Source organism: Panicum hallii, chromosome 7 (assembly GCF_002211085.1).
Source record: "Panicum hallii strain FIL2 chromosome 7, PHallii_v3.1, whole genome shotgun sequence".
Lineage (NCBI taxonomy): Eukaryota > Viridiplantae > Streptophyta > Magnoliopsida > Poales > Poaceae > Panicum > Panicum hallii.
The window spans coordinates 41,724,427-41,841,742 of NC_038048.1; the positions used below are offsets into that span (position 1 = coordinate 41,724,427).

General features: G+C 45.4%; 13 protein-coding genes and 1 non-coding gene across 20 annotated transcripts; 5 read left to right on the top strand and 9 right to left on the bottom strand.

Moving 5' to 3' along the window:
- Window positions 1-961: 961 nt before the first annotated feature.
- Window positions 962-4,846, bottom strand: LOC112901137 (protein LAZ1-like). 2 transcript variants are annotated; one of them, XM_025969981.1, is made up of 10 exons: window positions 4,654-4,846; window positions 4,195-4,276; window positions 3,927-4,106; window positions 3,758-3,814; window positions 3,571-3,679; window positions 2,791-2,975; window positions 2,620-2,708; window positions 2,075-2,336; window positions 1,700-1,948; window positions 962-1,481 (listed from the first exon to the last, which is right to left on the bottom strand). In XM_025969981.1, the coding sequence occupies exons 3-10, from the start codon at window positions 4,077-4,079 to the stop codon at window positions 1,167-1,169; spliced, it is 1,419 nt and encodes a 472-aa protein (XP_025825766.1). In that variant the 5' UTR covers window positions 4,080-4,106; window positions 4,195-4,276; window positions 4,654-4,846; the 3' UTR covers window positions 962-1,166. The 2 variants fall into 2 exon arrangements, with proteins under 2 accessions (XP_025825766.1, XP_025825765.1); XM_025969980.1 differs by having other exon boundaries at window positions 3,927-4,307; window positions 4,654-4,845.
- Window positions 4,847-6,940: 2,094 nt separating this feature from the next.
- LOC112900190 (cyclin-B2-1-like) lies at window positions 6,941-10,717 on the bottom strand. The gene is made up of 11 exons (XM_025968967.1): window positions 10,441-10,717; window positions 10,272-10,357; window positions 10,076-10,166; window positions 9,934-9,990; window positions 9,680-9,842; window positions 9,449-9,580; window positions 8,661-8,750; window positions 8,356-8,577; window positions 7,898-7,996; window positions 7,508-7,686; window positions 6,941-7,417 (listed from the first exon to the last, which is right to left on the bottom strand). Exons 2-11 carry the CDS (start codon window positions 10,342-10,344, stop codon window positions 7,246-7,248), a joined length of 1,278 nt encoding a protein of 425 aa, XP_025824752.1. The 5' UTR covers window positions 10,345-10,357; window positions 10,441-10,717; the 3' UTR covers window positions 6,941-7,245.
- A 1,709-nt stretch (window positions 10,718-12,426) lies between these two features.
- LOC112899488 (NPC intracellular cholesterol transporter 1-like) lies at window positions 12,427-29,811 on the bottom strand. Of its 3 annotated transcripts, none has more exons than XM_025967982.1 (39): window positions 29,486-29,811; window positions 28,005-28,054; window positions 27,737-27,836; window positions 27,498-27,605; window positions 26,776-26,892; window positions 26,428-26,578; window positions 25,949-26,196; window positions 25,218-25,403; window positions 24,886-25,031; window positions 24,686-24,803; window positions 24,243-24,326; window positions 23,930-24,022; window positions 23,751-23,852; window positions 23,534-23,599; window positions 23,164-23,259; window positions 22,969-23,076; window positions 22,042-22,155; window positions 21,863-21,949; window positions 21,132-21,260; window positions 20,313-20,511; window positions 20,095-20,235; window positions 19,936-19,979; window positions 19,741-19,824; window positions 19,022-19,090; window positions 18,862-18,938; window positions 18,310-18,379; window positions 18,005-18,154; window positions 17,604-17,675; window positions 17,272-17,416; window positions 17,021-17,085; window positions 16,864-16,929; window positions 15,787-15,880; window positions 15,000-15,036; window positions 14,808-14,865; window positions 14,219-14,329; window positions 13,623-13,690; window positions 13,239-13,305; window positions 13,083-13,151; window positions 12,427-12,996 (listed from the first exon to the last, which is right to left on the bottom strand). In XM_025967982.1, the coding sequence occupies exons 1-39, from the start codon at window positions 29,549-29,551 to the stop codon at window positions 12,907-12,909; spliced, it is 3,945 nt and encodes a 1,314-aa protein (XP_025823767.1). In that variant the 5' UTR covers window positions 29,552-29,811; the 3' UTR covers window positions 12,427-12,906. The 3 variants fall into 3 exon arrangements, with proteins under 3 accessions (XP_025823767.1, XP_025823768.1, XP_025823769.1); XM_025967983.1 differs by having other exon boundaries at window positions 24,886-24,962; window positions 29,486-29,809; XM_025967984.1 differs by lacking the exons at window positions 28,005-28,054; window positions 29,486-29,811 and having other exon boundaries at window positions 27,498-27,601; window positions 27,737-27,834.
- Window positions 29,812-39,109: 9,298 nt separating this feature from the next.
- LOC112901443 (probable serine/threonine-protein kinase PIX13) lies at window positions 39,110-42,340 on the bottom strand. 3 transcript variants are annotated; one of them, XM_025970369.1, is made up of 6 exons: window positions 41,947-42,340; window positions 41,359-41,802; window positions 40,617-40,752; window positions 40,195-40,337; window positions 39,963-40,086; window positions 39,110-39,863 (listed from the first exon to the last, which is right to left on the bottom strand). In XM_025970369.1, exons 1-6 carry the CDS (start codon window positions 41,959-41,961, stop codon window positions 39,397-39,399), a joined length of 1,329 nt encoding a protein of 442 aa, XP_025826154.1. In that variant the 5' UTR covers window positions 41,962-42,340; the 3' UTR covers window positions 39,110-39,396. The 3 variants fall into 3 exon arrangements, with proteins under 3 accessions (XP_025826154.1, XP_025826153.1, XP_025826152.1); XM_025970368.1 differs by having other exon boundaries at window positions 41,359-41,750; window positions 41,947-42,336; XM_025970367.1 differs by having other exon boundaries at window positions 41,359-41,753; window positions 41,947-42,329.
- Window positions 42,341-44,470: 2,130 nt separating this feature from the next.
- Window positions 44,471-47,910, bottom strand: LOC112900993 (protein RKD5). Its single transcript, XM_025969792.1, has 5 exons — window positions 47,617-47,910; window positions 47,243-47,531; window positions 46,876-47,075; window positions 45,036-45,259; window positions 44,471-44,915 (listed from the first exon to the last, which is right to left on the bottom strand). Exons 1-5 carry the CDS (start codon window positions 47,681-47,683, stop codon window positions 44,694-44,696), a joined length of 1,002 nt encoding a protein of 333 aa, XP_025825577.1. The 5' UTR covers window positions 47,684-47,910; the 3' UTR covers window positions 44,471-44,693.
- A 3,492-nt stretch (window positions 47,911-51,402) lies between these two features.
- Window positions 51,403-54,214, top strand: LOC112900994 (transport and Golgi organization 2 homolog). The gene is made up of 5 exons (XM_025969793.1): window positions 51,403-51,667; window positions 51,758-51,953; window positions 52,396-52,599; window positions 53,499-53,693; window positions 53,792-54,214. The coding sequence occupies exons 1-5, from the start codon at window positions 51,585-51,587 to the stop codon at window positions 53,948-53,950; spliced, it is 837 nt and encodes a 278-aa protein (XP_025825578.1). The 5' UTR covers window positions 51,403-51,584; the 3' UTR covers window positions 53,951-54,214.
- Window positions 54,215-56,794: 2,580 nt separating this feature from the next.
- LOC112901286 (DNA-binding protein MNB1B-like) lies at window positions 56,795-59,748 on the top strand. The gene is made up of 7 exons (XM_025970165.1): window positions 56,795-56,960; window positions 57,078-57,152; window positions 57,260-57,317; window positions 57,416-57,460; window positions 57,576-57,647; window positions 59,252-59,365; window positions 59,444-59,748. Exons 1-7 carry the CDS (start codon window positions 56,932-56,934, stop codon window positions 59,459-59,461), a joined length of 411 nt encoding a protein of 136 aa, XP_025825950.1. The 5' UTR covers window positions 56,795-56,931; the 3' UTR covers window positions 59,462-59,748.
- A 2,428-nt stretch (window positions 59,749-62,176) lies between these two features.
- On the top strand, window positions 62,177-67,068 carry LOC112900305 (tRNA (adenine(58)-N(1))-methyltransferase non-catalytic subunit TRM6). The gene is made up of 13 exons (XM_025969119.1): window positions 62,177-62,354; window positions 62,432-62,556; window positions 63,136-63,256; window positions 63,364-63,445; window positions 63,541-63,611; window positions 64,076-64,117; window positions 64,235-64,359; window positions 64,844-64,937; window positions 65,435-65,682; window positions 65,757-65,859; window positions 65,940-66,045; window positions 66,317-66,403; window positions 66,611-67,068. Exons 1-13 carry the CDS (start codon window positions 62,242-62,244, stop codon window positions 66,710-66,712), a joined length of 1,419 nt encoding a protein of 472 aa, XP_025824904.1. The 5' UTR covers window positions 62,177-62,241; the 3' UTR covers window positions 66,713-67,068.
- A 277-nt stretch (window positions 67,069-67,345) lies between these two features.
- LOC112900306 lies at window positions 67,346-77,063 on the bottom strand. Of its 2 annotated transcripts, XM_025969120.1 has the most exons (24): window positions 76,671-77,063; window positions 74,825-74,958; window positions 74,620-74,704; window positions 74,465-74,518; window positions 74,294-74,385; window positions 74,116-74,219; window positions 73,834-73,906; window positions 73,306-73,690; window positions 72,439-72,762; window positions 72,165-72,353; window positions 71,981-72,073; window positions 71,832-71,889; window positions 71,031-71,143; window positions 69,959-70,205; window positions 69,733-69,851; window positions 69,528-69,652; window positions 69,321-69,435; window positions 69,147-69,202; window positions 68,766-68,859; window positions 68,504-68,696; window positions 68,332-68,430; window positions 68,096-68,220; window positions 67,919-67,981; window positions 67,346-67,656 (listed from the first exon to the last, which is right to left on the bottom strand). In XM_025969120.1, exons 1-24 carry the CDS (start codon window positions 76,707-76,709, stop codon window positions 67,552-67,554), a joined length of 3,084 nt encoding a protein of 1,027 aa, XP_025824905.1. In that variant the 5' UTR covers window positions 76,710-77,063; the 3' UTR covers window positions 67,346-67,551. The 2 variants fall into 2 exon arrangements, with proteins under 2 accessions (XP_025824905.1, XP_025824906.1); XM_025969121.1 differs by lacking the exons at window positions 74,294-74,385; window positions 74,465-74,518; window positions 74,620-74,704; window positions 74,825-74,958; window positions 76,671-77,063 and having other exon boundaries at window positions 73,834-73,977; window positions 74,116-74,203.
- Window positions 74,997-75,068, top strand: TRNAT-CGU. Its single transcript has one exon. It is a non-coding gene; the product is annotated as a tRNA-Thr (tRNA).
- A 2,434-nt stretch (window positions 77,064-79,497) lies between the features above and the next one.
- On the bottom strand, window positions 79,498-81,708 carry LOC112901275 (amino acid transporter AVT3B-like). Its single transcript, XM_025970152.1, has one exon. It carries the CDS (start codon window positions 81,479-81,481, stop codon window positions 79,970-79,972), a length of 1,512 nt encoding a protein of 503 aa, XP_025825937.1. The 5' UTR covers window positions 81,482-81,708; the 3' UTR covers window positions 79,498-79,969.
- Window positions 81,709-83,388: 1,680 nt separating this feature from the next.
- LOC112898863 lies at window positions 83,389-85,973 on the bottom strand. The gene is made up of 7 exons (XM_025967167.1): window positions 85,692-85,973; window positions 85,088-85,583; window positions 84,849-84,983; window positions 84,695-84,766; window positions 84,529-84,594; window positions 84,019-84,057; window positions 83,389-83,920 (listed from the first exon to the last, which is right to left on the bottom strand). Exons 1-7 carry the CDS (start codon window positions 85,940-85,942, stop codon window positions 83,747-83,749), a joined length of 1,233 nt encoding a protein of 410 aa, XP_025822952.1. The 5' UTR covers window positions 85,943-85,973; the 3' UTR covers window positions 83,389-83,746.
- A 4,209-nt stretch (window positions 85,974-90,182) lies between these two features.
- LOC112898864 lies at window positions 90,183-92,543 on the bottom strand. The gene is made up of 2 exons (XM_025967168.1): window positions 92,073-92,543; window positions 90,183-90,630 (listed from the first exon to the last, which is right to left on the bottom strand). Exon 1 carries the CDS (start codon window positions 92,443-92,445, stop codon window positions 92,074-92,076), a length of 372 nt encoding a protein of 123 aa, XP_025822953.1. The 5' UTR covers window positions 92,446-92,543; the 3' UTR covers window positions 90,183-90,630; window position 92,073.
- Window positions 92,544-95,584: 3,041 nt separating this feature from the next.
- On the top strand, window positions 95,585-102,316 carry LOC112899895 (protein CHROMATIN REMODELING 19). The gene is made up of 12 exons (XM_025968547.1): window positions 95,585-96,889; window positions 96,999-97,116; window positions 97,735-97,775; window positions 98,098-98,348; window positions 98,436-98,616; window positions 99,435-99,620; window positions 99,699-99,872; window positions 99,948-100,106; window positions 100,405-100,482; window positions 100,659-100,795; window positions 100,867-101,085; window positions 101,755-102,316. The coding sequence occupies exons 1-12, from the start codon at window positions 95,825-95,827 to the stop codon at window positions 101,915-101,917; spliced, it is 2,772 nt and encodes a 923-aa protein (XP_025824332.1). The 5' UTR covers window positions 95,585-95,824; the 3' UTR covers window positions 101,918-102,316.
- Window positions 102,317-117,316: the final 15,000 nt, after the last annotated feature.

Genomic DNA, 117,316 nt, shown 5'->3' on the forward strand with positions numbered 1-117,316 from the left:
GGGTTAAATTATCTTTGCTTTTACGTGTACGAGTAAAAAAAATCACACTGCCAATGCCTAAAACAACAACAAAAAAAAGGCTATTTGGTGTAGTGTATTAACGGAGTGGAGTACTTTGAGGTCAAACCTCCAGCGTGCAGCATGCTAGCAGATACGACCATTGCAAATTGAATTGGGATTCCCCGGAATGGAATCAGCAATGGCTCGTCCCTAGATCTACCCCGGTTAACGACAGGCTCAGCTGACCGTGGGACAGCGGAGACACCAGTGGAGCGTGGACCGACAGACAGGTGGGCCCGGGGCCGCATGCGCAGGACGCATGAATTAGAGTTAGACCGCCCGGGGGTGGGCCCGTGTGTCAGGGAGCGAGAATGTGGCGAGCAGCCGATTGGAGGACGGGGTCCCTCCCTCGTCGTGGTTGGACCCGTTGCAGATCTGTGTCCATGCCAAGTTCATCTGGAACAGTACTAGATACGAGTTGTTCATGGATCTACTTGAGCTGTTTGAGGTTGGTTCAATGAAGTTCACCTTCCTCCGCATGAGTCCAAATTCAAGCCACAAACAACAAAATAGCACGAGCAACGACTACGAGAATACGAAATGAAATCGGTTGGTGGTATACAAATGTTGATTTAGGCCTTATCGGCCCACGCGAAGCAGTCAGACAGGCCCACTACAGGCTACTATTTTCTTATTATCTTTTCTTTTACAACAACCAATGAACCAATTCACTTCTGCACACGCATGATGCAACACGGATATTAAGGCCACACATTATTTCTCGAGGAGAAGGAAACTGCAGTACCAGAGTTTCGTTCACAGTTATTCCGGTCTACAATTTCGGCACTTCTCTATGCAGTGTATCATTATATCATTATACGGACTGTAGATACTCCATATTACAACACTATATAAATCATGTCCAATGGAGACAATCAGCCAATCACACAAGAAGAGGCGCTTCCATCTCTAAAAAAATAAAAAGTTCCTTCTCAATTTTTGCAATACCAAATATCAATGTGACAAAATGTAAAAAGAAAAGTTAGCAACCTATGCACAGCGGCTATCTATCAGCTATCTACACAAGACTGTAACAGAAACATATCAATGTTTTTTTTCCCCCACGTGATATGGTTTGGATTTACCAATCCTGCAAAGTAGAATCGTTAGTTCTTTACAGCCCAGCGGTGACCCCTGATCTCATAACCATCAGATGACTGATCACCACCTCCCCAGCTGTCCATAGCACCAGCTGAGCCCACAACTTTGTGATGTTTTTTCCCCTTCGTGACGCCGCTGTCACTTGCACTCCCGCTTAAAAGTGGATCATCAATCCCACGAATTGGTCTCTTTGGTGTTGCTGCACTCACCAAGTTGTCATCCTGGGTTTTCTTACGCTTGTCCTTTTTCATCAATTTATCAAAGCGCTTCTCCACTGGCTTTACTGCTTGGTCAACAGTGAACTTGAAATCCTTGATCACCTAAGGTAAAGGGGGGAGGAAAAGAATACAAAGCATGAGGATAATGCTAACAAACATATGCTGTTAACCATATAAACGATGAAGTATATAGTACAATATATTGACTGTGTAAAGGTATAAGATTTGTTCTGCTGGTTCAAAAAACTTAGAGCCCAACCTAACATATAAATAGAAAATTTGTCTGCCGTGCTCAGAAAGAAAGGGTAGTAAGAACTTACATATTCTCCACTGCCAAAAACAAAGTCCCGAACACTTTCTTTTATGTTTGTCACGCTTCTCTCATCTGGTTCCAACTGTGGAAACTTCATTTTGGTAGGCCGGTTGCTTTCTGTAATTTCAAAAGGGTCCACAGGATCAGAGGATGCACAATCCTCAAGTACAGAAATGTTTCCAGGTGACCGATTAGATAAGAGTGCATAGGGCTCGGCTGGGAACACATAGAGGTGAACAGCTGAAGCAATGCCCATCTGTCCAGGAGTAAGACATCACGCTATCAGATATCTAGAACAACTAGCCACAGAAACATGAAAGGAATAGATTCTTTCAAGCTAAGGCTAAGATAGATAATTAAAACAGCCTAGAAGGATAGATACCTCTATGCAAATAATGAAGTTTTGAATGCTTGATTTTAACTCCAAGCTCTGGGCTAAAGGACTTCTAAGAAGGCCCAAAGCATACAATATTGCAATCACCACACCTTGCCACCAAGTCAAGAATACTATAGATTTGAAAGAAAGAAACTTAGCAAGAGGCTTTATAGGTGCCAATTCGTCCTTCGTAGCTGTGTACCATGCCACTAGACAGTACAGGGCCCAATATTGACTAAAGTTGAGAACTGCAGCAAAGTAAGGGTACCTGCATCACAGAGATATGTGTTGGATTATTAGAGCAATATGTAAAAACAGGAGAAAAAATAACTGATTTAACTATCTTAGATTGGTTTATTTATCACAATGGAAAAGGAGTAAATAATACATGAACATATTTTTCCAATGAATGGACTGGTGACATGTATCATGAAGATGGTGCGGCAATTCCATTCTACTAACATAGCTCGTTTGTAAACAAAACTCAATGGATTGAAGATGTAATGTCCTAATTTGAGGATAAAGAGGCAGAAAAGAAAGGGCTATCTTACCCACATCGTAAATTGAATTCTCCATCACAATACACACCAAAAGGTTCTAGAAGAAGTGATAAGGTAGCTGTGAGGGTCTTTATGATCATCTGCGGGTGTAAAAGAACATAACTAAGTTTTATTTTTGGCTTTTCAGATTCAAGAATTTGCGAGAAGAGCTAGTGGAAATACATATTGGAAGATCCCAAATTTGATAATCAGGTAGAACCGCGTCCCCAATCTCCATGGTTTCAATATAAAATTTACAGGAAAATGATGGTGTATGATTCCCTTCTCAGAGGCATGATGTAGTAGAGGTTGCCCAGAACCTGAGCCACCCTCCCTCTTCAAAAAAGCTATTGTTTTATCTTCCCCACCTGCATTTGATCAGCCATAATAAATACACCCAGATCAAGAGAGAAAAAGATATCTGAAAGCAGCACCGAACAATATACATTATGAAATGTATCAGAAAGACAACATGTAAGGGATTGTTTGTTTTATCTGCGGATTGTACATTGCAGGTTTTTAAACGCTGGTAAGACCCAGATAGCTAGATTGTTACAATCTGGGGCTATATTGTTGTAATCTGGAATTGAAATTCTAGGTGTTCGTTTGAGTTTTAATAACAATCTAGCAATTGCAAGCAGAGACAAACAGACCCAGAAACTACCAAGTGAAACGATATAAATATACTGCCGGCAACAGGACAATCTATCTACCAAGCTGTCAACAAATATGTTTGTACTCTGAAATTCTGAATCAGTGGCTCCATCCTGTTAATGCTAATGTATCCTTATGACGAACTACCTGGTACACTTAGCATATGGTGTAATAGATATGATAAGGAGACTACATTTCTCCATTTGTAGGTCCATAGGCAAAGACGATTGATGCATGTAACAAATTGGAGTTGTCACAATGTCTAAGGCATGTATTCTCAAGAAAGCAATGTCCATGCACATAACTTACCTAAACATGCAGTAATATATCTTCCAAAGCAGTACATTGCAAATGCTTCATAACCATCGCGCAGGATACCACAGTAAACACTAGTATTTGGATTTATCAAAGAAATATACTATCCCAAAAAGAAGAAGAACATTAGACATTGTGCTGGAGTAATGTAGCACATTCATAAAATGTTTAGAGCCCTTACTGACTCAATTGCGTAGCAAGGGACCATGAGGATAACACCCAGTACAAATTTCTGTTCCTGTCCAAGTAGAACAGAACCCAAAACACTAAACATTATGCTTTCATTATGATGATAAACAAGATTATATAAGAAAATGATGATATAGAGAGCAAAAGCAGAAACTAGAAACCTCTGGATTGTTGTAGGCCGAGAGATGCTCAAATATCAGGTACGTGGAGAGCGAAAGTGCAAGCAGCATGAAGAGCCCAGCAACTAAAGTAGCCCATGTGGGCGCAGAGTATTGCGCCATCACGGCCACTAGATGCCCAATATTGACCCTCATGGTGGCGAACAAAACTTCCTCGGACCCCTATGCTTTCAAAGTCCTTCAGCGTCATCCAGCATAACCTTCCTTCGACTAGCAGGCATCTAACAGAAACGAAGGCAACAATACTGACCGAAAGCTGACACTTCAATCCAAATCAACGAGATCAAACTTTCAGGAGCCTGTGCAATCCAAATCCATATCGAGTCTATTATCTGCAATGAGGTCAAAAGTGAAATCCTGAAACTGTGAAATTTATACCACGGATGGTCATTTATCCATTAAGCATAAATAATTCAAACACGTACGATCTAACTAGTCCAACAGAGATCATATAGGAGCTAAATACAGCAGCGTTCCGACCTCCTACATGACCAACCCCACCAGACGCGACTAAAAACCTAGAAAACGGAAGGGGGTTGCTACCGACCAAAATTAAACACGGAATCGCATCAGATCGCCCAATCTCCTCCTCGACAAGCATCAAAAGGGGGCGGAGGGGAGGCCACGACGCGCGCGCAGCTACGGGACGGGCAAGATAACATCGCGTCGGCATGAATTTGGAGGAAACAGAGAGGAGCGTGAAGGAAACCTGAGCCGACGACTCGAGCGAGTGGGTCGGGGAGGCTGCCGCGTGCCGATTCCGCGGCCGGATCGAGGCGATTCGGGCGTCGCGGCGCGTGATTTCCCGCGAGGCGAACGGGCGGGAGGCGGAGGAGAGGAGGGGGGCAAATCGCGGGTGCGGATCGAGACGGCGTCGCCGCCCGTGCATCCTCTTCCCCTGTCCAGTGGGATCCGTCCAGTGGGCCGCCAGTTTCCGAAAAGGCGCCGACGTCACGCCAAATTGGCTTTTTCGCTGGCGTGGCGTGGGCTGGGGAACGGGGAGTGCGCCGGGCCGGGCTGACACTGGGCTGTGTTCATGTTTCACTCTAGCCACATTCAACTGAACACTAACTAGTGAGTGAAGTACCACTCTAATTGAACAGTTCATGTCAGGCTAAAACTGCTCTGTCTTTAACATAGCCACTTTGCATCTTGGTGCAACATTAGCTCGTCTTGGATGTGTTTGGTTCAATATTTACTTCCAACTAGGTCGATCAACTACTTAGTAACATTATAACAGAAGTAGGGAAACCATACTTCATAGATGACCTTTTTCTCCCTCTGTTCTTGCACGTTATCCTTAGATCAGGGTCTTCAAATTACTGTAACAGTGTGATATGTTTTCAACTCCATGGTTATAATATTTGTGGAACTATCCTGTTATACAGTGAAGATTCTAAAGGCGGCGGAGGATTCTTGGCTGGATTTCTTATAGGGGGAGCAATCTTTGGAACCTTGGGATATGTCTTTGCTCCTCAGGTATTGCCAAACCTTCAAAGTATTCTTCACTGACACATGTACAATAAATCCCTGCACTAGCATATAGAATCATCATCTTTGCTTAGCAATGCTCATAGTAGCCAACAAGAACTCCGTCATGCAATATCTTCCTGAAGGCAGAAAGAAAGGTTCTGAATTTTTTGTGTAAACAAGCTCAAACATGTGTTTCTGCCGCCATGGATTTTTAGCTAAAACATTTTGCATATGAGCTACTAACTTGTAGTTGATAACTGATGAAAAAGAAAACACTTTTGTATTGGTCTGTACTAATCTTGCTCTTCATGCTATTATTTCTGTTTTTCTTGCTATACAACGTTTATTTAAAAGGTGGTTGTTAACTACTCAGCATACTTGAGCAGATCAGCAGAGCATTGGATTCTTTGTTGGATGAAAATGGACAAGATAGTGAATCCGATGAAACTGGCCTCCGAAGGGTTCCAGGACCACGGCGTGGTCAATATTATGATGAAGGTTTAGAGGTATGGAATCGAATATACATGCAATTCTTTTATTCGAGAGATAAGATTGGTAGCTAATATGCTGACTGCATCCAGAAAACTCGTCAAACACTGGGCGACAAGATAAGCCAACTGAATTTGGCAATTGACAAAGCTGCTTCGCGGCTGAAGCGTGTCCCTGGCAATGTGGAAAATGAGGCTGTGATAGACGAAACAGAAGTAGAGCCTTCCTAGAACTTTGTATCTTTCAGTTTTCTATTTTCTGAAGAATTGCTATTTATGTAAACTCAACTCCCTGAAATATAGTATGTGATTTATGCCTTTCATACCCAAGTCTCAACCCTACACGCTATTGTATAAATTCTTCATTTGATTAATTGAAAATAGCTACAGAATATGTGCTCGTGATATTCAGTTACAATCGATTCAATTTAGACGGATGCACGTATTGTTTCTGTAGAACTTCTGTTTGTCAATTAACTCTGTACTCGTTCAAATGAACTTGCAGATTGAGATATCCTCATTGAATGATAATGAGCATGTGGTGGAGAACTTGAACGAACATGGTTTTGTGCAAGGTGAAAGTGCAACATAATCATCATTCAGAAAAGGTTCAACATCAGGAGTTGCAGGTTCATCCGGTGAGTCGCATACAGCCTTAGGTTTTCTGCATTTTTTCTGAGCTTCGTGTCAAGAAGTGTTAAGCTAAGACATGACCTTTTTGACATAAATTTCAGGAGAACGTCAGATTCTGCGTGCAAGCTTGGAGAGCTGAAGCTGGATAGTCTGTTTAACCGATTGGCAGCATGGAAATGATTCCCATTCGCAGCTAGAATCTTTGTACTCCTGCAATTTTCTCAGATATTTCTGCCTCGTTTGAAGCCGTAGTTATGTGATAAGTCCAAGGACTTGTCTGACTTAGCTTGATGCAGTCGATGTACTTATTGCATAACTACATACTATTATATAAAATATTGCGGAAAGTTAAGCGAACAGTGATACAAACCATGAAAATTGAGGGGGAGAATGAGTCAAGGGTAAAAAGAACTTTTTGCATTTAACTCATGTTATTATGGAGTGTAATATTAGCACAAGGACGAGTTTGACCCAAAACGATAGTTGAGGACTATATCGATCAATTTAAAAGTTGAGGGATGAACTTGATCCACAGGAGAAAGTTGGGGGACCGAAATGCCTATTTTGCCTTACATTATCATAAGCATTATCATAAGCAGAAGCTCTCTAAGGAAATTGATGGGCTTTTGGCGCAACATCAACACGATGTTTCTGCATCTTGTTCCGGGAAAAGGTTAAAATGGATCCAGTTGGATAGAGAGATTCAACTAGATTATGCCTGAAGATGGCGGCGATATGCCTCCTGACTCCAGCAAGAACAGCGCAGGCTCAACCTTGGCTGCGCACCCAAACTTGAACGTACTGTATTTCCTGTGTACACCGGTGAGCTTGCCGGTTCCAGCCTTCTGGTGAAAGTCTACCATCATCCTCGAGCATCCACTGAGAGAACAGCAGAAGGTATGCACAAAGTCAAGATATAGATGCATGTAAATGCAGTCAGGAACAGGAAGTAACTAAACACAGACTTACAGGAGTTGGTCGCCAGTGTATCTGCTATGTGACTCGCAAACCTTTGTCCAGTGCTGGCAGCGATTGATAGCACATTGCGCAGTATAAACGGCAGCAGCAGCTAGAAGCGAAGGCTGGTACTTCAGCATTTGGTATTCAACCAAGCAGAGCTCCAGCATGAAAAAGGACACTAGCTCTAGCTGTGAGATACAACAGTAGGGCATTGTTTCAGTCATAAAACCAGCTTAACACTAGCTCTACTGGAATTTTGTTTATCCAAGTGATTTTTTTATGAGATCAGAGTTCCCCGACTTGTATAGATAATATGAAGCAGTAAACTACTACAAAATTTTGTGTGCCACTTTATCCAAGTCGTGAAAACACTGATCAGAATATAGTTACACCTCTCACCTGTTTATCTGAATCTGCTGCTTTCAGAAACCTCCTCATGAAGACATATGGTGTTGGAACAGACATATTGAACTGAAGTGTGTTCAGAATCAACTTTTCCTGCTCAATCACAAGATTCAAATATTAGTTTAAAAAAAACAAGAGGTCATCTATATTCTATACTAAAAAAAGTAAAAGGAGACTGTGTGCAAGGATTTGCAAAGAGAGGGAGGAATCATTCAAAAAATTACTACTGACTAAATTTTTCATTTAGCGTTGATCTAGAGAGGTTAAGATTACATTGCATTTTTGTAGTAAACAAATATGTGGCTGGTTTAAGTAAACATTACTATTTATTTGCTAAGGTAGTATAGATAGATGGACATAAAATGTATGATCGAATTTACATTTAGATATACAGTCATAAAGGAACTAAGCATCAATCCAGTGAAAGTGCATATTTTATTTAATGGGGTTACCATTTCTAGAATCTGCCCTTTCGTGTAGGCTCTGTCAGAAATGAGTACTAGGTCTTCAACAACTGGAACTGAGACCTCCTCATACTTGCAAGCAAGAAGCATAGCTGTTACTCCCACTAGCTGCAACTTCTTCCTTGGAACCACTTGCTTTTCCAAAAATCTATCTATTATGTTTACTGTGAGAAACAGTGTCTCATCCATCAGTTCGAACTTGTAATGCACCTGGCAAAGGATAAGTAAAAATATTAGAATCACATGAAGTTTCAGATCAGTACAAGTTATAAGGTCGACGCCTTTTTTTTTACCTCAATGAGCCAATCAATCAGAATCGCTCTCATCTTTGCGTTTATATCTTGTTGGCTGGACATGTAATCAGGCTTTACACAACTTTTTGCCTGCATAAAGCACCACATTGGTGATACAGAAAAGATAGTAGAAGCTGCCAAGCATTTTTTTAAAGATAACTGAAGCACCACATTGCCTGCATTAAGTTCTTTTGAATGTTTACATCAATGGATAATGTCAGAAAGAACTTTCATTTTGGTGACCATGATTTGTTTCGATGATATTCCAGGAGCCAATTTTAGTAATTCAAGGAGTCAAGGACAAATTATGTTTGATCTGAAGCACAATGATGGGAATACCGTGACAAAAGAATTGGATTTCAGCTGTACAAGTATTATGTACTAATGATTGTACCACCAGAATAAAAGGCCTATATGAGAATAGTATACAAACAGCATAATATTCCAACGTGTTGAACAGGGACAGCTAACACAATTAACAAGGTACTCCTGGCTTTCAAGTGGACAAATGTGTGATTGAAATCACTCAAATCAAAACATATTGACACAGTTTTTTCAAATTATTTTCTTGAGGTGCAAAAAATATGTTAGGCATGCATTTCCATATTAAAGTTTACTGCATTTTGGATTCTAATGTGGAGTGGAATGCTTATTACAGGTTTCCTGTCTAATTTATTCAATTTTGCAAGGACCTTGTTCGTTCGTATAAGCACATTGTAGCTAAAGCACCTCTGATTCTAGTATCACCTAAAAATTCAAAATTCATGATTTGACAGACAAGAGATCACCTCATTTTGTCTGTAAAACTTGTAAAGCTCTTCAACGTATTCAGTTGCTGCAAGCGGGTTCCCCGAGTCTGCACTGTCAATGTCCATTATAGATTCATCTTCGTTCACACTGTCCTTGTGATCTGTCTCATCCTGCATCACCAAACGTAATACTAAGTCGGGAGCCATCACACAGATGCCCAGAACTCATCCCTTTCTGAGGATCAGTACGGATCAGCATAGTGCAAATACCATATCAATGTCAACATCGGGGACCGGCTCGTACTGTTCCACGTCAATGTAGACGGTGCCATCGTCGATTGGTTCCTTGTTGTGATCATCTCCAAGTCCTGGATCAGTAGTGGTCACCTGAAGTTCAGGTTCTCCTTTGCTCGCCAAGGAGGCGGCGAATTTCCTGAACCACCAAATCAATACCCAGATCAAATTAGAGCCTCCAAGAAACGTCAGAGCGCAAAAAACAAAAACAAGCCAGCACTGGTCCTAACCTGGTCATGGGCCGGCTGCTTGCCAACGCTGGCTTCTTCTCATCCCTTCCATTCTTCCTGAAGAGAAGAAAGGAACGCCACGATTAAACAAGATTCGACCCAAGAACCATGAAAAAGGCACGATCTTGGGCGAGGAGATTACTGCAGCATGGGCTTCTTGGCGACGGCACAGGGGTACGGGGCAGCCCCGACGAGGTTCTTGATGTCCGTGAGCGCCCGCCGGTTCCCCATCTCTGCACAAATCACGAGATCAGAACCACGGACGACGACTCCCGGCGCCGCCGCCGCAAACAACTAAATCATCCGAGAATGGATCAGCTCGGGCCTCCGCCACCCACCTCGGACGCCGGGCACGGGCTTCCCCGCCACGGGCCTCCGATTCTCGTCCGCCGCCTTCCCCGCTGCCTTCATCCCCGACGCCGACCTGCACACAGCGGCTCAGGATCCGATTCAAGAAACGACCCCCCAGATCCCCGTGGCGAAACCGCCGCGATTCGTCAGACGCACCCGCAGGAGGAGGAGGAGACGGATCGGTGGGCCTCCCCTCTCTCTCCGATCCTCGCGAAGGCGCGGCGGGCGGTGCCTATGGACGCAGGAGCCCGGGGGCGACGCGGAGCATACGAACGCAGCGGGGCGGCGGCGGCGTTAATAATAACAGCAGCAACGGCAACGTCTCTCTAGTCCCCCCCTTCTCTACCTCTCTCGCCTCTCTGGCCTCCTTGGGATTCGAAGGAGGAGAGAGATTGATAAGGTTCGGATTTTATTTTTGTTTTTTGTTCGCTCTTGGGGGAGAAATCGGGAGGGAGTGTCACGCTCGCGGACGAGAAAGGAGGGGGTTTGTCTGGGGCTTAATCTAGATGCGGCGAGGCTGCGCGAGAGGGAGGGAAGGGGGCGGATTTGAAAGGGGGGAAAGGCGATGGAGGCCAACGGCTAGTGGGCCGCCGCACCGTGAGCCGTTGGACCGGACGACAGCTCGAGAGGGCCGGCCGCCCAAGGCCGCGTGGTAGTAACGGTCGCCTCCGGCTTCCGTCCGCATGGGGCGTTCACGTGCTTTCAAACTGACGACGGTTTCCGGTTCCGGTTCCGGGCGCGCCGCGCCGTTGCCGTCCGACCCGGGCTGGGCTCGTAGGTTTCGCTTGGTTGGGTCTCGTCAGGTCAGGCTCCGTACCTCTCTACCACTGATCGGCGGGCCCTGCACCCGTGGTGCGTGCGGCGCGGCGACGCGTGGGGCGCGTTCGTGATAGGTGGGATCTACTTGTCAGCGACGAGCGAGCGTGTGACGGTGTGAGCAAGCCATCGCGCATCAGTGCCCATCCAGTCGAGCCCGCTCCTCTCCACCGACACGGGGTTAAGGCTTCGAGATGCGATCGGACGGACGGGATCGCGTGGGTCCCTGAAGAAGCAGCGAGATGAGCAGCGGTGAGCGCCGCCTGCCGGAGACCAGAGAGCGCTGATAGCCTGGTACGGCTCACCCTGAGTCCCTGATACTGGCGGATTACTGATTCGTGCTGGTACAGTGGTACTGGTACGAATACGGAGTACGTAGCCGAGTAGCAATACTGTAGTAAGGGTAAGACCGCACGACTTTCGGATCTGTCATTAAATTAGTTGGCAGGCAGACGCTTGCTGCGCTGTCACTGTCGAGTTTGACCGCTTGTCGTCCTGTGCATGCAGGCAACAGCCATGGGCAGATAGGCTGGTTGATTTGAAACCTTGTTACCTTGTTCTAGGGATTTAGCCTAGGCGAGCGGGCGCATGTATCTGACACCCGTACAGCAGGATGGCAGGATGGTCAGAGGCTTTCGGCTTATTCCGGAAATGCTAGCACTGTCAACTGCAAATAAATACTTGTATAACAGTGGATTTTAGTCAAGTCATTAGATTTTCAGTTCAACATCCAGTTTAGCAAGACATCGCCAACCACTTGGCATGATTTACATATTATAACTCGCTGGAGAACGCGGCCGCAGTTGCATCTAGTTTGCCTCAGCCCTCCTCATGCTTCCATCTCTCTAAGGCCTTCTATTGTGCCCTGACAAAAGGGTTTGAATTCACCAGAGCCACGCATTGTCATAGATTTGGAGGGTGCGGTCGTGCGGACGGGCAGTGCAGCAAAGAAGCCGTTGATCCACCATCAGCAGCAATCTTGAGAGGCTTTTGCCACTGGTAATTGTGGCAGAGGCGCAGAGCGCCGGAGCATGTGGATGCCAACGGCTGGGGTTCAGAGAAGGGACCGTGAAAGTCACGTGAAATCCACCGATTCCACCAGGTGTTGAACTCTTGGATTCAGAAAATCCTACCAAACCCACCGCCTAGTACTAAACAAATTACATCACGAGTGTCGACAGAAAGAGAAAAAAAATGACTAGAAAGCTCCACCAATAAACAAATTCGATTGATTGTGCACTATCCAGCATTCCAGCTACCGCGTGTTTGGGGACAAAAGCAAAAAACACCAGACACTTATTCCATGTGATTCATCGTACATGCAGGTTTAAAATAAAATCACCTCTTGCATGCCTAAAAGACATCCTTGCAAACATACGGAATGAATCCAATCAAGCTCAATGCTACAACATAACGATACCAAAACATCGGCACTCAAGCATCTGTAGTTCTGTACTCTCGAGTGAAACAGATACAAACCGCTAGCAGACTGCAGCAAACTAGCTATACCGCATAATCTAGACCCAATACGCCTCTTGGTTTCCTTTTCCGCCATATGTAAGCACCAACTAGCCTAGTTATAAGCAAACAATAGGAGATGGACATGTACAGTCTTTTTCTATGGATCTATAACACTGCTTTCACCACCCTAAAAATACACTGCTTTCACCTTCAACAAATGCTGTACAACACAATGTGACTTCTGCACCGGGAGAGATCGATATGTACATGGACGCACAAAAGTGTGTCCCAAACTGGCCTATTTTAATTTTTGAGTATGTCACCGTTAACTCGAATAAAATCCCGTCAAGTCTGCTCGGTTGAAGCTGAAGCTGGTTGACTTTGTTCAATTGGCTTCGCTGATTTTGGAGGAGGGCCGCATAAACTCAAAACGACCTGAAAGATTTAGCAATTTATTGGTGAAAGCTTTTTATGGGATTGTGTGGAAACAATAAGAGCTGGCAGATGATTTAGATGCTAACCGGTAGGAAGATAAGCCCATGCAGGAATCCGATGAGGACAAGTGCCAAGTACATTTGGAAGTAATAGACCTATATTCATATGGGTATAAGAAAGGGGTACTTCAAGGTAAGATGTAACAGGAACTTTGGGTTAAATGTGGATTCAGAAGCACGTACCACAAAAACTTCAGATTTTGCAAAACGCAGGACAATAACTCCCACGAGTTTGGTCAAGGTGATTCCACTGAAAAGGCAAAAGGTATGTCAGAGCAAGATAATAAATAATGCTCTGATGTGTAAATATAGCGAGTAAATCCAGTTGACACGAGTGGTAAGTCTTTTTTTTTGTAAGATTGAAAAATTCTTGCAGAAATGCACGGTAACTTTAAACATCTAGCAGATGCTATACAGAACACTGGCCTATGCACACATAATGCATAAATTCAATCAATAAGGCATACGATATAACCAATTCAACTTTGAATGATCGAAGCTTATATCTTCCTGTTTCTATTTCCTCAGGCTTGCCACAATATTTTTTGGGAGAATGCAATCTCTAACCTGAATACAGAAGCACCCATTGTGGAAAGAGCCTGCCTTGCACGAGTTTCTCTGTCCCCATTGCCAATCTATAAAACAATAAGAGGAATCTAGTATTAAGTCATGGTGTGGGCTGTGGAAAAGAACAGCCAACACAAGCATTTAAGTCAAATATATTTTTAGAAGCATGTTTATATCAGAAATATCTGTGTGGTTCTATTTGAAAGGGTTGTACGGCATTAGTGTTAGCCTTCTCCTTGCTACAAGAACTTAAGCTCTCCTGCGTGTTCGAGAACTTATGCAGACTGTACACGAGTATATCCAATCAAAATACTTCTGCACTAAAGTCCAAAACTGTATTACCAGATAGCTGTTGCATATGGTTCTAAATCCTACAGCCAGGTTTTCATGATCAGTGCAAATGTGTGCAAAGTTCTGTAGAAGTGGCCTGAAAAGTGTGGCCCGTCTTCATGCCTAACCTTTTACAAGCATAGCAAGAATACTTTCTTCAAGAATAGTAAAGCATATACAGTTATTACTTTCCAATAATCACATAAAATATAAAATCAGTAAAGTAAGATTTGGAACTGGTATTTCCAAATGTACAATGCACCTACCATAAAGGCATGCGTGATATGAACACAGAACTCAACAGCAATTCCTATTGACATAACAAGGTTTACAACAGAAATTGCATTGAGCTGAATACCAAGCATGGCCATCACCCCCTGCCAACAAATTCAGAGAAAAAAAGGAAAAGAAAAATTAGTACCAACAATAATTCAACAGCGCCAGAACAGATTTAATTAGAATTGGCTCCTGGAACATCATAGAGTAATGTTTACATATACAAACACCTAGGAGTCCGGTACATGCCAATAGTGGCAGGTGATTATAAAGGGAATCCCTTTTTAGATTCATTTATAAAAGTTTGCTTTTGTATTATACTTTAGCATAATTATTCCACATCATAGCATAGATAACATATCGCACAGGCTTCACCAGTAGTAAATGAATCATATAACTTGCTTAGTTTCAGCTATCACACAAAATCACACCATGAGCCGACAAGCCCACTTCATTTTAACAGCTTGTACTTCAAATCTTGTATGTACATTATATATTCATTAGGGGCAGTTAATTAATCTAAAGAATTTTCAAATGTATTTAAATTCAAGAAGTATTCATTCTGAGGGTCAAACATACCATCAAATCCAAGACTATCATGGCCAGCACAATTAAAATGATCGCTGAAGCCCATAAACTGAAATTAGTAGAAGATAATGAATATAAGGATCTATTGAATTGAGTATCAACTGAAAATAGTTGGCACGCAGTTCTCCTGTGTCGTTCGAGAAAAAAAATAGTTGGCACTAGGATTATGAAAGCCTCGCTGACCTGCTGGTGACTATGAAGCACACAACAAATACGGTACCTGTATGCATAACAAAGAGAACAGTCAGATTAAATGCAATAAATATCTTACTATTTCATCATAATTCTGTCTAGCAGTTAATTCCAAACTAAGAAAACCTATGAAGTAAAAAGCCATGTGGCATAAAGAAATTCCCCCTTTTCATAGTGTTGATGTTGTTTCCATCTTGGCAGTAAATGGAGCGGAACCATGAATGTAGCTTGGGGAAGAAAATATAGCACTCATCGGTAAGAATAAACTAATGATAAAAGTTCAGCGAGAAGCCTAGGTGGTTGGGACCTCTTAAGCCAGAACATTGTGAAACTGTTCATAAATTGACTGGGACCTCTCCTAGGTCCATCAAAGCTGGGAACTCACCAGTGACCAGTTTCAAGCAAATTAGCTGTAAGTTCCACAAATACCCTATAAATAACACACTAACACATAACAATCAATTCATTGGAAATTCAGTCTACTAATGCCACTTCAATGAATGATAAAACCAGTTCATATCAACTGGCACTCAACAAACATTGTATCTTCGGTGCAATCCGATGAACTAAGTCCAGGAGTAAATAATCATGACAGTCTAGCAAGAACACACTGCTTTTTAGTTATATTAGGATACTAATTGAATACATTAGGAGTTCTCTTTGGTATCAAGAGTTATACTGAATGAAAATTTCGTGCACAGAAAGGGAGACCTCTGTGACAAATATGTCATAAGAAAGCACTAAGTAATAACACCAAATAATGGATTTAGTTACTAACCGAGGCAAACACATATGTTCATGATAGCTGTCTTCCACACACCCAGGTATTGCTCAAAAAATATATAGAACACAGAATATGGGAAAATTTCCATCTGCATAAATAAGATATATCAGAGGCTTGTTAGGAAGTACAACCTAGAAAATTCTCCGACCAGCGAAATATCGAACAATTATTATTCCATGCACCTCCGTTGAAAAGATAAAGCATGCACAATAAACTTTCCTCTCCAAACATATCACAACTACTAAAGCAAAAAAGAAAATTCTAGGTGTAATGTGCTATCGGCAAAAGGCCAAAGTATCACAATATAATGGCACATTACCATCATATTAACATTTTCACAAACGAAAGTCCCTTTTTTGTGTGTGTGTGTTACAATTGCGGAGAGAGGAGAAATGCATAATCAAGAACCATGCAGTAGCTTCGTTGGTTAGTGCCTTCAGTTGAGGGTATGGACACCCAGGGTTCATTAATTTTTACCTCCTTGAGAAACTGGTTTCAGCAAGTTTCTTGGCCAGCCATGGTTTGGTACTTGTCTACCAAAATTCTAAAAAATGACTGGGGGTTCTCTCCTATGATCGAGAGAAAAAAGGGAGAAGTGCATAATATATTTTCCTCGAGTATGTAGCAGGTGAAAGTATATCAAGAGAACGAACGGTTCTTAGTTATAGTATGTAGTGTTGGACCAAGGATAAAGGCCCCCACCCCTCCCACTATAACACCTGGGTTTTATGGTCGGGTTGGCTAGGTGGGGCGTTCTAACTTGGTACCAGAGCCGAGGTCCTGGGTTCGATCCCTCCCGGCCACGCATTTCCGCTGCGCGATTTCCCCTGCGTCTCGTGTGCTGAGACCTGCTGCGGGCTACGCCGGGCTCGCACGCCGTAGGGGGAATGTTGGACCAAGGATAAAGGCCCCCACCCCTCCCACTATAACACCTGGGTTTTATGGTCGGGTTGGCTAGGTGGGGCGTTCTAACTTGTAGTCAGTATCCATACTTGTTATATTTGATGGATGTACTTTTTATACTTTTCATTGATATAGCCCTAGTCTAAAAAACTGTTGCAGCTGAGGTACCTGTAAATCTTCAGACATTTTAGAACTGAAGTCCCGGGCAGCTCTCATTGAGTTAACATAGTCAGTCTAGAAGAAAACAACAGAAAACACTGATTTTTAGTAATGTTAAAAAGGAAAGATGGCGATAATCATAATAGATTCCATGCTAGTTTACTACCTGCTTATTAAGGGGAGTATGGTATGTTCGGAATGCCGATGCTTGTATAATGCCACTTTCATAACCTGAAAAAGGAAAAGGCTTGTCAAGTACGCCAGTTCACAATCTGCTTAGTAGAAATCTATACATTACACATGATTTCATAGCCTAAAAGACAGCATAACAATAAGATACACAATCATAACATACTACACGTGAAGCGCAGCTCTCCTGCGTTTTCAAAAAAAATAATAATAACATACTACACACACCACTGAGGTCCAAACTTGTTGAATAAGCTCCTTTCCCCCCTTTAGAACAATCACTTGATGGAAGCGCATCAAGAAACCATGGAAGTTTATCTTTGAATTGGGTTGTGGATGGACGTCCGTTATCCAATTCTGAGTGTAGGAAGCACTGAGACAAAAGCATAAGGCAGATCAGAAACATTTCACTTCTACTTGCGATATATAGTAGTGTGTGGATTGTGGTTGGACCATACAATTCAAGTATTTATCCATTATATTATAGGACAGAATAGTACAGAAAACAACCATCTGGAATTGATTGGTAAGGTTAAAGGTACAGAGATTACAGGTATTACCGTTGTACAGTTATTGCATGTTGCACTTGCGCTGCAAGTGCCTGAATCCTGATCAAGTTGGCAGCAGGGAGGCTGTAAAGTACAGGCTTGAATGTTACTTACAATCCATGAGATGAGAAATGTGCATTAAAAAAAGCTTATCCTAGTATAGCAATTGTTGCTACTTCAGTATCCATGGTATGCTAGTTCTTTTGCAATGATCCACAGGTATCCTGCAGTGATGAGGCAAGGAAGGTGCCTTTTATTCCGTGGAGTGACAAGTTACTGTTTTCTTTTTAGTACTTCTCCTTTTATTTATTTCTCATAGTGAGGGAAAGTTCCACTGGTTCAGATAAGAAGTCTTCTGTTTTGATCAAACCAATACAAATATATTAAGCCAAGCAAGGAAAAAAGTGTATAACCTGATCATCTGGAGGGCAGTAACTTCCATTCACAAATTTCCTACAGCATCCAAATGCTTCAGGTGACATCCAAATTAGGAAGTCATCAAGCCAGGAAGCAGCAGGTTTAGCAATGTAACTAGTCTCAGGGGATAATGATTGTCTTGCTATCTGCACGATTGCAACAATTATGTTAAATGGAGTGCAAACAGGTTAGCTTATACTAAAACAAGCTCACCTCTGATATATATTGTGCTAAGATTTTTTTTCTTTACTGAATATATTCTGAATCAGAGCCTTATTAAAACACAGGAACGACAATGTACCTCATTCAAAAGAGAATTTGAATTACACTGGTTGATTGAACATATCTGATTCGTATGCACCGATGCAGAGCTGGAAAACAATATAAATAAATCAAGCTTCTATCTATGTTGAGCATGCAATTCAGAAGAGCTCAACTAAATCACCCATCTCAGAAGGCAACAGTAATAACTGATCCAGCAACATGAGAAACTTACTTTATTTTTAACTTCTTGCATATCAGGAACAAAAGGATTTACTGTTTTAGTTATTGTTCTCATATCAGGAATAATCGAAATAGGTTTATTCAGCATGCTGTTTTTCTCCAGAAAAAGAAGCATATATCATGCGATGTATTTGCCATAGGAAATCGACCATATTTCAAGAATTAAGGAACATGGAAGAGTGATAACTATGATAACTAGACAATACTACAATTTGGGAGCCACTATTACATGTTATATATATATATATATATATATATATATATATATATATATATATGTGTGTGTATGTATGTATGTATGTATGTATGTATGTATGTATTTGTGAGCGCTACTTTTACATATAAATACCTGTAATTGAAGTTCTTCACAACAAAGTATAATGGTGGACCAACTTTCATGTACTTCGCAAGGTCATCAAAATAACCCTGGAAATACTACAATTAACGTGATCCTAAAGGGGAAAAAAAGAAGGTGCTGAAGTGATATAAAGGCTCCTGTGGTAGAAAACCTGTAAATAGGAATTTCGTGGCAGAACAATTTTCTGCTCCAGTCCTGGTTGCAGTCTAGTAGACAACGCCTAATTAGAACAGAGGACACATTACAGTGAGTCATAGGATAACAGGTTCTTTTCGAGAAATGCAGAAAAAATGTGTTTGCTCTAAGATGAGGAGAAATGATCACGATGCTCAGCTGCAAATAATAATGCCTAGACAAAAGACACTGTCAGAGGTTCCTCCCAATGTGATTGTAGGATTTTTTAAAAAAAAAGAAAGGAAAACGACCCAATCATTAGTGCCCTGATCCTCTTCATAGCCTTTTGATTCTCTACAGCAAAAAAGCACATATGATGAGCCCATGAAAAGCTCACTCATGCAACTGAAGTCCACTTGCATCACATTCAAGCCAACAAATTGCAACATAGGTGACATCAATCCTTTCGTCAAAACTTGCATTGCTGAATGACTGGCCTTGTAACATGAAAATAGACTAACAAGTGCATAACACATTCCATCTTGATGGTCTACAGGATTTCTAGGAACTACAGATGGATTTCTTTTAGTAGTTGATCTCACTCCCATAAGAAAACTTAATTCAAAGCAATTAAGTACACCAGCTATTATGAAGCTGCACTGATGTATTGGCCAGCTATTAATCTCATGGTAGATGCAATAAGAACAAGAATAACAACAACCATGATGCATGCAAGGCAAATAGAAGAAAACTTACTATGCTTGCAAATGCCAATCCTACAAACACAGCGATTACAACAAACTTCACTGCCCGGTAACTTAGAATTGGTCCATGAATATCCTACATGTAGAAAAGAAAAGGTAATTACAAGTCTGTTAAAAGAACAGGAAAATCTGACAAACATGGCTGAAATTGAAAGTATAAACACTGCCAAAAAGACTTAACGTTTACCCTCATATATCTAGCAAGTAAGTGGAGCTTCTGCCCATCGCCACCTTAAGTTTGCAAGGCAGTAAGAAAAAAAGGGCAGTTAGAGAAGAGCCAAAATGGCTTCACATTAATACAGCAGGTATTAGCAAAGCAAATGCAAGTTCCTAGTTTACTACTTACCATCACCAGTAGTTGGACTTGACAGGATCCTCGCACAAGGGACACAATCAATCCTGCCATCCTGTGCCCTCCTAAAGTCAAATACAATAAGGGCTACAAAGGCTGTCACTTGGAGAATGAAATCCATAAAGACCGCCAGTGCTGCACAAAACAAAGTAGGTTGGAAACTCCCAAAGTGGCAAGTAGGGATACAATCCAGACAATGTAGAGAAACTAACCAGCAAACATGGAAAACACTCTGGTCGCAGGCATTGGGTTGATTGCACTAACAGCAAAAGCTAGTACTTCAGCAAAACTGGCTAATGTAATGGATGGTCCAACTTCCACCAGTGCATCACTTATCCTCTCTTCCAAGTTTGACTGATCTGGTTGGCGTTTGACAGCATGCACAAGGATACACATGTTGTCGACACCGACCTAGCCACAAGCACATCTGTCAGTTTCTTTGTGGTAATTGAAAAATCTAGCACAACTGACAGTTTCTTCATAGGAGCTGAGAATCTAGCATCTTCCTATTAGCCATCCTGCAAACTATGTAGATCCTTCTGTCTATCTACTTGTCACATGAGCACCTACTTCTTGAACAAATTAGAGACCAGTTAAAGGCATCAATCAACTACCAACCCCTCTCAGGAAAATAGGCATCATGTATCACAGCATCAATAATAATAATAATAATAATACGAGGATAATATGTATGGCACGAACAAGGGCAGAATTAAAAGGATAAAGATCTACAAGGCCAAAGAGAAACATCAGACACAAACATTGTTCTGATTCGGAAATTTTCGTGGAGACACGTTCCTTCAGCAGATGCATACAGCATCAATCAATATCTTATATAGTTCATGGAAATCCAATTTTAAGCAGAGGTAGCTCATGGTAAACAAAATTCTACTAGCGACAGTAAAATATTGTACATGAAACTGCTATAGGGAAAATAGTTTTTTGTTAACAGAAAATCAAAGACACATAAGAAAAAACATCATATTCATTCAAGAACAGAAAGTCAATCTGATATTGTAGAGAAGACTTACAGCCAGCACAAGAAAAGGAATCACTTCCATAATAATAAGGGTGGACTTCATTCCAATAGCACTAAAGAATCCCATTGATCCTAAAACTGAAAGCATCACCAGGACAACCCCAGACAAGCCAAGCAGTACCTGAAGTTTATCATGTCAAATGTTTGTCAAAGCCAAATGCACCAAGTGCAAGACACATTTTTCATGGTCAAGCAAATTGGTATCTGACAAATAAATCAGCTCTTCAAAATGAAACTCGAGATTATACTATTACATGAGAAATCAAAACACAGATTGCCTCTTGTCAGAAATTTTCAGTTGTAATTTTTGTGCAATTAAAGAAATAACTGCTTGCAATGGTTCCATGCAATTTAACAGTTTTGTGAAGGTGGCCATTTATTGTTTGAGCAAATAAAATTTGGTTGCTTGTCATAGTTCTGGTAAATCTACTAAATAGTCTAATGAATCTAAAGCGCATAGTTGTATCGGGTCAGTAACATATGATACTTTTCACTTGTACAACTATTTTAACTAGAGCATAGAACCAAATAAAATGCGGTCAGCTTCATTTGTATCAGGTACTGGAATCAAGATACTAGCTGCAAGGTCAATGTCACATGCACATGAGAATAGATCTCCATCTTGTATAGTTCTATCTTCTATATTTTCTCTTACAAGAAGCATGAGGAAAATGACAACCAAGCATGGCAAAGAGCTGAGCAATCATTTTATTGTACTCATACCTTTGATGAAACAAATAGTGACAGCCAACGAGAAGGACGGTCTCCAAGTGTGAATGATATATATGCAAACATCACAATATAGCTAATCTGATTTCAATAGAAGGAAACAAATAAGCATACAGTTGAAACTGCACTGTCTTAGACAATATTAAAGGGTTTTGCATATACAAGATATTTACCACTATGGTAATTGCATCGGCTGTACTCTCTCTGTTTAATTCATCTTGGATAGAGCTCTCAGATGAAAAGGACAATGTCAAGTTCTGTGCTAATACCATTGGAAGTATTTCCTCCTGGGAAAAAAAAAGATTTAGGTTTTCTAGCTCATTGTACGCACTATTCAAAGTAAAATATAAAAAATGAAGAATAAGCAATTTCTTGCAATGAATAAATCAGAAGATATAAAACACTGAAGGTAAGAAACAGAAAAAAGAAAAAATACAAATGCATTAAGCTAAAAATCATTCTGCATACAAATGACACTAGCAGTCAGGCATTTAACATTGCAATTTGAGGATATGCCACATAAGTTGAATTTCAGAACATACTGATCGATATCTTAATGACATGTAGACCAGGACCCACATGTAAGTAAGGCAACGACCAAGGAATGGCATATCCTAACTCAACTTTACTGGCATATCCTCAAATACCCCACCCAAATTTAACAAGCTTCGACCAATGCAGATGGAATATGAGAACTGTGTTTGGCGCTATATCAAGGAAGGAGAAACAGAACAGCAGAAAAAAATGTTGTGTTCCCAAATAATGCCGTAAGATAAGTTGGATACTCTTACATCACCTTATCCAAGTTCTTTCGCATTGCTGCATCTTATGAGGACGTAGAACCATGTGTACTCAAATGTTCTTTATGGTTGCTTGAAAGGAATATGAAACTTTCAATAGTTTACTAGCCCACAAAGGAGGTTTATTCTTTAACGCAGAGGGAGTGGGGAAGTGTGAAAATATGCCACAGGAACTGCTTAAAGAATAAATGCAGAAGTATTGACTTGTATAGAACAGGTACAATTAGATTAAACTTCTATCAAAGGAAGGGTCGTTTGCTGAACACATGCAACAAGAGAAATTGAATTAGCATGGCTAACCTTCACAAGACTAATAAATGCCCTTTCCCAAGCCACGGCCTTCCCATTCTCTTGTCCTGTTGTCTCAACCTTGTTGTTCACAGGATACGTTATTACAAATGCAGAAGCCTGCCCAGCAACAGCAAGTTGATAAGGAGTGGGATATCAGAAGACGTAATATGTTTCTTTTAGTACAAAAGTGTAATAAAACGTTACCTCGGTAAAATTGTTTCCTGGAAAACCACCTAAAATTGTACTAGGATCAATAGGTGACTGAAAAGTGCTCAAGCATGTCTCTTCAGAAGTGTAATGCTGCAATATACAAGATAAGTATTTAGACACCACCATGATAACCAGCTCAAAAACCCAATAAGTATCCTGATAGTCAGTATTCAATGTGATGTACTGCATGTGCCTTTGAGAACAGTACAACTTTAGTAACAAGCAAAACATTGTCATACATTATAGAATACATGCTCTGCTAAGTAGAACAATCAAATTCAACTCAATCTCCAATTTTGGTGAAGTTGCTAAAAAACTATCTGAAAACATGGATTGATAAGATACTTCAACAGTAGAGATTTACCTGAAAACAAAATTTAGCATGGTCTATTCCCGAATCATCATATTTTTTAGGATCCAGCTGGAAATACTGCAGCATTGAGCATTGAAACTATCACTTCTATAGTGGTTTGTATAAACCATATTAAACACAAGATGGAATATAAAACATTTGTATATTCTTGAGAAACCAAGTTAGTTTCAATACAGAAACTATACTGTAGGTACTGTAGAATCATCACCTGCAAAACACTTTGAGTAGCACAGTCTGTACTGAGTGGCTTTAAGCAAATGTCAGCAAGGGCTACTGTTGACCCAGAATAATTTGCACGTAGATCGTCAACCTTCACAATTAGAAGAAACATTAGAACCATATGGCAGATGCAGTCCCAAAATTCACGTTATCATGCAAATTTCCTACCTTTTTCTGAATCTGGAATAGTAATTTCATATTGTTATCATTTACTATTGAAGGAGCTGCAGACCCACCAGATGCAGAAGTGGCTAACACAAGCTGCAATAAGAACGACAATTGACTACATAATTGACTTTTCAGAATATTCATCTTCAAATGGAAAACAGGACAATTGGACAAATAAGCCAGAGATAAGACATCAAGAGTCAAGACAATCGCAGAAAAAGAACTGTTCTATATGGCAGGAATTCGGCAAAAACAATTTGTAACAGACGTTCACTTTATTGGACAAAAATGAGGTTGCAAGAGTTGAAAATACCTGCTCAATCCTATAAAATGGTGTGAGATGGCTGTCAAAATAGTTCTTCTCACCAGCGGTTCGACTTCCAGGGCTAACCCAAAGCTGACAAAAGAGAAGGATTAAATTCATGACAGCTTGATCAAATCATACAGGAAGTTTACAATATTTCTGTGTATGCTTACGCATTACATCATCGGAGTTACAATATTAAGCATGTTAAACCCCAGCACAAATATTTACAAATGTGTATGATTCAGACGATCAAATTTGTGAGCGGTAACAATCAACAGACATGTGCAGTACTTGCACTCAATGGATAAGTAATAAATATCAAATACAGAAACAGAAACTTAAGTAATAAATATCAAATCCCAGCGTTGGATTCTGAGCATTTCAGCAACTATAGGTCTTGCTACGAGAAACAATAGTGAAATCAATAATGATTGGAATAAATTAAGTACCTTTTCTGGTCGGGTTTCAACCTTGAAGCGAAGGAGACCAATACATAAGAGAACAGGGATAAGCAATGATACACATAACACAAGAAGAGGGTGTCTAGCAACAAATATTCCATGCTTCCTGCAATACTTTTAAAAAATTAGGATAGGCCTAAACACTTCAAATAATAATTGTTTGGGCACAATTAAAGAAGGAATCCGACCTAAAGAAAATTGACATGTAAGTTTGAACAATAGAAGGATGGGATGGTTTGACAGTAGAGGATGCAGCTTCAGACACCTGATACCAAGATAAATCCACCAAAAAAATAACCATGAACTTGGGAACAAGTAAGAACTGAAGTGGTACCTAATAAAAGAAGCTACTATAATTGTGCCAGCATTTTCTCCATAAAAAAAAGACTAGAGAAACATGCTAGAAGGAACTAAAAATCCAAATCGATGCTCAAGACAAGCACATTAAGAAAACAGACAAATAAATATTCTAGTTAAGCAAGCAGCTTTGGACATGAAAAATAATTTGGCAGAAAAGAACCTGAACTGAGTTATGAGGGCTCTTGCCATTTTTGTTTGAGTCTGACTTATCATCTGAATTCCTCAATGGTTTTGTTTTCAAGGGGAAGGCAGTTCTTCCTCGTGTTCTGTATAACAAACCCCACAGCAGAACAGCGCATAATAACGCAAGGTAGACAACCACCAGTGAGAAGTCCAAGCATTTGGCCTGTACATATAGAAAGGAACATAAATTAAGGGGCACACCACACAACTAAGAAGATATCCAAAAGATTGTTAAATCGCCAAAAATTTGAACCCATGAAATCTCAACAGCAATTGATGTTTTAATTTAGAATGTTTGCAAAGTCCTGTAGCGCCTTAGGTGATACATATTTCATAAAAACTTTACCGAAATTATTTGTTTTCCACAGTTACATTTCGTTGTATAGCAAATAAGTACATGATCTGAGCATGTATGCATACACATGGAGTATGTTATCCACATCTAATATAGTGTTCACCTATGACACCTCATGACATGTTCCATTTTGTAATGCATTTAAAGTTACAGCATTTGTATATTGTTACTCCCTCCGATCTTAAATATATGATGTTTAGGAAAAGCTAATTAGTCCATTTTTAAATTAATTAGCTTGTCCTAAACATCATTAATTTAAGAACAGATGTAGTACAATAAATATAAAGCTTGGTATACTAGACCCACTCCTTCTGAAATTTGATCGTGCATTCAGGTAATAGGATAGTGCCTACCTTTAAAGAACCCATTTTAACTGAACAGGAGGTTTCAGTGTTAAGCTGAGGCAGCAAGGAGCCCGTGCAAACAGAGGAAGAAGGGCAATCACCGCACGAACAACCCAAAGATGGGTCTCCACAAGAATAAATTGTAGAATTTAGAGGCTTCACACCAGATGAATCGCTAGAGTCTGATCGGTATGTTATCAAGTAAGGTGACCCAGGCTCATTAGGTTTCGCTTGTCGCCCAAGAAATGCCAACCACTCTTCAATCACAAGTGTAGAAGCCAAGAATTATACATGAGTCAGTCAAAAGTGATTACAAACGAGACAATGTAACCCTGAATTCAAAAATATAGTCTACTATCCAACCTGGCACTTAAAGGACAAGAAACATCAACTAGGAACATGAACCCAGATGCACATCAAGATGGGATGCAGGAACCATAGTTGCCATTGAACATGTTACCGACAGCAGAAAAAGGTTTCCGTTTTACCTTTGTAGGTTTTAGCACCACCGCCAAGAAAATCCATTGCACGCGTGTTCAGGGTTCCAAACTTAACATCCTTACATGAGTTATACAGATCTTCACCATAGTTAGTAGTTACATAGTAATCTATGCCATCAACAGTCGCAGTGCTATTAATCTGCAAAATACAGACAAAAGTGTGTTTGTAAAAATTGAATAAGCATATGAATTATTTACAAACATGTTTTCATAGTGCACTACAGTTTAAGAAAATAAATAACATATGGCTGCATAAAACCATATGAAAAAGGGCTGGTCAGATCTCACAGGATATATTTTATGGTGATGAAGTAGATGAATTCAGAAAAGAAAGACCTGCTTTACTGAAGTCACATTAATGAAGAGGCTTTGGTTCGGAGAACAAGACATCTCACAGAAGAGATTCAAGAAATTCCTCAAGCATGCTGGGCATCCAACAAGAAATGGAACAGCCTGCAAAACGATGAAGTTACAAGTAGCCATGGAGTGAAGTTTTATATTGAACATAGATCCAGAGTAAAGATCGTAAAGGAGACACTAGATCAATTGGCGTGCAAAACATAATCGAGTTGTTTAGCTCATGATAACACCTTAGAATGTATTTGGATTGCTATAATAGAATGGTAGACTTGCGGGTTACACTGGAATGGAACAATAGATGACCAATTCACTTTTAATAGATAACAATGTGCCGAACATGCAACTGATCAATTGCAGCACTGCTTATTAGGACAGAAGGAATAATATGACAACGACCAAAAACAAACAAATGATCAATAATTAGACAAAGGTATTTGTTGACAGAGGTTCTACTTGCTGGTGGATACAAGTTAGTCATTCCATCCCAAAGGCTTTTTTATATTTATTCATGATCAACCTCAGGTGTGCATCAGCGCAATAGGAGCAACCAAGCAAAGCAGGGATAATGTATGAAGCAAACATGAACCTCACGCTATAACCAAGGCAACTTGCCATTAACAAAATATTCAGCAGGTTCAGGTTAGCTTGCCAGGACATAAGCATAATCCAGGTACTTCTTCAGCAATCAGGGCATTTACCTGTTGGACTTGTTGGTGTAATGTGTCAAACTGATCTACAGTACAACAGACGTTTCCAGTGATTGTTGGGCACAAACTTTGGACCCTTGAAGAAAACAATGTGTCTGGCTGAAAAGCAACAGCAGTTGGTAAACAGCACATTTAAATAATCTTAAAAAAATTGCATAGATAAAGGCAATGCTTCTCTGGCTATGTTATATTCGGACCAAGGTCTAAGGATCGTATGGATATATTGTCACCTTAACAGCTTTGGTTGCATTTGCACAGTTTAAGACCTTCCCATCACTTCGTTGCCCACAAATACCATACATGGAGCAGTAACCTTCTGCAGGTACAACCCTATAGATGCAAAATGGCAAGATAGATAAGCACCAAGGGCTCCACATATATGGAAGATCAAGTTTAAGCATGTCAAGTGCAGTAGCATATTCTAGAGTCAACCGAGCATATATTAGACTGTCTAACCAATGTGCACTCAGTAAAATGCAGATCACTCTGACAAATTACCTTGAGCTATTGGATTCCTGTGCGCTGATTGGAAACACTAGAAAACTGATCTGCATTACAGTAAAAAAGAGTTAGATGTTATTTAGACAACACCTGAATCTCAGTGAAGTACAACCATAGAACATGACTGTATAATGTACTTTATCCATATGATAGCCCATTGCACACTATACATGGTCCAAATTAATTGCCTGTTTGGTTCATGCGAACTAAACTTTAGTCCCATCACATCGAATATTTGGACACTAATTAGGAGTATTAAGTATAAGTTAATTACAAAACCCATTGCATAAATGGAGGCTAGTTCGTGAGACAAATCCATTAAGCCTAATTAGTCCATGATTTGACAATGTTGTGCTATAGTAAACATGTGCTAATGATGTATTAATTAGGCTTAATAGATTCGTCTCGTGAATTAGTCTCCATTTATACAATTGGCTTTACAGGTAGCTCATATTTAATGCCCTTAATTGGTATCCAAATATCCGATGTGACCCGGACTAAAAATTAGTCCCGGGATCCAAACACCACCTAAATGTTGTTTTAGCTCCATATGCATATATAAATACAAAAATAACAAGTATTATCTTAGCTATCGACATAGTTTACCCCTATGAATTGCGTAATCATCTTCTGTCACCCCTATAAATAGGCAAATAATAGCGGTCTTTGCAGGAAAATACTTGAAACCCGAATGACACATTCAGCTCTCTGCGTGACATCTAATTGAACTATGGGAAATGATACTGTTATGGCTTCAAATCCTCAGGGGTTAGTATGACCATAATTTAAAATCTAGAACTCTCTTTTCAGTAGCTAAAATTGAAAGGGTAATGCAGACATCACCGAGACAGTAGAAAACATAACCTAGCAACCTCTGGATAGCTTGAAACTGGAATACGGTGAAACCCAAAACTAAACTAAAATATATCGAATTAAACTGCCTCGGGGTCAACTAAAATCGAACTAAATGGGCTGTCAACTGAGAAAAATAAAGACAACGGCAACGAAGGCAAAACCACACTGTGTCGATCCCCCAATCCGAGACCCGCATACATGTCAGTAAGACAGTAACTGGTACTGAAAGTTGGTCAGACTCACACGTGTAAAAAGACATTCCAATCTCAAACATGCTTCCAACCCTCTTAACAGCAGCGCCCAATGGGAATTCGCACAAACGACGAAGCCATGGTAAAATCCAAAAGCGGCGTTAAATTTCGCGCTAATAACTAGAAAACGACAGCCGCCACGAACTGCTCCTACTAAAATTGCAGCTCCTCCATGCAGCCACGCAAAAATAGGAAGGAATGCAATTAGCAACCCCAGAGACGGCTACGCGGGCTCCAAACCCCCGAGCATGACCGGAACCCCACCACAAAACCCCCCGGCCCTTCAGAGCGGCCGCCGCCGCCACGGCGCGACCCGACGACACCCACGCGCCAGTACAGCACCGCGTCGAGAATCATGTGCGCGGGACTCACCTGCATCAGAGCGATCGCCGCCGCGGCGAGGGCGGCGGGCCCTCGCCGGCGCCCGCCGGGAACCATCCCGTCTCCGGCTTCGTCCTCGATCTCTCGCGGGAGCGCGAAATGCCGGAAGGGGGGTGGAGGGAGGCGAGGAAGGGGGGCACGGCTCAGACCGGCGTGGGTGAGGTGTGGACCTTTTTGGAGCGAACCGCGCGGCCGAACTTATATGACGCCGGGGGCCGGGGCGGACGCCGAGCACCGAGCAACGAGTTCGCGGCGACGCCACCTCAGTCCTCACGCGCCGCAGAAGGACAGCGGAAGATAGGGTATTTTTCCTGGCCGGTTTCACCTCATTTCCTGCGTATCTTTCCGATCACCAGCCCACCCACCACGCGTCGCCGTTTTCGCTGAAGGCCTGAAGCGATAGCTTGAGGCCCGCGTGTCAGCGATCCGGGCTGGTTATCCGTGCGGGAGCAGAGAATGTGGTGGGACCAGCCTGGCGGCGGCAGTGGCTCGCGCATTTGCTCCTGGCGTGAACTGGTGGGTGGGACTGGCGAACGAGCAGTGCTACTACTGCTAGTATAGTTGAATTTGCTGCCACTCGCTAGCAGCTGGGCCATGTGTTGATCAGCTGGCGTGGGCTCCACCGTATCCGGATGGAAGTGGTGGTATGAATTGTTCTGATTGTTGTTTTAGTTTTTGCATTCTTATATTCATAATAAATCCATCCGTATCGTTCAAACGAGTCAATTACGGGTCGATCCGGTGGAAAAAATATCGAAACTTGTATCTCTACGCATGTTTTTGGCAACGCGATCTTCCCTTTCCTGTTTGTTTTGGATTTTTTTTCTTTCGATGAACGGTGCGTTTTTATTAATATAACAGAAAAATATAAAACTATATCCGTGGAAGGATATAACCAGCTAAAGAAGAGAAAACTAAAAAAACAACTACCCGGTAGGTTGGATTGAGTCATCAAAACACACACCGAACTCAACACGCCTCGTACACTCAGGTTGGTCGGGTGGAGGTAGCGACACCACCGGACACTCCACGACCCCGCTCGTGTACCAACAGCAGCACCGTCGCCTCGACACAAAGCCTTCAGAGGAAACCCATTGTCATCGCCAGTGTCATCGTTACCGGCAATGTCCCACGCTGAGCTAGCCACTGCTAGCAGGGTTAGCCAACCTGGTCCGCTGCAAAGCCGTATAGTTGTCATGCCATCAGGTCCGTCTGCGCCTCCTCACGAAGTTGGCCTACACTGGACTAACACCCGCGAAGTGGGGCTAGCCGCCGTAGGTTGCTGCAAGCCATTGAACCAACATAAGAACAACTGCCTCTGGACATCAACTTCCAACCGCGTGCACCGAGCTCATGATGTATTCTGCGGCACCAAGCAACCCAGTCGCATTGTCGAGGAAAGCAGAATGCCACATGTGGCCTCTAGCAGCCATCGAAGGATCACCTCGCACCTCCGCTCTACGGGATCGCCCAATGCCTCAACATACAGGTCTCTTTGGTGAAGCAAATCTGCTGGCCACCTCATACCACGGCGGCTGTCGGTGTTTTCACCGTCAGCCTACCTAGGGATATCCTAAGGTAGGTGATTATTTGGTGAGGGATCGCCGGATCCGGAACTTGAAGGTGAACGCAAGGACACAGGATACAAATTTAGACACGTTCGGGCCGCTAGAGTAGCGTAATACCCTACGTCCTGTTTTGGGGTGTTGTATATTGCGCCCTGCGCTTGGGTGTTGAGTTGCCTGTTGGCTGCACTATGTTGGTTCTCTCCCTATCTAGGTACCCTGCCCTCCTTTATATATCCCAGGGGACGGGGTTCCTAGTAGGATTACTAGGTAGGAGTCCTAGTAGGATTACAAGGTATGAGTCATAATAGGATTACAGTGAAATCCTAGTAGGAATTAGACTTCTTTTTCCTCACGGGTAGCTTCCTTGTGGTACCTAGAGGATCTATCCCTGACAGCGGCCTCATGCCAACTTTGTGGTCACCACTGGCGCACGACCCCTCTAACCGTCGGCCTTAAACGCCAAGCAGAAGTCTTGCCCTCTAGACACTGCACCAATTTCCACTTCTTGGCCGCCAACACCCATCATGGTGATCCGTCCCCCTTAGTCTTCAACTAGGTCTCCATCCACTCCACCGCAAGGCCCAAAACCACCATGGCAAGAGCTTAGCACCGACACGGCCGCCGCTATGCGTGACCGATCGCCGCCAAGGAAAACAAATTCAGCGAGAATAGGAACTCCAAAGACGGGAACTCCAAAGACGACGCCTTCAAGAAGGAAACGATGCTACATGCGCTGTCGCCGCCCGCCATAGAGCTTTGGCATGGTTTCACCTAGAGATCCCGATGCTAAAGCAAGGAGAGCACCAAGACAACGTCCCCAACAGGAAATGCGGCGCTGAAGACGTCACCGTTGTCCGCCAGACGCAGCGAGCAGAGCTTTCTCCCAGCGGCCCCTACCTGCAGCCACAAGCCTCTCCGCCCGCCATGGCTACCACCAACAAGACTCGCCACCCTGCCCGCACCCCCGCCACCAACCTACCACTGCCCCCTTCCACGCGCGCAGCCTCCTCCCCGTCGCACGGCCTCCGTCTTGACGCACGGGCCTCCATAGGCACCCCCAGCCGCCTCCCACCGCCTCTGCAACTCCTCTGCCGAGGAAAGGTGGCCCGACGACGCCTGCACCACCACCTCGGTGCTACTAGCGCGTCCCTACGCAAGGTGTCCCTGCCGCGCCACCATGGTGTCGCTGGCACGCCTTGCACATGCCACCCGACCACGCCACCACGCCACCGTCGAGAGGAGCTGCCGAGTAGAGGAGCCTCACTGGGCACGGCTGCCGCGGCCACGTACGTCCTTAGGGCCTCCCCGGCCGACGACCTCGCCGCCTCAGGCCACCACCAATGTGGTCGCCTCCACATCCGCGCACGCGCGCCTCGGGGCCTCGCAACCTCGTCGCCCGCGCCCGCGCGCTCACGGCGTCACCGTGCCCTAGCCCGTCTCCCGCTGGCCGTAGCCCACCGGTCACCATCCTCGTCCATGCGAAGCACCCCACCCCGCACCTCGGAGGAGCCAGCTGCCGCGCCCGTCGGCGGATCCGGCTGCGGGGACACCGGATCTGCATACACCATCGCTGGATCCAGCCTCTTAGGTTGGCGCCGCCACGAGTTGCCCGCTCCGTCGGTCAAGGTGGCCGCACCCGCCTAGACGCAAGGGAGAAGAGGGCCGCCCCGCCACCGACGTCCTTGCGAGCCGCACGGACTTCCGGCGGCCGGCTCGAGCGGCGGCGCGGTGAAAGGGAGGAAGGAAGGAAGGGCGGCAACAGCGGTGTTCCGCCCGCCCGGGTCGCCCACACGGGAGCGACGCGGGGGGCTGCCTCGCTCGCGAAATTCTTTTTGTTCTGGACTTCGGATCCTTATGGTTGTGACTGATTATTGATAGTTTGCAAGTTGATTTCTTCTTGTCTGAAATTTGTTAGCTCCAGGTCTTAACTCCTGGAAATCAAATTTCTTCCCCTCTTGGTCTCTCACATAAATGACGTAATGCTTTTATTCGCGGTTGCAACACAGTAATATGAAATTATAGCTTTTTTTTTCTTAAACAGAGATCCTGCTTCGTCAGTCACATGCTTACTGCTCGCGAGCTCAATCAAGCTGACTCGAGCTACTAATGAGCCGAGCCGAGCTGCTGTTTCTGCTCGTTTGGATATCGAGCCGAGCCGAGCCAGCTCGATATCAAGCCCTAGTGGACCGAATGTTGTTTGTTTTTCTGGAGAACACGTGGATCGAATGTTGTGACTGCGCCGTGCGCATAAAAAGAGTGCCTTGTCCAGTGTTCACGTGACAGGATGGAGAGCGGCCATAGATCCTCGCATTTTGGAGGAACTGAAATCTACTTAGTTTATAAACTAGACTATTTAACTTAAAATTTGACATCCCATCACTTTCCAACCACTTCTAAAATTTAGATATAAGGCTATCCTAAATTCATAGGATGAGAGATGAAAATTAATTCTATATCATCAAGTTATGATTCTATTCTGTAACTTATAGCACCCTCTTTGACTCACTCCTCTATAGTAGAAATATAGCATATAAGTATCTCCTTCGTATAACCATCCCTCGTATAACCAACAGTAATATATAAATATATTCCGTATATAATCATATTAGCTTAATAGATTTGTATCTAAATTATAATTACTAGAATGAAATTCAATTCCAAAGATCTAAACGGAGCCTTAGAGAATTTGTATCCTTTTCTTTAAAGAAAAAGGAATTTCATGTCTCTGCTTGTCTACGCACGGCTTAATTACCCAAACAGGCGTCATCTAATGCAATGAGCCCATGGTGATCGACTGATCGCCGTGAACGCAACTAATGATTGTTCGCGCCACCTAGCGGTTGTGTGCATGGCCCATGGGGCGGCGCCATCGCTTTCTCACCAACCAGAGAGCCCGCTCCTCGGTGGTGGAGGAACCAAGTGCCGGGGGCGCCGCCGGGGCACCGGGCTCGCTCGATCTTTTCTAGAAGGACATTTGTCCCACGCGAGCGCTTGCTCGTCATATCCGCATTTGCGCCAACCCCACCGCAGGCCCTGCCCCGTGCACGGGAAAGGCAAAAGGGGAGATGATCCCACTCGTGACGACTGACATCTTTGGCGGATACTCAAGCCAAAGGTTTTTTTTTTCCGGTGCAGCACTAATCTAGTGTGGACTGGACTGTGGAGTACTTGAGTGTGAGTGTGGACTGGAGCACAATAGCGGCTGATGAAAGAAACAGGTCCAACAAAATTCCGACGGTGTGGAAAGACTGACGAACGGTGGAGACGAACGGTGGAGGTGGCCGTTGTTCCGATTACTGGTGCGAGCTAGAGCATGTGCGAGCTGGAACCTGGTTGGATGCTAATTTTTACCAAGGTAAAATTATGGCAAGCTAAAATATTAGCTTACTGAAATTAAGGCATGCCAAAGCGTTGGCAAAAAAATTGAGGTATTCATTTTATTTAGTGATAAAACTTGGCAACCAATGCATTTTCTTTTTGTAAGGGTATATGAAGTTTCTAATAACTTGCTAATATTTTGATCACAAATGCCAACTTTTATGCATGAATCAGTTAGTAGCCAAAATTTATTGGCATACTTTGATTTTAATTTTAGCTTGCAAGAATCGGCTTCCAACCAATCAGGCTCCTAGTCCTAGTAGCAGTATTTATTTCCTGGTCGGATAGTAGATTGGTCGCGAAGCTAGTGCTCTGGGTGACAATTGAGAAGTTCCGGTTAGTTCGGCGACAGCGGACAGTACGAGTAGCTCGGTGTCGGCACGGGCCTGAGGCGATCCGAACCCCGGCGGGCTGTGGGGTGGGGGCGGCTGGAGGAGGCTGTCGCGCTCGAAGGTGGGACGCGCACACTGCCACAGCCACTCCCCTACTCCTACTCCAGAGCGAGCGTGCTCTCCGGCCAACGGGGCAACGGGCAAGTTGTTGCGTGCACTGCACACGCGCGGCGGTCCCGGCGCGGAGAGGCTGGCGGGGGGGTCTGCGCACACGACACGCTTCCGCTCCATCCGTACTCTCTGGAGCGGTTCCGTCTGCACGGCGCCGAACCGCACACAGGTCGGTGTCCGGCGGTTCAATGCTGTGATGAAAATAGCCGTGCCGTTGGCTGATATGGAGTTAACGACAGCGTCTCTGTCGAGTTGCTTTCAGGAACGGCGGGTGAAACAGGACAGCACGGGTCACTCCCTCTCCCGTGTGACCCTATGGATGGGAGTACACGTGTAAATCGCTGGTTAGCTAGAATAGCTGGGTTAAACTAGATAATTGTATAGTTATTATTTAGCTAGTTAGAAGTATTGGTAGCGGATCCAAGCAAGTCCATTGTTCTCGAGCGTAGACGTGATTTACTTTTAACAGGTTTTGCGTATTTATTTTTTTTCTTAGTGCTATAAATGTCGGGATACGGTGAAGCAATAGTGGCTGACGCCAACTGCTGCAACGGTGGTGGTGTGCTAAATAGCGGGTCGTAGCAATGGAATATAATTTGGATGGGTTGGATGGGTTAAAATTTAGCGCTAAACTTTAGTATCTCTTAGGATTTATATTTAAATTTTTAAATTTTGACTAAAGTTTAGTCTACCCATTAGCACTCCCGTTTAAATGGATTAGTACTAAATTTTAGTATATTTTAATATTAATATTTGGATCCAAACACCTTCTTAAAATATAAATTAAAAATCATGACATGCATGTCCCTTTCTAGGTTACTGTCATTTCAAGCCTCCTATCATACTTGGAGTTTATAAAATTTTCATGTCGGATCTTTTTTTCTTTGACGTCCATACCGTGTCCGAAGCGGCAAGTTCTAGGGAAAAAACATATTTTGAAAACGTATCGGCGGTTGAGCCATTAAAATTTGCTACAGTTTAGAGCACCCGCAATAATAGGGAGCAGCTCCCTATAACTTTATCCACATAAAATATAGAGATCTGTGTAGACTAGTCTTCCAATGGATCAGCTATAACATATTCTTTAAAGTTTTGTGGATCTTACGTGTCAGAATTTTTAAATACCCACCTCTGATGCCTCCGTTCATACCCACCTCCCTCCCCTCCCCAGTCCCCTCCCAGCTCGCCCCTCTGGCTGTGCTTCCGACCCGACGGCCGCGCGGCGCCGGCGCCCAGCAGCTGCAACCCGGCCCGCCCCTCCGGCCGTGCGTCGCCGGCGCCCCTCTGCTGCGCCCCTAGCCCCTTCGACCGTGCTTCAGACCCGCCGCTCGTGCGACGCCGGCGTTGGCGTCCCGCCCCTCCAACTGAGCTGGCCTCCTGCTCGCCGGTTGCGGCACCTCCCGGGCCAGTCCGCTTCGCCGGCCGTCGGCGCCTCCCCACGTCGAGGTCCGGCTCGCAGGCCACGGCCACCGCCCCGTGCCCACCCGTCTCAGCTGCCGTGGAGGAGAATTGGAGAAAAGAGAGGCATGGTGAGGCAGAGGAGAGAGAGATGTCTGGGGCCCGCTCGGCGTGGGGAAATATGTTAGCGGCTCTCGGCTCCCGCCAACCGTGGCGATAATTTATTCTCTCTCCTTATTTCTCATTCCTTCGTGGAAGCCTTGTAGAGAGCTTATCGACACCGTTGCGGGTGCTCTTAGAGCTGTTCTACTAAAAAAAAGCTCACGCTGACAACCGGTAAACTGTTGGGGTATTTGATTTGATGCATTAGGATTTTATGTGTCGTCCAACATGTATTTTTTATTCACACGTTTTAATTTCTCTAGTTGGAGGAGAGATTTGCAGCTTTTGCTACATGGCTCTGCGCTCGCTGGATCCTCAACATTCCCAGCTCGTTTTGTGTTTCCTGCGCCAGTCGTAAGCACGCTGTTTCCCAGTCAGCATCTCCTGCTACCTGGCGACTAGACTAAGCTAGGTCTTTTGGAAGCAAAAAAAAAACGATACTGTAATTAAACTGTTCGTGCGCAAAGTCCAACCTCCGATCGAGATCGATCTGATTGGACGTGCAGGCGCCACCGAGGAGCTAACGTTGACGCCCGGCGAGATAGCAACGTTCAGGCTTAATTACGTTCCATGCTCCAGCTGCAGGGTCGTTAATCGTTATCGGCCGAAGGGACTGATTGAGATTTGACCTGTGCATTAAGGGCTCTGTATCTCCCACTTCACTGTTGTCATCGCTGCAAACAATGCCACCAATAATCTCGATCACGCCAGCACCGGTCTTTCGGGGGGAATCAATCCACCGGCACCGAGAACGGCAGCCATGAAGGAGGTCTACGGACGGACCCGCCTCACCGCTCCATCTGGGCCACACGTTCCTGTGTCAGGCTGACTTCGGCCGTCTATCCAAGTATCTAGAATCTTGTTTCATGAAAGCTGAAGCTGTCGCATCGAATCACCCATCGTTCTCTCGGGACGTGCTAACTGCAACTTGCAGGACGGGTCCCAGAATTTATGAGTCGCTGACCCACGTGGTTTCATCAGTCTGAAACCAAACGGGTCGCGAACGGCGATTCTGCCAACCAACCGCAGAGCTCGCTGCCGAACAGTGGCCGCAGCCGTCGACTGCAACTGTCGCGCCACCATTGGCCGTTCTTCGAGTCCTGAGGACGGTTGGGTGGCGGCACAGTGCCAGCAGTAACAGCTCCCGCGGCCTTGAGCTCGACTCGCGCCCACTGCCCCAACCGACGACAGCCCCCAGCGGTATGGTACTCTCCTCTTTTATGGTCGCACCGTGGAGCAGTGGATCAATCCTCTCTGTTTTCTTCACCGGAGCCATACGCCCTTACAGTGGCACTGCCGTACGGGTACGGCAGGTGTGGAGGCCGGGGACACCGCGCCATCCGCGTATGGAGGTGGAGCAACGCCCTGAGCTCTCCGGCGCTCAGGAACTAGTGGAATGTGCACTTATCAATCCAGGATGGTCAAAAGATATTAAAATTTACTCTGGATAATTTAAAGGCTAGATTTTTTTTTAGGTTCAGACTCTAATTTTATACAATTTTAAGTTAAAAATATATAAGAATTAAATTAGATTGTGAAGAAATTATTAGAGTTATGATCCGTTACCACCATTAGGCAGAACCCGGAGGTGGAAGAGATCAAGAGAGAACGTCTTTATCCATTATCCTCCTGGGTACACACATGGCCTTTGCTGTCCTAGACGGCGCCAGCTACCGGGCTGGGCCCCGCGGGCTTGTTCGGCGCCAAAACCGCGGCGCCTGCCGGCTCCAAACTTGTATACGCATGCATAATGCTTGGCCGTTGGCCCCGGAGGGCGGCGCTGCAGATAATGGTGTGCAGTGCAGTCCAGGCGACATGATGCATTTTTGTTGTGGGTCGGGTGGGGGCACACGGGGAAGGGAACCCGTCGTGTCCAACTCTCCAACCACGACGACGCGGCCGATTGAAGATGATGCAACATTTCTGCTGCCAGTTTCGTGGCGAGATTGATGTGTTTGGTGCTCTCTGACTGTCTTCCGTCACCGAACGTCCGAACCCATCAGGAACAGCGGAAGCATGGCATGAGCCCGGGAATGTTCAGCTGCCAGCGTCCACGCGTGTTCACTTGGGGTCGAGAGATCCGCAGGGGCCACGCGGATCGTATCCGATCTCGTGCATGCATCTACGTGGTGGGTGGGAATGACACCAAGCTGAATGTCGCACGGGAACGTCCAGAGGATCCGAGCTGGAAGACGCGCAACACCCGTACACTAACGGCACATGGAGAGAACTGTCGGTATGTAGCCTTGTAGTGCATGATATCACATGAACAATGTCCTTGTCAGTTACTGCAGTAACTGGCATGAACTGTCGGTTTAGGCATTTGTCGTGAAGCGGAAACGCAGGAGATGAGGACATTTGGAGTTGGGAGAGTGCACACATTGACATGTACCGTGTACGTATGTGTGTTTGGGCTTTGGACCCTTTGCAGCATGGTTTTGTTCCTATCACACGCACATGAAAACACATCGAAATAAACTTTACCAGCTCTAGCTCATACGTGGTGCACAGTACATATAGATCGTCTCGAGGTCGATCGTCTGCGATTACTCTAAACTAATCTAAGTTCGCCGTAGCTTGGGTTATAAGCCGCACGATGAAATGAGTTTTGTTTCAAAACTCATACAGCCTCCAATCGTGTAACGCACAGTCTCTCCGCCATATCTGCGCCGGCCTCGTTTACAACAAAATCTGGCAAAACCAGAGAAGAAGATTGAAATGAAAGGAGAAAACATCCTCTTGATTCCTGAACCTATACCAGCCAACATTTGGGCCATCTACGATCAAACTGACATACAAGGCCCATCTGGCCTTCATCAATCAATCCGCTCGCTGCAGAAACAACCAACATCTGCAGCAAAAGCGGCGGCCGAAGCACCGCGCGAACGCCGTGCTACCTCGCCGTACTCGGAGACTGGTGGTGGCTGCTGCTGCCCCCCGGCCGGCCGGACCCGGACCTCGGGCGCGACGAGCGGTGGTGCCCGTGCGCCGTCGCCGCGTCGTCCCGCTCCCGCCGCCGCTCCTCCCGCGTCGTCCCGCCCTTGGGCCGCGCCCTGATCTGCTCGATCTCTTCGAGCGCCGCCACGACCTCGGCCATCGAGGGCCGGCTCCTGGGGTCCCCCTCGAGGCAGCGCAGCGTGAGCTGGGCCGCCTGCAGCGCGGCCTTGGACGGGTACTGCCCCTCGAGCCGCGGGTCGACCAGCCGGGCCAGCTTCCGCCGGTCCGCCAGGTACGGCTTGGCCCAGTCCACCAGGTTGTGCTGCTGCGCGGGCCGGCCCGTGTCCAGCGCGCGCAGGCCCGTCAGCATCTCCAGCAGCACCACGCCGAAGCCGTACACGTCGCTCTTCACGTACAGGTGACCTGTACAGACATACGCCGGCGAGCACGTGCGTATAAGTTTGGGAGACATACGCTGAATACGGACGGAAGCACGTGCGGTGGATGGGTAGGAGACGCTACCTGTGGCGACGTACTCCGGGGCAGCGTAGCCGTAGGTGCCCATCACGCGCGTGGTGATGTGGCTGTCGCCGCCGGTGGGCCCGTTCTTGGCGAGGCCGAAGTCCGAGAGCTTGGCGTTGTAGTGCTGCAGCCAAGAGATGCCACGGGGTTTCAGGTTTTGGGCAGGTCAGAACTGCACGTACGGAGAAGCACGTTTTTTAATTAATTAATTAATTAATTATTAGGGGCGTACCGTGTCGAGGAGAATGTTTGAGGCCTTGAAGTCCCGGTAGATGATTTGCTTCTCGGACGTGTGGAGGAAGGCGAGGCCACGCGCCGCGCCGATGGCTATCCGGAGCCTAAGGTTCCAGGGAATCGGTTCGAAGGATCCACCCTCTGCAAAGAACACCAACACTTTTGTCATTTCGTTCTCACCTTTTTTTGTAATCTATAAACAGGTTGTACTTTAGGATATGCATGCTAAACCCTAGCTTCAAAAGACCAGCTGGTCGCGACGTGCATCTCCGCGAACGAAGAACATGGAAAAGAAACAAAAGAAGGAAGCTGCCGAAAAGAATTTCCCTTTCCGCAAAGTCAGCCCGGTCTTTGTCAAATCAATAAGTGTACTTGCGACCAAGCCGACGGAAGGAGAAAGTTCCAAGAGGGAGGACTCACTTCTGAAGAGATGATTCTCCAGGCTGCCCTTGGGCATGAACTCGTACACGAGCAGCAGCTCCCTGTCCTCCACGCAGTAGCCCAGCAGCCTCACGAGGTTCGGATGCGACAGCCTCCCGAGAAAGTTCACCTCCGACTGCAAACGATTCCGCCGGCGCGACGACGTCAGGGGTTAGCTCAGCACGAGAGCAGATTTGCAGAAGGAAAGGAAGAAAAATCAGCGGCGTGAACGCGCCGACCAGCCGGGCGGCGACCGCGGCGTCAAAACGGGCACCCATCCCATCCCATCGCATCCCAGGTTCCCAACCCATCCGCGCATCTCCCGCGGCCGCGGGGGCGCCGCTGGGAACCAGGTCGGCGCCAGCGCAGGGCGAGCGGCGCAGCATTTCGCGTATGAGCATTTGAAAACGATGGCCCCCGGGCACCGGCCACGTGAACACACGGGGGTGTGCCGTCGCCGTGGATGGGATTGGAATCTGGTCGCGGCTCGCGAGCGACGGGTGGCTGGCCGGACCCAATAATTTTTCCTTCCAGCTCGTTGAGCTATCCTGACCCTGACGGACGACTAGTATACTGCAGAAAGAAAGTGAGCTCCGGTTGCTGAACCGCTCACGACGCTGCCCACCTCGCCGGCCGGTGAGCTAGCAGCTGAAGTTCCTTTCTTTAATTACTACTACTACTATTATTATTGGAAAGGGGCGGCGGTTAGGTTTTCGATGGGCGCGCGGCGGCGTGTACGTACCTGCCACTCCTGGAGTCCCTGCACGCTCTCGGGGTTGAGCTTCTTGACGGCGACGACCATGCCGATGCCGGAGCGCGTGGGGTTCATGGTCTTCTCGTCGACCCAGCCCTTGTACACGCGCCCGAACCCGCCCTCGCCGAGCACCGTGTCGGGCTTGAAGTTGCGCGTCGCGGACCTCAGCTCCGCGAAGGTGAACACGCGGAGGTTGGGCGCCTCCAGGATCCGGCCCTCCGGGTACGCCGCCGCCAGGCTGCTGCTGCTGCTGCCGCTCCGGGTGGTCGCGACGCTGCTCATGGACGAGCCCGGGGACCTGCTGCTGGGGTGCCCCGACGAGCTCATGCTCATGGAAGGGTCCGGCTCCGGTGGCGCCATGGGAAGCGCCCGCGCAGGTGCTGCTGGAGAAAGAAGGAGAAAATTGATCGTCGATCGTGAGCGAACCTGAATCTGAGGAGTGCTTGGGTTAAACGAAATCGCGTCAAGAACCAGCTGGGAAAATCAGCGCGAGATAAACGGATGCACGTGCCAAGACTGCTACTACTAGCTAGCAAGTAGGCAGGAAATGCAAGCCAGATCAGGAGGTGGTGGTACCTTGGGGCTGCCCATGGCGGCCGGCGCTCTTCACGGGCTCCAATTCGGGTTCCTCCGAGCCGAGGCAGTTCCCCATGGGAGGAGCAGCAGCGGGGTGCCCGGTCGGCCGACGCCCTTCCTGCCTCTCTTCTCCCGGATTCCCCCTCCGCTCCTCGCGCCTCTGGATTCTCTGAAAGCTGCCACCACTCCCCCTCCTCGCCTCCTTTTCCTGTGGCGCTGGCGCCGCGATATAAAAGGGAGGGGCGCCGCGCCGCGGCCGGCGGCCCGTGCCCGCGCGATCGCTTCTCCGAGGCCCACGCGTTATGGGAGACCTTTCCACGGGGTTTGGTCCGGTGCTGCCGCCGTCGTGGGGAGCGCGAGCAGCGAGACGGGCAGTGTCAACACCCAGTCCGGCCTAATAAAGCGCGGGCGCGAGGAGGGGTCGGAAAGGGAAGAAGGCTTGCGCGTTTACTTCCAGCAAGTCAAATGCTCCTCGCAATTTGCGAGCCTCCACCCATGTCGCAGCGCAGGCGCGGCTCCGGTGGATTTTCGAGGCAAGTTGCATGCTGATGGGGCGATGAGGACGCGATTATTATTGGGCACGTGCTGGACTCGTCAGGTCATCAGGCCAGGGCACGGCCACGCAGGCGGAAGAATTTTAAGCCTGCTGGGCAACTGAATTCGGGCTTGTGCTGTGCCCTGTGCAGGGTTCTCTCGAGTCGATTGACAGAAACGGGTCTCGTGCTGAAAGATTTCTCTGCTTCAAACAGACGAGTTCACAGGACGGATTGCTCCGATCCATTTGGTTAGGTAGAAATGAAAATCTTTCGTTCCCACCAGCGACTTCACACGACGATTTTTTTTCTAAAAAAGAAAACCAGCGCGGCGCGACCTTTTGTTGCGGCGCAGCATGACGCGGCACTGAACTCCACGTGCTACCATTTTTCCACCCATGCTCGACTGCTGCCTGCTGGAGCGAGCATATCGCAACTTTTTCACTTTATCCCAGCAATCGGATACGGTATCTTTTCGCTTTGCCCTCTGGGCCTCGTATGAACAAAATCTCAGAACGGCTCGTCTTCGACTGGTTTGGTCCTCTACCGGTTGATGAGCTCGAGAGGGTCAAAGCTCACAAGGCGCAGCTCGGACTTTTCTCGGAAGATTTGCGCGCAGCTCCGACCGCCTCCGGGACGCAGAGAGGCAGAGCCCACCACCACTAGTAACAAGAGTTTCCCGTCTTGTGTATGCGGGCGGGGCCCAGCTTTGAACATTAACCTCGATCTCACTGGATCTCATGTAATGAAGCCCGTGGTTTTATTATTCGCAGAAGTTTAAGATAAAAAGGCGCCAGTGCGGTAGTGCAGATTTGACGGTTGCGATAGGCAAGTCAAGATGACTTGTTTGGTAAAAGGCCTAGAGATTTGATGGGATCGTGCCATCTTCTTCTCGCAGCAGCAGCGCTACTAACTAACTAACGTATCGGGATCGAGTCGATCTGAGAATACCATTTCATATGCGTTGACCTGGAGGCCCTTTCAAAAGCAGCCCTTAACTGCGGTGATTTGACTAGATTACTAGTCGTGTTAATAATTTATTGTGGCGACGGCCGGGCCGTATCACGCGTTGCAGGGTGGTAACTGATGCTAGGACCGTAAGATATTACGATGACGCGACTTCGACGCGGTTCGGTTGATTGTGCACATCAGGCCTGCCGCACGTTTCTGTCAGGAGAGAGAGAGAGAGAGAGAGAGAGAGAGAGAGAGAGAGAGAGAGAGAGAGAGAGAGAGAGAGAGAGAGAGAGAGAGAGAGAGAGAGAGAGAGAGAAATGCGCAGCAGTTAAGCACGTACACTCAACTACTCGTGCTGCTTCAATTACGTTAACGATCATCAGCTCGAGGTCTTGGATTTGTTTTCTAGTGTAAAAAAAAACACTAGTACATATAGTATCTACATTATGATATACTTCATGATGATATTGTAGTGCAGGGGAAAAAAATAAAACCATATATTTTTCTGGTACATGGAAGGCCTGGAACATTAGCTCATTATTAGTCACTGCCACATGCTATATGCATCGTCCTGATCGGCTTATGGCACCTGGCTTTTATGTGCTTTTGAGTGCTCTCCCTCTCTTTTCCCGTAGTCTACCCGCATGCTGATGACGGCCCTGATTCCTGAAAGGTGAAAGCGACATCTGACCTGTGGCACACGAGCCTGGCCGGTACATATCGTTTGTCCGGCCAAAAGCGCAAACCGACTCTGGCCATTCCGACACATGTCGTGGAACGGCGTTGCGTCGCCGCGTGTAGTTGCAAACAAATTTCCTGCAACATGACGTCTGCCAAACGACCTGACCGCCCACTGACCAACCTCCGTGCCTTCAGGCCATCAGACACGTGAGCTTTTTTCTTGCACGGACGCTCATAAAGTTGTAAGATTTTCATTTATCGATCCGACTAAAAATGCCAGAAAGGTACGCGCACCACATAGGATTCGCTTGTATAAAATTATGCTAAAAAGATCACATGATTTGTACAGCTTCTGCTTACACCGGCATCCAACCATGCTATTTCGTTCGATTCTTCAGGTAGTCCAGTTCGGTCACAGCAGAACGCACCAAAGCTTATGAAGAGCAGCTACAAGCTAGTATAGTCTGATAAACTGGTGGCACGCACAGGTCAGCAGCTATTATCTTTGCGCACCAGGTTGAGTCAGTCATATATTTTTACAACAGCTATCATCAGCTAAAGGGAGATGCTACTCCCTGGCTACACTCTTCTAGCCCTGTATCTCCTCTTGAAAACATCTTCCCTGAACTGCTTGGTTTCAGTCATCAGGTCCAAGGCTGGCTTCTGCTGTATGATCTCCTTCTCGCTCTCCAGCATCTTCTTCCGCTTTGTGAGGGCCTTTATCACAGCAGCCTGCTTCTCCTCCTCGATCTTTTGCAGCTCCTGTTGCGCATCCTCTCCTGAGTCGTCGTCAAGCACATACTGCACGAGTGAAAGAATACAAGTTATGCAGGCGTCAACAAGTTAGCGCATCACAATGGTGACAGGCATTCCCTGGCAAATTCACAAGTGAAGAGAAATGGAGAGCTCTGTCGCTTTTACCTCAAGATCGTTAATGAGGGACTCCAGAGACTTGATTTTGCGGTGAGGCCAGCGAGGTATCCCATATTTCCGGCATTTTCTCTTCAGTATGCTCACTCCTATCTTGAGAGTCTTTGACGCTTCTCTGATTGGAAGATGGAAGTACTGCGCTATCTCAACCAAAGTAATGCTATCTATATGCTTCCGGTTGGCTCTGGGCTGCTTCTGAACTGTTGGCGCAAGTTCTGCATGCATCATATTGGTACTATTAAACATTCAAGTATGAAAAGAGGAGACATGAGAAATGAAGTAACCCAAACATAGTGACACTTTGCAGAGGTACTATACTTCTTCAGATTATGATTTTGTTCTTATAGTTTTAGATACCAGAAGAGAAGAAGTAATTATGGAAAACAAACAGGTAATATCTGTAAGACTGGGATTTCAATATAAGTCCAGGTAAACCATGTTTTGTCCAAAAAAAAGAAAGAACACACAATCACGACGTTCCATGAACAACAACAGCAATCCATTCCACGGTTCCTTTTTCAACTACTATTATACAGATTTGATGAGCCCATGAATAGCACATAAAAACCAACAAAAGCGTCACAACTAAATAATCTCAGGGACAAAATAAGTTTTCATTACAACAATGACATCTTAAATCAAATTGGAGACACAGTGGTATGATATCCTGCTACCAGCATAGGCATAGAGTTCTCTTTGAACTCTTTATTTGTTTTAAATGAAGATAAGGCTGTGAAAACAGATGTATGGTTGTGTCAATTTTGACCCATATAGGGATGGTCACAGACATAGTACCATTTTCTAGGAACAGGTTCTTTGCCTTCTCACTTAAGATGGGCAAGAGTAATTATAGGTTGTCACCGTGAGGAGATGCAACAAGGAGAAAACCTAAATAAAGAGGAACTATGAAAAACTGAATTCAGTTCAACACTACGTCAAGCAACCAAAGCTGCCTATCAATCAAGGAGCCACAGTTAGCTGCAAAAAATTGATGTCCTCCTGAATCATCCAGAAAAACTCTTTCTCTGTTTTCTTGTTTTTGAGCAAATTGACAGGAGTGCCACCTTTCAATTAGAAGGAAAAATCTTGTACAACAGATCCCCTAACCAGGTTAAATTCTTGCTTTTTAAAAAGCCTGATTGTTCCGCTCTTTACATAGAAACTGGCACAAACTGCAGTTGCTAGAAGTCATGGACACAATGGACTTGGGTGTGAGTGCCCCATTCGGCAAAAGAGAAATTGCACACACCAAATAAGAATTGGAATCCAACAAAACTGTCAGAATCTAACGCATGCCAAATACAGCTTGGAATTTAAGTGTCAAATACGACTTGGAATCTGATGATTGTCATAAACACATGGCCAATACTACTTGAAATCCACAAAGGCGTTAGAAACTTAGAATCTGATGTGGGCTGCAGGGTCTGACACAATAAAGAAAGGGGGCTATCTATTTATCTGTTGATAGATTCCATGAGTGAAATCTGTCACTTTTCTGACCATTGGATTAAAATCCAACAGTTTGGATTCATCATCTAGTATAGAAAAGGTGAAATGATTGGAACATTTTATATTGCCTACTTGGAACATTTTATTTCACAGCTCGAACATTTTTTTTACACCGGGGCATTGCAAATTTTCACAGATTTTTGCTACAAAATTTGCCACCCCTGATTTCTTTTCAAGAACATTCTATTTTACTGCTGGATCATTTTTTTTCATGATGCTACAACATTGCAAATCTGATAGAATTTGCCAAGAAATCTGTCAACAGATAGATAGCGTTTTTCTAGAGAAATTTATTTCCAAATAAAGGAGTAGAAACAATCACCTTTATCAGATTGAGGATCCCCATCGGAATCAGACCCCGATGAATCAGCCTCATCAGAAGTTTTCTCCTGCTCACCAGAACGTATTGGTTGCTGTTTTGCATCACGGCGAACAAGCTGTGGGACCTTTTCCACCTTCTGAAACTGAAAAACCTTTTGCAGGTCTCTGTACAGATTAGGTAGACACTCCAGCTGTGGATTCCTGGAAGGAAAAGATATCGAAGATTTCAGAATCAATCATCTGTTCTACTTCCTCCGAAAACAGAAACGGTTTGGAAAACCAAAAAAATCAAAGCTTTTGGCCATCAAAGCATTGGGCGACAGCATCACAGCATCAATTTCGAGCTCATGTGATCTGATAATTCATACACTAAGGGGGAGAGCACGGGCGGCGGCGGGGAGGACGGCGCGACGGCGGCAACAGAATCGAATGCCACAATGCAACGCCAGGTGCCCACGGCCTGCCCCTCGTGGAACACCGGCCGGCCGTGCCACCCCGCCAGCAGTATCCGCGGCGAGGCGGCGGGGACGGCGACCTCGCGGCACGGCGGGACGGAGAGGGAGAGGACGAACTGCCGCTCCACCCACCTCTCCCACCGCACCCACTTCCCATCTTTCCTCCCGATCACCCTGTACCCGTGCACGCTCCTGAAGGCAGCTGCGCGGAGAGAAGGGAAAAAAGCGTCAGTCAGTGCGCCGGGAGGGAAGCGATCGAAAGAGCGGTGGCGGAGGCGGGCGCCGACCGTGTTCGACGGTGCTGGCGAAAACGGAGAGCGCGGTGAGGGTGGAAACGGCGGCGTCCATGTCCATGGGGAGGGGCCTGTTGGGGGCAGGATGGAGACTGGAGAGAGATTGACTGGAGAATTGAGGAATCGCTAATTGCTACTGCTGTCAAAATGGAAGGAAGGGGACGCCGCCGCCTTGCAATTGCATTCGGCTGGCGGCGAGCGGAGAAGGAAGCAGAATTCGATCGCGTCGGGTTCTTTCTAAGGGCCGGCGGGGAGAGAAGGACAAATTGGGAGGTGGGCTTGACGTGGAGCAGTAATGCCACCACATCAGTTGGCATTTGGAGGCTTGCGAAATGCAAATCCTGCGACAAATGTGCAGGCGTGCAGCACAGCAGTAGCAATAATGGCCTGCAGATTTCGGACTCTTCGGATGTGCACCGATCCTGCAGGTCACGAAGTCACACCGCCGAGGCGCCGAGCAGCCGCGACCGCGAGCACGTCAGAACAAACCCCCCAGACTCAGGCGTGCAGCACTCGCCGCGCGCTGGAGCCTTTTCCGGGTACAATACAATTATCTTGCCGCGTTCCCACTAGCCACGATGGCACGGCAACAAACTCAGCCAGATGCCAACAAACGGAGCGGTTTTCATGGATCCTCGTAGATCATCAGGGAGAAAAGGCAATAAAGAGTCGTTGTTTATACTTACTATGTTCTTCTCGAGTCCACTTCCACTGTTCGCTCCCACTCAGTCCACTCCCCCCTCGAGGGCCTCTGTTTTCTTCTGCCTGCTTGGACGAATGCCTGCTCAGTCTCATGCCAAAACCTGGAGGCGTACAACCGTACACCTGCACAAGCATGACAATGCGCATGTCATCTCTGTAGTCGGGAAAGAGAACCCGCGGAGAGAGTACAAATGAAATGTCACTCACCGGGCACCGGCACTCTCGAAGCCTGGCATGGTGAGAGGCCAAACGGCGTGATGAGCGAGGACAGGTGTAGAGCCACAGCCAGGAGCAAGGAAAGCAGAAGCCTGGACTGGACGGAGTTAGTTGTATTGGCTTTATCCTCTTCCTTCACAGCTTATGCATGCCTTTGCTGCGGGCGATGAGCAGTAATAGCAAACTTGCAGCCAGACAGCCTGGGCAGTCTTGCGGCAATGACGCAGCCCCGCCGAAAGGCCGCAAAAAGGTAGCACATATGGAACGGGACGAGACAGAGACCCTTTCACAGCTTCTTCGTGTTTGCTTGATGCCTAGTACAAAATATATGCAACACGTGAGCGTTTAGCATGACAACAAGGAGCATTGCGCATTTTACAATCTCAAGAGCAAGTGATCAGCACAAGCAATACTGTGGCTTCCATGACGGAACACTGCAACAGAACTAAGTTTCTCTAGTCTGGAAAAAAGAACAGAACTGCAAGATTCACACTTGCAGAGTTCTCTTGTCAAGGAGTTACAGTATATTCTAGTGGTTGAGTAGTTGGGTCATAAGCACCAGTGACATACCGGAGAAACAGGGCATGTGCGGTGCAAGGTGCTTAGGCACTGTGTGCTTAAGAAAAAGAGAATGCTACTATATATTATCATGCACCTAAGTTAATTGCAAAATTGGTGCTTAAACAGGCTTAACTACCTTGGGAGCATCTTATCCACCATATAAGCACCTAGTGCATATGTCATGATGAAAAACGGTTTTCTTATCTAAGCATTATGTCTAAGGACCTTCATTGTTTATGCTTTCACGTATGCGAGTTGAAGAATGAAAATTGGAACCGGCCCTAGCACAATTCTCTGGGTCCACACATTTCCAACGGAACCATTGATTTGGAAAAGTTGGGCCGCACAAAAATGCAAATTTGCCTCTTCTTACAATGTACGTATGCACGTCGCATCTGGGATGTCGTGGGTAACTGGCTCTCACACCTTAATGGGCAACCATGAGTTGCTACAGGAGTGGTGACAACACATGGAAATGACGGTGGGTACAGCTTACAGCCTTACAATGTGACCTTACCTTTCGATCCCAGTCTCCTGGTTATGGAAGGAGTGCAATGCATGGGTTTTTCAGCGCAAGGAATCCTTGGCACTGATGCTTGTGGAATAAATCTAGGAGGAATCCGCACCTGGTGCCTAGAAGGAGCAGAAAGTTTAGCTTTAGCGGTAGCGCAAATCATGATGGAGAGTAGGATTCCTTTTCCCCCTCGTGGGATTTTGTCTGATTTTTGGGTCCTAATGCATCCTGTTTGTACTCTTAGCTCTTGCTCTACAATATATCCTGGCAAATCATATACCGGTCAGCCGGTGTTTTCAAATGAAAAAGGCAATCGCCATAATTTCATTCATGTCTATATGGATACCAAGAGCTTGTGTTAAATGTGACCAAAATTGTTAAATCTCTCACGTAGCATTTGTCAGAGATTTGATGTTCTTTACAAGCTAACAAGAGAGTGAGACACTGAACGACGTGAAGCTCATCCTAGGTGTGCTGTTTTAGCTATAATGGTACTGACAAAGAACAACAGAAATGAACAGCACTCTGATACTTATAGTACTGTGATTGTCATGTGAATAAGCAGAAATTCAGTTGAGGAAAGTACAGCAGGAAAAAGTGTCTCATATAAATCTAGAAATGCGTTTGTATGGGCCTATGGGCAAACTTACCGAAGGTAAACTTGTCAGTTTTCCTCGAAAACTTGAAGCAAGCTTACTTTCCTTGATGACCGTAGTTGTTTTTCATGTGTATTGCGTCACTGCAATCATCAATACCAAAAGCATTGAATTTGGAAACTATTTCATTGAGACCCTGAAAACAGTTACAATTTGGTTAATAAGTTCAGAAAAGCAAGTTACCCTTCAAAGCCAAAAAACAGCAACAAAAACAAAAAACAAGTTGACAAGAGAGCAGCTATTTTGCTCATCTCCTAACAATAGAAGATGATTTGTATGCACTTCCAGACATCTATGATTTGTACCTTTATGAACTGCTTGTGTTCCATGGCAGGACCTCCATTTGTAATATGGGATGATTATGACCCAGAATAATCAAATCTGACACTTTCTCGAATTAATTTGGTGCTCTGGATCTTGTGACAGCGCTTTTCAGCCTTGAACTACCGCCATTACATCATTGTCTCAGGTTCCCAATAGCCGATTCTCATGACCACGCACCGAGTCATTTTGTCGAACAGTTTGCGCGCGTGGGCGACGACCCAGGCTCCAGGTCCAAATCAACACTCGGCATCCAGCTCGCCATCTCGACGGTCAACGCAAAGCTGTAGCCCATTGCTGCGCATACACAACATTTTAGTATTAAGCAACAGCCTGCAGCCTACACTACGCCCTCAGTCCTCCTAGCTCCAGCCAGGATAACGCCTCTCTTCCCAGCCGGCCAGCCGAGCCACAAGCCCCAACCGGCGTGGCGCCACCCATCCTTCCCCAATTCAAAAACCGGTACTAGGTTTCTCCCAGAGGCTTTTGCACTGCTGCGATGCTCGGGCCGGCGAGTCCGAGCAGCGCCAGCGGCGGTTTCGCCCCTGCCGGGCGCACGGTCTGTCTCGTGCCGCCGTGGGAGAGCTGGAGCCTGGAGCCCTGGAGGCGTACCGCGCGGCGGGTGCAAGTCTTGGACACGATGTGGGCCGTGCACTTGCTAGAGCACGATTACGACGGCCCGCTAAAATTGGAGCCGATGATTTGGACTGCGAGGCCCATCCAAAGCGGATGGATAGTACTCGAGTCGTCGTCCGATCAGGCCTTCCCAAAGGCGAAGGGACAAGTCCTGCTATGTACATATATACGCACGTTTGCAGGGGGGTTTAGGCAAATACGCCAGCTCGCCGTCTCCGCCCCTCCGCCCTGGTGGGCCTGGTCGAGCCTATCCACCGGCGAGGTGCCGCGGCCGCTTAGCACACAGCAGCTCCGGCGAGCTATCGATCCTTTTCGGCCCTCCTTACCACCGCCCGGAGCCCTAGTCAATCTCAGCCATGTGTATCGCGGCGTGGGCGTGGGAGTGCCACCCGGCGCATCGCCTACTCCTGCTGTTCAACCGCGACGAGTATCTCTCCAGGTGCGCGCCCCGCCCCGTCCAGCTCTACCGCCGCTTCTTGTGTCCGATGCATCTATCTCTCTAAGCCTACGTACCGGCAAATTGGCGCAGGCCGACGCAGCCGGCGCGGTGGTGGGCGGCGGGGGAGGACAGCAAGGAGATCCTCGGAGGCAGGGACGAGCTCGGCGGGGGCACGTGGATGGGGTGCACGAGGGACGGGAAGCTCGCCTTTCTTACCAACGTGCGGGAGCCCGACTCGATCATCGGCGCCAAGACCAGAGGGCAGCTCCCCGTCAGGTTTCTTCAGGTTCGACCTTGTCAATTTTATGAATTGATTATTATTTCAAACCACGGCATGATGATGGAGGATTAACCTTAGATTTCCGTGGGACGTGCTCTGCATATGCTGCAAGGGAATGAACTCTTCTTAAGATGTTATGTGCCGGTAGGCGACCATGGTGCCAATCTGTTTGTGTAGATAAGATCATTTGCAGAAGAAAATTGTAGAGGCATGGCTGTCTTGAATGTTAGATTGGTTTGCGGTCAAGTTTCAGCATTCTTCTTTGGTACTCAAACAAACTAGTCTCGCCTTTGTAAAATGATTTCTAGATTTTGCTACTGAGTAGCCCATTTGTGCTGCCTTCTATGTGGAAACCTTACTTATTCAGCTTACATATTTTTCCCCATAGCTCCCTGTTTAATATTTTTGAAGAAAACCTTGCGTCAAAGTTGTTTTATTTTGTATGTAGGGCAGCCACAGTCCACTGGAGTACGCCACAGAAATTGCAAAGGAAGCAGATCAGTACAATGGTTTTAACCTTATATTGGCTGATGTGAACTCCGGAACCATGGTTTACATCTCTAATAGACCTGGAGGTGATCCTGTGATTCAAACAGTTGCTCCTGGACTTCATGTGCTTTCAAATGGTGCAATTGATTCCCCTTGGCCAAAGGTAAGACGAATATTCATTCTCTATGGATATTATGATTACGAATGTGATTATTTTTTTTGAAGTTATAAAACATTTGAGAGATGAGATTCTTATGTGCACAAGCTAATGCTATAATGCTTGTCCGGGTGCGGTTGTAATCTCAATAGCTACAGGTCTACTTGATCCCCATCAGTTTATTATGCAAACTGCCCATTAATTTTGCAGGTTGCAGTGAAATGCAGGATGCTCATTTATCTTGCAATTTGCTGTGACATGCTAGCTGGGTTTGTTTTTGCCATTCTATTGTTTCTTTCTAGAATTTCCTTTTCTAAATGTCTGGTTATTTTATCAACAAATTCCTATAAGCTATTTTTGTGATGTTACAAGTGCATGATTATCTGCTTAATTTACAATTACAAGAATATATGAGAAATTACTAGTTAATAATGGAACTTGTATTGTTATGTCCTATTTGCTGTTTGCTTTTGCATATGGCAAGTTTCTACCCTGTACTACCTGAAATATCTATTGCAGCCGAATGATTGGTCTATGTTTGTTATTTTCGCTTTCTCTAAAGCTGATTGAGTAAATAATTTGGTCAATTTAGTTGCATTGGTTTTTTTACTAAGTTGGTTTAGTAGCCGTGGAGTTCATAAGTAAATGTAACACTATTGACTTATGCTAGTTTTATCGTGTTCATTTCATATGTGCTACAAAAAGAAGAGATGAGCTAGTACAAATAATTCACAATTTCACTCAAAAGCATACCCTTTCTTGTGCTCCTTACAATTATCAGTTGTTAACATAAGGATACCATTCTTTCTTGCTCTTCTAGGTAATTTTCAGACTAAATTAAATAATTTAGAGGCAAACGATTCTTGCGTATGTCTTACTTGCGGAATTCATTTCCCACCCTGCAGGCACTGCGTTTAGGACAGAGTTTCAAAAAATATCTGGAAACAAATGATGATTCAGAAGCCTCTTTAAAACAGATGGTAGAAGAGTTGATGATGGATACAATCAAGCCTGATAGATCCATGGTGCCGGATACTGGCGTTGATCCTGAATGGGAGTACAAGTTAAGCTCTATTTTCATTGACACTGCAAAAGGACAGGTGATACGTATGACATTCGGTATTTGAATAGCTATGTAGGTGTCTTTTCACAATTCGTTTAGGAAACAGACTATAGCCATTTTTCTGTTTGGTTTCAGGCACGATATGGAACACGAAGTATGGTGGCGCTAGCATCAAAATTGGACGGTGAGGTAACATTCTACGAGAGGTACTTGGAGAACAGCTCGTGGAAGGAGAATATGATACAGTTCCAGATGGAGAACGCACAACAGGACTTGAGAGGAACTTCAGAATAATGGCAAAGACTTAGCAGTTGCTTATTCTTTTGCTATTGCTTCTTTAAAAGAGCATAACAAGGTGGCTACTATTGATGGCCCTTTTGTGCAGATTTATAGTGATGTTTATGCAACAAGAACTGATTTGTATATTTGCTATGGCCCCCGCCATTGTATAGTTCTGAAGGACATCGATTCTTTACTGGCTCCAAAAATTGCTGAAATTACAATGCCACCGTACTGATTGTTTATATACCTTTTTTTCCTTGGAAGCCGGGGCAACAACAGGAAGTGAGCATACCTTTTATGGTTTTATAGTTTGTCTGGCCGTAAAAGAGTGAAGATCTTGTCTGCATACTGTACTTCTGTACTCATTTCTTTTCTTTTTTCCATGAACATATTGGCTTCTGAGTTGTTTGGTATATGTCTTTATCTTCATTATATTTCTTTAGAAAAATAGTTTGCGGTGCTGGTTGGTTTAACAAAAATCTTTATGCGTAATGTTTTTTTTTGTGAAGATTGTGTTTAATGATTTGTGTACATAATAAGGAAAAAGTTAATTTTACTACCTTCAACAATTCACTTTGTCCGCTTAACCCTCCGAGAAAAATTTAGGCTTAATTTACTCCCCGAACAATTCCAGTTAGTACAATCTACCCCCTAATGCTATTTTTCTTTTTTTCTCCGCATATAATTGAATTTTAAGTTCAAAATTTATGAGTGGGTAGAGAACATGATGCCCTATATTTAAAAAATACATTAAGAATTTTTCATGGTTATTCTCATAAGTTGGAAACATTAAACATGAAATTTATCAAAAAAAATACTTTTCTGCATAAAAATATTCATGAAAAAATTATAATGTATTAAGAATTTTTCATGGTTATTTTCATAAGTTGGAAACATTTAAGATGAAATTTATCACAAAAATACTTTTCTGCATAAAAAATATTCATGAAAAAATTATAATGTATTTTTCTAGCATAGGGCATCATATTATAAGTTACATTGCAAAATTTGAAGTTCAAATTCCACTTGTATGCGGAGAAATAAAAGAGAGAAATCTCAGTAGGGGGTAGATTGTACCAATTGAAATAGTTTGGGGAAGTAAATTAAGCCTAAATTTTATTTATGGGATTAAGCGAACAAAATGAATTGTTAAAGTAAGTAAAATGAAAATTTTCCTATAAAGGTATATAACATACGATGCCATTTCTCTTTATTGGCTAAGCCACTTGAACGTTTACATTTTCCGAAGTGAGGTTATAAGATCACTAAGCTGACTGCCGGTGCTAGAAGGTAGCGAGAGTAATACAGAGAACACATCTAGTGTTACCACCCTTCTAGGTGTTACCGTGTTACTAAATTTAATAGCATCTATATTGGTTCATCAAAAATTCATCCAAATATGAATGGACTGCAACTATTCAAATGCAAGTTTCTCTTTTTTGTTTCTTGTTGCACAAATTTTTGTTCAACCTCAAACTTTGCATGATAGTAGATGTTTGCGTGCTCTATCTTTTTATTTTTTGGATGAATTTTTGATGCACCGATATAGATGCTATTAAATTTAGTAACATGGTAACACCTGAAGAGGTGGTAACACTGAATCCGTTCTCGAGTAATACATTGTTAGGGTCTGTTTGTTATTGCTTCTTGTCTTAAAGTGATTCTACCTTTTAGAGGATATTTGCACACTATGGCAAGAGTCGGTGCCTCAAAGATGAAGTTAGCTTAACTGTCAAGAGCCGGAGCGCTGCTAAGCTCTACGTTTTCTTTCTAAAACCTCTATGTGGAGCTGTTTCATGATGAAGTTGATGGAGCGGAATTAAAATTCGTGGAGTGAAGTAGTTTCAAACAGACCGGGCTTGTTTGGTAGCTCCGGCTTCAGCTTCAATGGTGAAGCAGATTTTTCGATGGAGCTGAAGCTATTTTTCAAAACGTTTGGTAAAATGGTGGCAAATTAGGTAATTTTATGAAATTAGGTAATTTTATGGACAATTAATACTTGGGGGGAGAGAGGAGAAGCCAGTAAAGCCAATTTTTGCTCCTCTATTCTAGTGTAAGTTGTTTTGGATTTTGCAGGAGCTTCTTGTTGTGGAGCTGTTTTTTTTTCACCTGTTTGATAAGGCTTCATCAAGAATCATCGAAGAAGCCGGTAGAGAAGTTTTACCAAACACGATCTTAGTAGGACTTCGACTCTTTAGCCCCGTAGTATAGAAGAGCAAGGGAGGCACAAAGTACTTCGGAGTTCAGTCACAGCACTTACACTCTTACATATAAACGTAACATGAAACAACATTAAACAACATAACACACGGAATAAAGGTCACGGATTCGAGTCTTTCTCAGTAATACAAGGCACGCCGCAAATCTTCACACTTATTAAAGAAGAGGATGAGATCTAGTAGCAACAAGGAAACTCTCCTCACCCATGTTTGCTGGGCATGAACTCATCCACTTTGCGAACCAGCACCAAACGTAAGCGAGAACAAAATGATCGCACTCCAAGCCTTCTAATCAATTGTTAGAATCTAGAAATTAGCCTAGCTATTTTTATTAATCAACTGTTAGTGTGTGGGTAACCTGCTAGCGTTTTATAAGGGACCGGAATAAATGCATTTTCAGTAAAAAAACATGGATTATCAGGCCTCAACGTGGATGCATTTTCTTTGGGTGTGTTTGGTGTTTCTTGAGACACGATGCATTTTTTTTGGGAGTGAGGAGAGACACGATGCAGCTGGGCAACAGAGCGTGCAGGCAGCAAAAGTGGGCCGTACCGGGGCCTCGTGATCCACTTTCCCCAACGGAGCCCAAGTCCCCCATCCATTCTCACGCAGTCACGCGGACACCCCCTCTCCTCTCCTCATCATCATCGCTCTCCCTCGCTAGCATCGCATTTCCCCAACCAGACCAAGCCTTACTCCCCGCTCCCACAACCCCATCCTCACCGTCACCGTCACCGGCGCCCTAGCCCTCCGCAACCCTAACCGCGCGCCGCCATGAAGGCCAAGGCTGGCACCGACACCTCGTAAGTTCGCCTACCTCCTGCCCTCCCTCTCCCCGTGCGCGATTCGTATGTGGCTTGCAGCGGGTAGCGACTGATTCCTGCGCGTCTCGGCGCGTGTGATTTGTTGCGTCGATGCAGGTTCAAGGCCACCGGCGCCAAGCGCAAGAAGGCCGGCGGTCCCAAGCGCGGGCTCACCCCCTTCTTCGCGTTTCTGTAAGCACTACCCTCCCTCCCTCGTCGTCGCGCGTTTCCAGATCTACGCACACCCTCTTTCAGAACTTTAGGGTTTTGTTGAATTTTATGCGTGATGGTGTTTGTAGGGCTGAGTTCAGGCCGCAGTACCTGGAGAAGCACCCTGAGCTCAAGGGCGTAAAGGAGGTGAGTTGCTTCTCCTAACCCTAATCGTGTAGCTCGTTGCTAGGGTTTCGCTCGGGTGGCTCATATGTGTCTGTGCTGGTTGGTGGCTTTGCTTACAGGTGTCCAAGGCGGCTGGCGAGAAGTGGCGCTCTATGACCGATGAGGTATACGAATGCCTGCAATGCTTATATAGTTTCTCACATTAGTTAAAATGTCTCTGTTCAGTAAAAGGAAAGACAAGTACTTCTCGTGCTAACTGTTTAACGTTTACTTGTGTAGGAGAAGGCGAAGTATGGTGGGGGCAAGAAGCAGCAGGAAGACAAGGCAAGCAAGCCTGCAAACAAGAAAAAGGTAATATTACTAGGGTTTTGCTTTCTGTTATCTTGCTAGTGGGTACCTCCTGTACTGTTAGATTTTCATGACGGAATACAAGTAGTTAGATGAAGCCAGGACTCATGCACGTGCTCTCTGCTGCTTTACTATGTCCATCGTGATACGTTATGACTTGTGGAGTCACTTTCCTTTTTGGCCCTCACTCTGTCACTGGAGGTTTATAACAATGTGCGCACTCTACCCAGTGCTATTGCACGTTGATTCCCTTTAGGCTCTCACTCTTGTCACTGGGGGTTTATAGCCATGACTGCATGCTCTATTTATTGCTGATGCACCTTGATTTGGCTCCACTAGCATGGGAACTAATTAAGGGCCATCTTTCGTTTATCTTGTGAGCGGTTAACCTCTTGCATTTTTCTCTACTGGAATCTTAGTAGTTGGATGGATCAAGGACTACACAAATGATGTCTGTTTTTTTTTGCCTCCCTGTCCATCGTCATATGTTATGGTTTACAGAGTCACTTCCCCACCATGCCATTTAGGTTCTCACCACCCAAGCTGGCAATCCCTGTCGCTGGAGGTTTATAGACACACTCCAATTAGTGCTGATGTACCTGGATTCGGCTCCAATAACATGGGAAGTAATTAATGTGTGTTGTCGGTTTCTTGTGAGCGGTTACCCACCTACACCATTATATCCTCCCATGATGGAATTCGAGTTGTTGGATGAAGCAACAACTCATGCACGTGTTTTATGCTACTTTCCACCCTGTCAATTGTGATAAGCTACAATTCTAGGTCACTTTTCCCTTCCCTACCATTTGGGTTCTCACCTCCCAATCTTGCAAATCTGTCACAGGAGTTCTATAGCCTTCACTGCACGCTCCATTCAGTGCTGTTGCACCTGGATTTAAGTTCCTATAGCATTGGAACTAATTAATGTGCATCAGTTGGTTTTCTTGTGAGCAGTTACCCTCACCATATCCTCCCATGATGGAATCCGAGCCGTTGGATGAAGCAACAATGCGCGCACGTGCTTTATACTAGTTTCCACCCTGTCATGTTTCCCTTTCTTTCCATTTGGACTCCTCTCAAACTTCTAATCCATGTGTCCAGATTATTATAGCCATTTTGTGTGCTTCAGTGCTGCTTCACCTTGAATCGGCTCTAATGGCAAGGGAATCTGATGCCGACTGCTTAAACCTAGCTTCTCCCCTTCCCGTCTAACACTACCATAGCAGAAAATTGTCTTGTTGGAAACCCAATCTTGCAACCTGTCCCTTCTCTGGAATCTTTGGGTTGAACCTCAAAATTTCCTATCTGGATGTTCTCCAGATTTTAATTCGGTAATTATCCAGCATTGTTGGAAGTCATCTTTCAATTACATTGGAAGCTGCCTACTTAAAATGTTGTCTAGAAGTGAGAAAATCAGGAGAAGATAGCATGGAGATCTCTGCTGATGTCTGAATAGGAATGCTGCTTTTGCTGGTTGAGTAATTTAGGCATCCAATGATAGGCACTTACCCATATTACTGCTGTCTCGAATTTCATGAAATTGATGTTGCACTTCCTGCACTTTATGTTTCTATTTAAGTGATGATGTACTGCGCTATTTTTATCAGGAGAGCACTAGCTCCAAGAAGGCCAAGACTGATGGTGGGGAGGGAGAGGAAGCGGATGGTTCTGACAAGTCCAAGTCCGAGGTTGAGGATGATGATGAGCAGGATGGCAACGAGGTATATAAAATCCATGTGTCATCACTCTGATGGGATTTGCCTATTGTTGCTAATATCTGCTTAATTTGTTCCTTGCAGGATGAAGATGAGGAGTAAATAGTAGGATGGGGGAACAGCAGCTATGCAATTGGGTGTTTGCTTCTTTTGTACCTAGCTTCCTATGCCGCTGTTCCTTTTGATGTTATATGCTGTAAGGAGAATCCGTAGATGGAAGGTACCCTAGGGCTATGACATGCTGGAGTACCCGTTTAACAGCAGGTAAAGAGCCGGATACTGTTGCCAGCCTCATCCTCATGTGTAAACAGTTGTTTTGCTTGTTGTATCGACCGATCGAGTGACTACCCTGCAGTTGGTTTGCCGTTAATGTTCTCTCTTGTCCTTTAGAGTCGGTCTATGCTTGAGTTGGTGCCTTGGATGCATCTGTTTATTTGCAATGCTCGTATGATGTACCTCGTGTTGTGCGCGCTTCTTTGATTACGTCTCGCTGTGCAGTCCGTTATCAATCTGACGAGGGTATGTTTGTTTGCAGGGTCTAAAGTTATGACTCAGAATCTTATCATTTAGAAATATTAAATAAAGTCTAATTATAAAACTAATTGCAGAACCTCAGGGCTAATTCGTGAGACGAATCTAATGAGGTATATTAATTCATGATTAGCGGATGATTACTGTAGCATCACTGTGGCAAATTATGGATTAATTAGGCTCATTAAATTTGTCTCGCGAATTAGCACCTGTGCAAAAAGTTTTATAATTAGATTTTATTTAATACTTCTAAATGACAAGATTCTCTTTAATGTGATGGGTCTAAACACCTTAGTAAACGAACACACGTTTAGTTCTTGGATGTTTTATTACTTATCGTGATCGTAGGACTATCTACTATTCACATTCTTCATGCACTCTCATTTTGAGCTACAAGTTCAGCCCAGATTTTCAGAACTGAATTACAGCAAAGAAACGTTGCCACGTGCCATGCTAATGAGCAAAACAGGATGGGGTTGCATTTTGTGGCGTTGCCCATGAGGGCACCTTCTAATCTTTACTCTGTTCTAAAGAACACAGCAAGAGGGGAAAATGACTGGGCACCGGTCGTCATATCTGCAGCCCGGAGATATGCCCTGCAGAATGACCAAACTGCAGCAGCGTATTTTTACATGCTGCATTGGATAAAGAACTCACATATATGAGTTAACAAAAAAATTAACCATCGCAGGCCATAATATGGTCTTTTAAAACAAAGCTTATTATACAACACCACTTTTTTCAGTTCTCACTTATGGTTAAGGAGCAACCCCTCCATTTTCCTGTACGCTTTTTGGAAGCGAGCTGACCACGGATGCAAACAGATCCATCACCTGTGCAACCAATGGTACTCTGCATTTCACAGAGAAAAATACTAGCAAAGAATAGGCTCCCAATGTTTCTCCCAAACTTCGTTCAGAGTAGCAGTCATACCGGTAGAAGACTAAGCAAGGAGTTCGGGAATTTTGGGTTGAAGATGTAGAAAAGGCACATCTTGCAATGAGCTGTCTTCTTCCAGCAGAGCAGAGGACTCTTGTAAAACTGGTCCATGGCTTCCTTCCCTACTACCAAGCCAACACGGACTACACACAGAAAGAGAATAGACAAGTGAGTTCAGGCCGCTCACCGGGAATGGGGAGCTCGCTCGTTGCCACAAGGCAAAACTCGTTCGGGGAATAACACACCGCGGGAACCGGGAGGAGAGGAGGAGGAGATGCTGGGAAAAGGGGATTGTTTTTTTTTTCCAAACCGTGCCTGAGCACGTGTTTCATTAACAGTAAAGGGGAAAAGGGAATTGTGGGAGCGTGGACCTGCAGCTGCAGGGCAGGGGGCACGCGAGGAGAGCAGAGCAGAGGCGCCTCGGGTAGCTCTGCCGCTCCACTGGCCACTGGCCATGGCCACTGGGATGAGACCTCAGGATGCTTTTACCCCGCATTTGTACCGGAATACCAGCGGCGCAGAGACCCCACCCTCCTCCCGTCCCCAGCGCGATCTGGTGGCTGTGGCATGCGGCGGCGGCGTCTGGGCATCGAGCGGCTGAAGGAACGGACGAAGAAGATGAACACCGCCAGTTGGCCAGGTGCACGCGTCCCTGATTCCTCGCCGGAGAAGGTCACCTTCAAGACCGGTCTCTCCGACAGCTTCGATGCCGCTGCATTTGCGCTTGGAGAGTCATCCGCGACGAGAAGATGCCGAGCGGAGGAGCCGGTGCGAGTGCCCGAGCTGTAGCCTATAAGCAGTTGCTAGGGTGATTCGTCCTCACCGTCCTGGACTTGGGGATTTAGGGCCGTGTGTCGTTCGGGAGGGTGTCCGGAGGCAGCATCTGGGGGCGCAAACTCGAAGGATGCTCGCGGAGTCGCGGGGATGCAGGGCGACCTCGCTGGCTCCCATGCCGCCGGCCTGAAATATTTAAAAAAATGATGGCCAAATATTTACGTAAACACCCTTATTATTTACAAATAGACCCCTGGTTTGGATCGCAATTACTAATCGCGATCCAAATCAGGAGTTATTTTTAAATAATCCGGATCTAAATATTTACATTAACACCACTACTTTCTACATATAGACCCCCAATTTGGATCCGAATATTTGCAAAATACCCCTGATTTGGATCGCAATTATTAACCGCGATCCAAAATTATGCAAAATGAACCCTGTTTTTGCTCTCGAATTTAGCTCCCAGTCCCTCCGCTCCACACCTCCGTCTCGTCCGCCGCCGCACTTATTTTTTTTTTAGAATTCGACTCGCTCTCTCCCTTATTTTTTTAATAACACAAACCCGCTCCATCCTTAAACCCTCGATTGTCGCTTCGCTTTCTCCCCAACTCTCTTAACTTCCGGCCACACCAATGGACCCGCCGCCGCCGCCAGCGATTCCCCGGGAGGCGTGGGAGGGCTGCAGCGTCCTCCTCGACATCAACGACGGCGACCGCCTCGCCTTCTTCCGCCTCACCCCCGCAGCGTCAGTACTACCCTCCCCGCCTCATCCTCCCTAACTTCTCCACGAACCGGAAACCAACTCTTGTGGTGTGGGCGCAGGACGGTGAAGATTGGGAACAAGACCTGCTCGCTGCAGCCGCTGGCGGGGCGCCCTTTCGGCTCCCTCTTCAGCGTCGGAGCTGACGGGCTTGTACCCTGCGCCGCCGCAGATGCCCCATCCCGCGGTAAGGATTCTGATTCGAAGCCCCTTCCAAGCCAAAGTTCACTAATTAACGAACTAACTTACACCTCTCAACTCGAATCAGTGGCTCTCAACGTGAATTGCCAACTCACCAGTTTTAAACCTCTCAGCCAAAACAATTCAAGTTTCAAGGATTCTGACTGGCAAGTTGACTCATTAAAAAACTAGTGAGCACTTTTCTAATCGAATTGGAGAGATTCTCAACTTGAATTGCTACATTCAGTTTTAAACTTTTGAACTAAAAAGGTAGAATTTTAACTTGAAGAGCTTCCCAATTTCCAATTTGCAATAGTGTACTGAAAAATAATAGAAGCACGCCATTTTCATTGTTAGTTAGCTATTGAACCTTCGCTAGGTCCCAAGTGCCGTAATCTTACTCTGCTTTATCATTGTGCCTAGTGAGTGATAGTTTGATATTTATTCCTACAGACAAGTCATTTTGTGTTTTTAGTTTTTTCCCATAAAGATAAACACCATGCTGCAATGGTTCGTACTGTCTAGATTCAGCCAAACATACGCTTTTACACTATTTGATTTTTGTAACAATGATGCATTTATCCAGATGATAGCATGCAAGATGGTGCTGACGGCCAAGCGCAGGATGAAACCAGGGACAATAGGTCCCTGGTTGATAATAATACAGCCCAGAATTTATCTAGCGATGACATAGAGGCAATGAAGAGGTGAGATCTTGATCATATGCGGCTTATATTTAGTAATCTATGCTTCTTTCTCTGTTCTCTAGGATTTAACACCCAAATCTTTTTGCAAATTTATTTTTCCAAAATAGGGATGGTGCAACTGGTGACGAGATCGTGGAAGCTTTGATAGCGAATAGTTCAACATTTGGAAAGAAAACTGTATTCTCACAAGTTAGTATAATATTTTGGTAACACTATTTTCTTTGATTTCTTCTGATGTTTGAAGAGTGTTGTTGATTGATTTAGTTAAATTATCCTGATTGTAGGAGAAATACAAGTTAAAGAAACAAAAGAAATATGCGCCTAAAGTTCTTTTGCGACGCCCCTCTACCCGAAGGTACATTTCTATCATTTTTTTGTACATTTTAAAAATATGCCAAATCTTTTATCTACAATACTGTCTCATGCACACAACCAGATATATTAACCTTTATGCTTTCATGGTACAAATGTTCTCAATGCTCTCTCCAAGAGACAAGAGAACATGATTATTTTTATACTACCATTAACAAAGCCAGATCCGTTGCATTGAATATAAAAATGCCATGGAACATATCAAATTGAGAGATAGGGTGCATAGAGACCATAGTGGGCGATGAATAATGCAATGATCTAGTTCTAGTTTCTAGTCTTTGACATGTGAGGTCAGCAAGTTTGCATATATTTCGTAGTGTTCTACTATAACTCATATCTTGTAAGGTGTATCTCTTTAAAATTTTGATTTCCTGATCTTTGTCAAGTTTAAATTTATTTTGAATCATATGTGCAGCAGCATAATTTTGTGATCCTTTTCATCTGCAGCATTTGCGAGACATACTTCAAGAAAAGTCCAGCTCGAATAGGGTAATTTTTTTCCTTGAAGTGGCAACCGTTATTTTGGTTCAGTCCTCATATTCAATTTCAGTTTTTTTTCTTGTTTAATGTGTACAACTCTCAGTTGCTTTATGCTGTGATTTCTAGGTTTATGCGAGTTGACACACTATCTCTCTTATTGTCTATGGCAAACATTGGTCCATATTCAGATGTGCTTGTGGTTGATATGGTTGGAGGTTTAATTGTTGGAGCTGTTGCTGAACGTTTAGGAGGTAAACTATGTTTCTCTTTTACTTAACTAAGATTCAACCTAATAGGTTGAATTGAATACAATCCAGCTATATCAACTATATGCAGATGCTAAATGTTGCACTTGATACCTTTTTTTGCAAAATGAATATTCTTTACCTAGTTATGATGGACATGAACTCACCAACCTATGACAGAATTTGCTATACAACTGTTTGATTTATGCTTGTTGGTTTGAGCAATAAGCCAATAATTAATGCTCTGTATGTGATTTCTAAAGTGTGCAAGCTGCACTGCTTGCCACAAAGTGGAAGCTATATTTTACTAAATGTATTTTACATTACATGTACCTGCCATAGTGCCAAGTGCCAACGTCCGGCATTCATCAACATTTTTTTTTGTGAAATTAGAATTGGTTTTTGGTGTTTTCTTGGCATACCCATTATAATCATTATGTAAAGTCGTAAAGTTTTTGTTAATATTGTATGCTGTTCATCAAATTAACAGGTACAGGATATGTTTGCAGCACATATCTTGGTACAGTACCCAGCTCCATAGACATTATAAGAATGTACAATCTGAGCAGTGATATGGTCAGCAGGTAATTTTCTTTTGGCACTATGTAGCTTTCAATTAGAGAATGCTTGGATAACAGTGTTATGGTAAAGTGAGCTTTTAATCAAGTCAGTAGCACATTTGCCATCCAAAGTCCAAGCATGAGTTAGAGCACATTAAATAATTAAATATGCAATTCTACAGTGTAAAATTGTAAAGTTGGACCTTTAGGCTTTATTCTATGAGGAAATTTCAAGCACAAATTATTTCTCACTGAGTTTGAGACCTTGTTAGGTCATTTTGAGAATAATGCAATATACAGCACAATTGCCAGTCAAACTGGATTTGATAATGTTTTAACCATCCAATTTAATATAAGCATTCACTTGTTGAGTATTGATCAATACTGCCATATAAGAAATATTATTATTTGAAGCTAATAGATATATGAACGAACTAGTTAAAGTTATAAAAGTGGGGGGCAACCAAGTTTAGTTCAAGTTATACCATATCTGAAAATGTTGTGATAAACTGTACATTCAGGATTGTTCAGGTGCCACTTAGTGAACTATGCTCAATGCAAAGTTCTGGGAATACCCCTTTGGTTCTCAATGGTAGCACTGAAGGGGAGGTGGTTGAGCCTGTTGTAGTACAAGATGAGGATGCACAGGCATCTCTAGCACAGGCAGTTGACACAGCAGATGAGAAGGCACAGTTATCAACAGAACAAACAACTGAGATGGAGGTCTCGAAGCCTTCTTTGGATGTTCAAGATGAAAACTCTTCATTTGGTAAGCAGTTAATGAAGCTAATAAGTTTCTGGTGAAATTAAGTTTTGATCTCTGGATGCTATGTGAATCTATAGAATGCAAAGGTGGTGATGGTGATTCAATTGCCTCCAAATCTAAACCTGGAAAAGCACCATCACCAGAGAAGATGAAATATTGGAATGAACATGGCTTTAGCAGGTAATACTAGTTATAGATGAAAGCTCTTATGATATTGTGGTATATGTTATGATCGATATGATGGTTTTTTCTTAATGCAGTTTAATTGTTGCTGCCCCGGGCCACGAGGTAGAGAGTTTTGTTGCTGATCTGCTTCCGCTATTGTCTTATTCAGCTCCGTTTGCTATCTATCATCAATATCTTGAGGTAAATATTCCTAGACATTCATATAGAAGTGTGCCCTCGTGAACTAAATATTCTTTGGTTTATTTCATTTATGCTAGAGTTTGTGCTCTCTAGAATTTTGATTAAACTTGAAAAACATCATAGATCATCCTTTTCATGCCTTGAATTATTAACACCTGTTGTGGGGAAAAAAAGTCATGTTAATTTATTTTATGCTTCCTTTGTTTGCTCTTTTGTAAAATGTGATTTTCATTGTTGCTTATATTTTCTTGTCCTATATATCTGCATGCAGCCTCTTGCAAAGTGCATGCACACCTTGCAGGTATCAAAAAGGGCTATTGGATTGCAACTTTCTGAACCCTGGCTACGTGAATACCAGGTTAGTACATGAGCAACAAGCATATACCTTTCCTTCTGAGTACTAGAGCATTTTTCTTATTCAAATGTTGAAATGTGTGAAGATATACTTGTCTTTACACTAGATATGAAGGATGCCCTATCACTTCTAATTTTATGTGCCCCTAGCACTGTCCCTTGTAAGTAGTGTATATGAACTTACAAAATTCTCGTCTTGTGTCCAATACAGGTGCTTCCATCACGGACTCACCCTCACATGCAAATGAATGCATTTGGCGGTTATATCTTGAGCGGCATAAGGATTCAAAGTGAACAAGTGAGTCATCAATAAGCCATGCTTCCGTCCCTTGAGGAGCACACCATTGTGTAACTTTTGTGCTACCTGAAAAGTTGGACAAAATTTTGTAGTCAAGAGAGGAGTTAGTGTGCATGTTAAAACGATTGTGTTATCAGACAGAAATCTCCATACTTACTATGGATAACATTGAGTACAAGGACATGAGCATCGCTGCCTAGATGTGCCCACTTCCATGTAGCCTGTAATATGATATTTGTTGTACTTTTAAAATTTTGGAGGATTCAAACTGAACTTGTACGTTTTTGAATATTTGATGCGTCCAGTTGTAGTATTTGCTGGAGATATCGTGGTGTTTGGCTTTATAATATTGCATATAGTTTTGTGGTGAAGAAACAGAAGTATGGTGCATTGAACTGATAAGTTTCTCTTTAGTTTTATCAAGGGATGCATTGCGGTTTGCCATGACATATTTTGATGCACTTTATATTTGCGTTGTGTGTATTCAATTTCTTGGTGGTGAGAAAGTGTTCCTTTTCTGTTAAACTTGAGAAGGTAAAGTTATATATACCATGGATCTGGTTATTGTACTGCACCTGTTCCAAATTAGTTGTGCTTTAAGCATGAAGTACATGTAGTTGGAATTTAGAGATTTTGATCGCTCATCCATGAAAAAAGTTGGTATTATTCTCATTAAATGTACGAACGAAACTGTCGCAGAGAAAGCAATTCACAATGTAATGTTCCTGCGGTGACCCTCAAATTCATTATTTACAACATGCCTATATGTAGCGGAACCGAATTTGACAACAGCGGTATTCTAAAATCTAAAGAACTTTACAACAGGAGGGAAAAATTGTTATAGGTCCACATTGTTATGAAGTCCCCTTCTCGTTCTTTGTAGTCCGGAGCAGCTCTTTTGCCATCGCGGAGAATGACTGAGCACCAGTGGCCATATCTGCAGCCCGAAGGTTAATGCCCTGCATAAAGCACATTGGTCCATAGTTAACCGTCTGCCTGTCGCATGTCTTATCAGGCAACATTAGCGAATATCCTAAATTTCTGCAGGATTTTTGTATGGGGGGCTTTTTGTTGAAAGAAATATGGAACTGGCACTAACAAGGAGTTCAGACTGAACTGTGAAAGATCCTGTTCAGAACATGTCAATAGTATCCTTAGGGCACCTGAAGTCTTTTCCAAAGTGTGTGATGCATGGCTAGATTAGAAGCGTAACCATCTTACCTCCAGCTTTTTCATGTTCTCCTGCAGCTTGTTCCCAATCATTTTTGGAACACTGGTTGAGTCCTGTTCATATAAACATGAAAAGGGATCAGCAAACCGTAATCAAACATGGCTACTAAATTATACTTTGCATTATTCTATAACTACGCTTTGCATAAATGAGTTATAAGCGCTCACATCATTTGCTGCGTTTGCATATCCATATTTCATCTTTATCTGGTCAACTTGACTCACTGGTGCTTCATCTTCAGTTTTTTTATTTCCCGAACTTGTCTTTTCTTCAGTCTTGGGCTTCAGCTTTCCTGCACGTACATAAATGACATAACAGAAATTCTTTCTGAATCAGAATCCAATTTTACAAAGCCACAGTGCGCTACAATCTTATGAACATATGATAATTGTGCTTTAATGACCTCTAAGGGTTTGGAGTCCCTTGCTGATTGTCTCTTTGCTAAGACCAGGGAAATGTGGCCCTCTCTGCTTCTGTGGGATGTCGTCGATGTCGATATCATCTTCAGGGGTAAACATATAAACATAAGTATATCTAGGCTGCTGCACAAGTAAAACCAAATCGATAGCATATACCTATGTCCAGCTCGACATTTTCCTCATCTTTTAGTGAACTGTTCCTTCTCTCAGATGGTGGAGCAAAGTTAGCTGATGAAAATATTGAAGCCAGCTCTTCAGAAGTCGTTGCAATACATTGCTCGCTGCCATTTGCATCACTCTCTTTTGATTTGCTTCCTTTGTTATCTTTCATAATCATTCCAAACAGGCCCTGTTCCATATTTCCACTGTCAGAAAAAATATGTAGATGGCTTCCAGTTTTTCTATGATCAATTAATACCTTTTTCTTTTCTTTAGGAGATTTCACCATTAAAGAGGATTCTTCCCTGGGTGAGGTATCTTTTCTGTATACTGTACTAATGCTGTCCAAGTGCCTGTGCACAAACCTTAGCAGTCAGATACTATAAGCCAAACTAAAAAATAACTAAAAGGAGCTACATCTAGGTATTTAGCTTTAGAATTGAAAAGAAATTTTGAATTATTAGGTTAGACATTGGCAACTACGGCAGAAGCTTTAATCATGAACCCATGGATCTCTTTCAAGGCAAAAAATTGCAACACCAATGACAGAACTTTCAGGACAGCACATGAACTTCTTTACATGGTAATAACTATCAAAATCATATACTGACCATGACACGCACTGCTAACCATAACATACCTGTAGATGTCATCTTGGCAGAGTGTAGAGAAAAAATAGGTTTCCTCTCCTTTAATCTGTAAAATTGATCTGGTTATTTTTTTTTATAAAAGGCAATGCATTATTTTACAAGTGAAATTAATAGACAATGTCTTCCAAAAGCTGAAATAGTTTGAGGAAAGCATGGTAACGTACCAAGATGGTTTCTCCATCAGATGAACAAGCTATGGAACTTGTTGAATTCAAGTTTCTTGAGTACACAAAACCTCGTAAAGAGGCATCCTTCAACAAGGATAAATCTGGCAGGGATCTGGAGTTTCATAAAAGAAAGTAGATATGTACATTAACGTCATTTTAATATCCACAGAGACATTGAGGTCTACAACTAAACTGTTGCCTTACCTTATTTCAATTCTCCCATTGGAGAAGACAAGAATAAGTCCAATTTCATCAGACGAGCTATGAATAAGAGAGGTGAAACAACAACTACTGCTAAATTTCTTCTTATTAATTATCTTCTTTGTTCCCTGAATGGAGTATAATGCCATAAGAACAACATCAACTCACGTAAAAGAAAAAAATTATAGATAAGTAGAAATAGAAATACCTGAATTGCATGGCTCAAGGAAAATAAGCGGATTGCATTGTCAGTGCAAAGCAACAACAATGATTCCTTCGACACTGTATCATGGTTATCTGAAACTGATGCATCATTGGGTGATAACTCTGTCATGCACGAATTGTTAAGGGCTTTAGATGATATAGTAGTATGATAATATAATAAATTTATATAACAAAAAGATTCGATTTACATGCAAGGCCATAAAGCTCACCCAACATCTGCAGAAGAAGGGCTTTAGAGGGTTTGTCTGTCTGGACTGGGTTGGGGTTCAAAAGTTTCCCAGTTTCTTCCTCAAGAATAAAAATAGATGAATCTTCCATCGCTATTATCAGAATGTCCTTGTCATATCCATTATGGCCATAGATTTCAAATTGCAAAGAGGCGATTCCACCAGATAGCCGGCATTCAAACTGTTTTTGATATAAGATTGTAGCATCTTCTACGTTGATAACTGATACCTGAAAGACGGATTTGGTGACATTATAGCACTTTGTTGGCTAAGACCGCTGGGGCCAGATATTGATCTTAACAAATCTGAGGCACACATATGCTTAAAGACATAATGTTAGCTCTATGAAATAACCAAGCACTAACTTATATAATAGCATTAGCCATTGTAAGCCATGGATGTTAAATTTTTATGGACGTCATGAGACTCCACAGTTTCTCTTGTGTTTTTAAAAGAAAATAGTATGCTAATCTTGTCTGTAACCATTTAGTTTGCTACTTTTCAATAAGGTAGCATAGCAACCACATACTGGTATTTTTTTGAAAGCTTCATATTTGATAGTTCTGGCTCTTGTAGATAAACAACTGTCATCTTCTGAAACTAGGACACAAACATGTTGGTGAGACCGAGGAACTGCCTTATCTATGTAAATTAAAAACAACATGTGGTATTCAAGGCATAATTCTTAAATTGTAAAAATATATGAAAAAAATAAAATCCTAGAAAATATTCCCTCCGTTCCAAATTCTAGATCGTTTTGGCATTTCTAGATGCATAGTTTTTGCTATGTATCTAGACATAGTGTATATCTAGGTGCATAGCAAAAATTATGCACCTAGAAATATCAAAACAACCTATAATTTGAAACGGAGGGAGTATCTTATTAATGAAATGGTAAAAATATATGAAGACAGCTCTACTTCAAACCTAGCTGCACAATTGCATGGGCTATTGGGCTATTAAGCTTGTTGACTAAACAGTGCCTAGGGATTAACAGACAGAAAGAAAACATCGGAGTATGTTTTGTACAAAGTACAAACAACAGATTACTTACTATTCCCTTTTCTGTTCCAGCAGCAAAATGCTTTGATTTCGAGATAGAAGACGTTGTGGTTACAGCTCCTTTGAGCTTTATACTTCTGACATTGTAGTTATCTCCTTGCTTTGCTGTCAAGTTATTTGATCATGTAAAGATAGAGCATATATGAACTTGAATAATCATATATTTGAAGATATCATGAAGAAAGATACATCATCCAGATGATAAGATCAAGAAATACCAATCACTAACAGTGTCTTTATACTTTCTTCTATGAATACTTGACACTTGTAGACTATATATGGTCCGACCAACCAAACTTATCCATTTTTTAGCAACATCATATCATATTCCTTTTCTTTTGAGGAACAAATTTGCACTTTTGCAGGAAACCCCCAAACATCTCTTCTATACTAATATCAATAAGCTTAAAAGGATATTCATCACATTACTCTTTACCATTAACAGAAGGCACCAGATATTGGCAACCTATAATTAAATTTGATGATGATTGTCTAGGACACTACTATCACAAGCCAAAAAATTATGTTATGAAGAAAAAAAAAACACACTGATTTTAGACTCGAACAGGTGCCCCTCAGAAAATACTAAAATTATGCCGGCTATTCATTAGTTTCACGTTCCATAAATTTAAATTGAGCAAGTACACAATGTTACTGGTAAAGGTCAACATATTTTCAGTGATAGAACAGGTATTGTTGCAGACTTTTAGTGTAAACTTTCAGACGAGCAAGACATAAGTATATATATCAAGATAGAAACACCAAAGATTGGGTTTAGGGACAAGAACAGTACCGTTTAAAAAGGAGAATATATTATCAGCGGAGTCCTTTTTAAATGTAATAATACGGACCTAGAAATAAGAGTAAAGAATCTTCATTGCACTGCAAGAGTATCAGATATGCAAGCTAGAAACCATGTTTTATAGACGTGGAATAACTTACCATTCCACTCGTATCTCCAGATATCAGAATGCTGGAGGGCATGTCGAACTGTAATGATGTGATAGGGTTGCCACTAGATGTATTGTCTTCATTCTGCATAGTTATCGAGGAGTCAACATGTTAATTCTTATGCAAATGCATAACTATTAAATGGTCATCAAAATAATTGAGGATTAGAAGGAACCTGCTGTTTTATCATAAAAATCTGCAGCAAAAGGGGACATGATGCATCCCAGAAGCTTATGGTTCCATCTAGATGTCCAGTTATGTAAAGGTTCCGGGTCTTATGAATGTTGGTAAAACTTGTTAAAGTTTGGCCTTTATCCTTCATTGAGAACAGCCATGGATATTTGGAGGCTAATGAAAAATATTCCTGCCCATAATTAGAAGATGAAACTGTCAGATCAAAGAGTTCAAACTTCAAATTTTCTGCAAGAAAATTACAAATCTATACTTGCCTCATCCACAGAAGCTAAGGCTGCAGGGTTACTTGTATAAATCTTTGCAACACTGATTCCCGAATCACCATAAGGAAGCTTCACAGATGAACAGTTTGGAAGTGTTGGTGGTGATCTAGACTGAGAGTGAAGGAGATATCGCTCAATTTCTGAATCATCATATAAACACATCTGACCAGATTTCAACAGGAGAACAAGAGCACTTTGTCTGTTCTTATTTGGGTCACTAAGCCCTGTAATAAGTTCCATTCCTTGGCAAGATTCAGTGAGAGGCAACACCATCTTTACAATTCGCGATTCACTCTCTTCATTCAGAATCAGAACCTATTCATAAACACCAGAACAAAGATGCGGTTCTTAGTGAACAGAAGCAATCATGGCATATTATCCATGTAAGCCATCAAACTATGTTTATACAGAAAAAATAATGGCTCCAACAATGTACAGAGGTGGGAAACTTTCAAATGTTTCTGGACACTGGTAAGTAAAAAAATATTTTTGATCTGCCTAGCTTACTATTTACTTTAAGCGGTATTTCTATTTCCAGACCAGCCAAACATAAAATCAGTTGATCATCGAGTCTAAATTAGCCTGTCATATGAACAAACAAAATCTTACAAGGCACATTGTAATTTTAAAATGGAACTCCACATGATAAATTAAGTTTGTATCTTCTTGGCTACTCTATCATTCCTTTACTGATATTACACACTGAAACTAAATGATGTAGTCCCAAACTCCTAATTATCCAGATGTAATATAGGGAAAAAAACAATCACTTCAAATTTATGGCAGTGGACAAATCTACAACTATTATTTGAGAAACAGATAAATATGTCTTTTGGTAAAGATGGTCAGTGTTTCCACCTGAAACAGGTGCCCATGATCATTGAACCCATTGATATACAAACGACCAGCCTTTCCATCACTAGAGATCCATTTCAAAGAGACTATTGGTAACTTGTCTAGCTTGTATCCTAGGTTAAGCCTCTGAATAGGTAGATTCTGGTTGCCCATAGATGAGGAATTTTGTGCATTTATAATAACTTCAGGAATGGCCCAAATGTACAGATCACCATTGTCATATCCCATAGCAATTTTGCTTCCCTTGGCACAAACCCAGCACGCGGATGCTACAGTTTTAGCCTCCTGGTGTGATTGTTGCTGCATAGTTTTACCAGATGTGGATACCACTTTGCTTGCTTTGATATCCCACAAACTCATAACCCCGTCTCTGAAGATAATAAGCACCCTGAGCAGAAAGAGTGTACCTTAATGAGACTTCTTTTCTATGTCTGGTATGTAAGATCAAACATGGATACTAGATGGAGTAGAAAGATGCAGTTGCTAATCCCAAAATTAGGATATATGGCCGTGTCTTAGGAAGAGATCAACCTGTTAGATTCCGACATAGGCTGTGGTGATACAAATATTACTTCAACATCATTACCAACACTGGCAGAGGAACCTTCAGCAGGAAAAAAGATCCAAATTTCAGAACCACTTCGTTTTATGGACTCTCTGATAGAAAGAATTACTCTGAAAATTAAACCAACATCCGAAGAGTGCTCTCTTTTTAATATAACCACATATTGCAAAAACAAAAAATTGAAACACAGATTGATAAAGTTGAGTTTGGACATGATAGACAGATATTTCAGTGAAGCAATAGCATACCATAAGATTCAGCACAAGGAATCCAATACGGCATGTCAGCTAGGCATCTCTGAGCCAGATCAAGTTTCAACAGAAACACATTTCCAGAACTATCTCCTACATATCTGCCAGGCGCAAAATTGCCATTAGAGCACTAAATACATTGGACTTTATACACTCGGCAAGCACTATAACTCACATGTAGAAGCTCTTCTGTAGCACAGAAAAGGCAGTGATTCCCTTTTCGAACGGGTGCACATAGCACAGTTTTTTCGTGTCAATGCCCCAAACCTGCACACAAGATGCCTTACCGATTACCAAGGCATGGAAACGACAGCACCAAATATGCTTAGCATGTAGACCTACTCACCTCGATCTGGTTCTGGGTGTTGACATTGAGCAGAACCCCTTGGCCCTCAGCAAACTGAAACGGAGCGGCGAAGAGTGAGTCGCCTGCAAGTCTCCCCGTGCGACATTGGACACTCAAATTAAGCAATGGGATTGGAGACGGGAAGGCGGCGGTACCTGCAAGAACCTGGAAGGGAGTGGGGAGGGGGACTGGAGCAGAGCCTGCGTGTTGTCGCGGCCGAACAGCTTGATCTGCCCATTCCTGAAAGCAAATGTGTGTCGGCCATCTCAGAACTCAGAAGAACTGGAACCGGAGTCTGGAAGCGAAAACTTGAAGCAGAAGCGGAAGGAGAAGGGGAGCAGGCGGTGGCCGCGTTGTTACCTGGTGGCGACGGCGAGGACGTGGAGGACGGGGTCGTAGGCGAGGAGGGAGGCGTCGGCGGGGACGCCGTAGTGGAAGGCCAGCCGCGGGCTCACGTCCTCGGCGCGCAGGCTGCTGATGCTTCCGAAGTTTTGCTGTTATATTATTACGTGTCAGAACGCCAGCATCAACTGCTTCCGTAGCATAGTGGTAGTGCGTTCGCTTCGTAAGCGAAAGGTCGCGAGTTCGATCCTCGCCGGGAGCTAATTTTTTCTACTATCGCATTGGAATTGATCTTCCAGCCGCATGGTACCCACAAGAAATTGGGCAAGACTCGCCCCGAACTTTTAGTGCAATGATTAATAACAAAGAAGATGAATGAAACAAAGGTTACGTGGCACCAGCTGCGGGTCTCCTGGACCAGCTACCCACCGGCCTTGCACTATTTGCACATGGCCGGTCACCTCGGTGGCTCAGTCTCGCACACCTCACACCTTATTTTGTGTCATTCTTTTTTTTTCTTACAAAATGTTGTGCCATTCCGAACTGCCATGTGTCCCGGATCTAGCTTGCTCTGAAAATCAAGCTGCCAGGGGACAACCGTACACGTACGATAGTTTGAAAAACTCTACGCCCAACAACGTGTAGGTTATCCTAACTCAGTGACCAGCTTATTTCTATCCCTAGTAGCACCGGGCTCTCCGCTCGCGGCTCGCCGTGTCACTGTCACGGCACGACCTGCTCTCGTTTCTCGTTAACTACTTCGCACGCAGCTTGCTCCACTCTGAAGTTGATTACGGCATCTACTTTGTCTTCAACAGAGCATCATTCCTTGACCTCTGTATCAATCTCCATCTCCAATCTCCATCATCTGCCCAAGTGGCTTGTCAGACACGGGCCGTGCTCATGCTACGCTACGGCCCCTTCAGGACAAGGAACACTTGCAGCGCAGCAGAGCCAGGAAACAGCTGGGTTATGGGTAAACAAACATGCTTGGACTGACAGCCGAATGGCCAGATGCGACTCGATGCGAAGCAGACGGCAGCCGGCCCGCGACTGCGATACGTTGAACCAGCATTGGGGTAAGCGAATCTATCGTTCGTTGATCTCGAAGCACCGACCAACTATTGTTTTGTATGAGCGCTCCGGATTATACTAACTAAATCCATGTAGCATCTGACCCCGTCAATGCAAATTCTTATCCGCCTCGATCGCCTTTAACAAAGATCATGCCTGCGCCGAACGCTCTCTGTTCTTGCCGATCGGCATTTTTTGTTTTTACTTTCACTTTTACCACCGGTAAGAGCAATTTTCTGCCGGGAATAAACAATGTGTTGGAAACCAATATTCTTTTCTAGTGGCTCGGCATTTATGAGATCACATGGGCCTGCGAGTGCCGCGCCTTGATCTCCTGGGGTGTCCTACATTTCGAAAACGTTTGAATTTCTGAACATGGTTGCGAATGGAACCGTGTCTCTGTCAGAGTCGAACGAGCCATACGCCACGGCGTCTACGGGGCAACATTCTTTTCTTGCTTCCGCAGGAAAACAATGCTTGAAGAAGAAAAATGGACAGTGACGTTCTAAAGAATCAGTTTTTTTGACTGAAAAATCGAGGAGTTTAACCAGTGCGGAGGCTAGGCAAAAACAAGAACAGCCCCTAAGCGGCAAGAAAGACACGCCGATCCCCAAATTTCAAGTGCGTGTTCTGCAGCGTCGTCATCGACATACTACACCACAGAACCACGCTGCGTCAGGCAAGAACAGACGCAGGAAGGAGAAGGCAAGGTGGAAACTGAGACGGCAGAGCACGCATGGGGAGAGAGACAGAGAGGGAGGAGGAGGAGGAGGGGACCCAGTCACCGTACCTTCTTGGAGGCCTTCTCGACGAGCTTCTTGACGAACATGGCTGGCCGATCGATAATCCGCGGCGCAGTCGAGGCGCGATGTCCAAGCGCAGCAGGGCAACCCCCGACGAAGGGATCAAAGCCGGCCAAGATTAGCGACTCCTTCTTCACCGGAGGAGGAAGCAGGCCGGCCAGCTTCCTGTTCAGGAGCGGGATCGGGGAGGACTGAGGCCCGGGCCGGAACGAAACCGAAGACGAAGGCAAGGCCGGGAGAGAAGATGGTGTGGCGTTGGGGTTGCCGGGGTGGCAGGGGAGGGGGAGGGAGTTCGCGTCTGGAGGGCAGTTGAGGATTAGGTTGGTGGCCTCTGCCTTCTGTGCTTGTGCCGTGTACACTCGCTACCCAGGCTCTGAAACTTCTGAAGAGCGAGCGAGCGAGCGAAGAAGAGGGGGGTTTAAAAAGGAAGATCGGCGAGGAGGCGCCCGGGACGGGACAGACCCACCACAACCGACAGAATCACTCGCGCCCGGTGCCCAAACGTGGGAGAGCCATCGTCCCCGCGCAATCAGGTGCCGGCACTTGGCGTCGCGTCTGACGCGACCAGTGGGGAAAAAAAATGCTTGGATCACGATGTGCCGGTGCTGCCTTTCCTCGCCTGGCAAAAGGGTTAACGTGAGGCCGAAGCAATTACAGCAGCGGATTATGGAAGGTGCCGAACATTGGTAGGAGTACGAGGTACCACAAGCTGGGGGCTGGTCCTCTCTTGCAGGCGATGCGGATTCAGTGGTTGCTGGTTCTGGAGCGCCTGATGCGGCAGTGTCTGAAGACCATTTGGTGCTGTGCATATATATCGGCCGAGGCCAGATTTGTCAAGCACCAACTGCGGTGCCAGCGCTCTTAACTCTCTTAGGACACCTCCAATAGTAGTTATGGTTATGGTCTTCTCAGCTCTGAGGCTGTATTGCCATTTAAAAATATTATTAAAGTCGAGTTCTTCGATGGAGACTTATCTCTAACACTATACCTCATTGCCAAGCTCTAACACTGTGTATGTTGAGAGATATATTTTTTTTAAGAAAAACATGTTAGGAGATATCTTGGTTGGCACTATCCAAGGAGGCCGTCGTAGGGCTGCGGAGATCAGTTGCGGATATGGCGAAGAGAAAACAGTAGGATGGGTCGCTGTGGCTGTGGGGCAGATGCATCACCGGCCACGGATGGTCGGTCAGTCGTCAGTCCCAGCAAGTTTTCAGCCTTCCAGACTTCCGTCCTCTCCATCTCTCCTCCACGTGGGTTCCCTGCATCTTGGATCTGAGGGAACCGGACAGTAGGGCACAGTACTTGACCCCTAGGTGATCTGTACTAGCCTAGTACTAGATTGCCATGCTCTCCAACGGATTACACAAGGACGGAATCAACATGGGGTTGAGTTGCACAAGGTCTGCCCTGTTGGGTACTTGATCTTTCAGGGCCGATCTGGCAGACCCGGCATGCTTGCTCAGTTCACATCACAATCTTCTCATGGTGTTGAATCGTTTTCACTAGGTTCAAAGCCTCAAACGAGGGAGAAGAAACAGACATAATGTGGGGGGGGAAACTGGACTTCAACTTAGCAAAAATAATAAAAACTAAAATGAGCATCGAGTCCAACTGAAATATATATATATGCTGTCTCATGCATTCCCAGCATACAATAGATCTAGAGGTGAATTACATGCTATTTTGTAAAACAGAGAAATGGTTAGTTTGGAATAATCCATATTTGATCGACAAAGAGATGCCTGGGTAATCACACCAGCAGTCGGGGACCCCTCCAGCCATGCCTTGGAGCCTCCAAAATGTTAGTATCCCCTGTCAACAGATGGGTCCTTGGAGACTCCGTTTAGTCCTGCTTGTTCTGAAAGACGGTGGGCGTAAACACGAGTTTGACGGTGGGCTTTTGTGGCCAGATTTGTATGAAATACTGGGCTGGCCCATCTCCAAGACTCCAACAACTTTCCATCCGTTTGGGGAGAGGACTCTCGTATAGTCCCTGCCTGTTCTGAACGAACAGACTGAACGTGCACAATTCGATATTTCGATCCATCTCCGGTTCAGTCAGGACGACTCAGGAAAATGTCCTTAATAGAAGCGTACTAGTAACGTTGCTCTGTTCTGAGCTTTGCTGATTTATACACAGTACCGGCTTTGGGAGCTGAAGAGTGAAGGCAGCTGCGAATCCATGGAATCAGGCTAATCTCCCGAAGAATCTGGACCAACTGACCAGGGGATAACAGACAACACGGTTGCCATCAATTCAGAGATGGATAAAAACCCATCGAGAGAAATGCAGCATCAGAGCAAAAGTAGCTGGCCATACATCCTCGCCACGGGGCCCACGCCAACGAGAAACAGCCGTCCAGTGGTCTACGCAACTCGCTCCATTGGGTGGACATCTCACTGCATCACATGGTGTTCATTTGTTCGAAAACATGTGACTCTCCGCTTGCCCGGGTGAAGATGCTATTACTACTTTGCTAGCCCGGGGGTAGTATCGTAGGAGCTTACTAGGACTCTAGGAGGCCGCCGAAAACCTGCCATCAGTTTTGTCTTGGAGAAAGAACAGAGCAGCCACTGAAAACGAAGCAGTTTTCAGTCTGTAAGCTGATGGCAAAGAAGGGAAGGATAGGAGCCGCTGTTTTCTTTCTCATTCTCCAGTGAAGTGACTGAATCGTTTGACCCAATATGTCCTTCATTCCCCATAAAAAAAAGTTCTTCTTTTGACATGGGCAAATCCTCCAAGTTTTCTTTCTTCGAGAAGTGCACGACAACATTTCCATTAAACATAAGCCCAGGATTGTTATACCGCTCTTACTTGTCAACCTCTAGTCCTCTTCGAATCATTCAAAATTACGGCCAAGAAACCAAAACCATGCACAAGGTCAGGGATCAATAGTACACAACTTGTTTCAGGGCTAAGGAATTGACAGAACACGAGACTATAGAGATCCTGAAACGAACTCTTTAAACCAAAAAAAAAAACATAACATAGCTACTCGTGCGTTTTTACATGCATCCATTGATTCCTCGTCATTTTTCTCTTTCAAGACCACATAGGATACACACACATGGATTTGCTACAGACAATTGGAACCTATATCTGAACAAAAGCTTATAGATTTCAATTGCGTATGCCATCGCATATTTTGAAGCAATGCAAGTATGCCCAGATCCACATGGCAGCTGAATTGGGCCTCAATCTCCTCGAACCAATGTACAGTTGAGCGTTCCCAATGCAGTAGCAAGGCATGATCCATTTGACAAGGTGAGAAGCTGTCGATGCTTACACATTGGAAGAAGAACTGAAGATTTGAACGAGCGACGTCCATGTCCCAGACACCGCAAGCGCAACCCCGATGGCGATGACGGCCACGTCGGCAACGAGCGCGGCCCACCCGATCTCGGCGCCGAACACCTTGAGGTGGAACGCGGCGGGCAGCACGAACCCGAGCACGACGCAGACGCTGCTCCCGACGAGCGAGAGGAAGTCGGCGAAGTTGGGCACGAGCATCGCCAGGAGCCCGACGACCACGACGAGGATCCAGCGCAGCCACCAGGCGTAGCGCTTGCCGCAGAGCAGGCGCTCGGCGACCTCGTACACCGGGTTCATCATCACGGGCATGGTGAAGAAGAGGTTGATGCAGAGGCCGAGCTGCACCAGGACGGAGAGCCACCCCGTGCCGAGGTTGGTGGTGATGATGTCCCGCGTGGCTGCGCCGAACGCGAGGTAGCCCATGACGCCGAACAGGCCGTACATGATGGCGATGAACGCCATGGACAGCGCGAGCGTGGCGCCGAACCTGCGCTTGTCCGCGGCCTCCGCCTCCAGCGGCAGGACCATGCCGATTCCCTCGAAGGCGTAGACGGCGACGCCGAGCCCGTAGAGGATCTCGGCGGGGCCGGCGAAGGCGAACACGGGGGGCTTGTTGGCGAGCCAGATGGAAGCGTCCTGGCCCAGGACGACGCCCATGGCGCCGAGGTCGACGACGTCGGCGAAGATGCTGAGTGGCGCGAGGAGCGTGAGCGTCTTGATGGAGTTGAGGCCGAGCTGGAACGGCAGCATGGCCCAGATGAAGAGCGCCTTGGCGGTGAGGAGCGGAGAGGCCGGGGAGTCGGCCCCGATAGGGTAGAGGTGCGCCATGGTGTTGGAGATGAAGATGAGGTAGCCGATGCAGAAGCTGGCCTGGCTGAGCACGAGCATGGCGTCGACGGCGTGGCGGCCGGGCGCGCCGTAGATGGCGTGGCCCAGGTCCCCGAAGGAGGCGATCTTGGGGTGCTCGTCGGCGATCCGGCGGCGCGCGGCGACGAGCAGCATCATACAGTGGAAGGTGAGCGCGGCGACGGCGAGGAGCAGCAGCGTCCCCGCCGCCCAGCCCGTGCGGGAGAAGGTGTAGGGGAGGCCCAGCACGCCCGAGCCGACCACCGCGATGAAGACGTTGGCGAACGTCTTGGGCTGCGACGACAGGTGCCCGCCCGCGCCGCCGTGCTGCGGGAGCAGCGGCGCCGCCGCGTCGAGCCGCGAGGACGAGGAGCTCGCCTCCTTGTCGAATCCCATGGCCACCGCCCGCTGGATAGGACGGATCGAGCGGCAGCCGGCTGGAGGGAGCGGGGCGTGGCGGCGTGGCCCGCTGGCGTCCGGGGAAATGGGGAATTGGGGGAGCTCGCGCCGTGCGCTTTCTCGCTTTGTAGCGGAGGCGCAGCAGGGCCGGTGACAGCTAGTGGCCGAGGTGGGTGGGGAATCGGGCGTCGGAGCAGGACACGCCGTGGACTTTTCCTTGGGCGACGCCGTGGACATGGTTCACGGACTGGCCTGCTCAGCAATCAATCAGGGTATGGCGTGCCGTACTCGCACTGCCCGTGTGGCGGCGCACGGGAGGCGAGGGTGTCGGCGCACGCAAGGGCATGTCTCTGTAGCGGAGGTGAGGACCCGGTGCCTTGCTCGCCGGCAGGGCGGTGTGGCCGCGAGGAGCGGAACGGTGGACTTGTTCAGGTTGCTCGCCATGGCCGCGAGTGTCCGGCATCGAGTTTTGAGGCTTCGCCACGCTACTGGGTTCTGGCCAACTTCCTCAACTTGTTCTCGGCAGTGCGAACTGCACCGTCGGCGCGGGTTGGCAATCAGGCCACCGTTGAGCAAATCTGCAGGAAAATAAATGTTCCTCGACCAAATCTGTCAGGTCAGGTGCCATCCATGGCGAGCACGGTACGGCGGCGAGAGGGCGGATCGGAACGCCGCATCCGGAAGGATCAAACTTCTCCTTCCCTTCTGCTACGAAACACGCGCGTTTCATCACGCGCTCATGCCAACTGCTGTGAGCCAGCCTGACAAGGAAAGCGACGTTTGTTTTTCTCTCTATTTTTGGGGGATTTTTTTCTGTGACATTGATGTTGGCACGGCGCTGCCGGTTCATGCACTTGCTACATGCGTTTAACGTGACACTTAAATAGTAGTTTAATTTCCCGGGAAGATACCGACATCCTTTGTCACTGCCGATGCCTTAGCAGAATTCATAATTGGACCTCATGATCTTGACCGGGGATGTGTCTCGTATTTGTTTCGACTTTTTTTTGACGAAGTAGAAGATCCGTGATCGCGTAGGAACAGAGTGCTAAAGTTGAGCGCAACTTTAGTACGTATTAGCAATCAAATCTATACTAAAATTTTAAGTCTTAGCTAAAATTTAGCATATGTTATTAGCACTCCCGTTGGATATACTAGTGCTAAAGTTTAGCGTCTATTAGCACTTGGATCCAAATAGAGCCGAAATGATGGTGACTAAGGGGGTATTTGGATCCAAATGCTAATATGCAAAAGTGCTAAATTTTAGTACTAGCTCATACAAGAGTGCTAATGGAGTAGTCTAAATTTTATAGCCAAGATTAAAAACTTTAGCATGGAGTATAAGTACTAATATATGCTGAAGTTTAGCATCTAACTTTAGCTCCTCCAAATATACGCTAATACGGGGTGGATTCTCATTATTGGGTGGGGCCGAAAGATGAAAGGTTCTACGGCATATCGCCATATCGTCACGTGGGCTTTGATTCTACCTCTTATTGTCACGTAGCAGGCTAGCAGCTTTCAGATCTTTTGAGCTACAGTTGAGATCAAGTACGGTAGAGAGGAGAAGAGTCGGATCGACAAATCAGACACATCTCGAGTTTGAGTACCTTGAGCGCTTTATTTAAAAGAATGGTACCGTGCAAACAAATCTTGCGTCTACTTGATCATATATACAGTGGGTATGCGGAAGCGCCACTCTGGCAATGCGTTATACAGACGTTAATTTGAGCACTCCAAATGCTTCAAGAAGCGTGACAGGCCGGTGGTTCCTTGCAGTTGCAGCTAGAATTTCAGGTTCAGCAAGTGCATGTTTTTTTTCTTTTGAGCAAACAGACAGAACTGCACGTTGTAAGTGTGTGGCTGAACATTTGTTAGGCCTTCATCCTATAGCACGGGCAGGGGTGGATTTAGCGTCCAGCAGCCTAAACTGGACGCCTCTTTCTCTTGAGAAACTGGCCTGACTACGAAGCAACGCATTCAGTTTCAGCCCAACCCAGAGTTTTGAATCCGCTGCATTAGTTTGTCGACGACAGCTACGAGGTTTGCCGTGCAGGCGCGCCTTGCAGCCTTCGGCTCGGCGGTTTCGCAAAGGAAGAAAAAAAAGGCCGAGAAAATACCACTGGAATCCATGGTGTGTGACCAACTGAACATCATCTCAGTTTACGCCTTCAAAAGGCATGACATGTACAATGGCCTCCAAAGAGTGCAAATGCGGATGCCAGTGGCTAAAGCTAACAATGGCTCCGAACAACATTCATAGGCAGTGAGATGCTAGCTAGTAGTACTGTCGACTCGACTGACTGGCGGACCTCTGCTAGCTGCTGGCTTTTCCGAAGGCCAATGTCTGAGATGCCTAAGTATGTTATTCGCCTGAACTAGACTGTAAATCTTTTTTTGAGCAATAGACTGTAAATCAAACTCGACGTGGCAGAAAAAAAGAAAGCAAATCCTTGTGCATCCTATTGCTGATGCAGGTGCCGCCTCGCTGAGGGAGATCATCTACCGGTACAGGCAGCTCCGGTACGCCGGCGTCCAGCAGTCCGGCAGGGTGTCGTCGTGGTACGCTTGCGAGGTCAGCGAGACAGGGACCAGGCAGAGCCCTCTGCCCCTCAAGCCACTCTCATGCCCCGTCCCTGTCTTCTCTTTCTCTTCGCCTCCAAACGGGACGTGGCCCTGAAACAAAAAATCATACGTCGTCAGTGAGTGGTGACCATGCATTGTTGCCAATAGATTAGTGAAAAGGGAATGTAAATCTGTTGCTTTATCGGTACCTCGTGTGCGCTTTTCGTCATGTACGGCTCACTGAACAGCTGCACCAGAATACCAGATCATAGAATGGAAGAGCAGGTCAGGCATGGGGTGTTGTCAGCATTGTTAGGCTTCAGAAAAGGTGGACTAATGGCTGTGAGAGTGTTTAAGTGCCCCCCTTTTCTTTTTTAAGTTCTTTTTAACGGAATTTCTTTTTTAAGTTCATTAGTGTCTGGACTCTGGAAAGGGACAGCGTGATCATTCTTTACACAGGACTTTGGCATGACTTGGAAGTCCACTGATAAAAGGTGAGTATAGGTCAATATGGTACCCTCACTGCAGCCAGGGCAAAAGGCTGAAGCACTCACGCAACGGTTCAGTGTTTATATCTTGAGATATTGCATCTTTGTTGGGCCTATATACAATGCTCAGCCGAAGTTTTACTACTTCAGGATCTTAGTATTTTGTCTAACAAAATCAACATTGAAAGTTACGCAAGACAAAAATATGGCATGATGCGCGCATGCACTTACCTGTAGTTGCTCATGAAGAAACTTGATGTACTTGATCGTCTCAAACAGCACCGATGATGTATCAGTCTGGCAAAAATGCAATGTTCAGGGCGAGTTAACAGCGAATAAAAAGGAACGAACAGAATCCAGCTTTGCATTAGGAGAACTTGCAGTAAGAATCTTGTACCTTCCCGAAAGGTGACACGATCTGCTGCAGTGCTGTGATCTTCTCTCCCAGCTTCACTATGGGCGCTTGAGCCTGCGTTTGAAACAAAATTGCCAAATTCTTGCTCAAAAACCCCGGGCTTTTTACTTGGTCATCTGTAATTTCGCAGGATTACCTTGGGTGGCGACGCCTTGCGGGAAGCCTCCTGCTTCGATTTCTTCGCGTTTCCTCCAACTCCAACCCTCTCCTCTGATCTCCTCCTCGTGGCTACACTTGCTGCTCCAGTTCCACTGCTGCTACTGCCCATCCCCTGCAAGAATCAAGCTCTGAATTCGACAGATTTCACCTGTTCACATCTGTAAGCATCGCAGACGATCGAGAAGCTGTACTTTGCCATTAGCAAGTCAACCTTACCGGCCTAATATCTTGCTCATGTCTACTGCTGTTGCTAGACATGAATTCTGAAGCTGGCCTGTGGTCACCAAAAGAACCGGCATCCGGCGGCAGGCACCCCACGCCGAAAGAAGAAGACTCCGTTGGTCTTCCAGATCCCATGCCGGAATAACCCAGAGCAGTCTGAATCTCCACCAGGGTAGGGATCATTTGCTGCAGAAATGATGAAGCCGTGGGAGCTCCAAACCCCTGCTGCAGGCTGCAGTCTGCTGGTTTCACCTCGTGATCGTAGCGTGGCGCGCAGCCCACGCTGCTCCCGTGCGCCGCGCTGTTCCCCGAGTACAGACGGTCTGCGCTGCCGAGGCCGTAGGCAGCTGCGCCGCCGCCCGTGTTGCCAGCCGCCGCCGACGCCGCGGCGCCCACCGGCCCTGCGAGGTAGTCGCACGCCGCGGGGACGTCCTCGAACATCTCCGGCACCACGTTCCTCGCCCCGAGCAGGGAAAGGAAGTTCTCCCTGCTATTGACAATAGTGCACGACGTCAGATTGTCAGTTGGCATGCACCGATCAGCAGCAACCATGTGTTGTTAGACGTGTGCATATATATATATAGACACACACACTTACTGGGCGCTCTGGTTCCAGACATGGTCGGGGACGTGCTCGCTCGGCAGGCGCGGCGAGTCGGCCGCTGCCGGCGGCGGCGAGAGGTGCGCGCCGACGGCTTCGCCGGCTCCGGCGACGAACGTGCCGGCGTAGGGGCTCCAGGAGGGGAAGGGCGCGTGCGCTTGCATCTGGCGAGGAGGAGACTCCCACATGCCGGTGCTTGGTGGAGTGGTGGAGCGGCCGCGACCAGCTGGTGCGTTGTCTTGGGCCATGAAATATACCGGTGAGCTACTGAGCTAGCTGTGCCTGCTGCGCCGCAACACTTGCATGCCCGTGCGGCGTGCATGCGTTACTGTGTGTGGGCGTATGGTGCGGAAGACGCCAGAGTGAGTGGACCAGGTTGACGGCGGATGGGGGTCGTTTTTTGTTGGTGCGCGCCGCATGGAGAGCTTTTCTTTCTCCTCTTAGAGGTGCGGGCTTTCGAGGATGATATGCTGTCGTGTCGTCGGCATGACGTGATCGTTTCGACAGTACCTGCTCAGTCTCAGCTTCTCGTGTGATTTGTAATCAGCAGTTGGGCAGAAACTGCAAGAAGTTGTGCCGATTCCATCTAGCACGTCAAAATTAGAGTTTCTGGCCTCCTCGTTTCAAAGGATTATGGTGATTTTTTTTTCCTAAAACGAGCACACATACGCACACTGACACACACACTCGTCTGCTCTCACAGACTCGTTGCTCCCTGCTCGCGCTTGTCTTGTAATAGGCCACCTCCTCGCTCTCCGGTGACACCTCACCGCGCTTGGTACGGGCCGGGGCACGAACATACTTTTCCTCATAGCCACTTTTGACAAAATAGAACAACTTATCGTAGGAGGAAGAAGACAATTCGGAGGAATGTTCCGGTGGCAAATGATTATGTGATGAATGATAAGCTAATGGTCCACGAAAAGTACCCGAACAATGCAACCTCTCGCGGTCCCGTTCTCCATCACCCCTCGCGCATGTTCAGCTGCAAGCACGCGCGTGCTCACGCATACCGCGTAGGTAAAGTATGTTCAGCCACGACGGGAAACATGTCACAAGAGCCTCTCACTTCAAGACAGTTTCTGCAGGGCATCACTATTCCGCTAGAATGAACGGACAACAATGACGATAAGGTTGCAAGTTACTACGGATAGTATAGACAGTTGACGAGGGTCCTTTGGTAAAGAAAAGAAGGCATATATGTACCAAAAGGATCTTTCTTTCAAAAGGAACCACATTACCTGGACAAGTGGAAGGCTGAGCAAAGCCGGGGCAACGCAATGCCGAGTCATGTATGACATCGCCTTACGTTCAATTATAAAAAATGATCAAGTTATAACAAACTGGACTCTTGTTCCCTCACAAGCATAGGTTGGATACCATCATATAAAGATTATACAGTAGCATGATGGTCATTACTTAATGATGGTACTGGCAATTAAACTCTGGTCCAGGATATTCTTGGACAAGACTGCAGCTTCAGTGGGTCGGTGGCAAAGGGATGGTATCATCATATATTGGCCTGTGGGGTTGCATGCCTATGCACCTTTTGCGAGCCATACGGTAGGAAGGCACTGGCCTGCACAGGTAGAAAGACCTTACCATTGTGGTCGTGTTGGTGCACCAGGGAGATTTCAAGGCTGCAACCGAGTACTTCTAGCCTCTAGAGTGTACCATGTGGATGCAAGGAAAGAAGCGTCTGAACATGCCATGGCAATTGGAGAACTTTTTAACCTGGAGCTCCGCAGCAGAAATCAGAATACACAAATTACCATTCTGATGAAAAAAAAAGAAGAAATAACATGGAAATGATGTCTCCAGCAGACCAACTGCAAAAGAACAACAAAATGCTGTGATTTGCGTCACCTTACAACAAACAGAAATGTAACACACATGGCAGCAGAAAATAGCTTCCGCTAGTCATCACTACCCCATCTGATAGTTAGTTAGTAACCTGAAATTTTACAGAATTTCAATGTTCCACGCGATGTCCCCCAACCATGAGTTTAAAGTCTAAACTCTGGTGTCAGGTTGTCATACTCTGAAGAGAGCTAACTTAGACATTACAGAAACCTATCGTGAACCATGCAGTACAGAGGCCATATGGAGTTAAAACGACTATATAGCGGGTGGCAAGCCTGTAATTTTAACCTGTGTGTCCCATTATTACAGGGAGGATACAGGTGCATACAGCCTGTATTCTAAATTTCCAAGCTACGACAGTCAATTGACCAGCATGAATTCTATCTAGAGCTGAAAAAAATACAGATTTGTTTGGAGCTAATATTTAAGTACATTTGGAAAGGTGATAATCTCCAGTAGAAATTCAATAAAACGGTATCTTTGTTTCTCAACTCTCAGCATTCAGAAAGTAAACAGAACTTGGAGCACTGGAGGCTCCCTACCTTACTAATGTAACATGAACTCCCACCATTATTCTTTACAAAAGCATTCCACTTACCCTACCAGTCTGATTCACAAATACTGGTGATTGAGTTAACAGGTGGGACGGGAAGTATCTCAAATAATGATCTATAAAACTACCACCATTAGCTGCCAGAGACAGTACCTCTTTCTGGTTTTGGATGTAATCTTCATCAAAAGGGAACATTGAGAAAGGGACAGCAGGCCCTTTTCATAAGGTATTTGTTCAATAGCTTATTAAAAAAAAAGACCCATCTTGGACGACAACAAACGGTTACCATGATGCCATTTGTATTCTCAGATGATTACATGATCAAATGTCAACTCAGATGTGGAACCAGAGTTGTCAGTATGACCTTGATGAGAGATCCAAGGAATTCATCATGACTTAGCAGTTACTAGAAGCTATCACAACTAACAATGAAGCACTTTCAAGCGGTGGACATAAGAGTCCTCCAACTTTCAGAAAGAGACGAGACAAAGCGTGGATATCCAGCACTAAGCATGTGCACCATTTATTCTAATTGAGGTGAATAAGAGATAAAGTGCATCAAGAACTCACAGTACAGTTGTATGACCAGCAAGCCGGATGCACCTTTATTTACTCTATGTTGACCCCCTTCCGAGTCAAACACTAGGGACAAAGGTCATCTAGAAAGATGACGGATGCAAAGGCCTCTTAGTGAGAAGTGGCACCTCAGGAAGGTGGGAACTGACAATGACAAATGAAAGCAGTATCTTCCAGCAAGGGAGATTTGATACTCGATTGAATTTTCAGTTGTGGTGCGTAGGAACAAAATCACTACAAAGCTTTTTATAAATTTTGGAAAGTTGAAAGGACTTTTTTATATATATACAGAGTGCATAATCACAATTTTTAATTTTCAAATAATGCAGGCTAGACAGGAAACTTCTTTTAGATCTATGTGTCCTAGAATCAAGCCTTTTCAGCTGTGCTCAAACAGCAGCAGCAACCATGTGGCCAGTTATCCTTGCTGGCTGCTTAGAAAAGCATATATGATATGTAGAATTATAAATCACCATGATGATACTTGTACTACTGGCACTACACATGACAAAAGGACTGGTAATAGCCAGAAAAATAAAGATACCTGGAGATTTGAGCATCCATCTACAATGCAACCCTCCCGAACCTTATTGCCTTTATAGTCCAGTAAAAGCACAACTACACAACACAATCATAAGTGAACAGAATGTTACTTACCAAAGGAAGCAAGATAAGTCATGACAGGACAATTCACCAACAGCTATGAGCATGAAAGTAGAGTAAAAGCTATTTTGCCCTTTCGGAAACTTCTCATTCAGTGGAATAACCAATATCCCTACCAGGCTAAAGTAGTCAAGACAAGTGCTGAAGTCACGATCATGGTGGATGCAAAAGAGCTGAGAGTAAGTTGATGGAACCAAAACAGGATAGATAATATTCATTCATTCAAAACAATAATGCCAATCCATGAATCACACCAGAAAATAAACATACAACATGCAACGGAAATTTACAGTGGAAGGATAAATCCATTCAACTGAGAGAATTGGTTTGGACCAGATACAGTCAAAAAGGAGGGGGGGGGGGGGGGGGGGGGTTAATACGGTACAAATTAGGAATAAGTTATTACTCAAGAAAGGTACAAACATAGGAAAAGGTAACTGACATGCAGTTGAACTGTTGAAGCATTATTGTGGTACAACTAAAAAGATGCAATAAATTAGTATGCAGCTCAATCTTAAGTGAGGATCCATGCCCACCCCATAAGAAAATGTTGACCAGACAACTTAGACCAAGTATAAATTGCAAGCTTAGTGACACTAACAGCCAGGTTAAAAATAAGCATGTTCAGTAGTTACCATAAAACATAAGCATGTTCAGTAGTTACCATAAAACCTGCAAAAATGAACCTTTTGTCTTACATAAGAATATGTTGTGCCATCCATAGTCTGTCAATACAGTTCTGTTCAATATTGCAGGCATGTGCACTGAACTCTACTACAGTTATACAGAAACAGAATCTAAACTGTTCTTAAGATGCAACGCTCGAGATCATATTGCAGGTAAACATCACTTAATGTGGTAAGAAGATAAAGATCAATACACCATATAGTTGTTACTCAATGTCACCCTATGTTCTCTATCAAGTGGATGAGTAGTAGCGCGGTCGAAAGGATAAAATACAGCACTGCATAGGAAACACTTTCCAGGCTTGTAACCGTATTACAAATACACATTAAACAACTGCAGCGCAAACCATCTGGTATTTCTAAATGAGCAAATCAAGCAAGAAAGAGGGTAGAGTAAAATCATCTCAGAACAATAGATGCAAGCATCCTTCTGCTTACTGGTACATATGCATACAAGAACATGCTTGAACGGTACTGAGACTAGCTAAACGACAATACACCATCTGGTCCTGAGTCCTGACTCGTCCAAAGATACCATCTCTGATGCTCTGAGCTAAGTCAAGTGGGCCTCTCTCCAACTACGGTGAGGAGCCACCTGTCAAGTAGAAAAAGGATATCAGACAACATTCAACATGAAATGACAGTTAGCAAAATACAGTAATCCATACATATGATGTTGCGTGCCAACAAAGAAATATGATGAAGCCATAACCTTTTAACAATTGAAGGACTGTTCTTTAGAGTGAGAGTCTATTAAAACAGATTTGCAAACAGAAGTATAGGAATGGTCGAATATTAACCTAGGGGCATCAGTATTGAGCAACAACCACTCCAGTCACATGATACATATATGACACACAGAACGAATAAAGGTAAGAAGCATACTGGAGATTTGAATCCTCCAAGTGGAACTATAAAATTACCAACTCTGTATGCTGAATTGCGATGCAGTGCTATGTTCTCGGTGATGCAGCAAAAACATGTGATCTGCTCAGTCAAGAAGGGGCCACCCAGATTAACCAGGTCTACATAGTATTTGGATCCATGGCCAGGTGTAGTCAAACTAGGGCCAATAGTGCTGCAGCCTCGTGACCCAAACTTGCAGGATACCACCTATAGTTTTCCATTGCCCATTTCGATTACGGCAAGGACTGGCCCCAGCTGTTTGGCCTAATTCTTCTCCCTTGGCCCTGATCTCTCTTGCTCTCGCCATCTATCTCAGCCACTCTCGTATGGTGAAGCCCCAGTGGCCGGTGCCTGAACCCTAGCCGAGACAACAGGCAAGAGTCCATCCATTTGGTGGTTACCAGTTGAACAGGAGTCCAGGATGGAGGACTAATGCTAGTGTCCTAGCCTTAACAAACACACAGTTCCGCTACTGTCCCTGGCACATCTTCTTGCATCCATCAGCAGCAGAGGTAACAATTAAACCATATCATTACTACTAAATCATTACACCAGGATAACCTGAGCAGGTCATGTTTTTTTCCCCACCATCTAAACCAGAACTACCAGGACTTAATCCACCCCATTGTGATTTGGTTCTTGAGTCAGTAAAGTTACACTGTTGCAAAGATATCAATAGCACTTAAAAGATAAAAAGAACCTCAAGAACCTAAACCATGCTCGAACATTGGTCGGGAAGCATTTAACACATAGCAGCAAACATCAGAATTTCTTGATTGTTTGTTCCACACAGAAGGTTTTCCCACTAATCAAGCTTACAGTATACATTAATAACAGTCAGCCAACTGCAGTAGCAACACAGCTCACAGTTTCGTGATTTAACATAGCTAGATGAACTCCGATCGAACATATACCAGTCTCACCAACCAAATTCACATGTTGGTGGCAGCACCAAGCAACTCAAATCGAATCACTGAACATGCAATCGAAAAGGCAACTCGGTCTAAGACAAAGCAACCTTAGGGATCTGATTATCAGAGATCGGACTCTGACTAAACGGTAAGCACAATATGGGATCGATTATCGGATTCTGACAAAACGAAAACCCTAGCTTAGCTCCCAATGCCTCACCTCACTTGCAGTAGCGGTCGGCCTTCTTGCGCACGCGGTCGTCAAGGGCCTCCTCGACTGTGCGGTTGCGTGCGGCGGCGCGGGCGGCGTTGGCGGGGTCGTACCCGAACTTCTTGGTCTCTACGGGGAAAAGCTCCTCGTATTTCATCCTCTTCGCCGCATCGATGGTGTAGTCGTCGCCGGCGCCGCTGCCGCCTCCGCCTTCGGCGCCCTCCGCGGCCGCGGCCGCGGCCTCGACATCGCCGTCGACCGGGGCATCGGAGGCGGGCTTCTTGCTCTTCTTCTTGTGCTTCTTCGGCTTGTGGAGGGAGGCGGCCTCGCCGCCCTTGAAGACGAGGCGGCCAGCCTTGGCTTTCTTGTACGCGTCAGACATGGAGAACGGGGGTCGAGGGAGACGGAGATGAGGACGACAGGTCGAATTCACGCCGGATCGGGGTATATGGTGGTGTGGTCGGTTGTGTCGTTTACAGCCCTCTTGCCTCTGCCTCTGCTTTGATTCCGGATGAATAATGTGGGCATGTACGGCACAAAAGTCGTGCGAAGAAAATTAATCACTTGGTACAAATTTAAGCTCGTATAACGATGTCGTCTCATATTATACCTCGAGGATATACCGACTTACGGCAATATTCGCCAAAAGTCAATATTCGAAAAAACGCTAGGCGTTTTCTAGATGATAACCCACCGTCTAAGCCTAGATGAGCCTAAACGTGCATAGACGATTCAAGACGATTTGCTAGACGGTGATGTACTTTGCAATACATATCAATTATGTCTCTAAAAGAAGAGAAAAACTAGAGACCACTGGAGATCAGTGGACCTAAAGTTAAATTGAATAGAGAGCTCATCAAACCAACCCAACCCATCTCAACCCCTACGACCTAGCTCCCACCTTATACATTCACTCTTCCTCCACCCGGCGCGGCCCCTGCCCAGGCCACCCGCGCGCGCGGCCTCCGCTGCATAGGTCGCCGTTCGTCCTCCTCCTCCGCGCCAGCTCTTCTCCGCCGCGCACCCGCCCCTACCTCCTCATCCGCCATCGCCCGTTCGTACCTCGACGCGCGCGCTAGTCCCCTGCTTCCTCCTCCGCCACCACGTCCATCCCTACCTCCGCCGCACCCATCCCTACCTCCGCCTCCGCCGTAGGCTGCCTAGGGAACTGCCTACCCCCTAGGTCAGGCGGAACCCCTCCGCCTAGCAACATCTTTTTAACACTGTTTAAAGGTATCTCAAGAGCTCTTTTGGTACTTTCTTAATAAGCCTATAGAAGAAAATAAATGTATTGTAAAAAAACGTGTTGTTGTAACACCTTATGAGCTAAATTTTAAAATCATGAGACAACCAGAAGCAGATCATGAATACTCAATATATGTGTCTCTTAATTAAAATTAGTTTTTTTATTATTCTAGATTTTACATATAAAAAATATATAATTAGCTTAATTACAAGAGGCTTAGTCCCTCTGTCGTTTTTTTACTTCATCTCTAGAGATAAATTTCTCAATCATAGCATAGTTGTTGCTACCATATACTTAGAAACTGTATTTACAGATATTTCTAATGATCAATTGTCGGAGATGGTAAATTATAAGAGAAGCTAAAGATCAGATTGTGTATTCAATAAAATTGTCAAGACAAATCACACTTACATTTTGAAAATTACATGCTCAAATATATTTTCTACTTACAAGTTATTTAGGATTTAAACAACTTTTCAAACCACAAATAATAAAAATTTTAGAATTTCAAACATAATATATAAGTAGGCATTCACATATGCACACAAACTTCATACTCTGATAAAAGTATACTACCTCCGGTGTACAAAAGATTGTCGTTTTGGACAGAATTTGGCATACCAAGGAGTGATTAATTACGAATCTAATTTCCAGTTGTGCCCTTATTAAATAAGGTCCGATGTGCTCTGTAACCAGATCTCTTTCCTATCCCAACCGGTTAATGGCGCTGCTCCCTATGCGTGCGTCCCGAGTTCGAATCCTGGCGGCCGCAGGCCTCAATTTTTTTTGCGGGCGCGCGATGTTTTCTCTGCGTGGCGTTCGGCGCTCTTTTTTTTTGCATGCGCGCGTATTTTTTTTACATGGCGCTCGTTTTTTGCTGGGGCGTTTGCATGCGCGCGTATGTTCACCATCCAAATGATTAGTTCATTGCATCTTCGTTCTTGGTCTCCCCCTCCAGTTCTTCCTTCTTCGCAGCATCTCCGGTGTCCATCTTCTCCTCTTTCTTCAACCTTGGCCGGACCAACCACTTCGTCTTCATCGTTGGACGGCGTACGCAACCTCGCATCCCTTTGACGTGAAGGCCGGATGTAGGGGTGCTGCCGGACTCGCCGCACGCGCTGGGACGCTGATCCGCGAGCAGCCGCTGCACGGGCCGCAGCAGTTGCCGCACGGGCCGCAGCCGCCACCGCACGCGCCGCCGCAGTAGCCGCCGGTGCCTCACGCGATGCCGTAGCGGCTGCCGCATGCATCCCTGCAGCAGCTGCACACACCTCACGCGCCGCTACACGCGACGCCGCAAGTGCAGCACGCGTCGCCGGATTACGCCTGCACCACGTCGGGTCGGACTCATTGCTGGAAGCCGGAGATTGATCCATGCGCTTATCGATGGGAGGCGGTACGGTGTCTCGTGGAGTTGGGGAACGAGGGCAGCGACTCGGGGCCATGCAAACCTTCGTCTCACGCGCGCATGCGATAGGCGCTGGCCATACAAATGCTTCGTCTCACGCGCCGGATGCCGATAGCAGGGGCAAACACGGCAAAAAAAAGAACGCCGACGCCAGGACGACATTCTTTCGTTCACTCGTGAAAAACGGCAGAACGACGTCCTTTTGTACACACTTTCCATTCCTGTGTATATCTATTGAATATCTATTGAAGACTGAATCGACGCAGCTAAGACTGATGAAGTTACCACGTATTGCTCAAGCATTGTTGGCGAAGGTAGTTAGCTAGTTGCCTGACTACTCGGAACAAAGGGTCAGCAGCGATGTTCTATGTATGCCATTAATACAGCTATTTCTTCATGTTGTAGACAAGTGACAATGGACAACAAGCCATCATTACTGAAATTTATCAATACAAGTATCCCGTAGCCATATATATCGGAGTAGAAGTAGGACACAAGTGTATGTGTTTAAAGGGTTGACGTCCACACCTTATCTATTTTTTTTGATAGATATAAGAGTTACACACACGTTATTAGAAGCAAAATCTAACAAAACATTGCCACAATTGCTCAGGGGTGTGATATAAGTCTAGCACCCAAGCAGTCAAGCTATAGAGTAGAGTGAAACTTGGGGTAGCGTAAGAGATCAAAAGGTTCCGAATCATCCCTCCCGACCCAGCACGGCAACTAGATTAGCAGTAGCACACACTCTAACCCAAATGCGCCGACCGACAGGGATGCCCCACATAAAATTCTCTAATTCAAAATGATTCAAATCCTTCCGAAAATTTTGGAAACTGCCCTCAAAAGTGGAAATTACAGCGCGCCCCCTCCTCCAGAAAAGCAATTGGCGGTCTATTCGGGTTCAGCGCCGCCCAGTTCTCCCACTCCTCCGGCCGCCAAAATTCCCTCCCCAATTCCTCGTGCTCCCTCTCGACCGCCGTCGCCGCCGCCTCCTCGTCTTCCCGCCTCCCGTCTCCACCGGCTTTTCCCCGCCGCCTCGAAAACCCCAGACCCCAGCCGCAGCCCGCAGGTGTAGCAGCGGGCTGCGGCCGCCGCCTCGCCCCGATGCCTCGATCCTTCGAGGAGATCTCTGACGATGAGTGGTCGCTTCACACCTTCGAGCCTTCGCGCGTCCTCAAGCGCTCCAACAAGCCGCCCTTGCAGCCTCCGCCGCCGATCGATTCATTCCGCTACACCCCCAAGTCTTCCTCCGCCGCCGGCACCAGCACCAGCACCGCAACAGTCGTCCTCTCCGACGACGACGACGACTTCGACCTAGGTGCGGACGGACGGTCGAAGAGCCAGCGCGGCCTCAAGCGCCCGCATCACGGGCCCCCTTCGCGGCCCCCTCCGTCGACTGGCTCCTTCCGCCACAATCCTAAACCCTACAAGGCCGCCGCGGCCTTGGGGTTCTCCGACAGCGAGGACGACGACTTTGACATCACGGACCATGACTTAGATCTTCCTGCCTCGCCTTCGAGGACGTCACGCCTGCGCTGCAAAGGGAAGAGCCAACGCGTTCTGAAGCGTCCGCAGCACCGGCCCCATTCGCAGGCTCCGTCAATTGGCTCGTTCCGCCACAATCCCAAACCCTCCAAGGCTGCTGCCACCACAGGGCTATCTGACACTGATGATGATGACTTCGACCTCACAGACCATGAGTTAGACCTTGCAGCTCCGCCTTCCAGGACATCGCGTCCGCGCCGTGCTGCTGGTCGTCGGTTGTTAACTGCTGCCATTGACATCTCTGAGGAAGACGAAGACTTAGACCTTGCTGATGATGACTTCGACTACCAAGACCTGATGCCTTTTCAGCAACGCCCCTCTGGTCGACGATTCGTGATTGGGGACGATGATGACAGTGATGTTCCTGTAGCTGATGGAGCAGTGGATGTGGAGGAGGATGACGTGGTGAACTGGTCGGAGCTGGAGAATGAGGACAAAGACGAGAAGTACAATGGGGGGAGAAATGTGCATGTGGAGGAGCGCGAGGGGGATGTTGTGGGAATGGCGTTGCGCAAGTGCTCACGCATCTCGGCAGATCTGCGACAGGAGCTTTTTGGTTCATCAGCACGAAATATTGAAAGCTACGCTGAAACAGATGCTTCTACTTGCCGGATTGTTACTCAGGTAAATTGTCTGGGACATGTAATTTAAGGTTTTTCATTTGAGATGGCAATTTTAAGGGTTTTAGATAACTAATGCTTTGAGCCAATGGGATTTGTGAACTCCTGAACAGGAAGATGTGAATGCGGCATGCACAAGTGAGAATTCAGGGTTTGACCCTGTGTTGAAGCCGTATCAGCTCGTGGGAGTTAATTTCCTTCTCCTATTACATCGGAAAAGCATTGGCGGAGGTGAAGTTTTTATGCATTAGGCTGCTGAACTTAGCACTCTCAATTGCTCATAACATTATTTGCCAATGGAGTAGCCTATGATTACTGTCACTGTCAGAGCGCATCCTGTTCCCTGCAGCAGTTGTCTTCTGCAATAACCAGTCCTTCATTTGCTAGTTCTTTTTTATATACAGATGTAAATTACATGAGTATCAATCGCTTTGGTGAAAATCATTTCGATTGAAAACACTTTAAATACTGCTGTTTGGTTCTTTTAGCATGTTTTTTTATGGAGAACATTGGGGAAATCCCTACTGTGGTATGATGCAGGTATGCCAAATAGATCGTGACCAACTTGATTTCTAGCAGCATAGGAATATATCTCAAAAAATCTTTTGTTCTGTCAGTTACTAATAGATTACTGTCAACTTTAGATATTGTTTTTGTGCAATGATTCGTTTGTATGATATATTCATTTTAAGGAAAGTGATATGCCAATCATTGTTATGAGCTGCATATTGGAGCACCATATGCTAATGATCTTACTTATTATTATTTTGCTATGTTTTCATTTTCACCATGCCCAAAAAATGTTAGATTATTTTGATGTTAATATGTAGTTCTATTTTGTTGTTACAGCAATTCTGGCTGATGAAATGGGTCTTGGGAAGACAGTGCAGGTATGCATGATAGTGCATGATAGTAACCTAACATGATTTCCTAAGTTAGGGGAATCCCAAATTATCTGTCATGTGGTGACATGATTGTTATATTATGTCAACTGCATTCCACAATATGTTATGTATTATCTGTGCTAGTTCATATTTGTTCTTTTTGACCGTATTGTGTTGAAATATAGCTTTGGATGATTTATTTGTCTAAATGTCTGATTGTTGCAAATGTGGTATACTAAAAGGTTAGAATACATCAGTTCTAGGATGCCGCGTAATTGGATGCCAATTCATTTTTCTTAGTGTTTGATTTTTTCTTTTTTTCTTACAGGCTGTCACCTATCTTACTCTGCTGCGGCATCTATATAACGACCCAGGTCCACATCTGATAGTTTGCCCAGCTTCTGTGTTGGAAAATTGGGAAAGAGAACTCAAGAAGTGGTGCCCTTCATTTTCGATCATCATGTTTCATGGAGCTGGAAGGACTGCCTACTCAAAGGAATTAAGCTCCTTAGGCAAGGCTGGCTGTCCAGCCCCATTTAATGTCCTTCTTGTTGGCTACACACTTTTTGAAAGACGAAGGTTTGTAGTGATTTCTTTTGTGTGGCGCAGCAGAATGTCAGGTTCATAACATTGGAAAATGCTTATCTCTTGAAACATTTAATGTAGTGCTCAACAAAAGGATGATCGTAAGGCCCTCAAAAGATGGCGATGGAGTTGTGTTTTGATGGATGAAGCACATGTTCTAAAAGATAAGGGCAGCTTCCGATGGAGAAACCTGATGGCTGTTGCGCAACATGCACGTCAAAGGCTAATGCTGACAGGAACTCCTCTTCAAAATGATTTGCATGTAAGTATGTTTGACAAGTGTTCGCCTGATGGTAGTCCTCCAACATAGATCCTGTTGTTTTTTTTTGCAAACACATCAGTAGAAAAACATCCACTTATGTGATGAAATTGATGTACAGAACTTTCTAAAAATATTGTAGAGTATACTGACTAGGTAAAATTCAAAATAATTTGGCCAGTTAACCTTAACAAAGTCATAAAGTGGACACTAACAATAATTCAACAATAGATTTCAAACTAGCACTATTTTTCGAGGAGTATAGCAGCACCTTTTAAGCTATTTCAAGATCATTTACTAAATAAAGTAGTGCTTGAAAGCAATACTATTCTGAGATCAATTTCTTGGTGTTTTGGAGTTGTGGACTCCATCTGAATACAAGGCATTCTACAATATCAAAGTACAATTCTGCCATTTCTTTCTATCATACTTATGAACCAGTGCTTTTAGTGTCAGTATATGAGTTTACATCTCAACCCTCCTACCTCCCCAAAATATTAAGAATCGAAGCACTAAAGTATGGAAATAAACGAAGGGCATGATGACAGCTTTCCTTTACTCCTTAACCTGAGGCTCAAAGCTGTAACGGCATATGTTTGGTATTGTAGATAGCAGTAAGTCCTTATTTGTATCTGTTTCATGTTTGTTTTTAAACATTAGCAATTGTTGCTTATTGGCATGACATAAGTGATAGCAGTTTTTTTTATTATCTGAAAGCTTTCCACCATCACGTCTTTTTGGAGGCAATCTTATTGCTCAAGATTCTATTTCATCTTAAATTGCTATATATCTAAAAGTTTATGTTGTAATATGGTCTGCAGGAGCTATGGTCATTGTTGGAATTCATGATGCCTGACATATTTGCCACTGGAGATGTCGATCTGAAGAAGCTGTTGAATGCAGAAGATCACGAACTAATTTCACGCATAAAGTCCATTTTAGGGCCCTTTATTCTTAGACGTTTGAAGTCAGATGTAATGCAGCAGCTTGTTCCTAAAATACAACATGTGCGTGAGGCTCTTCTTAGACATCAGCAATCAGTTGTGCTTCTTGATGTTTCAACCTAAGTTCATCTTTGTTTGCAGGTTAAGTTTGTCATCATGGACACAGAGCAGTCGAAAGCTTACAAATATTCCATAGATGAATACCGTAGTGCCTGTCAAGCTCGTAGTACCAAGTCTTCAGTCAACATTACCAATAATGTTGTTGGATTGATTCCAAAGCGGCAAATATCAAATTATTTTACACAGTTTCGCAAGGTGCGTGTATCTTATGATGCAAAATTTTAGAAATATGTTAATGGCTGTTTCAGATGTTCTTTCATTGCTCCACAGATCGCGAATCATCCTTTGCTTATAAGGCGTTTTTATAGTGACAAAGATGTTGATCGAATTGCAAGGTTGCTCTACCCTAAAGGTGCATTTGGCTTTGAATGTTCCTTGGAGAGAGCAATCCAAGAGCTAAAGAACTACAATGATTTTGATATCCACCAAGTATTGTTCTTTCTCAACTTCTACTTTATGAGCTGCTCCATCATTTTGGCTTTGCTGACTGAATTAAATCTAGTAGGACTTGCTCTTTTTTGTTGTCTGGTCAGAGCCATCGTCCTTTTTGTATTAATTTAGTTCTATGTGCCAAATAGTTCAATGTAGGACTGAGTATTGTGCACATGTTGTTTTAACGGCTGCATTGGGCAAATAGTGGTCTTGGATTTTTGAGGAACACACTATTGTTTGAAAGTTAGTCTTGTTTCTTATTCTCTATAGATGGTGTATTTATTTATTTGTGCAGCTATTAATATCATATGGTGATGCGGGTACAAAAGGTGCTCTAACAGATGAGCATGTTTTTGCGTCAGCGAAATGTCAGGTATATTTCTTCGTCCAACATCCGTTTTGCCTTGCAGTTGCTGTTTTATACTTTTAAAAAAGGTGGAAATATTGATATAGGTTTTTGCAACTAATTCTCAATTGAGCCATCCATGTACGTGCAGCTAACTTTCAAACTAGTCATGCTTATTTACCTTATCTCTACTATTTGTTCAGGCCTTAGCAGAGCTTTTACCTTCTCTAGCAAATAATGGTCACAGAGTACTCATATTTAGTCAGTGGACCACAATGCTCGATATTCTTGAATGGGCACTGGAAGTAATAGGAGTTACATATAGACGTCTTGATGGGGGGTAAGTTCTTTCGTTACAGATTTTCTGATTGAATTTTTTATCTGCTAATTAACTATTTGTCTTTTTTCCAGGACACCTGTAACAGAAAGGCAGACTATAGTGGACACTTTCAACAATGATCGTTCTATATTTGCATGTTTACTTTCTACAAGAGCTGGAGGCCAAGGGCTGAACCTTATAGGAGCTGACACAGTCATTATACATGACATGGATTTTAACCCCCAGATGGACCGCCAAGCTGAAGACCGCTGCCATCGCATTGGACAACAGAAACCTGTCACTGTCTACAGGTGCCACTCTAGTTGATTTGGATTCAATATCTGTTCTGTTTTTGTTCGTTGATATCATTATTATTTTTCTACCCAAAAGGTGTTTTTCTTTTTTATAGTAGCTAAAGATTTTGAAAAGTATTTCCTTTGTTTTATTAATATACCTTTTAAAATCTTCTAAGTTTTTTCCTGCAACACAGTCCTTCATATAGAAGTTGTTCTGGAAAATTACGATGAAATCTAGCATTATTATAGAAAGCCTTTGTGCTTTCTAGTTTTGTTTAATTTTGTGCTGTGTGCATGAACTACACTTCGCATGTATGTGCATGTCCTAAAAAATAACTTGAATATTCTTGGTTCTGTACTTTTGCTACATTTGGTGAGCTATTTCCTACTCTTGCAAGTGGAGCAGCATCCTAATTTGTTGAATACCTAGGCAAAATTTTGACATTTGCTGTTGGGTTAACTCTATGTCACTTTGACCATGTGCCATTTAATTTCATTGGATCTTTGAAATAGATATGGCCCTTATAATCCGAAACGATCATAATGTCTAACTAAGAATATCAAAGTGACACATAGATAATCACTGTTATGAAAGGCGATACAGTGAACATAACTGTTTACATATCAAGCTCCACATGAAATTGTTATGGAATGATATCATGCATGTGTTATCTGTTCATCCAGGTTAGTGACAAAAGGTTCGGTTGATGAAAACATATACGAGATTGCGAGGCGGAAGTTAGTGCTAGATGCTGCAATTCTTCAATCTGGAGCAGAGTTAGATAATAGTACTGATGTACCAGAGAAGACAATGGGAGAGATTTTGGCATCTCTTCTCCTGGCCTGAAGTTCTAATCATGGAGTGTCTCGGAGGTATTTGATTCTATACTTACCATTGGGTTTTTGGCCTTCATATAAGCATGGCGGTCACCTTGATTAATTTCTTGAGGTCCTAAGATGTGCATCCATGATGCCTTTTTGCACTGGATCTCAATTTGTCGGCATGTGCCTTATCCATCAGTTCTATGAATGCTCCTCTACAAACTGCTGGATAGCCAATCGGGTTCTGGTTCTGGACAGTGACATAGTGTTTAAGCTTACTATAGGTTGAGATATGGAGTCTGATTTTCGTTCTTCTAGATAGGAAAGACTGAAAGTAGTACATCTGTACCAAAGTTTCAACATGTTTTAAATGAGATGTAGCTTACTATAAGTGCTTCAATCTGTACCATTCCATTTGTCAGTATACATTCTGTCTTCTTTTTTACTAAAGGACACAGTTATAGCACCCCCCCACCAAAAGAGAGAGAGAGAGAGAGAGAGAGAGAGAGAGAGAGAGTAATAAATAGATAGACACGGGGGAGGCATCATAAGTTAACAATTTTGCTAGCATGATAAACTCATAAGCACAAGAGGCCACTCGGGGGAGAGGGCTCTCCCGATAGCGTTCGGTCGAAAGCGCCCGACCCCCTGTATCCCGTCTTATTCGCACGACGTGGAAAAAGAAAAAACAAAATCGCTTGTCTGCCCTAATCCGCCTGATCCACCCCCACCACCATGCGAACCTGGATCTCCGGAGGATGTCACCGTGATGTCCCGACCCCAACACCGCCCACCGGTTGTCCTCCACCGCCTGGTCAGTGATGCCATTGCCTCCTTGCCTCACCGCCCACCGCCCGCCTCGGCCGCTAGGCCGACCGCCACCCAAGAGCTCCCTCTAGGGCCTGCAACATAGGTAACCCCAACCCCGAACCCCAGCCCCAAAACTTTTAACCCGTATTGGGTAATCTATGATTTCGACCCGTTTGCTCTTTCCTTAAAGAGAGGGCTCTTGCAATAAGCTAAAACGGGAGCCCTTTAATGTGCTTGTTAGATTTTGGGTAAGCACAATCGTATGCTTGTGTTTGTGGAGTTGTTTTTCTCTTTAATGTGTATCAGTATCCACAGTATGCAGCACCTTAGCTGCAGCTGTCCAAATATATTGAGATTTCAACTTCTTTGGTCATCGCAAACTGTACCTGGCGAGATACCGTCGAGCCTTGACGAATTTTCAATTATTACAGATATATTTCTTTTTGTTTGCAGTTGGGTGATCTCTCACTCTCTGGCATTTTCTTAATCAAGCTTGCCAGTCCCATATTTTCATTGTTGTTATGTGCTGTTCTTTTATGCTTGGTGCTCTGATAATCTGCTTTTGAAGTTCTGTTAGAGTTCATCTTTCTTGCTGAGGCAGTGATAATAAGTTAAGCATTTTAGATCAAATCATGTGAAATATGGGTTTATAGTACTTTGAGGGCATCCCCTGTCTATTGAGATTAGAGCACTTCAACTTTGATGTCATATTGGAATATGGCTCGAAGGTGCACTACTTATTATATCTTGGCTTTCTTTATCCCCCTGTTAAGATTTGCAATTAGGGATGCAAGTTTTTGTTTCTTTGGATCGTTGGGTTGACCAAAAACTCATCCAAATGAACTAACAAGAACGAAAATGGTCTAGGCGAGTGACCTAGAACTACCATGCAGTGCACACTTCCATTCCTACTTGCAATTCGTGGATGAGGTTTATTTGAATGTAAATTATCATTTCTGACCTTAAGTAGAGAAATAACCTGGCCGCTGTGATGGTATCAGTTATAATAGGAGCGTGGCACTTGACAACTTTCAAACTGCTATTGTACAATGCCATTTTTCTGACCTCCAATACTCGTACCAGAATGTGTTCTTTCTTTCTTTCATCGAGATAATTTGTTCCTGCGATATCCTAATCCTGACAATTCTCTCCAGTTCTATTTTTATTATCACCTTAAGTGGGACTTTTTGGTCATTTTTCTAGACACGATGTAACCATATTCCAAATACAGTTTATGTTCGTGAAGGCTTTGGATATGTTTTTCTTAATCCCTTATTCTGGACTGAGGATCTGCTTTGCTTACTAGACTTATCTGACAACTTCTAGTTGTCAAATTTCTTGTATCTACATGTCTTGATTTGGCTGGGAGCCTGGGATTCCAGGCTATCTGTTTATATTGTGAACCTACGTTTTTGCAGCATTAGGAGATTTGTTGAATGATGCTTTGATTGCTGCTGCTTGCTTAGCCGTCGGATGATAAATCTGAATGCCGCTACCCTTTGGAATATGATTGCTTGACTAGAGGTATGAGTTGTTTTATTTTGAGAGCGCCTGCACTTGGTGGGAGAAAGAAGGAATGCATTTGTGTGAGCCGATTGTCCTTGTATAGTGTGGACTTGTCAGTTCCATTCTTGTATGATGATTTGCCCACTTGGTGTTCTGTACTTCTGTACGTACACTAGTCTGGTGAATCCGACTGTTGAAATGCTGCGCCATTGCCACGCGCGCGATTCGTTCATAGCATGACTCGAAGCAGGCTTCTACCCGGAGAAGCCATTCTGGCCAAGTGGCAAGTACTGCTGCTGACCTCAAACATTGCCACATTGGTACCTCTTGGAGGCACGGCGTCCTGGTGCCCTGCCATGAAGAGAAAGGCCCCGGGCAAGTTGCTGTTCGCTTGCATCATTGATGGAATGAGCACTGTCCCCGGACGATGGAATTGTCCTCTCGTGTAGGGGCGTGATCTGGTCGTGAATCGCTGGTGGGTAAAGTTGGGTTCTTGAGCTGGGCCATTTTGTTTCAGATGGTCTGTCTCTCTGAACCTCTCCGATCCCCCTCTCGTCCGGATGCCTTGGAATTCGCCCCGGCCACTCTCTTGCTACTTCAGCAGTTGTGCACAAGCGACATGGAGAAACGGCCATGCGCTTGTGTACTGGTGTGACGTTACGGCCAGTGGTATGTATATGGGTGCCGTCGGAATCATTGGAGGCGCGTGCGTTGAAACAAGTCAACAGATGTCTCCTTTTCAGAACAGTGGACGTAGTCGTCCTATATTGTAGATAGAAACGACGATGTGATGACCGACCTCGCAGGACATCCTTGTCCGTCTGTTTCTGCTGCTGTTTGCCTGAAACTGCTAGCTTCGTACGTTCTCTTTTGCCAAGTGCTCAAATGTTTTCCCCCCCTGCATTCCTCTCAACTTCTTACAGTGGTGACTGGTTGGTGTTACACGCATCCCTGGGCAAATATCACACTGTTTGTCGCCTCGAATTGTTTGGCCGTGCACGTGAAGAGGGCAATTATACTGTCGGATCCTACTCCCTACGTGAGGAGGAATTTCTTTTTTGGCCAACTGATATGATATACGTCTAGCACGTATGTTTTCACCTGTGGGCCTGCTGGACGAGAAGAGGATGAAACGTACGCGTCACATGGCCATGTCGCGGTCCGTCCAAGCGACCGCACGCGACGTCCCTTTTTGGACCATCTCGCGCTAATCCGATCCCCGACACGCACGTACGAGGGTTGTAAGCTTGCCGTTAACTCGCAACTTGCCTGCATGCGTCCTTCTCCTTCCCGTAGTCCCACCGTCGTCTACCTCCAGCCGGCTGGTGCTCTTTGCCATGCCACGCATGGGCACGCAGCCATGTACGCCGTGGCACGGTGCTGGTGTGTGCATGGTGGGGTCGATCGAGGCGAGGGGATCGGAGGGTGCGTGGGAATAGGCGCGCGTAGCGTAGTAGGCGGGACATCACAATTCATACGTGGCCTGAAGGCCTTGGTGGGAGATATCATATATATTTGCATGTCATGGCCCTGTCCTGTCCATATCGCCCCACCTCCTCTCTCGCCTCCTCGCTGTACAGATACGGCTCACGTGATTATGTGGGTTTCAGTGTCAGACTCTTTGCATATACTCATTTTCCTCCAAATATTATAGTCACGTTTACCCTCGAACAATCGAAGCCATGCATGCATCTACCTCCCATGGCCCTTCTCTAAGCTCGGGAGCGGTATCTTTCAAAAAAATAATAAAAAAAAAAGCTCGGGAGCGGAGGCAAGCTAATCTTGTTGGAGATGGCTCTGTAAGCTTCCCACTTTTTTCAGGTGACCGAGAGAAATGAGAAGCACGAAAAATGTAGTTAAACTTTTGACACTTTCAATAATCTTGGTAAAACATTTTACATTTTAGAGAGGACATTGCAGATTCCATAATACTGCTTAGTTACATTCGGAGCTCAAGATCACATGTAATGTGGTCCGATCCCCTCGGCAGCCGTGTAGGCGAATAGTCAGTGCTCCAGAAGATGGCACGCATACAAGCAACACTCCGGCCTACGTACACCACGTACTATATACACCTGTCCAACATTTTATTTTCCATCGCAATTAAGTTCCAATTTTCTTTGAGTTCCGATGGATGGACGGACGGCTATCCTACAACTGATACTGTAGCAGTTGGAGTGGATTGAACAATCGATTACTGTGAAGTCGTACCACTGCGATCAGCGATGTCCTGGAACAGGAGGTGAGAAAAAGCTGGGAAGAAAACGGCGCGCCAATGTTCACACAACTGCACGTCGCTGTTCCCGGCCGGCCGGCCGGGCTGTGCATGTCCATCTTCACCTTCGCTTCTTCTCCGCCTCCTGCCACTTCTCATTCCCTGCAGATAGATCTTGTCAACGCAGAATCAGTGCAGGCTTGGAGCCTTGGACTACTATACCCGTCGCTGGAAGGTACAGGACGACGAGTCTTTGGCATCCGGCTAGTTGTCGGCCGGCGGCGATGTTATCCTCTCGCTGACTACTCTAGCTAGGGTGACAATGGCTACCATATATATATTCATTCTCGCTTGATTTGTAGGACTGGAGATAAGAGCTCCCGCACACCTGTGTGCTAGCTTGTGAATGAAAGGAGGAGGAGCGAAGGACTCGTCTCATGCGTGCAGGAGGGTTTCAGTTTGCGCCAGATGCAGTGATGCAGACATGCCCGGCCCGCCCCCATTGGCTAACAGTTTGGCGTGCGGGTCCACCCACACGCCGCGTCACCGCGGTGCGGCCCTGCTGGGAGGGAATCTACTTGGTGTGGTCGCTGCAGTGGCATGTGGGGGCATGGCCGGGCTATATGGTCCAGGGGAGAGAATGAGAGATGACAACGGTGTGCCACCGGTTCTTGTAACGGCCGGTGTTAACATCGCATGTACCCTGTCATCCATGTATGATTAGCTGAAAACCACTATACGACACATCCATCAGCGTTTTCGTATATATAAATAATGTACTGGCGCAGGAGTACTACTTGCTGCAAGATGGTGGGTTCTCGCTCTGTTCGCTGACGTTAATAATGGATAATGCTAGTAAATAGCTATTCGGTTCTAGCATTACCAAAATGGATCACATGTCTTCACAGCAATGGCTTGATATTTGAATTACCCTCGATTTATGAGGCACAAAATAATGTACACTGTTTTCTAGCATGACAAGACACTTTTAAAAGAGATTGAAGCCAGCTGGACACATATTCATATAGCTTTCACACGTGCACGAGAGGGATATCGAGCTAGGGGAGAATTTCTCCTTCCCCCATCGATCACATCTTGAATGCTTTGTTTCGTAGGCAGGCCCTAGGTAGCAAAAATGTGACCCCTTTTTTGTGGCTATTTTCACGGTCTTCTGGGTCTACCCTGCAGGCGAGGGAATTGAAGTTGGAAACGTAAGGGTTTTGATTTGGACAGCTGAGGACAGAACACAGAAGCAGCACAATGAAGCTCAAAAGCTTGATCGACCATTTGGTGGACAAACATGTGCCAATGGGAACTCATGTACTTTTGGACATTGGCGCAAATTCGGGAAACAAAATTGGAGTTTACCTTATATTTTTAGAACTTATTAGAACAACTTTTATTAAAAGTTTTTCCCTTGAAAACTCCGCCAACGCTATATTTTACAACAAATTAAAACTTGGGTTGTTCATATGCCTAGAGGGAGGGAGATTCCATTTCCAGGAAAACAGTAAAAACACTCACAAAAGGCGCATACCGCCATACTCACGCAAGTACTCATATCTATAGATGAGCACATGCGCCGAGAGATTAGCTAGGTGGGCATGCAAATCTTGGCATTGACAAGCTTTTCAATCCTATTTGCGTGGTGCATATGATCATAGAGAATGTAGGGCTTTTGTTCTAGCACAGTCGCGCGTGCATACGTGAAACAAATTAAGCTCAAAAATTGCAAACACAATACAAGTGATGTCCGTATTCATGTCTGTTACTTTGTAGATACTCTTTTCCAACGCGAGATTTTTTTTTTCCGGTGGATCTTTAGACAGTATATATGTATCTGCAACTCATATGATGCGTCACACTTCACGCACAAATCGAAACTGCATCTCTGGCTCTCTGCATGGAGCCATTGCTACAGTGTTCATAATAGTAGGTAGTAGGTATCTGCACACGCGTGTACGTGTCCCATTTTTGGCAAGGCCGATGGGTATTATAATTTACACATGACTAGCTATTTTACTAAGAAAAAGTGTTTACACATACATGACTAACATGCATGGAGTGGATCGGATTGGATACGTGCAAGAGAGTGGCGCCAAGGGTGTATGGACAAGCAAGTAAGGCCTCGCCGGAGCTGCCTGCCGCCCTGGCACCGGCGCGCTGCAACAATAAAACGCCAGGCTTGTGCTTTTGAGCTGCGCCCTTCTGGCCTCGGAATGAGCGCCGAGCGAGGGCCGGGCACATGACGGCACAAAGCCGATGCAACATGCATGCAGGCCTGCCAAAGGCACGCCGGCAGCAGAAGAGCAGAAGCAGCGCCGGCAGCCTTTGGATGGATGTCTCCGGCCATCATCGCCGCGCCCGCCTCCTTTTTCCATTTGATCCTTCCACCGCCTTCCTTCCGTGCCTCTCTCGCCCACACCGACACAAGTCATGGCAGCGCAGCCGGTTGCAGCTCCGCCAGCGGCGCAGCCGCCCTTCCTCTCGCGCAGGCCATCGATGTCCGCGCCATGAATGGGCACTCCGGGAAACAGACATGGATTCGGAGAGAGAAAGGGACGGGAGGACCACCCCGGCCGGCCGGTCACGGGATGGAAAGCGAGAGGACGACGACGAGCCGACGAGGCAAGTTTTTCGATTCGTTCGAGTCGAGTCCCTTTTACCATATAGTATACTAGCTTAGATATACCTTTGCAAAGACTATGATTTCCTTACGTTCTGCAAGCCTTGCCTCGTGTCAGGCGGCGGTGTCGCCTTTAACCGCCAGCCTTTCAGCAAGACAAAGCGCCCCAGACTCAGAGACACGGCAGCACTGCACGGTCGTTGCATGCTCTCTGAAGGATCGGAATCGGACTGCCTGCATGCATGCGGCGCCATCATTGGCACCCCACCCCATCCATACGTGAACGCTGTGCTGAAGGGGCAAAATCATATGGAGCTGAGCTGACCAGACGCCAGTGCAGGCTGCAGGCTGCTCGCGAAATCTATCAGCAAATTCACAAGGAAACAGGACCAAGAGATGGAACAGCCGCTCCCGTTAACCAGGAGACAGGAGAGGGTGCAGGCCTACACTACACAGGGGGGGGGGGGGGGGGGACATCGAGGCGAGCGAGAAGGCCGTCGTCGTCGTCCTCGGGCACGGCCGTCGTCCGTGCACGGTGGTGCCGGGATGCCATGCGATGCGTGCGTGGGTCTGTCCTGTGCATGCGCGTACATGTCTAGCTGTACTAGTCCGCCCGGATCATCCTGGCCTCCGCGAACGCCGCCAATGCAAGCCCGTGCACGCATGCATTCTTGCTTGCTTCTGGCTTACCACTGTAGATCGCATCGATGCGGATCTCTTAGCTTGTTGCTCTAGGTCACGTGGTGCAGCATCGCAGAGGTCCAGGTTTCAGGTTTCACGTGATGTAGCAATAATAATACTGGCCTCTTCAGGATGTGCGAAGATATAGATGGATTATCGAACGCTAGCTGACACGTGAGCGAGCACTGGAAAAAAAAAAAGATCTGCCCCGCAGCTCGGCATCAGTCGGTTGCTTGAGCTCGCATTAGCAGTGGATCGATGCTGCTGGCCCAGATAAGTAGGTTCGGTAGCTAGATAACTCACTCGTAGCAGAAGCGTAGGATTTGGATCCAACACGGCCGGCCAACAGCTGATCCAAATCTGAAACAGTGCGTACGCGTGTTTGGCCAGCGTCCGACGGCACAGCGGCCCATGATCAGCAAGTACTTGCAGGCATCGTAGACCGCACACCCACTGACCGGACCGAACCGGACATTCACGGCGTGGCGCGGTGCTGCCGCCGCTGGCCGGCCGGCCGGGCGCTAGCTCACAAGCGCCTAGCTAGCCTAGTCTTAGGGCACCAGCAACAGTAGTACGTGCGTTGCGTTACTTTCGTACCCCTCCCCTGCGCACTGTTCAGCTATATCCCATCGGCATCAGGTGCGGCTCCCCAACCGCGTGCCCGCCCCGCCCGTTCGGGGCCCCGGGCAACAAGACGCCAAGCGAGCGCGTCACCACCGCCGCGTGGACGGTGGTTTTACGGGGCGGTGGCGAGCCGCCGGTGTTGGCAAGCACGGGACGGGACGGGACCAGGGCCCCGGCCGCGCGCGCCTGTGAGCTCGTCGCGAGGGGCGGCAGGGAACAATCACTGCGGCCAGCCGCTAGCGCCGCCGCAGCCCCCGGCGGGCGGGCGGCCACGGCCAGCCAGCCGTGCGCGCGTGGGCCGTGGCCGCGCGCCGCGCGACGGGACGCGGCGCGGCTGTGCACGCCTGCCTGCCTCTGCGGCTCTGCCGCGGCGGGTGATGCCGCACGCCATGGTCCATACGGGGCTACACTACACGGCCTGACCGGCCAGCCGGCCGGTCGAGTACCCCGCCTAGCTAGCGCAGTAGCGTGCGCACATGTGACTTGCCGCGCCAGTATGTGCCCACCTGCCGCCGCTGCTGGATCGGATGGGGATCGATCGGACGACGGGTCGTCGTCGTCGACCTATCCTGCTCGCGCGCGTTAGATGTACTGTGGACAAGGGATCCGGTCGGGGGGATCCTGATCGGTGAGATTGTACCCTCAGTTGCTCATGCGTGCATGTGACGACTGTAGTGGCACTGTGCATGTGTTTGGCCTCAGATTTGCAATGCGGGAGACGCAGCACTGTGTGCCTCGTCTCCTTTTTCCTAACAGGACTCTACCCTTCACAACATTGCCTGTAGAGTACTGAGCCATCTGCATCATCCTACTCAGGCTCGATTATTCAGGCACGGTTCCTTTCGAGAGCGACCGTATACATCATACATGCATTCACACGCCATAAAAAAAAACTCCATTTTTGTGCATGTACGTTGCCATCACCATTGGATCGTGTCGCACGCTTTACAGTTTGCCGATTTGTTCTTCCTGCTAGCTAGCGCGCGTACGTCTTTCTTAACCGGAAAGAAACCCGATCGACGTACGCCAACCGCTTCGTTCCGCGGAGATGGAATGATTAAACAAGAGGCCAAATCCGTCGACCGATCTAACCATCATCTCGTGCCGCCGTGGACCCGGCCACAATGATGGGACGCCGATCAAGCCCACGGCGACGCCGGCCAGCCGGCCGGTCCACGAAATTCAGGTCGTTAATTTTTTGTTTGTCTGAAGGAGAAAATTCAGGTCGTTTTCGTAGGCGACGATGGGGGAAATTTTAACGGATTCGACAGCCAAGGAGCGAAGGAGATCGACCGAAAGCTCCGTGTGAAATCTCGTGGACTCTGCAGACACGGGTCTTACCGGGCCTCTACTCCGGCCGATGAATCCGTTGCCGCCACGACAAGTCCGTCTTGACATGACGTTAACTGACGATCCCATCGAACGGTTTGTATGCATACAAGCAGATACCGCGAGGGGAAAGAAATTCTGAAATTAACTAGATGGACGTCAAGATTTGATAGACATGTAGTACATGAGCAAACGATGCTAATCTTGCCATCGATCTAGAAAAGAAGACGAGCTTGGAACTCGTTTATTTACCAGAAAACATGTGGTGCTCCTCTCATCACCTGCAAGAAGCTGAATCTGAAGATAAGTATAATACGCGTCGGTCCATACATGGCAGGTCACATCCAGTGACAGGGGCGTATGACACATACGTGTCCATTAAAAACGCGAGGGCACGTCCTTTTTCTTTTTTTTTTCTTTTATCGTAGGGCTTACACACTCTGAAGAGCTAGCTCTGCAGGAAAACAAAGCTCTGAAAACCTGGCCGGTAAGGCTGTTTTTACCAACGTGTTTGGATTATTAGTCGCCTTGCTTGGCCAATGGAGACACCAGCTTCAAACTGGCCCAGACTGACAGGAGGCTATGCTAAGCTACTGGCAATTTAGATTAGGGTAAAATCCTTAGAGCCTGAATTTTCAACCTTCAATTCCAATACTAGATATCTTAAATCCTTGATCTGAGCTATTTAAACTGGATAAAATGCAACTTCGCTCCCATTCCGACATGGTGCATATATGTGGCGAAATAAATTTGACCCTGCCTAACTGCATCCTTTGTTTGCAGTTAAAATTGTCATGCCACAGCTTAGACATGCCACAATGTTTTAGACACAATGTGTTTAGACGTGTTTTTAGATGTTTTTGGTTCGCGCTGTGACTATGACTCAGCACAATTTCTTAGGCACCATGCCCCCACATCATAGGTATCAACCAAACGTATTCTAAACTCATCCAAGCCCTCTAAAATCCATGGAGAAGAAGCAATTCAGAAGCTTTGTACTTTTTCCCTGGCCTACTGTACCTGTACCTTAACAATTCTACTGTCTGATCCGGCGTCCACGACGACGCGACGTGCTGAAACAAACGCTTCGAAACCTCACTTCTCATCAGTACGCAGTAGTACTCTCAAAGGTAGTACGTACTACTCTGCCACTGCCATATAGCAATGCATCAAGAAAGGAACAAAAAAAGGAATCATACTGGCCTGACCAATTTAATATTCTGGTATCATTGTCGCGTGTGGCCGTCGTCATGAGCTGAGCAGGGTGACGTGCGTCCGTGGAGAAGCTTTGCAAGCTTGACGACGCATCCGGATCTGCAGCTAGCTCTGCGTGCATGCATGCCTTCGTCTACAAGCTCTCTCTAAAAGAGGAAACAAAGGTTCCTATTCCCTTGCGGTTCCTTGCCTCCGTTTCCCGTCCTTGCGCATGGATATGAGCCCTAAGGAGAATGCCCGAGAATAACTCCGGGATAAGCTGCTGGCCATGAGGCTGACATCTCACTCACAGAGAGAGAAAGGAGAGAGAGAGGGACGGGACCATGCGTGTACAGTAGTGAGGTCACAAGTCTACAAGACTACAACAGGGTCTCTCTCTCTCTCTCTCTCTCTCTCTGAATTTTTATCAGCCAGCCAGCGTATTTCTTATGCAGCCGGCCGGCTGGCCTAGTTTACACGCTCTAAAGAACGGCAACTTGTACATTTTCTTGTTTCCTGACACTGATAATTTTTCTTTAAGATCTGGAGACAACGGCTGAAACTTACTGTATGACTATACTGCATACAGCCAAGGCCACATCTGAAGCACGGAATCTTTTACATGTGTTCGACTTCTTTTAACCGATACCCCTTCAGAAAGACCTGTCTTTTGTTCCAATAACCTTTCCATACGATACCCAGCGGAATAATCAAGCTAAAATTCCAGTCAGTCCTTGCAAGAGAAGTCTGAATCTTGATAGGCCAATTCCTCCCAAGTTGATCCTCAAGTGTCAGACAGTATTGTTACTAAGCTTTCCCCAGTTACCATCTTGGTATTTCAGATGTTTACTGCTGGAAAAATCTATACATATTCAGTAGGGTAGTGTCTATCTCTGGAGGCTACCCCCAAGCTAGCTATAGAGCTATCTAGTCTCGTCGTCTCACGTCTCCGCACCAGGAAAGCAACCAAACGGGGAGAATCTCAGGGGCCGCCGGTGGGCCCCGAGGGTCACAGCACACAAACAGTGAACCCATATTCCTTCCTCCTCAACCACTGCCTTATTGCGGCTATGCTACAAACAAGACGCCAACCTCACGACACATGTACACTCGGCTACACCTATCACTGCAATTACTGTACGCATCAACATGCATGTATCAGCAGACATATGAATATAATGCAGGCAATCACAGACAGGTTAAACCCTCTCTCTCTCTCTCTCCAAATCGGAACAAAACCATCGTATCATGTTGGAATTTATGTCCGTGGAACAGGCCAACGTTGCTGGCTTAAACTAATGCTCGCGGGGATCGGAAGGTGCGTGTGATTTGATGTGCATGACTTGGGGCGCGCGCGCGAGAGCAGCGGCCAGCAGGCAGGGGCCGATGACCTGACGAGAAGCCAGCCAGCCAGCCAGCTGATTCCCCGAGCATCAGCGGAGGTTTTTCTCTCTAGGTTTCTCTAAGCAGCGGGCCGCGAGTCATGAGACTCCTGTCGGCGAACAACCGCATGATGCCATCCAGTCGCCACCTCGCACGGAATTCCCTCACCTAATGCGCGCAGATAACAATTCAATTTCCTGGCCTGCGCCCAGCCCTAGGGAGATAGCTACAGCTAGGCTGTCTCGTTGCCGGCCGGGGCAGCGTGAACTCGAGCGCCTCTAGATTTTGGTGCCCTGGAGGAGGAGGAGATGCTGATGAGTTCTATTTATATGGTTCGTCAAGGACAGCCAGGTCGCGGATTAAATAGGTTTCCGTGACGGCCACAGTTTGACTTGTTTGACTAGGTTAGGGCATCCTAGTATAGCTACTTGCCTCGGCCGGATGATTGACCTGGTGGTACATGCATGCATGTCATTGGTGTAATGGGTAGGGCGGCTTATATTAACAAATACATTCCGTGTGATTTGACGCGATGTTTGGCAAACCTAGCTAATTTTATATTTTTATAGCCTAGCAAACGTGCAAAGGGGATGGTGAAACTGGAAAAATGGAAACAGTGAAATAATTTGAGGATTATATGGACAGTTATTTCGCTTTTGCTAGATCACAGATAAGCGCTCCGAATCCAAACCGGCTTTTCTTCTATTTTGAGTAAAAAAACAAGAATCCCTTTAGTTTGCCTGCGGTACACTCTCGTGACGGATCATTGAAAAATCATTCCTTTATTCTGTTTGTAGCTCAAAATAATCAAAGTCCAACGTTATGTAGGTTCCAGAGATCAGGATATGAAAACTCCCATTGTTTCAGACGAATTTTGATGGCCAACGGTGGAGCAACAATATAATTACAGGTGTTGTAGAGAAACTAGTGCGCGGATCCCCTTAATCTGCATCATATATACGTGCGTGTTACATTGTTACCATTCTTTCCACGCATTCATGACCAGTTATGCAAAGATGCCCTGTCTATTAGGTTTTCCAGGTAATAGATAGCTTTATAGATTACTCAGAACTAAATATTGGTGAAGAAACACATTTTAAATGCGATGTGTTGTAGAGAAAGCCACGTTTTCCTGATGCCAAAACGATCAATAATACATCGAGTGTGGCGTGCTATAAACAAAATGACGTTTCTTTGATGTCCTAGAGACAAAAGAATCTAAGAGTGTACTATAGAGTGGTGTCACCTAAAGCCGAAAACAATTCAGTTCATGATCGAGAGAAGATCAGACTCATACGTAAAACCTAATTGGTAAAAATGCATTGGTTGTCGGAGAAAAGTTAGTACGTAACATATTGCGGGCGTGATGCAATACGTGACCGGCCTGTTTAGTTTGCTCTTTTGCTTCCTCTTGCTGGTCATCTCCTAAACTCTTTGCACCATCCGTGGTCGGCGGCTTCCATACTGCTACCCAATTTGTAGTAAGGATGGGCATCCGGTTAGACCCGACCGAACCGATCGATTTTATCAGTTTTTCTCAAACTTCCGTTATCCGGCCGATCGGTTCCTGAAAACGCCTAACCACAGCTGTGCGCCGTACTCTTCCAAAAAAGATCGGAAAACCGTGCGCCATAGCCTGACGTGTATATACGCAATGTACATGTGTCACGTGCGCACCTTCCCATACAGGCTAGCTGCGTGCCGGCACAATGGCACATCAGTGACACGTCGAAACCGCCATGCCTGGCGCCAGGAAAGCAAAGCTAATTTTTATTTCTCTTTTCTCCTTTCTCTTTTGCACATGTACATCTGCCCATGTGTCAATAACCTGGGATGTCTACGTGCAAGCAGACGACGCTTATCTTGACGCCCGTCGTCGCTACCGTCGAAATTTTTTTCAAAGCGTGTTGAAGGCCATGACGACACTAGAGAGTAACAAGGCTAGACCCGGCCGGGAGCAACGACAAGTGCTGAGCTTACGTCCGCTGTCTCGGATCCTTTCCCGGTGCGTGCCTCGGCCTGACGAACGTTTGGCCGCCTCGACGGCTATGCACAGGCTTTTTGGACATTTTCGCAACCAGTTTCTTCATGTCCAGCAGTGCTCACTGACTAGTGGAAACTGCCTAGCCTGTACATTGATTGTTCCAGCTCTTACACGTCATGGTTTTCTACGGTTTGAAATCGCCAGTGTTTCCTAGTATAGTTTACATGAGAGATGGGCAGTTAAAATTGTGTTGGAGGACAGGAGCAATATAATACCAAGGCTGAAAAGTTAGTATCAAAGCTGGTTTGTTGTTTAGTTTGCGGGTTGCTATCGGCAATAGCTGCTTTGGATGGAGAATGTCGTTGATCGATCCCATGAAAAGTGAACAGAAATAAATTAAAAAATGGTTTTGTATAAACTTGCTTGGAAGTATACATGTACTGCAGTGGAACGCGTAGTTGTTCACGTGTGTCCATCAAGCTAACGATAAGTTTATTCAATTTTCTTAGGAGTTGCTTGATTAATATGCTCGGAATAAGATTGCATATATATTGCTTGGCAATGCCCATGCAAAACTTTACTTAAGAGATTGTATTTAGTTGATCCTACATTGTCTCCTATATATCTACCATATTTTTGTTGTATTTGGATATCATGTATACACAATTACACATATAGCAGTTTTAGTGTAAATATTCTGCTAAAAACAACATAGAAGAGTAAAAAAAAAACTAGTTGGATCACCAACAAATAAAAGTCTGTGAAACTAGGAATGAATATTCCAAACAAACATATATTAGCGATTTATAAAAGATATTTTCTACTATACATACATATATGCTAATTGAATAAATAGTAGGTCTATGTATAATTGTGTAGTAGTAGAATATATAATTATTGATAATAGAAAATTAATGAATTTATGATGTCGCTCGATTAAAAAAAATTGCACAATGTATGAGTTGACGGGATATAATCAAAGGTGGCTAGGTGCTAATCATGGCCGTATAAGCAGAAGAACTTTATATGTCTGTTACGGAAACAAACGAATTGAATTGTTGGAGCGTATTTT

What these genes read in the sequence shown, in the direction of transcription:
- LOC112901137 (XM_025969981.1), bottom strand. Translation starts at nt 4,079, where the DNA reads ATGAGGGTCAATATTGGGCATCTAGTGGCCGTGATGGCGCAATACTCT. An exon ending in ACTTCATTATTTGCATAGAG is followed by an intron (nt 1,949 to 2,074) that starts GTATCTATCCTT and finishes ACTCCTGGACAG; the next exon opens with ATGGGCATTGCTTCAGCTGT. An exon ending in TTTTTGGCAGTGGAGAATAT is followed by an intron (nt 1,482 to 1,699) that starts GTAAGTTCTTAC and finishes CCTTTACCTTAG; the next exon opens with GTGATCAAGGATTTCAAGTT.
- LOC112900190 (XM_025968967.1), bottom strand. Translation starts at nt 10,344, where the DNA reads ATGAAGGCAGCGGGGAAGGCGGCGGACGAGAATCGGAGGCCCGTGGCG. An exon ending in CCGATGTTGACATTGATATG is followed by an intron (nt 9,581 to 9,679) that starts GTATTTGCACTA and finishes TTGGTGATGCAG; the next exon opens with GATGAGACAGATCACAAGGA. An exon ending in TACACTGGCGACCAACTCCT is followed by an intron (nt 7,418 to 7,507) that starts GTAAGTCTGTGT and finishes CTGTTCTCTCAG; the next exon opens with TGGATGCTCGAGGATGATGG.
- LOC112899488 (XM_025967982.1), bottom strand. Translation starts at nt 29,551, where the DNA reads ATGGTTCCCGGCGGGCGCCGGCGAGGGCCCGCCGCCCTCGCCGCGGCG. An exon ending in TTAAAATGGGTTCTTTAAAG is followed by an intron (nt 25,404 to 25,948) that starts GTAGGCACTATC and finishes CTATATGTACAG; the next exon opens with GCCAAATGCTTGGACTTCTC. An exon ending in CAAAATCTGAAGTTTTTGTG is followed by an intron (nt 13,152 to 13,238) that starts GTACGTGCTTCT and finishes ATATGAATATAG; the next exon opens with GTCTATTACTTCCAAATGTA.
- LOC112901443 (XM_025970367.1), bottom strand. Translation starts at nt 42,022, where the DNA reads ATGGGGAACTGCCTCGGCTCGGAGGAACCCGAATTGGAGCCCGTGAAG. An exon ending in AGGGACTCCAGGAGTGGCAG is followed by an intron (nt 40,753 to 41,358) that starts GTACGTACACGC and finishes AATCGTTTGCAG; the next exon opens with TCGGAGGTGAACTTTCTCGG. An exon ending in CAAACATTCTCCTCGACACG is followed by an intron (nt 40,087 to 40,194) that starts GTACGCCCCTAA and finishes TCTTGGCTGCAG; the next exon opens with CACTACAACGCCAAGCTCTC.
- LOC112900993 (XM_025969792.1), bottom strand. Translation starts at nt 47,683, where the DNA reads ATGGACATGGACGCCGCCGTTTCCACCCTCACCGCGCTCTCCGTTTTC. An exon ending in CGCCAGCACCGTCGAACACG is followed by an intron (nt 47,532 to 47,616) that starts GTCGGCGCCCGC and finishes CTCTCCGCGCAG; the next exon opens with CTGCCTTCAGGAGCGTGCAC. An exon ending in GGATCCTCAATCTGATAAAG is followed by an intron (nt 45,260 to 46,875) that starts GTGATTGTTTCT and finishes TGATGCATGCAG; the next exon opens with AACTTGCGCCAACAGTTCAG.
- LOC112900994 (XM_025969793.1), top strand. Translation starts at nt 51,585, where the DNA reads ATGTGTATCGCGGCGTGGGCGTGGGAGTGCCACCCGGCGCATCGCCTA. An exon ending in CGCGACGAGTATCTCTCCAG is followed by an intron (nt 51,668 to 51,757) that starts GTGCGCGCCCCG and finishes AAATTGGCGCAG; the next exon opens with GCCGACGCAGCCGGCGCGGT. An exon ending in TCCCCGTCAGGTTTCTTCAG is followed by an intron (nt 51,954 to 52,395) that starts GTTCGACCTTGT and finishes TTTTGTATGTAG; the next exon opens with GGCAGCCACAGTCCACTGGA.
- LOC112901286 (XM_025970165.1), top strand. Translation starts at nt 56,932, where the DNA reads ATGAAGGCCAAGGCTGGCACCGACACCTC. An exon ending in ACCCCCTTCTTCGCGTTTCT is followed by an intron (nt 57,153 to 57,259) that starts GTAAGCACTACC and finishes TGGTGTTTGTAG; the next exon opens with GGCTGAGTTCAGGCCGCAGT. An exon ending in AGCCTGCAAACAAGAAAAAG is followed by an intron (nt 57,648 to 59,251) that starts GTAATATTACTA and finishes TATTTTTATCAG; the next exon opens with GAGAGCACTAGCTCCAAGAA.
- LOC112900305 (XM_025969119.1), top strand. Translation starts at nt 62,242, where the DNA reads ATGGACCCGCCGCCGCCGCCAGCGATTCCCCGGGAGGCGTGGGAGGGC. An exon ending in AGATGAAAACTCTTCATTTG is followed by an intron (nt 65,683 to 65,756) that starts GTAAGCAGTTAA and finishes GTGAATCTATAG; the next exon opens with AATGCAAAGGTGGTGATGGT. An exon ending in TCTATCATCAATATCTTGAG is followed by an intron (nt 66,046 to 66,316) that starts GTAAATATTCCT and finishes ATCTGCATGCAG; the next exon opens with CCTCTTGCAAAGTGCATGCA.
- LOC112900306 (XM_025969120.1), bottom strand. Translation starts at nt 76,709, where the DNA reads ATGTTCGTCAAGAAGCTCGTCGAGAAGGCCTCCAAGAAG. An exon ending in CCTTAGCTTCTGTGGATGAG is followed by an intron (nt 72,354 to 72,438) that starts GCAAGTATAGAT and finishes AATTATGGGCAG; the next exon opens with GAATATTTTTCATTAGCCTC. An exon ending in GGGACTCCAAACCCTTAGAG is followed by an intron (nt 68,221 to 68,331) that starts GTCATTAAAGCA and finishes ATGTACGTGCAG; the next exon opens with GAAAGCTGAAGCCCAAGACT.
- LOC112901275 (XM_025970152.1), bottom strand. Translation starts at nt 81,481, where the DNA reads ATGTCCACGGCGTCGCCCAAGGAAAAGTCCACGGCGTGTCCTGCTCCG.
- LOC112898863 (XM_025967167.1), bottom strand. Translation starts at nt 85,942, where the DNA reads ATGGCCCAAGACAACGCACCAGCTGGTCGCGGCCGCTCCACCACTCCA. An exon ending in TTCTTCATGAGCAACTACAG is followed by an intron (nt 84,058 to 84,528) that starts GTAAGTGCATGC and finishes ATTCTGGTGCAG; the next exon opens with CTGTTCAGTGAGCCGTACAT. An exon ending in TGACGAAAAGCGCACACGAG is followed by an intron (nt 83,921 to 84,018) that starts GTACCGATAAAG and finishes TTTTTGTTTCAG; the next exon opens with GGCCACGTCCCGTTTGGAGG.
- LOC112898864 (XM_025967168.1), bottom strand. Translation starts at nt 92,445, where the DNA reads ATGTCTGACGCGTACAAGAAAGCCAAGGCTGGCCGCCTCGTCTTCAAG.
- LOC112899895 (XM_025968547.1), top strand. Translation starts at nt 95,825, where the DNA reads ATGCCTCGATCCTTCGAGGAGATCTCTGACGATGAGTGGTCGCTTCAC. An exon ending in TCGGAAAAGCATTGGCGGAG is followed by an intron (nt 97,117 to 97,734) that starts GTGAAGTTTTTA and finishes TTGTTGTTACAG; the next exon opens with CAATTCTGGCTGATGAAATG. An exon ending in ATTTTACACAGTTTCGCAAG is followed by an intron (nt 99,873 to 99,947) that starts GTGCGTGTATCT and finishes ATTGCTCCACAG; the next exon opens with ATCGCGAATCATCCTTTGCT.